Source organism: Equus quagga, chromosome 10 (assembly GCF_021613505.1).
Source record: "Equus quagga isolate Etosha38 chromosome 10, UCLA_HA_Equagga_1.0, whole genome shotgun sequence".
Lineage (NCBI taxonomy): Eukaryota > Metazoa > Chordata > Mammalia > Perissodactyla > Equidae > Equus > Equus quagga.
In genome coordinates this window covers 16,418,166-16,562,344 of record NC_060276.1, presented here as the reverse complement: position 1 = coordinate 16,562,344, position 144,179 = coordinate 16,418,166, and the positions used below count along the sequence as shown (strand labels likewise).

General features: G+C 38.3%; 2 protein-coding genes across 8 annotated transcripts in view; both read left to right on the top strand.

Moving 5' to 3' along the window:
* The window catches only part of CCDC160 (coiled-coil domain containing 160), an 8,414-nt gene extending 5,366 nt beyond the window's left edge, over positions 1–3,048 (top strand). For both annotated transcript variants that reach the window (XM_046673816.1, XM_046673815.1), the window contains one exon: positions 1,718–3,048. In XM_046673816.1, the coding sequence (XP_046529772.1) occupies positions 1,742–2,719 (978 nt within the window). In that variant the 5' untranslated portion in view covers positions 1,718–1,741 and the 3' untranslated portion in view covers positions 2,720–3,048. The remainder of the gene's footprint in view (positions 1–1,717) is intronic.
* An 80,999-nt stretch (positions 3,049–84,047) lies between these two features.
* PHF6 (PHD finger protein 6) lies at positions 84,048–136,487 on the top strand. 6 transcript variants are annotated; one of them, XM_046673541.1, is made up of 11 exons: positions 84,048–84,200; positions 88,137–88,320; positions 88,541–88,642; positions 101,181–101,314; positions 101,581–101,624; positions 113,194–113,363; positions 113,520–113,663; positions 114,671–114,775; positions 117,336–117,469; positions 124,907–125,036; positions 135,447–136,487. In XM_046673541.1, the coding sequence occupies exons 2-10, from the start codon at positions 88,183–88,185 to the stop codon at positions 125,034–125,036; spliced, it is 1,101 nt and encodes a 366-aa protein (XP_046529497.1). In that variant the 5' UTR covers positions 84,048–84,200; positions 88,137–88,182; the 3' UTR covers positions 135,447–136,487. The 6 variants fall into 6 exon arrangements, with proteins under 6 accessions (XP_046529497.1, XP_046529498.1, XP_046529496.1 ...); XM_046673542.1 differs by lacking the exon at positions 135,447–136,487 and adding an exon at positions 130,978–130,997; XM_046673540.1 differs by lacking the exon at positions 135,447–136,487 and adding an exon at positions 125,867–128,490.
* Positions 136,488–144,179: the final 7,692 nt, after the last annotated feature.

Below are 144,179 nucleotides of genomic sequence, written 5' to 3'. Positions count from 1 at the left end.
CTGTTTCAAGAGAAGAGACATGATGCTGCAATGGTGAATGTATCCTATGAATTTTGAGTCTCAGCTTATTACTATGGTCTGATCGACCAAACTTTAATAAAGCTTGGCTTTTGGGTTTTGAACCACTCATTTTAACACTTTCACTGAATATTTGTACCTTTCCCTTTCCTCAAAGCCAAGGAGTGGCCAGTGGGGATGTACCCTTAGGGATAGTGAGTCCCTTCCTTCTTTTGGGGGGTGAGGGGGTCAGGCATGTTCAGTACACAGAGGTATCAGGTTTATTCTCTCATGAGCTGTAGCAAGGAAAGTCTGTTAAAATTTAAACTACTGGTGTTAAAAAGAAAATACTAGAGAGATAGTATACCAGAAAGTGGTTATCTCAGGGGATTATGAGGGAGATTCTTTCTGTTTTCTGTATTTTCCAAAATTCTACAAATAACATGCACCACTATTATACTATTTATATAATATGGCATATTATGTTTATATATTTCATATTATATAAATATATATTATATATTAAAGAACACAATAGTAAAACACTTATAATCTGTAATAACATTAAGGAGAATATTAATTAAAAATAAACACAATTGCCATTTTCATTACCAAGATAAAATTACATTTGTGTGCGTGGGAAAAACAGATGCGGGCATACTTTGATTTTTCTCCGTGATGATGCTACAAACATATGACAGCAAATTAATGTATAAAGTGAGTAAAGTGATGCCTCCCTTCTTCTTCCCACCCTTTAGCAGTAACTGCAGTTGCCAGTTTGGTGGCTTGAGATGCCAGTGGCCCTTCAGCATGTTGCTTGGGTCCTCTCTCCCTTCTCTCAGAAGTAGTTACTGCTCACATTTCCGTGCTTTAGGAAAGCTGTATCTTATGGATTCTCTTTGTATAGGAAAGACTCCTTTTGAAACAAAATAGATATCCTGTAATTTTTATAAATTTAGAAAGTTGTTTTTTGGCATGCTAAGTTTTCACCTAAAAACTGCACTTGGGGTCAGTATCTTGAGAAAAACGCATTTGGCGGCATTAATATTTCCAATTGTTGACATTCGGTTCTCATCATGAAATTGCTGTCAAAACGGATAGAATTCTGTACACTTGGCAGTCTTGCCTAGAAGCAAAGCCTGAGACTGGAATAGCAGGAATTTACAGGTCAACGCAGAAGGGCATTTGGCAGAGTTAGTCATAAGGAAGTCTGCATGGTATACTTTCCCCAAAGCAGCTCACGTTGCATTAAGCCCTGACGTTTTAGTCACTTTAAAGAATGAATAAACAGTAGTCCAACCCAAAAGAACTAGGAAAAAAATCAGGCACGTTAGAAGCACAGGTATTAAGCTATTATTAATATCAACCTTAATTTTTAATGACTTTTACTATTTTGAAGCAGTCTGTTTTCATGCGTATGGTTGCTTTCACACAGAATTATTTTCTCTATCTGTAATAAATAGCCAAATGTGTCAGTTTGTTGGTTGAACTTCATGGGGTCAGAGAATTTTAAAGCTGGAGGGGTCTGCAGAACTTAGCTAGTTTAGCCCTTTCGTTTTATAAATGAGGGACTGAAAGTCAAGCCACTCAGCAAGTTAGAGGGAGAGCCAGTCCTCAAATATTTAGGTTCTTTCACCCAAGAGCCAGCGTTCTTAGTTCTTTCCACTACACCAGCTGCCAGTGTAAATAAGGTGCCTTGATTTTAAATTTTGTTTTTCAGGAATTGGGAGAGGTGCCTGAAGAAATGGATGCTAGAAGAAAACACTGGAAGGAGAATATGTTTGCTCCTTTCTTTAGTGCCCAGGATGTTCTAGAGCAGACTTCTCAGCCTGAATCTTCTGAACAAAAGACTTCAGAGAAGACCAAGAGAGTGGAAGGAGTTTATAATTTGTCTAGCAGAAAGTTTCAAGAAGAAAGTAAATTCAAGAGGAAAGAATTTACTTCCCAACTAAATGAAAAAGAACAAGGACCAAATTTAAGAGCGAGAAAGATAAACATTTCAAAGAATGAAGCAGATGCAAATTCTGCCTCCTGTGAAGCATCTAATTTGGGTGTTGCAGCCAAAGAAGGCTTGAATAGCACAGATGGTCATTCCACCTGGACTACAAAGGAGTTACCAACTCCACCGCGACAAGACAAGAAGGACAAGAAGAAGAAATTTACCAAAGGAATGTCTCCCAAACTTCGCCTGAATCTTCTGAATGAAGAACTGGAAGAGCTAAAGATGAAATGCAAAGAAATAGAAGAGGAATTTGAAAATGCTGAGAAAGAACTTTTGAACTCCAAAAGAGTAGTCTCCGCAAAACACCTAAATTTTCAAGGAACAGGGATGGAAACTTCGAAGAAAGACTGGGAACTTCAAGCTTTAAGAAATGACCTATCTGAAAAAGCAATAAATGTCAAAAACTTAACTGAAGAGCTCCAACAAGCCAAAGAAGTCATCCACAAGTTGAGCCTGGAGAACAGAGATTTGAAAGAAGCTGTTAGGAAGTTAAAGCGTCAGACTGAGCTGGGAAATGCACTCCTAAGGGAAGAAATGAAATTGTATTATGAATTAGAAATGGAGAAGATCCGTGGAGAGCTTGATGCCATCAAGAATGAACTGCGAGCTGAGAAGACCCTGCAAGCAAGAAATAATAGGGCTCTGGAGTTGCTTCGAAAACACTTTGCTTCTGTAACATCATCAAGTGCCCTTAACAGCTTTACAGGGGATTTGTTTTAAAACTTAAAAAAAAAAGCCTTTCATTAGGCAAATCATTGAGCCAAATCAGTGTTCCTTGTGCTTTCTTTGTGTACTACTTAAAGTGTGTGTAATGGGACATAATTTTCATTTTTGGTGAATCCGAGTATCTGTAAAACGTATAGATGTTAACTTCAAAGCTTCTGCTTTCTAATGAAGCTATTGTGAGAGTCCAAATGAAAACGAAGCGTCAGAAGCCTTTTTTATATATATTTCACTCAAAGACATGTAGTGATTCGATTCACCAAATCATTTATGAATACAAATCAACAGCCATTTTGTGATCTTGTGAGCAATGTGTCCTTGGCACATGAATATTCTTCCATCAGTGTTCATTGATGTTAACAATAAAAATCTTGTTTATGTGTATAAGCATAACGTGTCTGTGGGTCTTAGAGTGCCTGTTCAGACTCAATGGGATACTGAAAATGTATCTGCTTTCTTTGAGATCTAACCTTAATTAGGCACATATAAACATCTCAGGAGAAAAATGCAATTTATTCTCCCCCTACTGTTTTCCTCATGCCTTCTTCCTTAACCTGGCCACCGTTCCTATAGACTAGAAGACGACTTAGAGACAAGGCTGGGCCCTTTGCTAGAGCCCTGAATTTGTCAGCAGTGGCTTTCGCGTATTCTTCTGTTGACCAGCAAGGGGCGTTGTTTACACAGTTCTTCCAAAATTCTACCAGGGGAAAATTTATAAGCTTCCTGCCCAGTTTACATCACCAGCTGACCGGGACTGGGGTAAAAAGTGTTGGATGTCATCTGGGCAAGCTGTTAGTGAGCTGGCTTGACTGATACAAGAATCCAGCCCTGTAGGGGCCCAGGCAATGACAATTTATTTTATACTTATAAAGAATAAAAGTGTACTGCCTCAGTCCTTTGGTGGAAATGATGGGCCAGTTGATTTTTTGCATTTGTTTGTATCGATCAAGATTTCTTATAATCGGAGTGCCGTTTGCATGGTATTTTTAAGTCCAATGAACCAAATGTAATTACAGGCTATGAGGGTGGGATACAATTGCAAGGGTTTGGATATATTCCCTGATGGGAAAGCCCCAGACTGGGAGTCTGGACACTTGGGTTCTGGGACCTGCTTTGCCAGTTACTGGCTAATTAATCTTCTAAGCCTAAAAGTCCTCATCTGTAAAATGAGGGTAGATCTATCATCCAGATTCTGTTCGGTTCTAATGTTCTGTGATTTCAGTTCAGTGATTTGATTTGCAAGTGTAGCTGTACCTGTGAGGAAGTAAAATTCCTATGGCGTTGCGTACGTTCAGTTCTAACACTTTGGGGGACCTCCTTTGCAGGCCTCCCTTTCAAATGAAATATACAAAGGCTCTTTTTATAGTTTGAACATCTCCAAATACCATATCAATAATAAATCAGGACAGGGAGTAAATGAGCTTAGTTCTTTCTCTTGTTTCCCTTTTACTCGTTAAGGTCGGAGAAGGCATTGAATGGAGGCAAACTAAGCTGACCTGGAGGCTGAGCAGCGCTTGCCTGGCCTGGGAAGATTGCACTAAATTGGAAGATAATCATCTTTGGAGCTTTCTGACTTAGTCCTGATAACTTAACCCAGGCACTGGCAGCCTGCTGAAAGGGCAAGATGACTTTCAGGGTTTTGGTGGTCGCTGGCTTCCCACCAAGGGTCTAGGCACGAAAGCAAACTAGGAACTCTTTTGCCCTATTTGACTCTCTTCCTTGTCACCCCCTTAAAAATTACCCCTTTGTCCTTGCCCCAGAAAGATCCTCAGTCCCTGACTGCTAGTGTGCAGAGCTGCTAACATGTTCACAATATTTCACAAATTGCATTAATAAAGCTACTAGGCTCAATCCTCTTAGTATATTTCAATTTTTAAAGAGGAGCTTTTACTCCAGGAGAATTTCTATCAACCAACCACATATCTAAAGTCCTCAGTGACAACTTGGTTTACCTTGCATGAGTGTGTGTGTGTGCTTAGGGGGCAGAGAAGGAGTGTGGTGGGGGGAGGTCCAGAAAAGGTAAGTGCATGGCTTAGCCCAGCTCTAGCGTGAGGGTTTGTATTTCTAGGGTGGAACTGGAACACACGTTCTTAATGAGACAGCCAGGGATGCTAAGCCCCAGCAAGGCCTGCCCTATGGAAAGGTCCTCTAGAAATCCTAGGTCTAGACACTACCCGGGGAGACAAGACACAATCACCAAGTCCAGAGGACCAAGGAGAAATGGAAGCCAAGGTCAGAGCCAACAGTTTGGAGCTGGGAAGGGATCACATCTTTTGATGCTTTTAGTTAGTTATTTATTTATTTTAAAGATTGGCACCTGGGCTAACAACGTTACCAATCTTTTTTTTTTCTGCTTTATTTCCCCAACCCCCCCCCCCCGTACACAGTTGTATATCTTAGTTGTAGGTCCTACTAGTTGTGGGATATGGGACGCCGCCTCAACGTGGCCTGATGAGCGGTGCCATGTCCGCGCCCAGGATCCGAACCCTGGGCCGCCGCAGCGGAGCGCGCAAACTTAACCACTCGGCCACGGAGCTGGCCCTGATACTTTTATTTTTAAAGGCAGGGCTGCAATAAGCTGGGAGAAGGCTGGCCAGTTACTATTCCTTTTTGTGGACAGATGGGAACAACAGTGGATTGAGCTGGCTTAAAGAACCAGAATCAAGGCAGATGCAAATACTCTGTCCCATTGTCTCCGTAATCACCATCACTTGTTGCATTTGGTGACCCCCAATTTTGATAGAATATATTGTCACTGTACCTTCTAGTATATCAAATGGGATATGTGGAGGTGGTTTTTTTTTTTTTTAACAGGAAGGGCACATCAGGCCACTCACCCCTTTAATCTGTTGGGTAAAATATTTGAGATCAGCAATGCAACTGCATACCATTCCCCACCAACTCCCAATTCCTTACTTACTAAGAAAACATGGGCTGTCACAGAGCTCTAGGAATATCTGCTCCACCTTGGGTATACAATCCAGTTCTAGAAGCATTTGCTAAGCACTTATTACCATCGTTCATCACTTCTAAGACATGTCTTTCTCTTTTTTTGTACATTTTGACATTCCTGAATTTGGGACACATCTTCAAATCAATGGCATGTCATAGTATAATTGTCAGGGTTTTTTAATCTTCCTTAGTGATTCATAAAATAATGGTGTATCTTACAATCAATGGGGTTTTAGATTTGGTGAAATGTGGTATGTGCTCGGCTGGCGATATGAGGATAAAAGGATTTATGAATAAGACAGGTCTCTGACCTAAAGAACCTTACTTATGCAACTAACTAAAACAACGTGGTAAGGGCTATACTGGCAGTGCTAATATAAAGTGCTGTGGGAGCACAGAGGAGGATCAATTAATTCTGCCTGTGGGGCTAAGAAGGACTTCATAAAGCAGGTGACATTTGAGCTGGGCCTTGAAGGATAAGAAGGATTTTTCCAGGCAAAGCATGGGGGCAGGGGCGGGGACATTTCTGGAATGTGAACGTGGAAAGTCTATTTGGCTTCAAAGAGGACTCTTAACAGCAATGAATTAGAACACATGTTGCTGACTTTTAAAGTCCCATTTGAGGTTCTACTCGGAAAACTACTGTGATTCCAACCTTTGTTGCTCATTGCAGATAGACTGGAGAAACAAGTTCTCGTGACATAAAGACCAAGTTCCAGATAACAAGCTGCAGGAAAAAAACTTTGCTGATGCCACTGTACCTTTGGCTGCCATCATTTTTGTTTTGGAAACAAGAGACCTAAGAGGTTTGGGTCATAATATCCAGCTAAGTCCACTGTGAGTGGTCTGGTTTCAAAGAGATGTATGAAAGAGAAACACCACAGTTGCTCCTCTCTCCAAGGAAGCAGTGTAGCATAGAGATTAAGTGCACAAACTTTGGTTATCCACTCACTAGCCATGCGACCTTGGGCAAGTTGCGTAATTTCCTGTAGCTCAGTTTCCTCATTTTGTAGGACAGGGTTAGTAAATAGTGTTGTTGGGAGGCTAAGGTGAAATCACATATAATCAATAAATGTCACCACTGTTGTTGTCATTATTGTTATTGCGTAACCGACAAGGGGAAATTGACCAAGTTCATCTGTCTCCTCCCAGCTATTACTCTCACCAAGCTCTCTACATTTATCCTCCCTCAAATTGTGTTCTCTGGAGAGGATATGATAAACTCATTCATAATATGTGTATCAATGATGTGTAATATATTTGCAAGGTGGAATAAGTTGCGGGTAGGAAATTTTGATTTTATTAGTCTATGAAGCCTTAGGACAAAGTGAAGAATCTGTCATGCTGGACTTTCTTGCCTCAAGACAGATCCTGTAAAGGAAATTTCTTGGGTCAGAGCCTACTCAGCCTCCCTCCAATCAGGTGGGTGTAAGGCTGGCCCCTGGCCCTGACAGGCAGAGTACCAGAAGGAGAAGAAAGCCCCGCTCTAGTGCTCCAGTGGGAAAAAGCTCATCTAGGAAAAGGGAATGGAGACAAGAGAGGCTATTATAGTATTTTCCATTTCCCCTTGGCACAGGGAGCCATGCAGCTGGGGACCCACTACTACAGCTGCTCAGATAAGAATCAGTCATTGTCTTGCTCTTTGTACTCATAAGACACTGAAGCTGTAGTTCCCATGTATTGTAGGTGTGCCCTCCTTTCCATACTGAACATCAAGGTGGTGTCTCCAAGTTTAGTGGCCAGAGCTACTATTCACGGGGCCTCTCTCTCTCTCTTCTCTCCTCTCCCCATTGAGCACACCCAGCCTTTTGATGATTGCTACATTTTAGTGGGCTCAGGTTGTCATTTCCCAGGAGATGGTATTTATACCTCATTCTCTGAGGGTGTGTTCTGGGGTATCCTTGAAGCATTTCTTTTGCCTTTCAGCCCATGCCTGTTGATTCCACCTATATTCCAGACCATGACAGGGGGCATACCTGAGAGATTCTCCTTATGTCCCTAATACCCTAGCCTGCGTTTGGACTGCTGGTTAAAGCCTAGTTTGTTGTTAGTGCCACTGAGTCAATTCCGACTCCTAGCGACTCTGTACAGCAGAATGGAACCCTGCCCACTCTTTTTGCACCATCCTCTCACCTTCCAGTGTTATATCAGACAATGCTCCACTGCTATTCACAGGGTTTCGGAGGTGCATGGCCAGGTCCTTCTTCCTAGTCCTTCTTAGTCTGGAAGTTCTGCTGAGAACTAGCCACCGTGGGTGACCCTGATGGTATTTGAAATACTGGTGGCAAAGCTTTCAGCATCACAGCAATACACAGCCACCACAGTATGACAACCAACAGAGACAGACGGTGGTGTGGTTCCCTGACTGCAGAGGGAACCCTGGCCGTGAAGGTGAGAGCGCCGAATATAAAGCACTAAGTCACCAGGGCTGGCAAAGCCCAGTTACAAAACTTTATTATGTGTCACACACTTCCATGTACATCGTCTTGTGTAATCTGCACAGAAATCCTCGATCGTCAGATGAGAATACTGAGGCTCAGAGATATTAAATGACTTATGCCATATCACACAGCTAGTAAGTGGCGAATCTGGGATTCAAACCCAGTATGGCCAACTTCACATACGATGCCTGTTCCATTATATCAGGCTACCTTTTGTACTAAAATTAATGAGCCAAAGGTTCAATCACCATGGAGGTTATTTAACTTTCTCTAAGACAAACTGGTTTATTACGGCAATCTGGACTCAACTTGAGTCAGCCATCTCATAAATGGCTGAGATGAGCAGTCAAGATGCATCTCATTATTGGAAAGAACATAGAGTACAGGTCTTCCGCTGGTGGGTTATTGGGTCCGCATGAAGGATACAGCATCCTCTCCCTATAGCAATGACATTAACTATAATAGCAAAGAAAAACGATTGGAATATGAAGCCCAAATGACAGTTCTCTAAAGCAAGCTCCAGCATTCATGGAACGAAATTAATCAATAACCAGGACTCTTTGATCAACGCTCATTATAGCGTTGGAGTCTATTTTATTTTTTATAACTCAAAATTATTTAACACATTTCTTCCAATATTAATTGCTTTCCTTAGAATCTTTACCTCCTGAAGTGTTTTCATTGAAAGCTGACTACTTTTTAAGAAAAAAAGAAAAAACGCTGTGAGCCCCCTTGCAGCTTAGAAAGTGTTCAATATGCTTGATGATTTCTATATTTCCCTCTTATTCTTTCCTTGATGCCCTGGTAAGGTTCTCAAAGCTACAGTAAAGGCATCATATTCTGTTCACTCATAACGGAAATGATTCTTGAAAATACTATTTCAGTATCTCTTTATTAAAATACCTTCAATAACAAAACAAAATGTTTTCTTTAAACTTACAAATTTATTCAAGATTTTACAAAACAGCATCTCCCCTTCATATAATGAAGTAGAAGAAAATCTGGAGAGCTGCTTTTGGCATTCATAAATGCGGGTTATGTCAGCGGAGAGCCTGGAGGGCATTTCTGGTTTTGAGGTAATCAACCTTTTAAAATGTAATATACTTTTATGTGGTTTTAATGAGTACAAAAAATATATTTGCATGTAGCGTAAGGACTTTTCTCCCATAAACATGAGTTATCTGAAATCTCTCCCTTTGGGTATATATTAAAGCATGTTTATAAATAAACTGCTGAGAGAAAAGGGTTCCAGTTCCTATGTTTGTGCCAGGGCAGTGGTGTACTAGAAAAAGCATGAGATGTGGAGTTTGCCCAGTTGGGTTCACTGGTCGAAGATACTGAGATGGAGTTTGGGGTGCCAGAAGTTTATTAGGAATCAACACCTATAAAGGAAAAAGAGAGGAAGCAGGATTGAGGATTGAGCAGGGAGAGAAGTCGAGTTCCCATGCAAACTTGACAAAGCCTCGGCAACCTGGGCAGGGAGCTCTGGAGTATTGTCCATCAGAGTGATCCACGTTGGGTGGAAATGGCTGGGCCTTTATACCCCTGTCTCACTCAGTCACCGGACGCAGGCTGCCTCTGGAAGAACATAACCTGGGACAGAGTGGCTCTCTGCAGATAAGGCAGATGCTGAAGGAACTGACAGCTGGAGACTGTCTGCTGACCTCACTCCCCTCTGTTGGGCAGCACGTCCTTCCTTGAAGGAGACCTGGGTGGTGCATCTTTGTGTCCACCACCATCTATCCCTTGCACCTCTCCTTCTGGATTCCTTCGGGCCTCTCTTCCAGAGGGGCAACTTAGAAGAGTGAGGTTAGTGGGCCTAACTACAGCCCCCACCTCTGCAGCTGGTCTTGGGCTGCAACTGATACTCAGCACCTCCTTCCTTCACTACCCGTTCTAGGTCACTCTCACCCTTACCTACTGCCCTCTGGTGGCCTCAGTGCCTTACTAGCTGGCCTGACCCAGGCCCTCATCTCTGAAGGGACTGAGGCCCTGGTCGTTATGCCCTTCTCAGGCTGGGGCTGCTGTACCTGTCCACTTACGGTCACAATTGAACAAGGGAGTACTAACATGTCCAAGTGGCAACATATTTCTCCATACCCACCTTGTGTAACAGCAGCCCTACCTCCTGGTGATAATCAGGGGCAATTACTCCTGCCAAGTCAGTGATCCCACTTCTGGACTGCTGGTCCGTGGACAGAAGGAGCCCAAAGCATTCAGGAAGCAGCAGTAGCTTATATTTCAATGGGCTTCTTGCTGTGCCCCTAGAGAAAGTGTGCCCCCTTTGGAGACCAGGTCTCTAGTCCTGTAGAGTTACAGGAAAGGTAAGCACACAGTTCCTATATTTGTCAGTGATTCAATCAGAGAAGTAGAACTATTAAGAGATTTTATTTTTATATCTATATCTGTCTCTATCTATCTATCTAGACATCAGAGATTTCACCTTACTCAATTATGGGAGCTGATTAAACAGTCTCTAACCTTCACATCTGATGCTGGAGCTTAAAGTCTGCAAAGCATGAAGTTGGGGAGAATAAGAACAAACTAGAACCCAGAAGCATGGGCTGGAACTCAGGAGGATGAACTAGAGTCTCTATCAGTCTCTCATTATCTCCAACTTTGCTGATGTGCCTATCCTGCAGGGGAAGCTGGTGCTGTTTGCCCATAACTACACACACCCCTGGTCCTGGTCTAGGAGTCTGAGAAGCTGAAGGAGGGTTGAGGGGAAGCTGTAGCAGCAGCTGCAGGCCCTGTCATTGCCCCACACCAATGAGGTGAGCCAGGAGGTAAGTGACAATGTATGTGAGCTGCAACTGCACCTAGTGCCCCTGCCCTGAATTTCCAACCTAGAAACCATATGGCTCCCACTTCACCAAGGCCCATCAACTCTGCAAAACGGCTCACAATTAAGGGAATTCTGGGAAATGTAGTTCAGTTTAGGCAAGTTGTCACATTGCAAACCTACTGCAGTCACTCCGTAGGTCATTGGGAGTGACGGTAATTGGAACCACTCCTGCTTCCACCCCTTGATTCCCAGACCATAGTTTTCTTCCACCTGAGAACACAGTGCTGTATACAATTTTTTGATTCGGTGCATATACGGCAGCCTGGAAGATGGCACTCCTTTCTCACAGAGTACTGTCTCCAAGCTGGGGCTTCAGCTGTGCCTTCAGCTGGCTCTTCCAATGCTTTATCAGACCAGCAGCTTCTGGATGGTGTGGTATTCAATATGACCAGTGGATCCCGTGGTCCTGGGTCCACTCTTGCACCCCCTTGCTGTAAAGTTGGTCTTCCTGGTCTGACACAGTTTTTTATGGGATCCCATGCTGGTGGATCAAATATTCCAAGGCTTGAGAAAGAGGTGCTGGCTGAGGCCCTGCAGGCAGGAAAGCTAAACCCATACTTGGATTAAGTGTCTATTCCTATGAGAATGAACCATTGGCCCTTTCAGGGTAGAAGGGGCATAATGTTGTGAACTTGCCACCAAGTGGTCAGTTGGGCTCCTCAAGGAATGGCGCCCTACTGGGGGCTCTGTGTTGGTCTCTGTACTTGGCAGGTTGAACGTTCTGCAGTAGTGATAGCTAGATTGTCCTTGGTAAGTGGGAGTGCATGCCGTTGGGCCCAGCATATCTCCATCTCTGCCACTGTGGGCACTTTGTTCATGTACCCATCATGCCATCACTGGGGTGGCTAATGACAAAGACGTCTGTTTGCTTGGTTGTTCAGTGCCTCCTCTGAGCTATATGCTCTCTAGTGGGTGTTAACATGTGATACAAAGATCTTCACCCTTAGAGCTCACTCTCACATGTCCATCCACATGCCTCTGCCTCAGATCTTGTTCTCAATCCAGTCATTTACTTCCAAACCCCTAACCAGCTAGCCAGGGCATTCACCACTGATCATAAATTCATCAATATCTTAACCTCAGGCCACCTCTCTTTCCACCCAAGGTGGATGACTAAGTGCATTGCCCAAAGCTCTGCCCATTGGGAGGATTTTTTTTTTTATTTTATTTTTTAAAGATTTTATTTTTTTTTCCCTTTTTCTCCCCAAAGCCCCCCGGTACATAGTTGTATATTCTTCGTTGTGGGTCCTTCTAGTTGTGGCATGTGGGACGCTGCCTCAGCGTGGTTTGATGAGCAGTGCCATGTCCGCGCCCAGGATTCGAACCAACGAAACACTGGGCCGCCTGCAGTGGAGCGCGCGAACTTAACCACTCGGCCATGGGGCCAGCCCCCCATTGGGAGGATTTTTACCTGGTACTGTCTCTCAAGTCCCCCATCCCCCAAGTGAGGCTATAATTCAGCCACTGTCTTTTTTTTTTTTTTTTTGAGGAAGATTAGCCCTGAGCTAACATCTGCTACCAATCCTCCTCTTTTTGCTGAGGAAGACTGGCCCTGAGCTAACATCCATGCCCATCTTCCTCTGCTTTATATGCGGGATGCCTGTCACAGCATGGCTTGCCAAGCAGTGTGTAGGTCTGCACCCGGGATCCAAATCAGTGAACCCCAGGCTACCAGGGAATAATATGCGAACTTAACCATTGTGCCACCAGGCCGTCCCCCAGCCACTGTCATTTTTGGCTTACACCCTCACATTGACCCAACCCATCCATAAAGCAAGCTTTTCCCTCCTCCCTCAGTTGATCTGATGGGGTCCCCATAGTACCGTAGGCATGAACTGAGGGAGGTGCACTGGTACAACAGTGGTATGTGCCACGGGCATCTGAGCTACCAGATCTTGCAGTCTGCTTGTGGCCTTTAGTCCTGTTCATGATCACTCCTGGATATTCCCCATTTCATCCTTTGATGGATTGTTGCTGGGTCCATCTGACCTTATGATTTACTGGGTCTGATAAGACCCAGTTCATGATAGACAGTTCTAGTCACATGGTTGCTTTCGGCCCATGGTCAGGTGTTCCATCTTTACCAGGGCCCAGGAGCATACTAGAAGCTCTTTTTCAAAAGGCTTCTCTTCTGCAGATGGCATGGTCTTGCTCCAGATCTCCGAAACTAGGCCTGCATTGTGATTCTCCCACAGAGGTTTGCCACAGATTCCATACTGCATCTTTTCCCACCACTCATACCTCCAATACCATATGATCTGCCAGATCGTATGGCTCAAGTGGCAGGGCAGCTTGCATGACAGCCTAGACCTGCTGCAGAGCCCTTTACTGCTCTGGGCCCTAGTCATAGCCGGCAGACTTCCTTGTCACCTGATAAAAGGGATGGAGTAGAATCCCTAAGTGTGGGATACTCTAGAACCCAAAGAGGCCCACTAGGTGTCATGATTCCTTCTTTGTGGCAAGAGGTGTAATGTGCAACAAGTTGTCTTTTACTTTGGAGGGAATGCCCCAGCATAACCCTGCCCACTGGACCTCTAAACACGTTATGGATCTGGTAAGCCTCCTGGTTTTGTCTCCCACCCTCAGGAGTGCATGTGTCTTACCAAGAGGTGGCGCACTAGCTACCTCTTGTTCTTTCAGTCTGATCAACAAAATGTCATCAATGTACTAGGCTAATACGATGTTCTGCAGCACGTCCAGATGGTTCTGATCTCTTCAGGCTAAATTAAGACAGAGGGTAGGGAAGCTAATATAGCTCTGGGACAAAACTGTAAATGTATACTATTTCCTATCCTATTTGAATGTCAGCTCTTTCTGATTCTCTTTTCTGATTGGGATAGAAAAAGTATTTGCCAAATCAGTGACCATAAACATGTATTTGAGGTTATATTAGTCTGTTCCCACAAAGATACCACACCTAGCACAGCAGCTGTGATCAGAGCTACTACTTGGTTGAGCTTGTGGTAGTCTATAGTCATTTCCCATCCGGTTTCTGAAGGCACAAGACTGATAAATTAAATAGAGTTATGATGAGAATCACCAGTCTGCATCCCTTAGATTCTTAAAGGTTGTACTAATCTCCACAAGCACTCCACCATGTGATAATTTACTATCTTGGCCCGGGTCATGGCAGTGGTGGTGATGGTGGTTTAGTATCAGAGGCATCCATCTGGGCTTCCCCATTGTGATAGCTTTTATCTCACTAGCCAAAGACACAAAGTGGTGGTTGTGTCAACCACTCAGTCATACACTTGGAGACTGGGGTGATGACCATTGAGTTCTCACACCCAGTGGACCTCCTGTGAGCTGGATCTTGTCCAGGACTCCATTTATTACTTGGTCCTCATATGTTCCCACTCTCACAGGGGGCCATGGTGATGTTTTGGAGTCTCCAGGTATCTACGTCAACTCAGACTCTATGTCCAATTGTCCTGGAAATGTCTAAGTATACCCTTTCTCACCCAAATAAATGGCCAGAGGTCCCTTTGCAGAAGGAAAAAGGGGAATCACTACAGAGTATACTTACTGTGGTATTTCAGGATCCTTTATCCTAGGGACCCAGCCGCCTCTTCTGTAAGTGACTTCTGGGTTTGAAAACTGGCTCAGATCTGGAAACTGGACCTGAGATCATGAATTTTTATTGAAACAACTACCCTTGGCCTCCCAGAGTTTTTCTGCTATCACAAGCTGAGTAGTACCCTTTTCAGCTGCCCATAAATTTTCCCCCTAGGGATGACATGTTCTATTAACCATCACCATAACTCTCTGTGGGTCAGGCCCCTTGGCTGCCATGCAAACTGTGTCTTATAAATGCAAACTTCCGGCCTCTAGCGATTAAGCACCACCACCTAGCCTTTGCTGTTTTGGGTCTTATCACCTACAATGCTATCAGTGAGCTAAGTTTAGTGGAATATAATCTTCTGGTGGGTCTTGTGGCTGTATATAGAGATATCCATTCCAGCATGACCCACTTCCTTGAGCCTTATAATTCCATCCTCAATGATTTGCCACAACAATTCTGACATTTCAACTCCACTCAGCATAGGCTATCACATTTGCCTTCTAGGAGACATCCTAGTAGAAAATTTGCACCATTGCCTAGGGTCCTTAACATAGCGTATCCCAGGAAAGCACTCGATAAACTCAATAACCTCTTATTGAATTTATCTGTCCCCACCTTGATCAAGCACCCAATCCAGTCTTGTATATATTCCCCTTTCTCCTGCTGGTACATACCAGCTACTTCTTGCAGCTTCTTTGGAGTATAATCCCTTTCCTCCCGTATCAGGTCCAACATATCCCCAGCTGGGTTATGCTTAGCCTTACCCTAACTATAAGGCTAGTATGCAGAAAGGGAAGTGGGAGTGAACCCTGAAAGGGAGCACATATTGCCTTGTGGGGAGAACCTCTTCATGGTCTTCCAGCATGAGGACGGGGGAGTGTTAGCTCTTAACAGGTATGGGATGGCTCATGTATACTGGCTCAGAAGGTTCAGGGAAGTCTGGGGAGTCAAAATCTTTGTGAGTACTCACCTACAAGACCCTATCCATATGTCAGGATACCACGTTTTCCCAACCAAGGGCCCTGTCTTGGTTGGCTGTTTAAACTTAGTTGAAGTTCAGCCGTTCTCACTATTAAGTCCTGGGCTTGGTTCTGGGAGTTCTCTGCCCTCCCCATATAGGAGATGAGAGCTCTTCTGTATTTAACCAAAGAGGCCTTCTTGGCTTTCATGCCTGGCTTTCCATTCCTGTTACACTCAGCGGTTCATTTCATCTGTAGTCATCTGATCTTGTTAGCCATGTGGTTAATGTCCCCTCTCTCTCTATTTTTTTATTATTTGAATAGAATATAGGCATTATTTTATTTTTTATTTATTTTTAGGGCATACAACATGATGATTTAATGTGTATATATATGTGTGTGTGTGTATATATATATATTTAATGTGTATGTACATATATTTAATGTGTATATATATTTAATGTGTGTGTGTGTATATATATATATATATATATACACATTGTGAAATAATTGCTACAATCAAATTAACACATCCATCACCTCACATAGTTACCTTTTGTATGTGTGTGGTGAAGACACTTAAGATCTACTCTCTTATCAAATTTCAAGTATACAATACAGTATTATTAACTATAGTCACCATGCTGTAAAGTAGATCCCTAGAACTTATTTATCTTATAACTGAAATTTTGTACCCTTTGACCAACATCTCCCCATTTCCCCCACCCCCTAGCTCCTGGCAACTACCATTCTAGTCTGTTTCTAAAGTTTGACTTTATACACACACACACATATAGTATAGTATATACAGTACAGTATATATAGTATAATATATAGAGAGTATATATACTAATAGTATATATACCACATTTTCTTTATTCGTTCATCCATCGATGGACATTTAGGTTGTTCCCATAACTTGGCAATTGTGAATAATGCTGCACTGAATACGGAAGTATAAATATCTCTTTGAGATACTGAGTTCATTTCCTTTGGATATATTCCCAGAAGTGGGATTGCTGGATCATACGGTAGTTCCGCTTTTAATTTTTTGAGGAAGCTCCATACTGTTTTCCATACCAATTTACATTCCCACCAACAGTGCACAAGGGTACCCTTTTCTCCACATCCTAACCAAGACTTATCTCTTGTCTTTTTGATGTTAGCTATTCTAACAGGTGTGAGGTGATAGCTCCTTGTGGTTTTGATTTGCATTTTCCTGATGATTAGTGATGTTGAGCATTTTTTCATGTGCCTGTTGGCCATCTGTATGCCTTCCTTGGAAAAATGTCTATTCAGGTCCTTTGCCCATTTTTAATTAGGTTTTTTTGCTGAGTTGTGTGAGTTTCTTATATATTTCAGATATTAACCCCTTATTAGATATACTGTTTACAAATATTTTCTCCCATTCAGTAGGTTGCCTTTTCATTTTGTTAATTGTTCCTTTTCTGTATAGAAGCTTTTGAGTTTGGTGTAGTCCCACTTGATTCTTTTTGCTTTCATTGCCTATACTTTTGGTGTCAAATCCCAAAACTCATTGCCAAGACCAATGTCAATGAGCTTTTCACTCTATGTTTTCTTCTAGAAGTTTTGTGCTTTCAGGTCTTACATTTAAGTCTTTAATCCATTTCAAGTTAATTTTTGTGTATGTAAAAAACCAAAATAATGCCTATATTCTATTCAAATAATAAAAAATATACAGGGAGGGGATATTAGCTACATGGCTAACAAGATCAGATAAGGGTCCAATTTCATTCTTTTGCATGTGGCTATCCAGTTTTCCCAACCCCATTTATTGAAGAAACTATCCTTTCCCCATTGTGTGTTCTTGACACCCTTGTCAAAGATTAGTTGACCATATAACTGTGGGTTTATTTCTGGGCTCCCTATTTTGTTCATTTATCTATGTGCCTATTTTTATGCCAGTATCACACTATTTTGATTACTATAGCTTTGTAATAGAGCTTGAAATCAGGAAGTGTGGTGCCTCTAGCCTCAAGATTGCTCTGGCCATTCAGGGTCTTTTGTGATTCAATACAAATTTTAGGATTGTCTGTTCTATTTCTGTGAAAAATGCTGTTGGAATTTTGATAGGGATTGCATTGAATCTGTAGATCACTTTGGGTAATATGGACATTTTAACAGTATTAATTCTTCCAATCCATGAACATGGGTTATCTTTCCATCTATTTGTGTCTTTTTCGATTTCTTTCATCAATGTCTTATAGTTTTCAGTGTATAGATCATTCACCTCCTTGGTTACATTTATTCCCAAGTATTTTATCCTTTTTGATGCTATGATAAATAGGATTATTTTCTTAATTTCTTGTTTGGGTAATTCATTGCTATCTATAGAAATGGAATTGATTTTTATATGTTGATTTTGTATCCTTCAACCTTAGTAAATTCATTTATTAATTCTAGCAGTTTGTGGTGGAGTCTTTAAGGTTTTCCATAAATAAGATGATTTCATCTGCAAACAGAGACAATTTTACTCCTTCCTTTCTGATTTGGATGCCCTTTATTTCTATTTCTTGCCTAATTGCTCTGGCTAGGACTGCCAGTACTATGTTGAATAGAAGTGGTAAGAATGGGCACCCTTGTCTTGTTCCTGATCTTAAAGGAAAAGCTTTTAGCTTTTCACCATTGACTATAATGTTAGCTGTGGGCTTGTCATACATGGCCTTTATTATGTTGAGATACCTTCCTTCTACGTATAATTTGTTAAGAGTTTTTATCGTGAAAGGATATTGAATTTTGCCAAATTCTTTTTCCTGTGTCAATTGATATGATCATATGATTTTTTTTTTTAAAGATTTTATTTTTTCCTTTTTCTCCCCAAAGCCCCCCAGTACATAGTTGTGTATTCTTCGTTGTGGGTTCTTCTAGTTGTGGCATGTGGGACGCTGCCTCAGCGTGGTCTGATGAGCAGTGCCATGTCCGCGCCCAGGACTCGAACCAACGAAACACTGGGCCGCCTGCAGCGGAGCGCGCGAACTTAACCACTCGGCCACGGGGCCAGCCCCAATGATCATATGATTTTTATCCTTCATTCTATTAATGGAGTTTATCACTTTTATTGATTTGTGTATGTTGAACAATCCTTGCATCCTAAGGATAACTCCCATTTGATCATGGTGTATGATCCTTTTAAGTTGCTGTTAAATTCAGTTTGCTACTATTTTGTTGAGGATTTTTGCATCTGTGTTCATCAGGAATATGGGTCTGTAATTTTCTCCTCCCCTATATTTCAAATATCTTATATATTGTACCCACTAGTGCATTTCCAATGCACATCAGGTGAAAGTTGTAATAACTGGGCTTCCACCTGGTGCTAGAGGCCAGCTGTGCTCCACTTGCCACTAGTGAGAGGGTTCTAATTGCCATTGAGAGGAGAGTGATCCAGCTCCAAAAGCTCATCTTATTGGCTGTTCTTAGACCATTTCCAGTCCCAACTGTCAAAGATTGGGTTCTCTGGAAGCACACATGGAGCTGGAGTTTGCAGTGCAAGATATTTATTAGAGATAAACATTTGTGAAAGGAAGGGGGAAGAAGCAATATTGGGTAGAGGAAGAAGTTGAACTGCTAAGCAAGTCCAACAAAGCCTTCACCAACCCAGTAGGGAACTCTAGAGCAAGCAACACTCATCAAAGTGCCCTTTATCAAGCCAAAATGGCTATGCCTTTATAGTTCTGCTTCTCTGTCACCAGATGCAGGCTGTCCCAGGAAAGGTGTGCCCTGGCGTCAAGGTGGCTCTCTGCAGCCGTGGAAGGAGTTGACAGCTGGAGACTGCTGACTGAACTCCCCAGAGCTGGGCAGCAAGTCCTTCCCTGAGGAAGGATTAGGGTGGACTTCTCTGTGTCTATCCCAGAGTTAGAAGATGAGGGTCTGAGTCCTGACTCACTTACTTGCTGTGTGACACTGGACACAGTGCTCTACACTGCTGAATCTCTATGGAAATGCTTCCCTCATGGGGTAGTTATGGGAAGATTCAATGAGCAATGCACACATGATAGCATTTTTTAGACTCTAAGATGTGTTATAAATGTGAGCTTTTATTGCAGGAAGAGTCCACATTAACTGGGATTCATAGTTTTTTTTCCTTTCCTTTTCTTTGGCCTACTTCTATTTCTTTCAGCTACCTAAAATAAAACAAGTGATACACTGGATAAAGTCTATGCATTTTTTCCTATATTGGGATATTTGATATCCATTCATGTGAAGATCCATGTTTCATCCATATTTGAATATCCAATAGTGCCTAATACAGAGCTTGGCACTCGATAAATAAATATTTGTTCAATGAAGGAATGAACTGGAATGATTGTGCCCACTTTTAGAGGAGACAAAAAATGTTATCAGAAATGAATAATTATCTGGAAAATTATATTAAATAATAAATCTAGAATATTTGATTTTCATGATGTAGTTACATTAGTAAGCCAACGGGTTAGGAAATCCTTTAGCTTGAATACGCCATTACCAATGCGCTGAGAATTCCCATCAGATGAGGCCAACACAGTCCAAGACAACAGTCATCTGCTTCCTTGTAATAGACACAAATTGTTAGCAGAATTTGCCTGGTGACTCTACTATCAGTTTCACACAAGTATGCTATTGCTTGGATAGACAATGCTTCTTGATATCCTATGAGGATCACATGTCACCATATACATAAGCTTTGTAAAAGACTGTGCACATGCCTTCATTTCCATTAATATTATTTTCTGCCCCATCATTCCCTGCTTGAATGGTAACTTCAAGCCACTGCAAAGGAGTCCTATCCTTAGGGCATTGCTCAAATGTGTTACTTTCTCTCTGAAGGCTGAACTTTAAGTAATTTCCCCTTTCTTTCCTCCCAAACAATAAGCTCTTTGAATATCACAGTACAGATATTCAACAATATTTGTTGTATGATTGAGTAACTGAATGAAATATTTTTAAAGGCAATAAAAAAGAGATGTTCCTTGGTGAATGGAAGGACTCATTTGTCTCCACTCTATTAATATTATTTATATAGAAACTTAAAAAAAATTTTTTTGGTGAGGAAGATTCACCCTGCTAACATCTGTTACCAATCTTCCTCTTTTTTTTGCTTGAGGGAGATTAGCCCCGAGCTAACATCTATGCCGGTCTTCCTCTATTTTGTATGCAGGATGCTTCCACAGCATGGCTGATGAGTAGAGTTGGTCCACGCTCAGGATCTGAACCCACAAACCCCGGCCACCAAAGCAGAGCGCATGGAACTTTGACCACTCAGCCACAGGGCTGGCCCCTAGAAACTTTTTCTTTTTTATAGTATGATTTTCAGTTTCATTTATGCTACTATATATATGCATGTGTGTACATGTATACATATATACACACAAAGAGAGTCAGTATTTGTTATAGTCAATATATTTGTGACTTTTTCTGTTTAAATTTTATAGAAATTCATTGTCAATTAATATGGTCATTGATGGCACAGAGCTTAAATAACCAAAATACATTTTTAAAGCTGCAGTCTTAGACCGCTCCCTCCCCCAAACTGAATAATCAATAATGTCATAACTTTCATGTATAAATACTATTTGATAAAAAATAACATCTGGAATCAAGTACAAAAATATCTATACCACCTACTTTGAATTGCAATATTTCCATTACTCTGCACAGTGTTTATACATAGAATTTAACAGCTTCTAGGACACTCATTATTTACTTTAATTATTGTTACCTTTGCAGAATAGTGTAACATTATAGAAATTGTTTTGCTTTTATTATGGAAAATTTCAAACATACACGAAAGTAGACAGAATAATATAATGAAGCCCCATTTACACATAACTTGCTTCATATATATATTCCCTCCATTCTTCCTCACTCAACTCCTACTGGACGATTTTAAAGCAAATCCCAACAGCATATCATTTCACTTATAAATACTTCAATTTAGAGAAACTATTTGGAAAGAAGTATTTGCCATGTCTTGTTTGTTCACTCTACTGGTGTATATAACCATATCAGTCCCCTTGAGGAAGATATAAAATCGAATATTCTCAACAAGGCAGTATTGCTATTTAGTCCTGCATTTTTTTAAGGCAGCTTGTAACAGCACACATATTTATTATCTCACAGTTTCAGGAGTCCAGCCATAGTTTAACTGGGTCCTTTGCTCCAGGGTCTCTCACGAGGCTGCAATCAAAGTGTTGGCTGGTGCTGGGGTCTCATCTGAGACTCAACTGGGGAAGAATCCACTTCCAAGATCTCCACGGTTGCTGTCAGGATTCAGTTTCTTGTGGTCTGTTGGACTGAGGGCCTCAGTTCCTTGCTAGCTGTCAGCCAGAGGCTCGCTTCATTTCCTTGTCACCTAGGCCTTCCTAACATGGCTGCTTGCTTCATCAAAGCATACAAGCTGAGAGGGCAATAGAGAGAGTCTGCTAGCAAGACAGAAGTTACAATCTTATGTAATGTAATTGTGGAAGTGGCATCCCATAACCCCTGCCACATTCTGCTGTTAGAAGCAAGTCACAGCTCTCTCCCACACTTGAGGGGAGATGATTACACAAGGTGTGAATGCAAGGAGACAGGGATCATTGGGAGCATCTAAAGGCCAACATATCACACTTGAGATGCTTGAGGATGGTTGATAAGATCAAGGTTCAAAACAGCCTTCAGCACTGTGTCCAGTCACTCAGGAACAGGGCTCTCCTAAGACTGGGTGTGGCCAAGAGGCAAACTGGGTACAACAAAAGGTCTCTTGGTCAACCTCTACTAATATGATCAGCTGAAATAACAGATGGCTTTCCAGTCTCTCTGTGGAGCACGCAGGAGGCTGAAAGGCTTCTCCCAGGCCAGCCCTGAGTATTCTGTCCCCTCTGTGTGGGTGGTATGCCTTCCACAAGTCAGCTGAGTTTGTCCTTGTCTTAGACAATTCGGGCCGCTGTAGCGAAATACCACAGACTGGGTGGCTTATAAACAACGAATTTATTTGTCACAGTTCTGGAGGCTAGAAGTCCAGGATGAATGTGCCAGCATGGTCACATTCTGGTGAAGGCCCTCTTCTAGATTGCAGATTGCCAGCTTCTCACTTTGTCCTTACATGGTGAAAGCGGTGAGGGAGCTCTCTGGAGCCCCTTTTATACAGGCACTAATCCTGTTCATAAGGGCTCTGCCCCCATGACCTAATAACCTCCCACAAGCCTTGCCTCCTAATACTAACACCTTGGAGGCTAGAACGTTAACATAAATTTTGGGGGGACATGTTCAGACTATAGCAGTCCCTGAACCTGATAACACCAGTTAATGTAATTACATTATTATATAACTAAATATTACACAAATCGAATAGATATGACTATGAAATAAATGTGTTTTTATAAAAACTAAACTTAATGCATATAGAAATTATTATTAAAAGACTCAAGTTGCTGAAACTTCATTGTCAATTTAGTTGTGGTTGAGACATCTGTAAGATGGGGAAAAAATGAAAACCTAGAAATATTGTGCTCTCAGATTTCTTTGCCCATGTCTCTAAGTCCTTTATTCATTTTAAATAAACAGAAACTGGAAATCAGACAAAGCATAAATGTGCTGTTTAAATAAGAAGGACAAGGAAAAAACCCATCAGCATATTCACACTTGGGAAAAAAAGCCTTGGCCTTAAATCAATAGATTGGTTTTAAGGGAGAATAAAACGTTCATGCATCTCGTTTCCTCTTTTTGAATAATTATATAGTTAGCATTTCTTGATCTCCTGTATCAGAACTGGCTATTGACAATCTCCTTGTTTATCCTGTGGGCATCCCAGGGAAGAGCTTGCTTCCCATCTACCTTCTGTTTTGCTCTTCTTCTAGGTGGTACCACACCTGCTTGACCCAGTGACTTCTATTTCCCAGCTCCCAGTGGTTAGGGTTCCCTGCTGGGTAGCTGACTTCATCCACCCATGGGCTTAGGTGGCTGGAGAGTCAGCTGATTGCTGTGCACACCAAGCACTCTGCTTCTCTCAGCTCCAGATGTTTCTCTTGGCCTGTGACAGGCTGAAACTGCTGGAGGCATTCAGGCGCTTGGCAAACCATAGCTGTGGATCCCTCAAACACCCACAGGTCCGAGAGTAGAGGCCTGAGGAGCTTCAAATCTAGCTGTGTTCACAGGCTCACCATTAGATCTGCTTGTCTCCAGGAAAGTCCTGTCAGGTCTCCCAGGGGATGTGATCATGTCCTTCCCTGATCTGTTCTAATTGCTTCTTTCTTTTTTCGTAACAGTTTTATTGACATGCAATTCACATACAATACAATTCACCCATTTAATGTGTATAATTCAATGTTTTTTATTATATTCCCAACTTGCGCAACCATCACCACTATCTAATTTTAGAACATTTTCATCACCCTAAAAGGAAAGCTTGTACTCATTAAGCAGCTGTTTCCCGTTGCCCCTCCCCCACCCCCTGGAAACCACCAATCTGCTTTCTGTCTCTATGGATTTGCCTATTCTAGATATTTTATATAAATGGAAACATACAATATGTGGCCTTCTATGTCTGTTTTCCTTCACTTAGCATAATGTTTTTGAGGTTCATCCATGTTGTAGCATATATCATGTTTCGTTCCTTTTTATGGCCGAATAATATTTCCATTGTATTGATATACCACTTTTTGTTCATCCATTTATCTTTTGATGGACATTTGGGTAGTTTCCGCTCATTGGCTATTATGAAATAATGCTGCTGTGAACATTCACATACAAGTTTCTGTGAGGACATATGTTTTCATTTTTCTAGGAGTAGAATTGCTGGGTCATATGCTAAATCTATGTTTAAACTGTTGAGGAAATCTGGATGCATTTAATAGAAAATCAATTCTTCATTCTCAGCATGTAAACTTTTTACTTCCTGGATTATTGACCATTCAGTTTAATCTCATACTTGCGTCCCTGTTACTCATATATCTCATGATCATTGGCAGCTGCTCAGGGAACAAAAAGAAATTTAATTATTAACCTAATCAGAAATAGAATTAGGCAACCGAAAACAACAGTTAAACAAAGAAATAAATGCAATTTTTCAATAATTAGTAACTGGCTATTACTATTTAATTTATACACTGTCCTCCTTGTATTTAATTAGGTCAAACATTCTCACTCTAATCAATTTAAAAAATGATGAAAAATTGAATATATTAGTTATAGCTCACTAGTTTGACTTCTGCTGTTATTTTAGTAAAATGGTCAAAGGAATTAGTTGGACTTTAACATTTTTTTAAGCTTTCTTTCTGCTGAAGTCTAGACCACCAGACACTTTAACTTCCTGCTGCCTGAGTTACCCACTTTCCTGAGTTGACCTCACAAAGATGTGCTTGGTTTCTTTGCTCAAGATGGTGTTTTAAATAGGAATATAAAAGTGGCTGGCTGGATTAGCCAACAACTGGCCTCTTCCGTACTCTTCCTCTCTTTACCCCAACTTGAGCACTAACCCTCGTACTCACCCCAATTCCACACTCCCCTGTTCTCCCGCAACAATACCATTGTTGAGAAAAGGGCACGGGAAAGTGGAAGGGAATAAATGAGCCATTCTGGGATAGGTTAGCTTGATAGAAAAATCTTGAGTAGCTTCCTGCCTCAGCTCCCCATTGCTTAACTCCCATCTCTTGATAAGCCAATCTAGGTTGTATCTGTTTCCTGAGTGCAGAGAAGAGTTTATCTTTGGGGATCTATAATCTCACTAAAATTTTATTTTAGAAGTTTTCTTAAACTGTGTCTACATAGGCAAAAGGCAAACTGAATTTGAGAGCTACACTGATTATCCTGGTAATTCAGGCAAAATATTTGGTTCTTGAGTAAAATAAGAATGCTTGTATTAAATTTTTCTAATTCTTTATACTACCTAAATACAAGTGATTGTGATGATAACATGGGGTTCATACTGGGGGTATTATAATTCGGGCTTTCTAATTTTAGAACCCAGCTGATAAAATAAGACTTTTACCAAATCTCACATAACATTAAGCAAAGCAAAGATTCATAAACATAGCAGATAATTGCTCCACTTTTTATTCTACTCCATTTTAGAAACAAAAGTTTAGAAAATGTCTTGAAATTCCATTAAAACAAAGTGAAATGCTTTCTACTAAAGCAGCTTCCTCCAGTCATACATCTGTGTGTCTGCGGCATCAGTGAGTCTTTAGAGCGTACAATGAACCAGTCATGACAAGTCGCCACATTTGTTTCAGGCCAGGCCCTCTTCCTTTGACTTGCATAGAATCAGAAAGGTTACAAACTTGTATTGTACATACTACAAGATACTAGAAAAACAAGACCTTCACCCTACAGTTAATTCTTTTTAAGTTTGTATTTTTCTGATTATAAAAGTAATACATATTCACTGAGGAAAATCTAGACTAGAATGAGCTCTTTGACCCACAAATTCCATTTCTAGGGATCTATTTTGTATACATTGGCTCAGTGATTTATGATGTACATGGATCTTTATTGTAGCATTGTTTGTAACAACAAAGTATTGGAAACAACAGAAATGTACATCAAAAGGGAAATAGTTTACTTACAGTATCTCCATGCTATGGAATCTATGCAGCAGCTAAAAACAACGATTCTAATCTATATGAACTGACGTGGAATGGTTTCTGACACCTTTTTTTTTTTTTTTTTGGTGAGGAAGATTGGCCCCGAACTAACATCTGTTGCCAGTCTTCCTCTTTTTGTTTGAGGAAGATTGTTGCTGAGCTAACATCTGTACCAATCTCCTTCTACTTTATGTGCAATGCCACCGTAGTGTGGCTTGATGAATGTGCTAGGTCTGTGCCCAGGGTCCAAACCTGTGAACCCTGGGCTGCCAAAGTGGGGCATGTGAACTTTACCACTATGCCAACAGGCTGGCTCCCTGACGCATATATTTCTTTATGGTTAATTGTATCTTTATCACAACCAGATATTGCTTTTCCTGTTGAAGAGGCTGAGTCTTTCTTCTTCTTCTTCCTCTCCTCCTCCTCCCCCTCCTCCTCCCCCCTCCCCCTCTTCCTCCTCCTTCTCCTTCTTCTTCTTCTTCTTCTCTTCATTCTCCCCAAAGCCCCCCAGTACATAATTGTATATTCTAGTTGTAGGTCCTTCTGGCCGTGCTATGTGGGACACTGCCTCAGCATGGCTGGATGAGTGGTGCCATGTCTGCACCCAGGATCTGAACCAGGTGAAAACCTGGGCTGTAGAAGCAGGGCACTCGAACTTAACCACTCGGCCATGGGGCTGGCCCCAACAGTTCACTCTTGGTGTTGTCCATTCTGTGGGTTTGGACAAACGTATAATGACGTGTATCCACCATTGTAGTATCATACAGAGTATTTTCACTGTCCTAAAAATCCACTGTGCTCCACCTAGTCATCTGTCTCCCCCTTCCCCTGCCCCAACCTCTGGCGACTACTGATCTTTTTACTGTCACCATAGTTTTGCCTTTTCCAGAGTGTCATATAGGTGTAATCATACAGTGTGTAGCCTTTTCAGATTGGCTTCATTTAAGTGCCCTCTACGTCTTTGCATGGCTTGATAGCCCATTTCTTTTCAGTACTGAATAATATTCCATTTTCCTGATGACAAAGGATGATGTGGGACATCTTTTCATATGTTTATTTGCCATCTTTATATCCTCTTTGTTTAGGTGTGTGTTAAGGTCCTGGGCCCATTTTTTAATTGGTATTTTTTTCTTATTGTTGAATTTTAACAGTTCTTTGTATATTTTGGATAACAATCCTTTATCAAATGTGTCTTTTGCAAATATTTTCTCCCAGTCTGTGGACCGTCTTTTCATTATCTTGACAGTGTCTTTAATAGAGCAGAAATTTTTAATTTTAATGAAGTCCAACTTATCAATTCTTTCTTTCATGGATCATGCACTTGGGGTGGTATCTAAAAAGTCATAAGGAGACTTCCAGTTTCCTGTTCTTCATGTAAGGAGCTTAGAAGTCGCCACTCCATCCTAACAACAAGTAAAAAGCTGAACAGACTGAAAAATCAACAACTTTTTGGATTCGTAGGAGAGGAGAGGGCGCAGGGCAAATCACTGTCTCCAAGATTAGAGAAACAGGCTGGTGAATAGAGGGAGTCACAGCTAACTTGGATAGAGATTCACAAGTGAAACCCACCATGGGACCAGTGCCAGAGTAGGAAAACCTGGACTGTAATTGACAAATTTCTGGAGGCTCGGTATGGACAAGTCTGAGAGTTAAAAACTCCAGGGGGACTCAGTCATAGGGCGCCCCCACAATTTTGTGAGATTTACTTCCAGGAGTTCAACCAGGTTATCACAGTAAGTATCAGAGAAAAATCCCCTCAACTGGCAGGGGCAGAGGAAAAGCAAGCATTTTGAAACATGCCACAGCATTCTGCTCTTCTTAAGAAGGCTTGCCCTCGGGGGAAACTCGTTAACCAGAGCCTAACCCGCTGGGATATCATCAGAGCCTACTGACCTGGGGAAAGGGGAATACCTAATACCAGTCAGCTCTAGCCTTCCATATGAGAGAAGGGAAATACTTTTTGAATCATGTTGTTTTCATGGTTGTTGTTGTTGAGTTTTAGGAGTTCTCTATGTATACTGGATATTAATCCCTTATCAGATATATGGTTTGCAAATATTTTCTCCCATTCCATGAGTTGCCTTTTTTTCTTTGTTGTCATTGTCTTTTGATGCACAAAATTTTTAAATTTTAAGTTCATTTTGTCTATTTTTTCTTTTGTTGCCTGTACCTTTAATATCATATCCAAGAAATCATTGTCAAATCCAATGTTGTGAAGTTTTTGCCTTATGTTTTCTTCTAAGAATTTTACAGTTTTAGGTCTCCCATTTAGGTCTTTGATTCATTTTGACTTTATTTTTGTATATGGTGTAGGTAAGGATCAAACTTCATTCTTTTACATGCAGATATCCATTTTTCCCAGCACCATATGTTGAAAAGACTGTCCTTTCTCCAGTGACTGGTCTTGGCAACCTTGTCAAAAATCACTTGACCATATATTCAAGGATTTATTTCTGGACTATATTCTATTCTGCTGGCCTATATGTCTGTCTTTATGCCAATACAATACAGTTTTGATTACTGTAGCTCTGTACTAAGTTTTGAAACGAGGAAGTGTGAGACCTTCAACTTTGTTCTTCTCTTTCAAGATTGTTTTTGTTATTCAGGGATCCCTTGAGATTCCATATGAATTTTAGAATAGGTTTTTCTACGCCCACAAAAAACATCATCAGATTTTGGTAGGGATTGCATTGAATCTGTAGATCACTTTGGTTAGTATTAAAATCTTAACAATACTAATCTTCCCCCAATTCATGATCAGGGGATGTGTTTCCATTTATTTATGTCTTTTTTAATTTCTTTCAGCAGTGTTTTGTAGTTTTCATTATACAAGTTTTCACCTCCTTGGGTAAGTTAATTCCTAAATATTTTATTCTTTTTGATGTTATTGTAAATGGAGTTGTTTTCATAATTTCCTTTTCAGATCATTCATTGTTAGCATACAGAAGTGCAACTGATTGTTATATGTTGACTTTGTATCCTGCTACTTTGCTAAATTCATTTATTAGTTCAAACAGTTGGTCGGTGGAATCTTTAGGGTTTTCTACATAAAAGATCATAACATCTGTAAATAGAAATAATTTTACTGCCTTCTTTCCAATTTGAAGGCCTTTTTTTCTTTTCTTCTCTCATTGCTCTGGCTAGAATATGTGGTACTATGTTGAACAGAGTGGTGAAAATGGTCAACCTTACCTTGTTCCTCATCTTAGTGGAAAATCTTTCAGTCTTTTACCATTGAGTGTGATGTCTGCTATGGGTTTTCATATATGGCTTTTATTATGTTGAGGTAATGTCCTTCTAGTCTTTGTTTGTTGCATGTTTTTATCATGAAAGAGTGTTAATTTTTTGTCAAAAGCTTTTTTGTCATCAATTGAGATGATCCTGTGGTTTTGTCCTTCATTCTGTTAATATACAGTATTACATTGATTGATTTTGTGTGTTGAACCATCGTTGCATTCAAGGGATAAATCCCACTTAGTCATGGTATATAATCCTTTTAACATTGCTGCTCAATTTGGCTTGCTAGTATTTTGTTGAAGATTTTTGCAACAATGTTCATTAGGGATATTGGTCTCTAATTTTCTTTCCTTGTAGTCTTTGACTAGACAAAGACTTTAAATAAGCTATCTTAAATATGTTCAAAAGATTGTAAGAAACTATATGTGAAAAACTAAATGAAAGTATGAGCACAACTTCTCACTAAATAGAGAATATCAATAAAGACATAAAAATTATTTAAAAGGATCATAAAAATTCTGGAGTTGAAAAGTAAAATAACTAACATAAAAGATTTAATAGAGGGGCTCAGCAACAGATTTGACCTGACAGAAGAAATGTCAGCTGAGATTTATCCAATCTGAGGAACAGAATGAAAGAGGAAAAAAATGAACATTTTCTCAGAGACTCATGGGACCCTATCAAGCATACAAAAAAATATGTCTAATGGGTGTATAATAATCTCCAGAAGGAGAGGAGAAAGTGAAAGGGGCAGAAAAAATATATGAAGAAATATTAGATTAAAACTCTCCAAATTTGATGAAAAACATTAATCTATACATCCCAGAAGTTTAATACACTCCAAGTAGGATTAACAAAAAGACCACACCTAGACACATTAATATCAAAATGTTGAAAGACAAAGACAATCTTGAAAGCAGGAAGAGGAAAAACAACCCATTATGTACAAGGAATTCTCGAAAGATTAGCAGCTAATTTTTAAATCAAGGACACTGAAAGGTAGTGGGATGACATATTCAAAGAGCTGGAAGAAAAAGACTGTCAGTCAATAATTCTATATTCATCTAAATTATCTTTCAAAAAGGAAGGAAAAATTAAGACATTTCCAAATAAACAGCAACTGAGAGAATTTGTTGCTGAAGACCTGCCCTGCAAGAAATACTATAGAGAGTCCTTCAAATTGAAATGAAAGGACACTACACAGTAACTCAAATCAATACAAATAAATAAAGAGCGCCAGTAAATGTAACTACATAGGTAAATATAGAAAACAGTAAAATGTATTTTTTGTTTGTAACTCTTTTCTCATATCTGATTTAAAGGCAACTGCATAAAGCAGTAATTATGAACCCTGTTAATGAGCTTATAATGTATAATTATGTAATTTCTATGACAATAATAGCACAAAGTGGGAGGGAGAGGAAACAAGATATATAGGAACAATATTTTTCTATAGCACTGAAATTAAGTTATTGTTAATCCATTATTAATTTTATAGATTATGATATTAATTGTAATCCTTGGAGCAACCACTAAGAAAATTACTCAAAAATATCCATAATAAAAGAAATGACAAGGGAATTAAAATAGTACACTAGAAAATAATAATAATTAAAATAGTAAATAATTAAAATAAAAAATAAACTCAAAATGGATCAAAGACTTGAAGGTGACACCTGAAACCATAAAACTTCTAAAAGAAAATATAGGTAGTACACTCTTTGACATTGGTCTTAAAAGAATCTTTTCAAATACGATGTCTTCTTGGACAAGGGAAGCAAAAGAAAAAGTAAACAAGTGGGACTTCCTCAAACTAAAGAGCTTCTGCAAGGCAAAGGAAACCAGGATCAAAACAAAAAGACCATCCATCAACTGGGAGAAAATATTTGCAAATCATATATCTGACAAGGGGTTAATCTCCAAATATATAAAGAACTCACACAATTGAACAACAAAAAAACAAACAACCCAATCAAAAAATAGGCAGAGGGCGTGAACAGACATTTCTCCAAAGAAGATATACGGATGGCCAATAAGCACGTGAAAAGATGTTCAACATCACTAATCATCAGGGAAATGCAAATCAAAACTACATGAAGATATCACCTTACACTCGTTAGAATGGCTATATTCCCCAAGACGAGAAATAACAAATGTTGGAGAGGTTGTGGAGAAAAGGGAACCTTCATACACTGCTGATGGGAATGCAAACTGGTACAACCACTGTGGAAAACAGTATAGAGATTTCTCAAAAAATTAAAAATAGGAATACCATATGACCCAGCTATCCCACTACTGGGTATTTAACCAAAGAACTTGAAATCAACAGTTAAAAAAGAGTTATGCACCCCTATGTTCATTGCAGCATTATTCACAATAGCCAAGACTTGGAAGCAACCCGAGTGCCCATTGACTGATGATTGGATAAATTGGTATATATATACAATGAAATACTACTCAACAAGAAAAAAAGACAAAATCGTGCCATTCACAACAACATAGATGGAGCTTGAAGGTATTATGTTAAGTGAAGTAAGCCAGACAGAGAAAGACAAACACCATATGATTTCACTTGTATGTGGAAGATAAGCAAACACATGGATAATGAGAACAGTTCAGTGGTTAGCAGGCAGAAGAGTGTTGGGGGGTGGGCACGAAGGGTGAAGCGGTGTACTTATAATGGTGACTGACAAATAATAATGTACAACTGAAATTTCACAATGTCATAAACTATTATGACCTCAATAAAAACAAAATATCCATAATAAAAAGAAATGACAAGGGAATTAAAATAGTACATTAGAAAATAATACAAATGAAAATAATAAAAATAGTAAATAATTAAAATAGTACACTACCAAAAGAACATAGTAATGGAAGGATAGAGGAACAAAAAAGGCATAAGACATAGAAAATTTGCAGATGCAAATCCTACCTTATCAGTAATTACATTGAATCTAAAGGGATTAAACGTGCCAGTCAAAGACAGAGATTGGCAGAACAGGTAAGAAAAAATGATTCAACTATATGCTGTCTACAAGAGACACACTTTGATTCAAAGACAAAAATAGGTTGAAAGTAAACAGGTGGGAAAAGATAAATTTTACAACCAGTAACCAATAGAGAGCTGGAGTGTCTATATTAACATCACGCAAAATAGACGTTAAGTAAAAAATTATTACTACAGAAAAAGGACATTTTATAATAATAAAAGAGCCAATCTAAAAGAAGATATAACAATTATAAGCATGTAGTCACCTAACAGCAGAGCCCCAAAATACGTGAATCAAAAATGGACAGAATTAAAAGGTGAAATAGACAATTCAACAATAATAGTTGGAGACTTCAATACCCTACTTTGAATAACGGATAGAAAAAGTAGACAGAATATCAACAACAGAATAGAGGCCTTGAACAAAACTATAAACCAAATAGACATAACAGAAACCTACAGAACATTCCACCCAACAACTGCAGAATATACATTCTTCTCAAGTGCACATGGAACATTCTCCAGAATACACCATATGTTAAACTATAAAACAAGTTTATAAATTTTAAGAGATTTATATCATACAAAGTATGTTCTCCATTCACAACGGAATGGAAATAGAAATCAACAACAGAATGGAATTTGGGAAATTCATAAATATATGGAAATTAAACACACAACTAAATTATCAATGGTTCAAATAAATTTCTCACAATGGAAATTAGAAAACACTTTGAAATAAATGAAAACAAAATCACAACATACAGAATTTATGGGCTGCAGATCGAGCAATGCTTAGCAGGATTTTATAGCTGTAAATACCAATATTTAGAAAGAAAAAATATCTCAAATCAATAACCCAATTTTTCATCTTTAGAAACTAGAAAAAGACAAGCAAATGAAACCCAAATAAGCAGAAGGAACTAAATAATAAGGATTAGAGTGGAAATTAATGAAATAGGTAATAAAAATCAACAAAAATAAAAGTTAGCTCTTTGAAAAGATCAACAAAATTGAGAAGCCTTTAGCTATACTGATTAAGAGAGAAGAATCAAATTATTAAAATCAAGAATGAAATGGGGGGACTATTATCAACCTTATAGAAATAAATAGGATTATAAGAGAACACTATGGACAACTGTATGCCAGTGAATGTGATCACCTAGATGAAATAGACAAATTCCTAGAAAGACACAAACTACTGAAACTGACTCAAGAAGAAGTAGAAAATGGAAATATACCTATAACAAGTAGAGATTGAGCCATTCATCAAAACAAATTCTAACAAAGAAATGTCCAGGACCAGTTGGCTTAGTTTAGCGAATTAGCAAACTCTAAAGAAGAATTAACAACAATCTTAAACAAACTCTTCCAAAAAATAAAAGAGGACAGAACACTGCCCAAATCATTCTAAGAGACAAGTATTACCCTGATACTATAACCAGCCAAAGACATCACAAGAAAATAAGAGTACACATAAATATCCCTTATAAATATAGACACAAAAATCCTTAACAAAATACGAGCAAGCCAAATCCCTCAACATATAGAAAGGTTTGTACACCATGATCAAGTAAGATTGACCTCAGAAATACAAAGTTTGTTCAACATACAAAAATCAATGAATGTAAATAGTGTATTAATAGAATAAAAGACAAAAATAGCACGATCATTTCATAGATGCACAAAAACATTTGGCAAAACCCAACAGCCTTTCATGATAAAAAACACTCAACTCTAGTAATAAAAGACAATGCCTTCAACCTGATAAAAGGCATCTATGAAAAATCCATTGCTAGCATCACACTTAATGGTGAAAGACTATAAGCTTTCTCCAACAAGAACAAAACATGGATGTAATAAACCAGTGCAGCAAGGTCAGAGGAAATAAGATCAACAGACACAAATCAATGGTACTTCTAGATACTAGCAATGAACAATATGAAAATGAAATTAAGAAAACAATTCCATTTACAAGAGCATCAAAAAGAGTAAATACTTAGGAATAAATTTGATCAGGGAACTGCAAATATTGTACACTGGAAACTCCAAAATATTGTTGAAAGAAATTAAAGAAGACCTAAATAAATGGAAAGACATCCCATTTCATGAGTTGGAAGACGTAATAGTGTAAGGTTGGCAGTACTCTCCAAATTGATCAACAGAAGGAATGCAATTCCTATCAAAATTCCAGCTTCCTTTTCTATAGAAATGGACGAGATTATCCCAAAATTAGTATGGAAGTGCAAGGGACACAGAATAGCTAAAACAATCTTGAAAAAGAACAAAGTTGGAGGACTTATACTTCCCTACTTCAAAACTTACTACAAAGCAATATTAGTCAAAATATTATAGTACTGGCACAAGAATAGGTGTGTAGATTAATGGAAGAGAATTGAGAGTCCAGAAATAAACCCATACATCAATGGTCAATTGGTTTTTGAGAAGGATGTGAAGACCATTCAATGGAGAAAGAATAGTCTTTTCAATAAATGAGGCTTGGACAACTGGATATTCACAAGCAAAAGCATTAAGCTGGACCCCTACCTCACACCATATAAAAAATTAACTCAAAATGGGTCAAAGAGCTAAATAAAAGAGCAATAACTATAAAACTCTTTGAAGAAAACATAGGAGAAATCTTCAGGACCTTAAATTTGCAATGGATTCTTAGAGATGACACTAAAAGCACATGAAACAAAAGAAAAAATAGATAAATGGGACTTCATCAAAATGAAAAACTTTTTTGTGTCAAAAGACCCTATCAAGAAAGTGAAAAGACAATTCACGGAAAGGGAGAAAATTTTTGCAAATCATGTATCTGATAAGGTTGTAGTATCCAGAATACATAAAGACCTCTTCCAACTCAGCAACAAAAAGACAAATAACCCAACTAAAAACAGGCAAAGGACTTGAACAGACATTTCTCCAAAGAAGATATATAAATGGCCAAAAAGTGCATGAAAAGATGCTCGATATCATTGGTAATTAGCAAAATGCAAATAAAAACCAAAATGAGATACCACTTCACACACACTAAGATGCCTACAATTAAAAAGATGGACAATAACAAATGTTGGTGAGGATATGGAGAAATTTGAACGCTCATACATTCCTGGTATAATGCAAAATGGTGCAGCTGATTTGGAAAAAAATTTGACAGTTCCTTAAAATTTAAACTTAGGGGGCCGGCCCGGTGGCGCAGTGGTTAAGTGCGCATGTTCTGCTTTGGTGGCCCGGGGTTCACCAGTTCAGATCCCGGGTGCGGACATGGCACCGTGTGGCAAGCCATGCTGTGGTAGGCATCCCACATATAACGTAGAGGAATACGGGCATGGATGTTAGCTCAGGGCCAGTCTTCCTCAGCAAAAAGAGGAGGATTGGCAGATGTTAGCTCAGGGCTAATCTTCCTCAGGAAAAAAAAAATTTAAACTTAGTTATCATACAACCCAGTAATTCCACTTTTAGGTATACACTCAAGAGAAATGAAAACATACATTCCACAAAAGCTTGTATGTGAATGTTCATAGCAACATTATGTATAATAGCCAAATGTAGAAACAATTCAAGTGTCCATTGATAAAATTGATAAACAAAATGTGGTATACCCATACAGTGGAGTGTTAATCAGCCATGAAAGGAATGAAGTACTGATCCACGCCACAACATAGATGAACTTTGAAAACATGATGTTAAGTCAAAGAGGCCACATATTGATAATTCCATTCATTTGAAACATCCAGGACAGGCAAATCCATAGAGACATAAAGTAAATTAGAGGTCATGATTACACAACTTTATGAATATACTAAAAAGCACTGAATTGTACACTTTAAAATGGATGTGGCACGTGAATTATGTCTTGGGAAAAAAAGAGGAAGTAAAGAAGGAGGGATAAAAGTACCACTACCAAGAAAATGAAATTGCTGGTGTTGTCACAGATTCTCCTAAGGTGCCAATTAGTTTTTCCATGAAGGGAAGGGTAGGCCTCTGATAAGGCCAACATCTAATTGGGAATGGCTGTGCTCCAGGACCAGGCAGGATGAGCTTTATTAACACTCTTCTAATAGTTACTCTAATAATTTCTCCAGAAATATGTGTAATACGTTTTGCTTTCCCAAGCAGTTGTTGTTAAAAGCACAATGATGTTTTCTGCTCCATGTTTTACCCAAAAGTTAGATGCATAGGTTGTTCTAGAAAAGTTTTCCTCTTCAGCTGGACTATGAGCATGCCAATGAGCTGATTATGTCTTTTGATGAGAGGCTGAATCTGACTTGTACACGTTGCTGGCCTATGAAAGAGGATTATTGCTGTGTCAGTTAAGTGACATGCTCTGGCTCGTAATTTAAATCCCATAGATTTGTGCTTATGGCATTTGTTTTTACACTGAAATGGGAGAATATAAATACTTAGGTTTGTGTGTAATGATTTTGCCAACTAGTTTGCCAGTGAAAAGTTCTTCCTTCACTTGTTTGTTGTTAATGCTGCCGGGCTTCCTGCCAATTCGGTAACGATTACTGCACATTGTCATCTTGTCATCTGAAAGAATTCTGCAGTGATAGATTCTGAACAAATGAATGATGTGTTTTGCTTGTCTATTTTTCATGGGGGGGGTACAGAATCATAAACAAATGCTTTACAGTATTGTGATTCAGCCACTAAGAACTTAGGTCCACCATCATTTAAATGAGAAGTCAGATGCCAGGAAGCAGATAGACAGTGGTATGTTGGGATCTTTTATGAACGTGGATCATCTTTGTTCCCAACCAAGAGTATAGTACCTAGTAGTCCAGAAAGAAGACAGGCAAGAGTGAGGATTAGGCCATAAGAGAAGGTGGGTCTTCCTGTGTTCAATTTCTTTACTTCCTCCTCCAGGAAATGACTTTCCCTTAACTCCAATTACTGAATGAAGTCCTCATACTGGTGTGGAGTGTAGTTTCTTAAAGAATCCTCAAAGATTGGGTTTGCTGAGGCTAACACTTATTGCTCTCTGTTGCCCCTTGTGGATGCACTGAGGGAATACAGCACGCATCTCTTGGTAAACTGATAGAAGGCACAGCATCATCATGGGGGATGAAATAATCAAGAGGTCAGAGAGTCTTAGCAACTGTAGCAATCAATAAATAAGGGCAGAATCTGTGTTAAGCTTGGAAGTCGCTTTGATTCCTTGTGCATGACAGTGCTTGGCCCACTGGGTCTTTGCCCTATTTGTCTTGTCCTATTTCCTAGCCCATTTGTTAGTCCTATTTTTCTTCCCTTCTTTGGGAGTGTATTGAGAGGTCTGTAAACTCCAACCTGAACACCACCGACACTTGGACAACAGTGCCTGCTCCTGGTAATGACTCAGGGAATTATTGCACTAACCATCAGTCTTTGTGGCAAGTTCAAATTCCTTTCTTGCTGTAGTCTTCCTGCTGTCTAAATTTCTCACCTGAATTTGCAAACCTTTTATTGTCTACTCCACAGCATGATTTGGTCCCAGACCTCCCACCAGTACTAAGCTGGGATGTAACTTATCCTTATCTTCCAGGCCTAGTCCACTTCTAGGCCCACTTCCCATCAAGCGTTTTTGTGTGTGTCTTGTTTCTGCCAAGAGCGAGTTCTAAGCATTGAGGTCACATCATTTTCATGCTGTCTAGCATACAATGAGCAAAGCATAAGAGTTATTCCACACACTTGCCAACACTTGCTATTATCAGGTTTTAAATTTTAGATTTTCTGATAGATTTGTTATATATCAAATTTTGGTTTTAATTTGGTAATGAATATGTTAAGCACCTTTGTGTGTGGTAATTTGCCATCTGTATATCCTATTTTTTGAAGTATCTGTTCAAGTCTTTTATTCATTAAAAAAATGAATTGTCTTTCTTTATCTCATTTATATGTAGGAATTCTTTAGTAACACTGGAACTCTTTCATCAGATATATGTATTTCAAATATTGTCTCTTTATGGCTTGCCTTTCCACTTTTTAAACGGTGTCTTTTGGTATATACAAGTTCTTTATTTTAGTGAAGACCAATTTGTTAATCTTTATCTTTTTGGTTATTGCTTTTTGTTTTCTATTTAAGAAACCTTTGCCTACCCCAAATTAATGAAGATAGTTTCCTATTTTACCTTTGAGAAGTTTTATCTTTTTACCTGTAACAGTTAGTTCTATAATCAATCTGAAATAAATGTTTGTGTGTTGTCTGATGTAAGGGTCCAAATTCTTATTTTTCCATGTGGATAACACCAAATAAGGGACTATTTATTGAAAATATCATTATTTCCCCCATTCAATTAAAATAGCACCTTTGTCAAAAATCAGGTGGCCTGAATATTTATAAGTCTGATTTTGGATTCTCTATTTTGTTTCACTGGTCTATTTGGCTATCCCTTTATAAATACCTGTATTAACCATGTCTTTTTATTTTCTGTATTTTGATGCTTTGATATCTGGGACCCTGCTGACACTGGAGGGACTGCCCCTCTCAGGGTTAGCTAATTCCTAGAAATAGTGCACAACTCACCTCTGAGGGCTCCTTTCAAATCAAAACAACAAATCTAGAGCCCATAGTTGAAATCACTTCCTTTATCTGACTTTGATATTCCAGGTCACTATCCACCTTCCCTCATCACTCCAGGGCCAGGTACCAGACAATAAGCAAATCATATATCTGATAAGGGGTTAATACCCAAAATATATAAAGAACTCATACAACTCAATAACAAAAAAACGAACTGAGTGAAAAATGGGCAGAAGATCTGAATAGACATTTTTCCAAAGAAGACATACAGATGGCCAACAGGTACATGAAAAGGTGCTCAACATCACTAATCATCAGGGAAATGCAAATCAAAACCACAATGAGATATCACCTCACACCTGTTAGAACGGCTATTATCAAAAAGACAAGAAATAACAAGTGTTGGCGAGGATGTGGAGAAAAGAGAACTCTTGTCCATTGTTGGTGCAGCCAATAAGGAAAACAGTATGGAGGTTCCACAAAAAATTACAAATAGAACTACCTCACGAGCCAGCAGTTCTACTTCTGGGTATTTATCCAAAGAACATAAAAACACTAATTTGAAAAGATATACGCACTCCTATATTCATTGAAGCAGCAGTCACAATAGCCAAAATTTGGAAACAACCTTAGTGTCCATTGATGGATGAATAGATAATAAAATGTGGCATGTGGTATATATATATATGGTGTATATATGTATATTTCAGCCATAAAAAAAGAATGATATATTGCCATTGGTGACAACATGGATGGACTTTGAGGGCATTATGCTAAGTGAAATAAGTCAGACAGAGAAAGAGAAATACCATATCACTTATATGTGGAATCTAAAAAAGAAATTAAAAAGAACTCATAGATACAGAAAAGAACTGGTGGTTGCCAGAGGCAGGGTGGGAGTGGGGGTGTGTGAAGGGGGTGGGGGTGTGTGAAGGTGGTGAAAAGGAAGAAACTTCCAGTTATAAAATAAATAAGTTCTGGGGATGTAATGTACAACATGGTGACTATAAATAACAATAGTGTGTTTTATATTTGAAAGTTCCTAAGAGAGTAAATCTTAAAACTTCTCATCACAGGAAAAATAATTTGTAATTATGCATAGTAATGGATATTAACTAGATATTGTAGTGATCATTTTGCAATATATGCAAATATCAAATAATTATGTTATGTAGCTGAAATGAATATAATACTATATGTCAATTATATCTCAATAAAAAATGAGTTGAAAAAATTAAAATAAAAACACAACATGACAAAACCTATGGGATGCTGTAACAACAGTGCTCAGAGAGAAATTTATAGTGGTCAGTGCTTACACTAAAAGAAAAGAAAGAGCCCCAATCAATAACCTAACTTTATACCTTTAGGAACTAGAAAAAGAAGAGCAAACTAAACCTAGCAGTAGGGAGGAAATAATAAAAATTAGAGTGGAGAGAAATGAACTAAAGAATAGAAAAACAATAGAGAGAATCAACAAAACCAAAAGTCAGTTCTTTGAAAAGACCAACCAGATTGATATTCATTTAGCTAGACTGACCAAGAAAAAAATGATACAAGACTCAGATTACTAAATCAGAAAGTAGGGACATTACTACAGACATTATAAAATAAAAAGGATTATAAGAGAATGCTATGAACAATTGTATGTCAACACATTAGACACCCTAGATGAAGTGGACAAATTCCTAAAAACACACAAACTATCAGAGCTGACTCAAGAAGAGAAAATTTGCACAGACCTAAAACAAGTAAAGAGACTGAATCAGTAATCAAAATCCTCCCAACAAAAATAAGCCCAGGACCAGACGGCTTCATTGGTGAATTTTACCAAACATGCAAGGAATTAACACCAATCCTTCTCCCACTCTTCCAAAAAACAGAAGAAAGAAAGAACATGTCTCAACTCATTCTGTAAGGCCAGCATTACCCTGAAACTAAAGCCAGATAAAAACATCATAAGAAAACTATATACACTACCCCTTATGAATATAGGCACGAGAATCCTCAACAAAATACTAGCAAACAGAATCCAGCAGCTGATTAGGAGGATTATATGTCATGACCAGCTGTGATTTATCTCAGGAATGTAAGGATGTTTCAACATACAAAATTCAACCAATTTATTAACACCTTATTAATAGAGTAAAGAAAATATATGGTCATCTTAATTGACGCAGTAAAAGTATTTGACAAAACCCAACATCCTTTCATGATAAAAACACTCAACAAACTAAGAGTTGAAGAGAATTTCCTAAACATGAGAAAGAATGTTTATAAAAACTCCACAGGTTAACGTTTTGCTCAATAGTGAAAGACTGAAAGGAGTTCCCCCAAAGATCAGAAACGAGACAAGGATACCCATTTTTATCACTTCTTTTCAACGTTGTACTGGAAGTTCTAACCAGAGAAATTAGGCAAGAAGAAGAAATAAAAGGCATGAAAATTGGATGGGAAGAAGTAAAAGTATCGTTATTCACAGATGACATCATCATATATAGAGAAAATCCTAAAGAATTCACAAAGAAACTATTAGAGCTAATAAATGAATTCAGCAATGTTGCAGAACACAAGATCAACACATAAAAATCAATATTATTTCTATACACTTTCAATGAAAAATCTGGAAATGAAATTAAGGAAACAATTCCATTTACAGCAGCATCAAAAAGAGAGAAAATACATAGCAATAAATTTAACCAAGGGGCACAAAACTTGAACACAGAGAAGTACAAAGCATTGTTGAAAGAATTAAAGACCTGGGTCCAGCCCCTGTGGCCTAGTGGTTAAGTTTGGCATGCTCTGCTTCGGCAGCCCAGGTTTGGTTCCCAGGCATGGACCCACACCACTCATCTGTCAATGTCCATGCTATGGCAGCAGCTCACATACAAAAAGAGGAAGATTGGCAGTGGATGTTAGCTCTGGACGAATCTTCCTCAGCAAAAAAATAAACAAACAAAAGAACTAAAGGCCTAAATAAATGAAACATCTCTTTGTTCATGGATTGGAAGAGCTGAAACTACTAAACTCTTAGGAAAAAAAACACAGACATAAATTTTCATGACCTTGGATTTGTAAACGGATTCTTAGAAAGGATATCAAAAGCACAAGCAACAAAAGAAGAAAATAGGGGGCCAGCCCCGTGGCTGAGCGGTTAAGTTCGCATGCTCAGCTTTGGCGGCCCAGGGTTTCGCCAGTTCGGATCCTGGGCACAGACATGGCACCACTCATCGGGCCATGTTGAGGCGGCGTCCCACATGCCACAACTAAAAGGACCCACAAGTAAAAATATACAACTATGTACTGGGGGGATATGGGAGAAAAAGGAAAAGTTAAAAAATCTTTAAAAAAAAGAAAGTAAAAGGACAATTCACAGGATGAAAGAAAATATTTTCAAATCATATATCTGATATGGGTCTTATAGACAGAATATATAAAGAACTCTTTTAACTCAACAACAAAAATACGAACAGCCCAATTTAAAAATGGAAAAAGGATCTGAATAGACATTTCTCCTAATATACACAAATGGACGATAAGCACAAGAAAAAATGCTCAACAAAATTAGTCATCAGAGAATGCAACTCAAATTCACTTCAAACCCACTGAGATGGCTATAATAAAACAGATAGTTAATAACAAGTGTTGCTGAAGCTGTGGGGAAACTGGAACCCTTATATACCCTACCCTGCTGGTAAGTATGTAAATGGGGCAGCTGCATTGGAAACAGTCTGGAAGTATGTCAAAAACGTTAGATATACAGGCCAGCCTGGTGGCACAGCAGTTAAGTTCGCATGTTCCACCTCAATGGCCCAGGGTTCACCGGTTCAAATCCCAGGTGCGGACCTATGCACCATTGTCAAGCCATGCTGTGGCAAGTGTCCCACAAATAAAGTAGAGGAAGATGGGCACAGTTGTTAGCTCAGGGCCAGTCTTCCTCAACAAAAAGAGGAGGATTGGTGGCAGATGTTAGCTCAGGGCTAATCTTCCTCAAAAAAAAAAAATTATATATAAAATTACCATATGACTCAGCAATTCCATTCCTAGGGAGGTACCCAAAAGAATTGAAAATAGGTGTTAAAAGGTTCTGGTCACCTATTCCAAAGTATACATGTGTTTGAGGGACGGTTTCTACATACCACTAGGCAATTCTTAGACGACGGCTGAATGTCCTACAATTTAATTATATTTTTATGTACTAGCAATGAACAAATGGAAACCAGAATTAAAACACAAGACCATTCACAATCATCAAATAAAGTGGAGTAATTAGGTATTATTCTAACAACACACGTAGAAGATCTGTGTGCTGAAAACTACAAATAAGCAAATAAACACATGAAAAGTTCAACATCATTACCATTAGAGAAATGCAAATTGAAACCATGATGGAATATCATTACACATCTATCAGAATGACTACAATGAAAAATACAGATGACAGCAAATGCCCGGTGAGTATGTGGAGAAACTGGATCTCTCATACATTGCTGGTGGGAATCTAAAATGGAACATTCTGGAAAATAGTTTGTCAGTTTCTTATAAAATTAGACATGCACTTGCATACAACCCAGCAATTATACTCCTGGTGTTTACCCCAGAAAAATGAAAATTTATGTTCACACAAAAACCTGTGTGGGAATGTGTATAGAGGCTTTATTTGCAATCTCTGAAAACTGGAAACAACCCAGAAGACCTTCACTGGGCGAGTGGATAAACAACTGTGGCACAGTCCTACCCCGGAATACTACTCAGCAACATAAAGGAAAGAACTTTTCATATACCCAACTTGGATGGATCTCGAGGACGCTATGTTGAGTGGAAAAAATCCAATCTCAAAAAAGTTACATACTGTATGACTCAATTTATTTAACATTCTCAAAATGAAAACATAGAGATGGAGAAACAATCAGTGCAGTGTTTCTGAACCTTTTTTTCATTATCAGCCCCCCTAAGAAGACTTTTTAGACTTTTTTTTCTAATTACTCCCTTCAAATTAAATGTTAAGGCACAAGATTTTATCAGGTGGGGTTGAGTTTTGGGAGGCCAGCAATCATTGTCGTGTCTAAGATTCTTTTTAGGGAGGAGGGGACAGGTGGGAGGGATAGGGGAGAGAGTCCCGCTTCTCTGAGTATACATTTTTGTACAGTTTTGACTTTTGAAATCATGCCATGTTCTACATTTTCAAAGATAAGATTGAATCAACAGGATGGGAGGAGAAACCTAAAGCTGAATGCAAGCAGAAATGAACGAACCCAACCATGTTTCAAACGGGTAACATAACCACACTGAAAATAATGAACCCAAGTGACTTTCGAACACAGTGCTTGGTCTAAATATCTGCAGACTAGGGATAAAAAAGCACTGCATACAAATCCTCCACCCTTTCAAGTAGGTTTGTTTTACATAGTAGAGTGAGTACAGCAATTCTGGAGCAATTTTGTGTGCATTGGAGTAAATGAGTTAATGCTGTTGGAAACCAGGCTTCTCCCTGGAAGAAGGGAGATAAAATTATCGAATGGGTGAAGGCGGGAGGGACCTTAATAGAGTTGGATTTAAATTGGAAGTATCAGTGTGCACTCATGATTTCTCCAAAATTAAGAAAAAAACCCTGGAATGTGGACGAGAAAGTACTAAACATACATATATAGAGATATAATCTCTCTATATACATTATATACCCACATAGATATACTCTATTCTACTGGAAGGCACTACACGTTTCCCCCACGATCTGAAAGGAGAGTGTTCCTATGAAACTTTTTGTAAGCAGAAATGGCTGAAAGTGAAGCAGCAATTACCATTAATTTATATGAGAAAAACTTTTGAGTGTTCCCAGACCCAAAAAATAACCTACCAAATAACACATAAAACCTAAAATAACACTAACATACACTAAAAGCAGGAATGCTATGATAAATACACAGCCTATATAAAATAGAAATAATGTCTGTATGGTGTAGCATCACTTCCCAGTAGCGGGAAGCCAGCGAGCACTCTGGAAGGCTGAGAGGTGGTGGTGGGGATGACGGGGTGTCGGGCTGAGTTGTCCGAGGTCGGGGTGGTGGGAGGTACAGGAGACTGGGGTGTAGGAGAGAGAGGAAGAGGGTCATCTGGGAACATCTCACCGTCGTGTGAATCCATCAGGGCAGCAGCTCGCTACCGTCAACACCTGCCTCTGGTCTGCCTGCCTCCGTGTTGAAGGTCGAAGTTCGTCATCTGCTGTGGCTGATGCGGCTGATGGGCGAGGCCTGAAATACGACAGCTCCACTGCTGAGCCTCTGTAAGGGCTTGCTGCAAAACAAACGCTGATCGCTCTTTTCTCTTTTCGTTTTTTTTTCTGTAAAAACAAAAATCCTCTTCAGATTTCTTTCAGTTAGTAAAAACAGGTACTCAGGTAGGACTTTTTTTAAAAGCGATGTGGCATAAAGCGAACTTTCGGATAGCAGGGGAAATCTGTATTTGTATGGGGACAAAGAGAGATAGAGAGTTCTTTAAAACTACTGAATGGGAAATGATCCCTAAAAAGCTGTTTTCAAAATAGCCAGCAACCTGATTCAGTGCTCCTGCTTTTATTCTTTTTTTTTAACTTTTTTAATCCACCCCCCGCCCTTTTTTTTGGTGAGGAAGATTGGCCCTGAGCTAACATCTGTGCCGATCTTCCTCTCCTTTTTATGTAGGACGCCGCCACTCGTAGCTTGATGAGTGGTGTGTAAGTCCTGGCCGGTGATCCGAACCAGTGAACCCCGCTGGGAAGCAGAGCATACAAACTTAGCCACACTACCAGGCCGGCCCCCTCTCCTTTCGTTTTTGAAACCATAGGTGGTTTCATACTCCTTTTATGTTAGAAGCAATGTAGCATATTGGTTAATGGAATAAGTTTTGAAGTCAGATAGCCTGTGTTTGAATCCCAGCTTTTCCAGTTATTGGCTGTGGTCTCAATCTGCTTATTTAATCTCTCTGAACCTTGGATACCTGATCTGTCAAATGAAAGTATAGTTATATTACTCAGAGAGATGCACACATACACACCTCACAGTGGATTCCATGAGGAAATGTACAGAGAGTGCCCGGCATACTGTAGATGCGCAATATCTAGTTGATGTCATTGTCATCGCACACAATTATTATAATTGAGTGACACAAGTCATATATTTCTGACATATTGCTTCATCCACAAGAAAATAGAGCTTAATGCCTAACTCAGGTACCGAGAGCAAACAGTCACATAACTTATCTGTTCTCCTGTCCCATATTGATACACATTGTAGGAAGTCATAACTAAAATGTCGAAATATCTTAAACATTGTAACACTTGCTATAACTCTTTCCATTGGAGAGGAATTCAACATGAGAAATTTTTTGCATTTTGGACTTTTTAATCAGAACGATTCAGTTACTAATTGAGGAATTGGCTGTCACTACTAGGCTGAATGTTTCCTTCAGGAGATAAAAGATGACAGCTCTGGGGCAGTAGATGGCCCGGAGTCAGCCATCTTGTGTTTGTCTTTTCTCATTGTAACACCTTGAGCAAATCACTTAAATTCTTTAAATATCAGTTTCCTCATCTGTAAGATCTGGATAATATTGTCTATTCATAGGATTGTTATGAGGATCAAATGAGAAGGGGTGTGAACACACTTTTGTAAACAGTGAGGTGCTACGCAAGTATATCAGATGGTATTGTATATTTTGTGGCACAAACCTCAAAGATAAGGGGGGAAAATGATTCTAGTGTACCCTGACTTGGTTTTATAGGCTATGATTTTCTTACTTACTGAATGCCAATAGTATTTCTGTAGCTATTCAAAAATAGATTTATGGGGCCAGCCAGTGGCCTAGTGGTTGAGTTCAGCGCACTCTGCTTCGGTGGCCCAGGTTCAGTTCCCAGGCACAGACCTACACCACTCATTGGAGGCCATGCTGAGGCCTGATGACCCACATACAAAGTAGAGGAAGATTGGCACACATGCTGGCTCAGGGCAAGTCTTCCTTGGGCAAAAAGAGGAAGATTGTCAACAGATGTTAACTCAGGGCAAATCTTCCTCAGGAAAAAAAAATAGACTTATAAGTGATATCAATTAGTTCGTGAACTGTAGAGTGCTTTTGGCACCTACTATGGTATTTGTCCTTTGTTTAATCTTTCCCCAAGCAGCTGTTGAAAATAAATTACCTTTTAGTAAGAAAATAATTATCGTGAGAAAAAAGATCCCACAAACAAAATCTACCAAGGTTTTTGTTGATCAGTTGGAAAGCAACTTAGTTACAAATGAAAACAAGTTTAGCCAAATCAGTATATGTTTTTTCTTGCTCAAGAATTATTGATACCATCCATTAGCGTTTAACCCAGAAATGGGATTAAAGTCTATACTGCTGGTTTACACTTCAAATTTTTCTCTGTACTTCTTTTTTTAAGATTGGCCCTGAGCTAACCTCTGTTGCCGATCTTCCTCTTTTTCTTTTCTTCTCCCTAAAGCCCCCGAGCACATAGTTGTACATTCTAGCTGTGGATCCTTCTAGTTGTGCCATGTGGGATGCTGCCTCAGCATGGCCTGACAAACGGTGCCATGTCCGTGTCCAGGATCCAAACCAGCGAAACCCTGGGCCACCGAAGGGGAGTGCGCGACCTTAACCACTCAGCCACAGGGCTGGCCCCTCTCTGTATTTTTTAAGATGCTATCTCAAAGTGCCAAGACAACTGGCTGTGGAACTTTAAAATGTACTTATCAACCTCTTTTTTAATGTTTGTGAGACTTATCTATGTCATAGATTCATTTAAATTGCCTGGTTATTTATATATTTGGTGGATAAAGGCTAGCTGTCCCCTCTAAATGATACATTCTAATTATAATTTATTCATTTACTTAGTAGATTTACCTAGTGCCTTTGTTCTCTAAGGCATTCTTATTCTCTTAGGAAGTAATGAAAAATAAAGTATGATACGTTTTTTTATGAAACTACCCGGTTTGGTTCATTCTGTTTCACATTTTAATTCAGATGACAAATAAAGAGCATGTTTGAGCTGCTTACTAAGGCAAACTTCCCAACTCAAGTTTTCGCATGACAACAGGCACAGTCTATGAATTCCGAAGCACTAGTCTATAAAAACAGAAAGCTTTATTTTTCATTCTCAACTCTTCAGAAAACTATCAAACTTTACTGTTGTTCTCAGATGCCACTCCTTAATCTATGGTTGAAATTTTAAGTTTATATCTTTTTTTTTTAAGGATTGACACCTGAGATAACAACTGTTGCCAATCTTTTTTTTTTTTTCTGCTTTATCTCCCCAAATCCCCCCGTACATAGTTGTATATCTTAGTTGCAGGTCCTTCTAGTTGTGTCCTGTGGGATGCCGCCTCAACATGGCCTGATGAGCGGTGCCATGTCTGCGCCCAGGATCCGAACCAGCGAAACCCTGAGCCGCTGTAGCGGAGCACGCTAACTTAACCACTCGGCCACGGGGCCGGCCCTACATCTTTTTTTTCAATGACACTTTTTTTAAGAAGCACTTAGGAACGTTTCAAAAATTTCCTTAAAAATTCATCAGACTAGGGGCTGGCCCCGTGGCCGAGTGGTTAAGTTTGCGCGCTCCGCTGCAGGCGGCCCAGTGTTTTGTTGGTTCGAATCCTGGGCGCGGACATGGCACCACGCTGAGGCAGCGTCCCACATGCCACAACTAGAAGGACTCACAACGAAGAATATACAACTATGTACCGGGGAGCTTTGGGGAGAAAAAGGAAAAAATAAAAAAAATCTTAAAAAAAAAAAAAATTCATCAGACTTCCCTCAGCCTCTGTATCCCAGGAATTCTGGATCAATATTTTGCTCAGTAATTATATGGTATGGAGGAGGGGGAAACTAAATTTTCCCAGGTCGACCTGCATTTGACTTCAATTCATTCTGTTTAGGTCCAAATGTGGTTTGATGAAGAAATGGAAGCAGGTGGGAGAGGTACAGACCTTCTACGATCCTGCAGGTGAGAAAGAGGAAGAGCATTGTCACACCATCATAGACTCTTCAGCTCTGGAAGGATTAAGGAGCATTAAAGGTCGTGTGCTCAAATCACCCAGGTGAGGCTAGAATGTCCTTACAATACCTTGACAAGTCTTTGTCTAGCCTCTGCTTGGACGCTGGCAATGACCGTTAACCCACTATCTCAGAAGGCAGCCAATTCCATTTTTCTTACATTGATCCAAAATCTGTAGCTTCCACCCAGTGGTTCCAGTTCTACTCCATGAAACCATTCAGAAAAAGTCTACTGCCTCTTCCACGTGACAGTCCTGCAAATATGTGAAGACGGCTCTCACACCCGCGTGCTGTGTCTTCCCTAGGCTGAACATCCCTAGTGTCTTCAAGCGCTCCTCCTATGACGGTGATGTGCTTCATAAATATTTGTGGGATGAATGAATAAGCAGTTGCTCTTGTTTGAATATATTCTGTTGTGACTACCTCATTTTAAAAATTAATATTTGTGGACTACTTACTATGTGTTACTTCATTTAATCTTGACAACAGCCCTCTTGTTGTCTCTATTTTACCACTGAGGAAACTGAGACATAGAGAGGTTAAGCAACTTGCCCAAGGTCACAGAGTTAAAACTAATGAAACTGGAATGTGAAGTAGGGCAGTGTGACAGTAAAGCTCACATTACACTATTCTGCATTCTTAAAAGTGTCACACCCAGGGGGCTGGCCTGGTGGCATAGTAGTTAAGTTCATGCACTCCACTTTGGCCGCCCGAGGTTCACAGGTTTGGATCTCAGGAGCGGACCTATGTACCACTCATGAAGCCATGCTATGGTGGTGTCCCACATACAAAATAGAGGAAGATTGCCACAGATGTTACCTCAGGGCCAATCTTCCTCACCAAACAAACAAGAGGGGGGGAGGGTTGCTCAGAAACGAGCACCAATACCTTAGGTGTGGCACAGAGTAAAGTATAACTATCATCTCTTTTTTAGATATTATATTTCCATTAATGTAGCCCAACATCAAGTGAATGTTTAGGGGGGACAATTAATATTATTGGCACACATTAAGCTTGCTCTTTTAAAGCGACAGCATTCTCAAGTGATACTCATACAGTTGGTTTTTTGAACTGGAATATTTAACCTTATATTTTGCCCCTGTTAAGTTTCATCTTTCTTGATTTCTAACTTGTCCGTATCTCTTTGAGTTCTAATCTTGCTATCTGATATAGTTATCATTCCTCCACATTTGCATCTACTGCAATACAAATGAATCAATCAGGCTCTCTATATTTGCTTGAGAAGACTGATGAACAGGGGGAGGCTGCAGGAAGAACCCTGTGGCAAACTACAAGAAACTTCCTTCAAGGGTGCCATCATTTCACTTCTCAGCACCCTTTGAGCACAATCATTCAACCAGATGCCCATTCATCAAATTGTTTAAATAGTCAGCCCATTCATTGCAGCGTTACTCACAATAGCCAAAAGTTGGAAACAACACAAATGTCTATCAACAGATGAATGGGTAAGCAAAACATGGCATATACATACAACAGAATATTATTCAGCCTTGAATGAAATTCTGACACTTGCTACAACATGGATGAAAGTTGAAGACATTATGCTAAGTGAAGTAAGCCAGACACAAAAGGACAAATATTATATAATTCCGTTTATGTGAAGTATTTACAGTAGTTAAAGTCATAGAGACAGAAAGTAGAATAGAGGTTACCAGAGGCTGGGGGGAGGGAGGAATGGGGAGCTATTTTTTAATGGGTACGGAGTTTCTGCTTGGGATGATAAACAAAGTTCTGGAAATGGATGGAGGTGATGGTTTCACAACATTGTGAATGTATTTAGGGCCACTGAGTTGTACACTTAAAAATTATTAAAATGGTAAATTTTGCGTTATGTATGTAATTTGCGTTCCTGGATCCAATTTCCAACGTGTGGAGAGGAGGTCTCCCCACACGTCCACCAAACAATTCTTGGACACCAGCAGGGTTCCCTACAATTCAACTTACTTCTGACACTATCTACCAGGAGTTACATCAGATCCCACAGGTTAGGGGTTCAGTCCTACAAGACTGTCCCCCACCTCCCACTTCAGATGCCAGTCATAAGTCCAGTTTGTCACTTGTGCTTCTGACCGACCAGCATGGGTTTGATCAATTTTCTAGAGCCGCTCACAGAACTCAAACATTTTTCTTACTAGATCACCGGTTCATCATAAAAGGAACCAACTCAGGAACAGCCAGATAGAAGAGATGCATAGGGCAAGGCATGGGGAAGAGAGCTTCCACGCTCTCTCCGAGTGTGCCACACGTTCACCAACCTGGAAGCTCTCTGAACCCCATCTCTGGGGTTTTTATGGAGGCCTCATTACATAGACACGTTTGATTAAATCATTGACCCTTGGTGATTGATTGTGGGGCTGAAAGTTCCAACCCTCTATTCAGGGTTGGTTTCCCTGGCAACTAGCCCCCATACTTAGATGAGTTCCCAAAGTCACCTCATTAACATACAAAAGACACCTTTATGACTCTCATTACTTGGGAAATCCCAAGGGTTTTAGGAGTTCTGTGCCAGAAATGGGGATGAAGATCAAATATAGATTTCTTACTATAAATCACAATATCACAGTATATTTTACCACAATATAAAAGTCAGCCCGTATTTCTCCACTTGTCAAAGAGCCCTTGCCAAATGCCTTGCTGAAGTCCAGAGGCCCTATGTCTACATTTTATGATTAACCAGTTTCATAATCCAATCCAACCTGCCTAAATTACCCTATCGAAGAAAGAAATGAAGTTAGTTTGGTATCTATATAGAGGTATATAGATATATAAACATATCATTCCAGTTGGTCCCTTTTTTATCCAAATACTCAAAAACATTTTCCATTAATATTCCTTGCTAGAATTAATCATTGTATTAATATCAAGTTATTTTTTTTTTAAGATTGGCACCTGAGCTAACATCTGTTGCCAATCTGCCTTTTTTCTTCATCTTCTTCTTCTCCCCAAAGCCCCTGGGGTACCTGGTTGTATATTCTAGTTGTAGGTCCTTCTGGTTGTTGGTTTGAGTTTTTTTTCTTGTTTTTTTTTGAGGAAGATTAGCCCTGAGCTAACATCTGCCGCCAATCCTCCTCTTTTTGCTGAGGAAGACTGGCCCTGAGCTAACATCCGTGCCCATCTTCCTCCACTTTATATGTGGGACACCTACCACAGCATGGCTTGCCAAGCAGTGCCATGTCCGTACCCAGGATGCAAACCAGCAAACCCCAGGCCTCAAAGTGGAACATGCAAACTTAACCACTGTGAATATTATTCAACCATAAGACAGAGGGAAATCCAGCCATTTGCAACATGCATAGACCTTGAGGACATTACGCTAAGTGAAATAAGTCAGACAGAGAAAGACAAATACTGTATATCTCACTTATATGTGGAATCTAAAAACGTTGAGATCATGGAAACAAAGAGCAGATTGATGGATACCAGCGCCTGGAATGGCAGGGAAATGGGGAGAAGTTGGTGACAGAGTTCAAACTTTCAGTTATAAGATGAATAAGTTCCAGGGATGTAATGTACAGCATTGTGACTATAGTGAACAATACTGTATTATATACTTGAAATTGGGATGAGAGTAAATCTTAAATGTTCTTGCCATAACAAAAACAACCGAATTATAATTGTGTGAGGTGACGAATGTATTAACCTTATTATAGCAAATATTTTGCAATATATACATGTATCAAATCATTACATTGTACACTTTAAACCTACTCAATATTATATGTCAATTATATATCAATAAAGCTGGAAAGAAGGAATCAAATTGAAATTCTAAAACTGAAAACTAACGTCTGAAATTAAGAACTATAAGCATTTAACAACAAAATAAACCTGGCAGAAGACAGAATCAGTGAATTGACAGGTAGTTAAATATGTAGCACCTAAATCATGGTAGATAGAGAAGAAAAGAATAAGAAAATAAAGAAAAGAACAAACAGACATGTGGCACACATTGAAAATGTTTAATATATATGTAAGCCCCAGAAGGAGAGGAGAGAAAACAAATGGGGCAGAAGTAATATTCGATGAGACTATGGATGAGCATTTTCCAAAACTAAGTAAAGATATTAACACACAGATCCAAGAAATTCTATGAACCACATATAGACTAAATACACAAAAAAACACATATAGGCATGTCATAGTAAAATTGCAGAAGATCAAAGTCAAAGTCTTAAAAGCAACTAGAGGGAAAAAGACAAATTACCTTCAACAAAACAAAACAAGTCTTAAAAATGACTTCCCCACCCCAACTCTGAACGTTTTGAAATCTGCTCCCCTAAAATCAAGCATACGTTTATGAGCATGCCTTTAGTTCTTTCTGTTGAATTGCAGCTTACTGTCAACCTAGTCACTGTCTTTCAGCGTTATTGACACTGCCATATTATCAACAGGTTCTCCAGAATGGGGGCCATACTCAGTGGGAGGCAGTATGATATGGTGGAAAGAGCAAGGCTCTGCCTCTAACAAGCTATGTGACCTCGGGCAAGTTGGTTAACCTCTTTAAACCTTGGTGATGTTTCTCATCTGTAAAATGCAGACAGTATCCATCTTTGGAGTTAGTGTGGTAACTATGTGAGAAATGCTTTTAGCACAGTACCCATCATAATATAGGAGTTCTGTGAAAGGCAGTCAATATCTTCTTTCAAGATGGAACATTTTCGGCAGAGCAAGTAAAGAGCAGAAGGAGAAGCATCTACAACCATCTGACAATAAAGAGAATGATAGTGATGATGATGATGACTCTAATTACCATATATTGGAACACTTACTATGTGCCAATTTATCTTTATTTACCCCTAATAGCAACCCTATAAAACCAGTAATATTATCATTTCCATTTTACAGTTGGAGAAATTGAGGCTTAAGGAGGATAAGCAACATGCTTAAGGTGGAAATGGCAGAGCCCAGATCCAAACTACCATGTCCCCGACTTTGAAATTGTGCTCGCGATGTTAGATGACCCCCACCTCTTATCTGTGTGAGGTTGCCCACGGCTCTTGGCAAGACTGTCCACACGATCCATTTGGAAGGCCTGTCTCACGTCCCACAGTGATACTGCTTCCATGCCTCCCTCCATTAGTCTGGCCCAGTTTCCTCTGTGGTTTCTTCACTCTCTGCTCTTCGTAGTTGCACACAACTGGATGCCTCTGAAGTCTCAAAATATGACATTTCCCTATGATTTTGTTTTTTTTAATATGGCTACCATTCTACTGTGTTGAACTTCCCTTTCCCACTTTTCACTTGTCTCAGTGACATCTGGGTCCAATCAAACAAATTTCTAGTCCCCTTCAATGAGTAACAGTTTCGTTTTAGTAACTAAGATTCGGTCATGCTAAGGGCCGGCCCGGTGGTCCAGCGGCTAAGTGCACATGTTCTGCTTCTTGGCGGCCCGCGGTTCACTGGTTTGGATCCCGGGTGAGGACATGGCGCCGCTTGGCAAAAGCCACGCTGCGGTAGGTGTCCCACGTATAAAGTAGAGGAAGATGGGCATGGATGTTAGCTCAGGGCCAGTCTTCCTCAGCAAAAAGAGGAGGATTGGCAGCAGATGTTAGCTCAGGGCTAATCTTCCTCAAAAAAAAAAAAAAGATTCGGTCATGCTGATTTCTAAGCTTCAGCTTTTGATTTCATTCAAAGCTCTCTTCTCTCAGGGCAACGAAGAGTTCCCAGCATGGGTCTAGAGCAGACTAGGGGGTTTCCTTCTCTCTTGCTCTCTCTTCCCTCTTCTCTGCACTGAGACCCTTAGGGTTGGGATAGGAAGGAGGAATAAGAATGCAGACTGTCAGTTTGTCTGACTATCTGTGGCGAGGTTCCTCTCCCCTGTTTAGGTGTCATCATTACAGCACGGTGGATAGTAATGATCCCCAAAATGGGGTGCATATACCCAGGGGAGATGCAAGATGCTCCAATGGCTGCTGTAAGAAAATGTCAGAACTTCTATCTACAGTTTTATAATCCAAAGAAATTTTTTAAACTCAGCTTCACTAATGTTTAATATGCAAATTGACATCAGCACCTTCCCTTGATCCATATATCAGATGGTCACATACAAGGCCTGGAGGATTCTCCAGTAAGAGGAGGAGTTCCACAAAGCAAATAACTTGCCACTGGTGCTCTCCCACATTCCTTGGCTTTTTAGTTTTGCAATTTACTTGCAGAAGGTTAAGTGTATTATGCATAATATTATCTAATTTTAGCTAAACCAATTCTAATATAATGGACAAATGGTTTGAGAAGATCTTTGCAAAGAATCCATGGGTTGAAATGAATACTAACAAAGCAGGCACAAAGAAAATGGCAGAGCAGACATTTCTCATTCCCTCAGAATAAGCACTTCTTCATTTCTCTTCAAGGTGAAAACTGAGACACTCTAATCAGCTATAACAAAAAGTCTGGCAAAAGTTTTTCTATCTATCAAGAGGATTATTAAAAATATGGGTTTACACCAAAGTAACATATGCACCCCTATGTTCATTGCAGCACTATTCACAATAGCCAAGACGTGGAAGCAACCCAAGTGCCCATCAACGGATGATTGGATAAAGAAGATGTGGTATATATATATAATGGAATACTACTCAGCCAGAAAAAAAGACAAATTCATCCCATTTGCAATAACATGGATGGACCTGGAGGGAATTATGCTAAGTGAAATAAGCCAGACTGAGAAAGACAAACACCAGATGATTTCACTCATATGTGGAATATAAACAAGCACATGGACAAAGAAAACAGTTCAGCGGTTACCAGGGGAAGGGGGGTGGGGGGTGGGCACAGGGGGTGAAGGAGAGCACTTATATGGTGACAGTCAAGAAATAATGTACAACTGAAATCTCACATTGATGTAAACTATTCTGAACTCAGTAAAAAAATAATTGATATAAAAATATGGATTTACATTCACATCTTACCTCGTTTGCTTCATTACATAGTCTCATTCTATGTATTTCAAGTAAATACTTGAAACATAAGCATCTGTCCTGATCCAATTCTCCTGCCTGCCTTTTTATTCTTTGATATAGTACGAATAGATAGAGAAAGGGAAGGATTCTAAAATAATTTCAAAGTTTCCATCCTGGGTGACTGGATGAGTTGTGATGTGGAAAGCTGAGAGTGAAATGGTAAATGATGTTGCTTTGGGTTTTTTGTTTGTTTATTTATTTTTTATTGTGGTAACATTGGTTTATAACATTATATAGAGTTCAGGTGTACATCATTATATTTTGATTTCTGTGTAGATTACATCATGTTCACCACCCAGAGACTAATTACAATCCACCACCACACGTGTGCCTAATCACCCCTTTCACCTTCTCCTCCCCGCTTCCCTTCTGGTAACCACCAATCCAATCTCTGTCTCCGTGTGATTGTTTCTTGTTGTTTTTACCTTCTATTTATGGGTGAGATCATACACTATTTGATTTTCTCCCTCTGACTTATTTCGCTTAGCATGATGCCCTCAAGATCCATCCATGTTGCCACAAATGGCCAAATTTCATGGTTTCTTATGGCTGAGTAGTATTCCATTGTGTATATATACCACATCCTCTTTATCCATTCGTCCTTTGATGGGCACTTGGGTTGCTTGCAAGTCTTGGCTAGTGTGAATAATGCTGCAATGAACATAGGGGTTCATATATCTTTGCGCATTCATGTTTTCACGTTCTTTGGATAAACGCCCAGCAGTGGAATAGCTGGATCATATGGTAGTTCTATTCTTAATTTTTTGAGGAATCTTCATATTGTTTTCCATAGTGGATGCATCAGTTTGCACTCCCACCAGCAGTGTATGAGGGTTCCCATTTCTCCACATCCTCTCCAACACTTGTTACTTCCTGTCTAGTTAATCATAGCCATTCTGACAGGAGTGAGGTAATGTCTCACTGTAGTTTTGATTTGCATTTCCCTGATTGTTAGTGATGTTGAATATCTTTTCATGTGCCTGTTGGCCATCTGTCTATCTTCTTTGGAGAAATGTCTGTTCAGCTCTTTTGTCTATTTTTTTTTAAAGATTTTTATTTTTTCCTTTTTCTCCCCAAAGCCCCCCAGTACATAGTTGTGTATTCTTCGTTGTGGGTTCTTCTAGTTGTGGCATGTGGGACGCTGCCTCAGCATGGTCTGATGAGCAGTGCCATGTCTGCACCCAGGATTCGAACTAACGAAACACTGGGACGCCTGCAGCGGAGTGCGCGAACTTAACCACTCGGCCACGGGGCCAGCCCCTCTTTTGTCTATTTTTTAATTGGGTTGTTAGTTTTTTTGTTGTTGAGACGTATGAGTTCTTTATATATTTTGGATATTAACCCCTTATCAGATATACGGTTTGCAAATATCTTCTCCCAATTGTTAGGTTGTATTTTGTTTTGTTGATAGTTTCCTTTGCTGTGCAGAAGCTTTTTAGTTTGATGTAGTCCCATTTGTTTATTTTTTCTATTGTTTCCCTTGCCTGGTCAGACATGGTACTTTAAAATATGCTACTAGGACCAATGTCGAAGAGCGTACTGCCTATGTTTTCTTCCAGAAGTTTAATTGTTTCAGGTCTTACATTCAAGTCTTTAATCCATTTTGAGTTAATTTTTGTGTATGGTAAAAGATAATAGTCTACTTTCATGCTTTTGCATGTGGCTGTCCAGTTTTCCCAGCACCATTTATTGAAGTGACTCTCCTTTCTCCTTGTGTATTCTTGGCTCCCTTGTCGAAAATTAGCTGTCCATGGATGCGTGTGTTTATTTATGGGCTCTTGATTCTGTTCCATTGATCTGTGTGTCTGTTTTTGTGCCAGTCCCATGCTGTTTTGGTTACTATAGCTTTGTAGTATATTTTGAAATCAGGGAGTGTGCTACCTCCAGCTTTGTTCTTTTTTCTCAGGATTCCTTTGGCTATTTGGGGTCTTTTGTTGTTCCATATAAATTTTAGAATGTTTTGTTCTATTTCTGTGAAAAATATTGTTGGGACTTTGATAAGGATTGCATTGAATCTTTAGATTGTTTTAGGAAGTATGTTAATTCTTCCAACGCAAGAGCATGGAATATCTTTCCATTTCTTTGTGTCTTCCTCAAATTCTTTCAACAATATTATATAGTTTTCAATGTACAGATTTTTCACCTCTTTGGTTAAGTTTATTCCTAGGTATTTTATTATGTTTGATGCAACTGTAAATGGGATTGTATTCTTAATTTCTCTTTCAGCGACTTCATTGTTAGTGTATAGAAATGCAACTGATTTTAGTATGTTGATTTTGTCTCCTGCAGCTTTACTGTATTCATTTATTATTCCTAAAAGTTTTTTGGTGGATTCTTTAGGATTTTCTAAAGCAGTGACAGTTTCACTGCTTCCTTTTCAATTTGGATCTCTTTTATTTCTTTTCCTTGCCTGATTGCTCTGGCTAGGACTTCCAATACGACGGTAAGTAAGAGTGGCAAAAGTGGGCATCCTTGTCTGGTCCCTGTTCTTAAAGGGATAGCTTTCAGTTTTTCTCCCTTGAGAATGATATTAGCTGTGGGTTTGTCATATATGGCCTTTATTAAGTTGAAGTCCTTTCCTTTCATACCCATTTTATTCAGAGTTTTTATCATAAATGGATGCTGTGTCTTGTCAAAATCTTTCTCTGCATGTGTTCAGATGATCATGTGATTTTTAGTCTTCATTTTGTTAACGTGGTCTATCATGTTGATTGATTTGAGGAGGGTGAACCATCCCTGCATCCATGGAATAAATCCCACTTGATCATGGTGTACGATCTTTTTAATGTATTATTGTATTTGATTTGCTAGTATTTTGGTGAGAATTTTTACATCTATGTTCATCAGCAATATTGGCCTGTAATTTTCTTTTTTTGTCTTGTCCTTGTCTGATTTTGGTGTCAGGATAATGTTGGCTTTGTAGAATGAATTAGAAAGCTTCCCCTCCTCTTCAATTTTTTGGAAGAGTTTGAGAAGGATAGGTATTATGTCTTTTTTGAATGTTTGGTAGAATTCACCAGGGAAGCCCTCCAGTCCTTGACTTTAATTTTTTGGGAGGTTTTTGATTACTGTTTCAATCTCCTTACTGATCATTGGTCTATTCAAATTCTCTATTTCTTCTTGATTCAGTTTTGGAAGGCTGTATGATTCTAAGAATTTATCCAGTTTTTCTAGGTTATCCAATTTGTTGACGTATAGCTTTTCGTAGTATTCTCTTATAATCTTTTGTATTTCTGAGGTGTCTGTTGTAATTTCTCCTCTTTCATTTCTGATTTTATTTATTTGAGACTTCTATCTTTTTTTCTTGGTGAGTCTAGCCAAAGGTTTGTCAATTTTGTTTATCTTTTCAAAGAACCAGCTCTTGGTTCCATTGACTTTTTCTATTGTTTTTTCAGTCTCTATTTCATTTATTTCTGCTCTGATTTTTATTATTTCCTTCATTCTACTGCTTTTTTGGCTTTGTTTGTTCTTTTTTCAGTTCCTTTAGGTGCACTGTTAGAGTGTTTATTTGGGATTTTTCTTGTTTGCTGAGGTAGGCCTGACTTGCTATAAACCTCCCTCTTAGAATCACTTTTGCCATATCCCATACATTTTGGCATGTCATATTTTCATTTTCATTTGTCTCCAGGTATTTTTTAATTTCTCCTTTGATTTTTTCATTGACCAACCATTCACTAGCATTTTGTTTAATCTCCACATATTTCTGGCTTTTCTGATTTTCTTCCTGTAGCTGAATTCTAGTTTTATACTGTTGTGGTCAGAAAAGATGCTTGGTATTATTTCGATCTTCTTAAATTTATTGAGACTTGTTTTGTGGCCTAATATGTGATCAATCCTGGAGAATGTTCCATGTGCATTTGAAAAGAATGTGTATTGTGCAGTTTTTGGTTGGAATGTTCCGTATATCTACTAAATCCATCCGGTCTACTGTGTCATTTAAGGCCAATATTTCCTTATTGATCTTCTGTTTGGATGATCTATCCATTAGTGTAAGTGAAGTGTTAAAGTCCTCTACTATTATTGTGTTACTGTCTATCTCTCCTTTTATATATGTTCATAATTGCTTTATATATTTAGGTGCTCCTGTGTTGGGTGCATTGATATTTATAAGAGTTATATCCTCTTGTTGGATTGATCCCTTTATGATTATGTAGTGCCCTTCTTTGTCTCTTGTTACAGTTTTTGTTTTAAAGTCTACTTTGAAATAAGTATTGCTACTCCAGCTTTCTTTTCATTGCCATTTGCATGGAGTATCTTTTTCCATCCCTTCCCTTTGAGTTTGTGAGTGTCTTTAGGTCTGAAGTGTGTCTCTGGTATGCAGCATATATATGGGTCTTGGGTTTTTTTTATCCAATCAGCCACCCTAGGCCTTTTGATTGGAGCATTTAGTCCATTGTCATTTAAGGTAGCTATTGATAAGTATGCACTTATTGCCATTTTGATACTTTTTTTCTGGATGTTTTAGTAGTTCTTCTCAGTTTCTTTCTTCTTCTCTTGCTCTCTTCCCTTGTGGTTTGATGGCTTTCTTTAGTATTCTGTTTGGGTTTCTTTCTCTTAATTATTTGTGTATTCATTATAGGTTTCTGGTTTGTGATTACCATGAGGTTCATATATAATTACCTACATATTTAGCAATCTATATTAAGTTGATGTTCTCTTTAGTTTGACTTCTTGCTAAAAGCTCTACTCTTTTACTCCCTTCTTCCCACATTTTATGTTTTTGATATCATATCTAGCCTCTTGTGTGTGTGTGTGTGTGTGTGTGTGTGTGTATCCATTACCCTCTTATCCTGGAAATAGATCATTTCAGTACTTTTGTCTTTTGACCTTCATATTATCTTCATAGATGGTTGATATGCTACCTTTACTGTATTTGTGCCTTTACCAGTGATATTATTCCTTTTTTTGGGGGATAGTTTTCTTATTCCTATTTGTGGTCTTCTCTTTTCCACTTAAATAAGTTCCTTTAGCATTTCTTGGAAGGCTGGTTTCTTGGTGATAAACTCCTTTAGTTTTTCTTTGTCTGGGAAACTCTTTATCTCTCCTACCATTCAGAATGATAACTTTGCCAGGTAGAGTATTCTTGGCTGTAGGTTTTTTCTTTTCAGCACTTTAAATATATCATGGCACTCCCTTCTAGCCTGTAAGGTTTCTGCTGAGAAGTCAGCTGATAGTCTTATGTGGTTTCCTTTGTACGTAACTTGTTGCCTTTCTCTTGTGGCTTTTAGAATTTGATCTTTATCTTAATTCTTGACATTTTAATTATAATGTGTCTTGATGTGGGCCTCTTTGGGTTTATCTTGTTTGGTGCTCTTTGTGCTTCCTGTACCTGAATATCTCTTTCCTACCTTAGGTTAGGGAAGTTTTCAGCTGTTATTTCTTCAAATAGATTCTCTTTGCCTTTCTCTCTCTCTTCTCCTTTTGAGCCACTTATAATAGGGATGTTAGAGTGCTTGATGTTGTCCCAGAGTTCCCTTAGACTGTCCTAGCTCTTTTTTAAATTATTCTTTATTTCTAATATTGGCACCTGAGCTAACATCTGTTGCCAATTTTTTTCTTCTTCTTCTTTTCCCCAAAGCCCCCCAGTACATAGTTGTATATTCTAGTTGTAGGTCTTTCTGGTTGTGCTATGTGGGATGCCACCTCAGCATGGCTTGATGAGTGGTGCCATGTACGTGCCCAGGATCCAAACTGGTGAAACCCTGGGCCACCAAAGTGAGCATGTGAACTTAAGCACTCAGCCACAGGGCCAGTCCCTGTCCTAGTTCTTTTTAATTATTTTTTCTTTTATCTGATCAGCATAGGTGATTCCCTCTAGTCTTTTGTCCAGCTCAATGATCCATTCCTCTGTATCTTCTACTCTGCTATTGAGTCCCTCTTGTGAATTTTTCACCTCCAGTATTGTATTCTTCATTTCTGATTGGTTCTTTTTTGTATTTTTCAATTCTTTGTTGAAGTTCTCAATGACTTCATCCATTTTTCTCCCAAGATCAGTGAGCATCATTATTACTTTTTGCTCAAACTCTTTATTAGGTAGATTGTTTATTCGTGTTTCATATAGTTCTCTTACTGGGGTTTTGTCCTGTTCCCTTATTTGGAACATATTCCTTTGTGTCCTCATTTTGCCTCTTTCTCTGTGCTTATATCTATGTATTGGGTAGGTCAGATACATCTCCCAATCTTGGAGAGAGGGCCTTATGTAAGAGATGACTTATGAAGCAAAGCAATGTGCTTCCCTTTCATCACGAGTTCCAAATGTTCCAGGAGATTCCCCTGTGTGGGCTACAATGTGTCCTTCTGTTATGGGAGTGTTGCTCTTGCTGCAGGTGCCCAGGGAGGCTAGGCTGTCCTCCTGGCTGGCTGGTTGTAGTGTTCAGCTGCATGTGGCTGCCATGGACCATTCAGTCACTTTATCAGGTGTGGAGAGACCCAGCACAGTGGGCTGCATCATCTAATAGCACACTCCTCTTGCAGTTTTTCTGTTAAGTGAGTAGGTCCCCATAATGGCTGGTTGCTTGGCTCAGGGGCTTACAATTGCTGTAGGCCTCCAGCCTGCAAGGCTGTTGTCAGCTCTCTCAGGATTGCAGCTGAGTGGGGCTGGCCCCAGACATGGGAGTACTCAATTGTTTCAGGCTTTGGGAGGTGGGGCTGATCCACTATGTGGCTGTTTGAGAAGCACACGTCTGCCATAGCTGACAAGCCCCACCACCCACAGGGCCACACAGCCCATCAACAGAGTCCTGCCCCGTGCATGTGCCCCAACCCACTGAAGTGGACCTAGTCACCCCACTGCAGAGGCCCATACACTCCACCAACACCCCACACACTCCACTGGCTCTTCACACATGCCCTGCCCCACAGAGGTGGACCCCCTCACCCAGCTGCAGAGGTTCCAGGCATCCCACCTATGTGGGCCCACAAGTTGCCTGAGGGCTGGCTGTTGGGTGGGGCCAGTCCCAAGGGCAGGCTGCCTGCCCTGGCTGAGCTGGATTAAATCCTCACTCTAGTGGGTGGGGCAGACCCCTGGGCTAACAGGCCAGGGGAAGAACTCCAATGATGTCTTCCAGTGTCTGTGTCAGCACACCTGTACTAGGTCACAATAATGGCTGCCACCCATGTCTCAGTCCCTGGAGAGGTCTCACCTCTCACCAAGATTCACCCAGAGACTATCAGGTGAGTCTCTTTTCACCAAAGGACTATGCACCTTTCTTTCTGGTTGCTTTCCGAAACAGGCGAATTTGTGCATGGGCCCCTTAAGAGCTGGCTTTTTTCCTCTTATGTCTGATAGCTTTTCTGGAGATGTTCACTGTTGTTGTTAATAGCATTCAAAGCCAGATATTATGACACTCATCTCAATTGTGCTGAGTCCAAAAGCTCCTTATAGTGGTAATGCTCCCCCACTCAGATCTCTTGCTCCTCAAGGAAAGGCTGCATACCTTAGGATTGCTCCTGGCTGGCTGTGAAGTGCCATGGCTCGTAAAGGTGGCTTTTCTTCTCTCCAGCGAGAAACTCTGCATCTTCGTCCTCGGTCAGTGCTGTCCCTTTTTCTGGGTTTCTTTTTTTTTTTTTACAACTTTCAATTCTCTCTCAGGGGTAATTGGTCCAAGAGTAATTGTAAATTTGTTGTGTCTGTGGGAAGAGGTGAGTTCAGAGTCCACCTATGCTGTCATCTTGACTGAACCTGATGTTATTTTAGAAGAAGTGACGTCTGAGGTCAGAAGAAGACATCTAAGAAAAAACTGAATAATAGAAACACAGGCACACACAAAATAGTGCATTTAGAGATATATTCTTAAGGAATTCCATTTTGAAGAACTTGAAAAAATGGATTTGTAAATTCAGATTTCTATAAATGGAAGTTTATTGCCACAGTATGCCAAAGCAATATATTATATTACACTTTTTAAAAAGTATAGATATTCAATATTGAGTTCATTTATAAATAATAACACATTTTGAGGGAAAAGTCTCACTTCCAAAGTGGTATGCATGAAAAAAGTGTAAGCACCATGCTGGTTTAATTATACATTTTTCAAATAAAACATGGCATTAAAAAAAACTAACTTCTCTAAAGAAATGATAGAAGTCAGAAAAAAATGGCATGGCATTATTATAACGTGAAAGAAAATGACTGCAAAAGTAGAAGTCCGTAATCAGTGAAAATATCCTTAACAAATAAAGGTGTCATAGATATGTCAGAAAAACAAAATCTGAGTGAATTTATAGTCAGCAAACCAGAACTAAAGGGAATTCTTTTCAAGCAAAATGGAAACTATTCCAGATAGATACAAAAAACGCAGGAAGGAATGAAGAGCAATGAACAAGTAAATATGTGGGTACAAGCAGAATGATTTGATGGTACAAAACATTAATAGTAATGTTTAGTAGGGTTTAAATATATATATATATATGTAATTAAAATGCATGATAACATTGTGGAGTTTGGGTGCAGTTGATCCCAATCCCTAATTTAAGGGTTGGTCATGTGATACAGACCTGGCCAATAAAATACCATGATGATTGGTTAAGTGAGAGATATGTGACCAAAGATGGACACATAAGAGCCAGCAAAGACCAGCCATCAAACTTTAGCTGGAAGTATTGATACAGGCACTCTTTCCATTGGGGTTGTTAAGCAGCAGGTTGCAAGGCTTGAGATTCCAAGGCTTAATATAAGAGTGGGATAGTCTGTTTGAAATGAAACCAGAACAGAAGAGAGCAGAAATGATAGATGGAGAGAGGTTTATTTTGGATTTAAGGTCTTGGATCCAGCTATACCTGAAGCTAGTCGTATCTCTGAAATTCACAATTAGGTGTGTTAATTAACTTCCTTTTTTCCTTTTTTTTTTAAAGCATGAATACAATAATGCAAAATGAGAGTGTAAATGGAGTTAAAGAGCTTTAGGATTATAAGATTATTGGGAAAGTGGGAAAGAAATAATTTGTGTTAGTCTGCAACAAGTCAAGGATCTATGTATAATTTCTAAGGTAACTACTAAAAGAATAACAAAAGAATGTGCAACCAACAAGCTAATAGAAGCTAATAGAAGAGAAAATTTGAATAACAACAGCAAAAAGAATAATCTTAAAGAAAGTGAAAAAGGAAGAGAAGGGAGCATAAAACAGGTGACCCAGATATAAGAAAAAAAGTGGACGTTAAAAACCTGAGTATATTTCTAATTTCATTAAAAGTGAATGGACTGGTGATGAAAATGTTCTAAAATTGATTATGGTAACGGTTGCACAGCTCTATGAATATACTAAAAGCCATTGAATTGTACACGTTAAATGGGTGAATGGTATGGTATACGAATTATATCTTCATAAAGTTGTTCTAAAAAAGTGAATGGGGGCCTGCCCCGTGGCCAAGTGGTTAAGTTTGCGCACTGTGCTTCAGCGGCCCAGGGTTTCGCTGGTTTGAATCCTGGGCGCGGACATGGCACTGCTCTTCAAGCCATGCTGAGGCGGCATTCTACATGCCACAACTAGAGGGACCCACAACTAAAAACACACAACTATGTACCGAGGGGCTTTGGAAGAAAAAGGAAAAACAAAAAAAATCTTTAAAAAAAAGTGAATGGACTAAATAGACCAATCAAAAGATCGAAATTGTCAGACCGGATGAAAATAAAACCCAACTACATACAGCTTCCAAAGGATACACTTTAAATACAGGTTGAAAATACTAGAATGGAAAAAGATATACCCTGCAAACTCTAACCACAGAAAGCTGATGTAGCTGTACTAATATCAGACAAAGCAGGACTAGAGACAGAGAAGAATATGTTGAATTGATAAAAGAATCAATTGGCTAGTAAAATACAACAATTTCTAAATCTATATGCAGCCATAACAGATATAAAGCAAAAATTGATGGAACTAAAAAGGGAAATAGACAAATCTACAACCACAGTAGAAAGTTTGAACACACCTCTTTCAAAAGCTGATAGAACAAGGAAACAAAAAATCAGTAAAAAGATAGAAGATCTAAATAACAAAATTAACAAACAACTCTGTATATATATTATATATACTATATATAGTATATGTATATATTTACATATACATACATAACATTCTACCCAACAATAACAGAATATGTGTTCTTTTCAATTGCAAATGTAACCTTTACCAAAATTGACCATATACTGAGTCAGAAAGCAATCCTCGACAAATCTCAAAGGATTCCAATCATTCAGAGTATGTTCTCTCACCACAGCAAAAGTAAGCTAGAAATCTATAACACGAAAATGACTCTGAAATTCCAACTGCTTGGAAAGTGAGCAACATATTTCTAAATAACTAATGGGTCAAAGAATAAATCACAATAGAAATTAGAGAATATTTTGACTGAATGATAATGAGTATGCAACATTTCAAAACTTCCAGAATCCAGCAATACTTACAAATATATTTATAGCCTTACATACATACATTAAAAAGAAGAAAAGCTGAAAATCAATAATCCAACCTTCCATCTGAAGAAGGTAGAAGAAGAACTGCAAATAAATACCAAAGAAAGTAGAAGGAATGAAATAATAAAGATAAGAACAAGAATAATGAAATACAAATCTAACATACAACAGAAAAAATCACTATTGTTAACCCCGCTTTCTTTTCCTTGCCATTTTGGAAAGCAGTATGGAGTATCCTCAGAAAGTTAAGAATAGCTCTACCATATGATCCAGCCATCCCACTGCTGGGTATTTATCCAAAGAACTTGAAAACACAAATGCATAAAGATACATGCACCCCTATGCTCATTGCAGCATTATTCACAATAGCCAAGATTTGGAAGCAACCTAGGTGCCCATCAAGGGATGAATGGAAAGAAGATGTGGTATATATATATAATGGAATACTACTCCGCCATAAGAAATGGTGAAATCCAGCCATTTGTGACAACATGGATGGATCTTGAGGATCCTTCCACTAATGCTAAGTGAAATAAGTCAGAGGGAGAAAGTCAAATACCATATGGTCTCACTCATAAGTAGACGATAAAAACAAGGACAAACACATAGCAACAGAGATTGGATTGGTGGTTACCATAGGGGAATGGGGGAGGTGGGAGGGCAAAATATGTATGGTGATGGACTATAATTAGTTTTTGGGTGGTGAACATGATGTAATCTACACAGAATTCGAAATATATTACAATGTACATCTGAAAGCTATATAATGTTATAATCCAATGTTACTGCAATAAAAAAAATCAATAAAGGCAGAAGTTGGTTTTCTGAAAAGAATAACAAAATGCATAAACCTCTAGCAAGATAAATTAAGAAAAAAAAAGAGAGAGAGGGGGCTGGCCCCGTGGCCGAGTGCTTAAGTTTTCGCGCTCTGCTTCGGCGGCCCAGAGTTTCGCCAGTTTGGATCCTAGGCATGGACATGGCGCCACTCATCAGGCCATGTTGAGGTGGCATCCCACATGCCACAACTAGAAGGACCCACAACTAAAATATACAACTATGTACTGGGGGGATCTGGGGAGAAAAAGCAACTACAAAAAAGAGAGAGAAAATATCAATCATCAATATGTGAATGAAAAAGCCCACATCAGTATATATCCTATAAGCATGAAAATACATTATGATTAATAAAATTTTAGACCAATAAATCTGACAACTTGTATGATACAATAATTGCTCAAGAAACACAATTTACCAAACGTGACACAAGAATAAGTAGAAAATCTAAATAGTTTGTTATCTATCATAGTAATTGAAGCACCTTGTTAAGCAAAGAATACCCCAGGACCCAGATGGCTATGCTAGTGAATACTTCTAGACATCTAAGGAAAAAAAATTGTTAATCTTCACAAACACTTCCAGACAAGAGAAAAGAATGAACACATCCAAATTATTTTTATGAGGCCAAAATAACCTTGTTATTAAAACCTGACAAGGATTATAAGAAAGGGAAATTACAGAAAAATCTCTCTCATGAGCATAGATGCAAAAATCCTAAATATACTACTAACAAATGAATTAAGAGCTACATACAAAGGATAATACTTCAGAAACAAGTGGCATTTATTCTAGGAATGCAAAGACTAACATTCTAAAATCAATAAATATATTTACCATATAAATAGAAAAAAGAAAAAATCTTAAGATAATCTTGATAGATGGAGAAAAAAATCTTTAAAAATACAACACTCATTCATGATTAGAAAAAATACTCATAGCAAATTAGTAATAGAAAGGAACTCTCTTAATTTTATAAAGTGTATCTACAAAAAACTAAAAACCTACATCAAACATCATGCTTAATGATGCATTATTGAAAAATCTCCCCCTGCTTTAGGGACTGAGTCAAGGAAGTCTGTTATCACCACTTCTATTCAACATTAAACTTGGAGTCCAGTGCAATAACACAGGAAAATGCAATAAAGAATATATGGTAGGAAAGGAAGAACTAAAACTGTCGTTATTTACAACAATATGATTGTGCACCAAAAAAATAAAAACATTCAAAAGAATCTACAGAAAATCTATTAGGATTAGTAAGCAAATTTAGCAAAGTTACTGGGTAGAAAGTTTATATTAAAAAAAAAATCAGGGGCTGGCCCCGTGGCCGAGTGGTTGAGTTCTCGCGCTCCGCTGCAGGCGGACCAGTGTTTCGTCGGTTCGAATCCTGGGCGCGGACATGACACTGCTCATCAGACCACGCTGAGGCAGCGTCCCACATACTACAACTAGAAGGACCCACAACGAAGAATGTATAACTATGTGCCGAGGGGCTTTGGGGAGAAAAAGGAAAAAAATAAAATCTTAAAAAAAAAAATCAAGTGTACTTCTATATGCCTGCATAAGTAAACATGAAATGATATTTTTTTATGAAATGATATTTTTTAAGATAGCTTCTATAGTAGTATCAAATCACATCAAATAATTAGGAATAAGTGTAACAAAAGATGTCCCAAAGCTTTATACTGAAAACTAAAAAATATTGAGAAAATTTTTTAAAAGACATGAAAAATAGAGGGATATACCATGTTTATGGATTATAAGACTCAATATGGTGAAGATGTCAGTTCTCCCCAAATTGATCCATAAACTCAATGCAATAGTAATAAAAACCCCAATAGGTTGTTTTTATTCCATTAAGAAATTGACACATTGATTATAATATTTATATGGAAATGCAAAGCGTCAAGAATAGCTGAGATGCATTGTAGATCTAAATGAGAATGGTACATCAACAAACCTTCTACAAGAAAGCAAAGACTTCTTTAAAAAGACCAAAAGGCACTAACCATAAAAGAAAAAGTTGGTAAACTGGACTACATTAAATTTAAGAAATTCTGTTTATTATGAGAGTGAAAAGCAAGGCACAGAGTGGGAAATGTATATTTGGGGGTTTTGTTTGTTTTTTTTGTTTTTTTTTGAGGAAGATTAGCCCTGAGCTAACTGCTGCCAATCCTCCTCTTTTCGCTGAGGAAGACTGGCCCTGAGCTAACATCCGTGCCCATCTTCCTCTACTTTATATGTGGGACGCCTGTCACAGCATGGCGTGCCAAGCGGTGCCATGTCCCCACCCGGGATCCGAACCAGTGAACGCCGGGCTGCCAAAGGGGAACGTGCAAACTTAACCACTGCACCACAGGGCCAGCCCTATATTTGTATATTATATAACTGACAAAGGTCTTGCTTTTACTCAAAATATATAAAGAATTCTTGCAAATAATTAAGAAAGCAGACAATCTTATAGAAAAATGGGCAAAAGACTTGAACAGGCATTTCCCTTTTAGACTTCTCTAGCTACTTTCCACAGATCTAGATATATTGTATTTTCATCTTAATTCATTCAAAATATTTTCTAATTAACCTTCAGATTTTTGCTTTAACCACAGATTATACAGAAATCTGCTGCTGAATTTCCAAGAGCTTAGAAGGTTTTATTGTTGTTGCTGTTACCTTTCTGGAATTGACTTCTAGTTTTATTCTGTTATGGTCAGAGAAATTTTCAATCCTATCAAATTTGTTTCATTTTATGATTCAGGATTTAGTCTAGCAGACCAACCTTACGAGAAATACTAAAGGAAATTCTTCGAGCTGAAAGCAAGTGACCCCAGATGGTAATTCAAATTCACATGAAAAAACAAAGAGCACCAGTGAAGGTAATTATGTAACTATAAAAGACAGTACAAATCTGTATTTCATCTCCTTTCTTCTCTTAATTAATTTAAAAAGAAATTGTATTAATATGTGTATAATCATGTTGTTCTGCCTATAACATATACAAATTGAAACTATTTGACAATAAGAGAACAAAGGAGGTTGGAGGAACAAGTTGTCTCCGAGGAAGGAAATGATACCAGATGGTTACTCAAATCCACAGGAACAAATGAAGAGAACTAGAAATGGTAAATAAGAAAGTAAATGTAACAAACTCTATAAATATACACTTGATATCTTTTCTCAGCTTCTTTACTAAATTATATACAGTAATAATTGTAACCTTGTGTGTTTGGGTTTGTAACATATATAGATGCAATATGTATAACAACAACAGCCGGAAACAGGGACGAGGGAATACAGCTACGTAGGAGTACTTCTATATGTCACTGGAATGAAGTTAGTATAAATGTGAAGTAGATTCTGATAAGTTCAGATGTATATGAGAAACCCTAGAGCAACTACTAAGAAAATAACTTTAAGAATAGAATACAAAATCATTAAAAGTATTAAATTGTTACGGTAGAAAATATTCAATTAATGCAAAAGAAAGCAGTAAAGATGGAATAGAGGAATATAAAAGACATAAGATCACATAGAAAACAAGAAGGGAAATATCAATGTAAATCCAACTAAATAATAAAATTAAAAGTGAATGGACTAAAAGAAAAGTGAATGGACTAAACAATGCAATCAAAAGGCAAAGAATGTCAGACTGGATAAAAAAAACGAGATCCAACTATACGCTGTCGGGAGGAGTCACACTTTAGAATCAAAGATAGAGACAGGTTAAAAGTCAAAGGATGGAAAAAGATACATTGTTCAAATAGTAACCATGAGAAAGCTGAAGTGGCTATACTAACATCAGACAAAATAGATGCCAAGACAAAAATCATTACTAGACACAAAGAAGGACATTACATATTGATAAAAGAGTCAATTCACCAAGAACATATACCAAGTACAAACACATATACACCTACAGCAGAGCCCCAGAATACATGAAGCAAAAACTGACATAAGTGAAAGGAGAAATTGGGCAATTCAACAGTAATAGTTGAAGCCTTCAATACCTCCCTTTCGGTAATGGATAGAAAAACTGTGCAGAAGATCAAAAGGAAATAGGAAACTTGAATAACACTATAAACCAACTAGAGCTAACAGATATATATATCACTCCACACACAAAAGCAGAATACACATTCTTCTCAAGTGCACAGAGAACATTCTCCAGCATAGACCATATATTAGGCAGTACAACAAGCCTCAATACATTTAAAAGGATTGAAACCGTGCAAAGTATGTTCTCTGATTACAATGGAGTGGAATTAGAAATTAATAACATAAAGAAATTAAGAAATTCACAAATATGTGGAAATTAAACAACACATTCCTAAATAAACAATAGATCAAAGAAGAATTCACAAGAGAAATTACAGAATACTTTGAGATGAATGAAAATGTGGACACAACATACCAAAATTTATGAGATACAACTAAAATAGTGTTTAGAGGGAATTTTATAGCTGTAAACACCTACATTAAAAAAGAGGAAAGATTCGAAACAATAACCTAACTTGCCATCTTAAGAAACTAGAAAAGAAGAACAAACTAAACCCAAAGAAATTAGAAGGAAATAATAAAGATTAGAGCGGAAATTAATGAAGTAAAGAATAGAAAAAGAATAGAGAAAAATCAATGAAACCAAACGTTGATTCTTTGAAAAGGTCAAGAAAATGAAAAAACATTTAACCAGACTGACCAAGGAAAAAGAAAGAAGACTCTGTTTACTAAAAACAGGAATGAAAGAGAGGACATTACTACCAACCTTGCAGAGATAAAAAGGATTACAAGTGCATATTATGAACAACCGTATGCCAACAAATTAGATAATTTAGATAAAGTGGGCAAATTATTAGAAAAACATAAACTACCATAACTGACAGAAGAGGAAATAGAAAAATCTGAGTAGACCTACAATAAGCAAAGAGATTGAATTAGTAATTTAAAAACCACCCTCAAAGAAAAACTCAAGATCGAAAGGCTTCACTGGTGAATTCTACCAAATACTTAAGAATTAATAGCAATTTTTCACAAACTCTTCCCAAAAATGGAGGAGAAAGGAACACTTCCTAACGCATTTTATGAAACCAGTATTACACCGACACCAAAATCAGACAAAAACATGGCAAGAAAACTAAAGACCAATATTTTTTATGAAAATAGAAGCAAAAATCCTCAACAAAATACTACTGGCAAACTGAATCCAGCAACGTATAAAAAGGATTATAGGCCATGACCAAGTGGGATTCATCCCGGGATTACAAGGTTGTTTTAACATCCAAAAATCAATTAACGTAATACACCATATCTATAGAATAAAGGGCAAAAGCTCACACGATCATCTCAATAGATGCAGAAAAAGTATTTGACAAAATTCACCATCCCTTACTGATAAAAATACTCAACAAACTAAGAATTGAAGGAAACTTTCTCAGTGAAGGACATCTGTGAAAAACCCATAACTAACATCACACTTAATGGTGAAAGGTTGAAAGCTTTTCCCCTAAGATCAGGAATGAAAGATGGATGTCTGCTCTCCTCACTTCTATTCAGCATTTTTTATTGAAACATATTTGACATATAACATTGTGTAAATTTAAGGTGTGCAACATTTTGTCTTGATACATTTATATATTGTAACATGGTTGAGGTTGGAGCAATAGTTAGCTCCTCTATCACATCATATAATTACCATTTCTTTTTTTGTAGTGGGAATAGTTAAGATCTAGTCTTTTAGCAAATTTGATGATTATAATACAATATTTTTGTCTATAATCCCTATACTATACATTATATCTCCAAGACTTATTTATCTACTAGTTACAAGTTTGTACCCTCAAACGACATCTCTTCTATTTAACATTGCACTCGCGGTTCTAACTAGGGTTTCGGCAAGAGAAAAAAAAGACATCCAGATTGGAAATGAAGAAGTAAATAAAGCTATCTCTATTTGCAGATAACACGATCTTGTATATAGTAAATCCTAAGAAATATGCTAAAAATCTACTAGAACTAATAAATGAGTTCAGCAAGGTTGTGGACACGGGACCAACATACAAAAATCACTTGTGTTTCTGTACACTAGCAATGAACAAATCGAAATGAAATTAAGAAAATCATTCAATTTCTAGTAACATCAAGAAGAATAAAATACTTAGGAATGAATTTAACAAAAAAGTGCTGACTTGTACACTGAAAACTCTAAAACGTCGTTGAAAGAAATTAAAGACCTAAAATATCAAAAATCATCTCATGCTTATAGATCAGAACACTTAATATCGTTAAGATGGTAATACTCCCAAAATTGATCTACAGATTCAACACTATTCTTTATCAAAATCCCAGCTGACTTTGTTGCAGAATTTGACAAGCCGATCCTAAAATTTATCTGAAAATTTAAAGGACCCAGAATGGCCAAACCAATCTTGCAGAGGAAGAACAAAGTTAGAAGAGTCACATTTCCTCATTTCAAAACTTACTACAAAGCTATAATATCAAGACAGAGTGGCACTGGCATATGGATAAACATATTGATCAATGGAAGAACATTGAGAGTCCAGAAATAAACTCTCACATTTACAGTTCATTGATTTTCAACAAGGGTGCCAAGACAATTCAATGCACGAAGAATGGTGTTTTCGACAAATGGTGCTGGGACAACAGGATATCCACATGCAAAAGAATAAAGTTGGAACCCTACCTCCCACCATAGACAAAAATTAACCAAAAATTGATCAAAGATTTAAATGTAAGAGCTAAAATACCCTCTCAACAAAAGTGTTGAGCATGGAATACATAGATTTTACTAAGTAAAAACATCGGGTTTTTAGACTTGTAGGAATTAGTTTCCAGCTCTGCAAAAATGTACATTCATTTTGTATCTTTGAGCTACTTTTGGTAGACCAGCTGTTTGCCAAACAAGTCCTTTGCAGTTATAAATTCATCATACAGGCTTATCCATGTCTAAAATGTCCATAATTTTTAAACATCATGAAGCATATTGGATGTCATTATAAGTTACCTCTTTCTCAGGGAAAATGGTCCAACCACAGAGGCAACTTAAAATTGTGAAATCAAAATTGGATTCCGAATAAGTTAGGGTTTTTTCAAAGAAATTGTGAAAGCACTGTTTAATTTGACTGCCCTTTTCTGGTGACATTTTATTTTGAATTCTAAAGCTGTCTGATTTCCAAAATTTACATTGGCGCTGTCTGCTGAATATGCAGATAGATGAGTAAAGTTAGACAAGATATCAACAATCTTTTGTTTTATGTTTTCTGTGTTTCATTATGATCTTCACAGAAATCAAGAAGATGATTTGAAATTCTGTTTTTCAAATCAAAGAACCCAAAAGCTAGGAAGAACATTTTTCAGTTGCTAGGATTCGACATATCACTTGAAATACTGTAGAAAGCGTGATCCTTGGTAAGATCTGACAGAATCAGCTCCACACTGTCAGACGCCAACACATCTCGTACCAAATTTTCCCCTTGTGTTCACCCATAGGACATTTTACTTGCTACCTCGGAATCAGGAAACATAACTTTATTCAAAGGGTAATCAAGAGAATGATACAATAATGCATGTTGTTCACGTGGTATGCCTTAGCTAAATCAGTGGCCGCCAATTCCGACTGAACACTAATGTCTTTTTGGGAGACCAAAAGCTTTCAATTGATTTATAAGCACTTATCTGTCTCATCCTGGACCTGTGAGGTCCAATCTCCATATTTGCTTTTACATTCCTGTCTCTGCCATACCCAGTCCCAAATTCTTTTCTGCTTAATGTCCAGTATGCTCTGTTTTGGTTGCTTACCTCCCTAATCCAGTTGTATGTGTCCTTCCATCTGTTATCAAAATAACATGGTCAATCAGCTTTCTTTTTTGGTGATTTCTGGGTCAAGCTGGGGTTGGTATTGTAGTCATTCTCATTTCTTTATCTGAACACTTAGAACACATTGTCGCAATATTCATAATGTTAAAGATTAAAGTAGCACTATCTCCATACAAATCATAACAGTTAATCTACAGGCAAAGTCAAAGACAGAATGTTACAACTCATCCCAGTGATGCAACAATGGATGATCCATTATTGTGAACTGCAAATCATGGTTGCCAACATCAGCGGTCAGGGTTAACAGCAGCGACAGTGACTATGGATAGATAATCTACGCCATATCCTTTGGACACTAAAAACAGCATTGCTTTCAGCCCCTATTTTGGGAGACATGGTATGAGTTCGCTAACTTTCCCCCAAACATGAGCAACCATTTCTGAAAACTGAGTTTTCACACCCTGGGGAGGAGTTTCCTGGGATGCAGAATTCTCATTGCTAAGACGGGGACAGTACCAGGGAAATCAGGACGACCGGTCATCCTGTTATGCCTTTGGTAGCTTTCAAGAGAGCTGAAAGCATTGTTTTTGACCGTTTTGTCCAGCTTTATAGCTGCTTTGGGGAAAAAGCTTTGTTAACTTCCTTAATTCATCATGCCGAGAATAAATCTCCCATACTATGTGTTCTATGTATTACTTTTAGTGTGTCTCCCTCTTACTAAAGTAAACTCCATGACCATAGAGGTTTTTGTCTGTTTTGTTCAATGCCATATCCCCTGTGCTTGGCATATTGTAGGCACTCAACAAATACTTTTGGATGAAGAAATGAATTAACGACACTTGCAAGAGTGTGGAGACTAGACCGATGGAAGGAAAGATTGAATTGGATAGATGTCAGTAAACTAGTGAAGTGGTCCAGATTAGAGCTGGTAGAGCTGGTGGAGATAATGAAAACTGGACTAATTTTAGAGATAATTAGGAAGCAAAATTGCCATGATTAATGATAGAGTGGAGATGAGTGGGGGAAGTAAAATAGAGGGTGGGGTCAAGGATGACTCCTTGATGTCTGACTTGCAGAACTGGGTGGATAGAGGTGCCATTGAGTGAGTTAGCAAACAGTGGACTAGTACCAGGTTTCTAAGGAGAAGATCATGAGTTCTGTTTCAGACATTGAGTTTGAGATGCTTTTGAGATGACTAAGCAATTTCAAATAGGCAGTTGGATATATGGTCCTAAAATTCAGAGGAGAGACGTTGGCTAGAGAGATAAATGAGTGTGGTAGTAAATAAAGTGGGTAGTAAATAAAGTGATGGGTGTGGAGGATTACCCAGGAAGAATTGCGACAGGGCCTACGATCAAGCTATAATTGTACTCTGCGTGCACTCAAATTTTCACTTGGATTAATGAAATTACTTGATTGTCAACTGGAATTTAAATTAGGATTTCAAATCATAAATGTTTTAAAGATTTTGAAATGCAACAATTAGAAGAGATTTTCAGGTTTTCTCTTACTTTTCTTGTAGGTCCCATTTTTAGAGTTGAGGCATGTTTCATGGCAGAGTTTTGTGCCCATTGGTTTTGCTTTTTAAAAAATTTTGGTGAAGGGTGACTATGGAGGATGATGGTTCTAACTTTTTAAGTGTTTATGAAGTCTTCCTGTTTTCTCAGCACCGTGCTAGGTGCTATGGAGAAGATAAGAGAAATCTACTGTGCTTACTCTTGACAAATTTTCAAACTACTGGAGGCAGGAAGAATTGCATATTAAAATTGGAAGAGACCTTAAAATCATCTAGTCTGATTCCATCATGTTTTTCAGAATGTAAAAGTGTGTCCCAGAAAGATGAAGTGACTTATTTTTTTTTGAGGAAGATTAGCCCTGAGCTAACATCTGCTGCCAATCTTCCTCTTTTGCTGAGGAAGACTGGCCCTGAGCTAACATCCATGCCCATCTTCCTGTACTTTATATGTGGGATGCCTACCACAGCATGGCTTGCCAAGCGGTGCCACGTCTACACCCAGGATCTGAACCGGCGAACCCCAGGCCGCCGAAGCGGAATGTGTGCACTTAACCACTGCACCACTGGGCCAGGCCCAATGAAGTGACTTTTCAAGTTTAAAATAAAGCGATAGAGATCTGATTAGAAGCCAGCGCTCCTGATTTCTAGCCTAACCAAGTAAACTACTCCTTTTCATTAAAACATTCATTCATTCAGCACATACTAACCCAGTGCCTACTACTATGTGAAGGTGCTGTTCTGGGCACTCACAGTAAATCATGCTGCTTTTTCATCTGCATTCGCCCCCCTGGTGTTTAGTAGAAGGGTTCACAATGCTCTGGGCATTCAATAAGCAGAGTTGACTGAGAAGTGGGTGTGGCTTAAAGCTGGATCATCCACTTTCAATTTATAGTCATTTCTTCTCCTAGTGCCTGAGGGAAGAGGAAATAAGTGGTAGATTAACATATGAAGCAATTAGAGAATCATACACGTATACAGTATATAATTAAGTGCTAAATTGCATTGCATGGCTCTAAGTGCAACAGAGAGATGCAGGAACCAAGGCCCAGAGTACAAGACAGCAATCTTAGATAGCAGAAAGTATTCCGACAGTAGTAACCCTTGGCTCCTTGACATGTTCCTTTGAGAAAGTTCAGCAAATGATAATTGGGCAGGCACTGTGCTAGGTGCCTGGGGTATAAAAAAGAATAAAACATGGTCTCTTCTCTCAAGAGCTCACTGTCTAGTGTGAGAGACAGAAGTACATATAATTTCAATATAATGTGGTAAATGATGAGATAGAATTCTGGCCAGATGCTATGGAAGTGGAGGAGGGCAACTTCGCCCAATCAAAGGGTAAGTAAAGCTTCTGGGAAGCTAAGGGCTGACACCTGAACTGAATCTTGACGTCCTCTAGGTCCCAGCTAGTCCAAAAGGAGTTGTGAAAGGAGTTCTAGGAAGCGAGAACAGCACGAATAAAGAAATAAAGGCCTTTTGTCTCTCTATTCCACTTATCAGAAAAACTGGAGACAATTAATAGCTACTCAAGTGGAATTAGATAAAAACGACTCCATATTACTGCCTGTAAAGCTAGCTCTTGTAGCTAACGTTTATTGAGCTCTGTGGGCCAGGAACTGTGCTAAGCGCTGTACGTGGATTGTCTCATGCAATCTTCAAAAAAATCCTTGAGAAAGGTACTTCCGTCACCCTCAGTTTAAGATGAGGAAATTAAGGTACTGCAACGTTAACCGGAAACCAGGATTTGCGTCCAGGCCAGTTGATTTTTACCTCTCAGTATAGATTATATCTCGTTGTGAATATTAGCTTCCCATAAAACTTATCCATATATGGTTCCTCTAGTTTTTAGACATATTATTTTTTTTTTTTTTGAGGAAGATTAGCCCTGAGCTAACATCTGCTGCCAATCCTCCTCTTTTTGCTGAGGAAGACTGGCCCTGAGCTAACATCGGTGCCCATCTTCCTCTACTTTATATGTGGGACACCTGCCACAGCATGACTTGCCAACTGGTGCCATGTCCGCAGCCGGGATCCAAACCAGCGAACCCTGGGCCACCAAAGCAGAACATGAGAACTTAACCACTACGCGCCCGTGGGCCGGCCCCTAGACATGTTATTATAACATTTGAGATCAGTGTAGATCTGTCTGATCATGTCATTTAACCAACAGACAAAATAGAGCCAAAAGGAACAAAGATACTAAAGATCACTGGGGACACAGTGGCAAAGCCGGTTATAAGCAAGTGTCCTTACCAAAATATATGTCTAAGAATAACATCAATCAGAATGAAGCCTCCTGGGCACTCAGATGTAACTGATGAAATGCCCAAGTGATAAGTTTCTTCTCTTGTTTTCAGTTTAATGGCTGCAGGTCAGTGGTTCTCAAACTTTTGTGTATATCACAGTCTTACCTGGGGAGCTTGTTAAAAATATAGTTGCTGGGCCCCATTTCATATCTATGCCAGAATCACCATGGTAGGGCCTGGGCTGCTGTATTATTAACAAATTCCTGAGATGATTTCGTTTCATTCCAGATTTACTTCTCCCCATTCTTCATTACATTTTCCATTTTCTACTCTCTTTTCAATTCCTCATTCTCCATGGCCTTTCGTCATTAAATATTTATTGAGTGCCTACTATAGGCCAGGCACAGAGTTCTATGGGCTGAGGATAGAGCATCGAACATAACAAAACAAAGCCCCTGCCCTGATGGAGACATAATAAACACAGAAACAAATAAACAAGGGGCAGGGCAGCACAGTGATTAAGAGCTTGGCTAAGTCAAAACAAATGCAGGCTTGACACATGGTTCTTCCTCTTCCTAGCTGTGTGACCTTGGGCAAGTTACTTAATTGCTCAATAGACTCTTCCTGTATAAAGTGGGATTAATGATATTCCCTGCCTTTCAGAGCTGTTGTAAGGATTGAATAAGATAATGCACATAAAGTACTTAGCACGGTGCCTGGTACATTGTCCGAAGTCAGTTAACTCTTATTATTTTGCAAGCATCAGCATTATAAAGTTGAATCACTTCTCCAATATTGCCATCAATATGCTACATTAAGCTCAGCTTCTGTGTTTATTCAACATTCAACAAACAATGTTTCAGAGATGTCCATGTGTCTCTAAAGCATTTCTCCCGGCACAGTTGCTAGTTTCCCGGGCAGTTTCTGTACCATACCCAGCTTTAAACTGCTGACAGGGAGAGACATCAACAACAAAGTCCACCAAGGCTCCCAGCTCCTCATTTAGGTACCTGAGGAGCTCCACGGGCTGAACAGAGTTAAGAATGTTATAAACCTCACTGATACACCAAGTAGAAGTTAAAAAATAAACAACGACAACAAAACTAAGTAGAAGAGGATAGGGACCAAACGCTGAGAGCCAACATTAGCAGGCAGATCGATCAGATGATATAGCAGATAAGGGATACATAAAAAACCTGTCCTTCGTATTTCTTGAGGCAAGAACATTCACAAATATCATTATCCATCCTTGTGCCCCATAACAACTTTGCAAGTAATATTAATCTCATTTGACTGATGTGTAAAATAAGGCTCAGAGAAGTCAAATGAACAGCCCAAGGTCACTCTGCTAGTTAGTGGTAGGTCAGTGACCTGTCTTCTGACTCTTACGCAGTATCTCATACAAATAAATCGCATTTTATTTTTTTCCACAGAAGCATGTAAAATGATTAATCTTACCCACTTTAAAAATAAAGAATAAGAAATATAAAATGTATCCAAAATACAAAATGCAAATAGACTTCAGTTCCATATAATTGACGTTTACTTTTTTTTGCACTAGTCGTGGCTGTAATTTTAAATTTGTTTATATAGTTACTCGATTAAGATCTGTCTCTGCCGCTACACCCAAACGGACCATGCCAATTTTTATCTAACACATTAGCAGGTGATCAATATATACTTGATGAAGGAATGAATGAATGATCCACTGGTGTTGATTATAGGCAGAAGGGAGGTCATGGGCTTGTAGGTGAATTCAGTCTTTGGTTAGGCAGGAGCAGAAATGCTAGCACTATCTTACACGGAGACACTGAGGATGGGAAAAGGATTTACTTTTTAGTTGCTAGAGAGGGTGAATTTGCCTGTACTGGACTTAGTGATGTGGGCTCAAGGACAGGGCTGATCTAAGCAGAGCAGATGCAGTTGCTAAGCAGTTGTTTACAGGGGAGTGAAAGGCAAGAGATTGTATCAATTCTACAAACAAGAATGGAGGGCAGTTTCTTAAGGTATGGTCCTCAACCCAACTGCATATCTTGGCACTTTAAGAAGGCAGATTCCTGGACCCAGACCTTCAGAATTCCCAGGGGCTGGTGCCAACTCATCTGCATTTTTAACAAGTTCCCCAGGTAATTCTCACTTCCAAAGTTTCAGAACTGCTGGGCTGGAGTAACAACAGACCAGCAGAGGGTCTAAGGCCCTATCTAGGGAAAAGTCTGCATTATAAAGTGAGAAGAAGGGAAACCTACAAAAGAGACTGAAATAACAGCCAGAGAGCCAGAGTCAGAGTCCTTGTTACTAACCAAGGAAGGTGAAAGTTTAAGAACAAGGAAGTGGCCCAAAGTGTCAAATGTAACAGAGACATCAAGAATGAAGATGGAGGGGCTGGCCCGGTGGTGCAGCAGTTAAGTTTGCACATTCCACTTTGGCCGGCCCAGGGTTCACCGGCTCGGATCCCGGGTGTGGACATGGCACCACTTGGCAGAAGCCATGCTGTGGTAGGCGTCCCACATAGAAAGTAGAGGAAGATGGGCACGGATGTTAGCTCAGGGCCAGTCTTCCTCAGCAAAAAGAGGAAGATTGGCAGCAGATGTTAGCTCAGGGCTAATCTTCCTCAAAAAAAAAAAAAAAAGAATGAAGATGGAGAAAAGTCGTGAAGACGGAATCCGGATTTTTCTGGGCCTAGACCTGTCCTTCAAGACCAAACTGAAAACATTTCCTCCATAGGGGTGTATTCCACAGAGTCCATCTTTGTGGTATGTAATTCTATTATAGCATTTCACCTACTGCACTGAAATTCTGTTTTTCTTTCTCATTAGAAATACTTGTTTTTTTCCTCATTAGACTGAGAATTCCTTGAAGGCAGGAATTGCATCTTGTTCCTGTTCAAATCGCCAGTGTCCGGGATAATACCTGGTATACAGAATATATCTGCAGATGCCAGCCAAATGAGCGATTGGAGAGCAATTGGAGGCAAAGAGCACAGTCTGGAGGTGCAGGTAGAGGAATCCTATGAGTTTGAAGGCAAACAAGAGCAGGGCAGTTGCTGCTGGAGCAGGGAATGAGGGAATCAGTTCCTCCAGAGCGCAGTAAAGATGTGATTAAAACCACAGCTTTAGCTTTAAAAAGCAGGAAGGACCATTCTTTCTCTGAGTCTTGAAGGAAGTAAGAGAGGATGGGAGTACAAAATAAAGTAGCTTAGCTCACATGGCCCTACTCTAAAAACGTCAAGAAGTTAAGGCCTTTGCTGAGAATGAGGTGCAAAAAGCAGGATCTGGAGCCGGAAGAAACCGACTGGAAGAGGACTGGTGGGAGTGTACTGGTGAATCAGTAAGAGATTAAGAAATGCTGTGCTATATCCTCAGGCATGGTTAAGAGCATGTTTTCACAGTCTGACTGCTTTCTGTAGTTCTTGAAATAACTGGCTGCATCTATCAGTCATGCTAATTGGAACTGGCTGCCAGACCTGGGGCCTGAAAACTAACCGGAGTCACTGATCTCTTCCTCTCCTGAACTCTCCCTGCACTTCCTTTCCACTTCTTACTGCACTCGCTGCAGTCCATCTCCTATCAGAGCTATTTGTCTTTTCCTTATCAGACTTTAAATAGCTGAGGCCAAAAGCTGTCTTATTCACTGTTGTGTTGTACCTTAGCATGGTGCTTTGTATATAATAAGCAGAGGATGTCTGTCCCGGGCACACACCTTTAATATAGCATTTATCACATCATACTCTATTTGTTTGCTTGTCTGTCTCCCTTTTCAGACCATGAGCTCAAGGTCAGGGATTGAGTTGATCTATGTCTCTCTTGTGTTTGGAACTTAGTAGTTTCACAGATGTTTACTGAATCAAATGTTGTTGAAATGAATGCATGGATGAGAGAATAAACAAAAGAGAGCAAAATGTGGGGATTTAGGGGGACATCTAAAGAGATGACATACTGCACAGGCACTACATTTTGTCACTTACACAATCATCAATCTCATCCTGACATCAGTAAGTGTGTAAAGCTGGTGGAAACTGATGCTGGGGGACCTGTTTGCAAATACGCTGTAAATGTTTGGCATACACATTTTGGCTCTTCTTATGTAAATCTCCAGCCACTCCCTTTCACGGTACAGGGCCTGCGTGAAAGGGCTAAGGGTCCCGTGGAGCTAAATGACTAGTTTGTCTACACTTATTAGGTATCTGTTTGAATGGGATACAATGTTACATCGACATGGGCACTGTTTTCTTGAGGATTACAATTGAAGGTTGACATTGCAGGGAAAAATAAAAAGAATGATGAAACAGCACAGAAACAGCATTGGATCAAAACAATGGAAATCCCCCCCCCCCCCTTCACAGGAAAAGACGATACTTTAAGAGCATCTTTAAATTTTCATTGGTTTGTTAGGTTTTTTGTTTTGTTTTTTTAACCACTGGCTTGAAGTCTGTGAGCCCAGTAGAAAAATAACAAAAGCTGACCCTTATGGCTCAGACACTGAGTGCCTAACCATTAGTCTATGTGATTTAGATAGATTAACTCATTTCTCTCAACCCTATGAGATGGATACCATTATGATCTCCATTTTGGACGTGCTGAAACAGAGGGACAGAGACGTAATGCAACGTGCTCAAGGTCATAGAGCTAGAAGTGGGGGAGCTGAGATTCAAACCCAAGCAGTCTGGCTCCACACATCAAAGAGGAAAGCGCTCGTTTAGGTGTCGGATTTACCTGGGTGAGTTATAAAGAAAATCAATTATCTTTTCTGATTATGATAATCTCAGCATTTATAGAGGGCCTGTTATATGCCAGGGACGCTAATACACGCTTTAGTTGCATATCTCATTTCTTCCTCACAATAAATCCGTGAAATACTATTTTTATCCCCATTTCAAAGACAAAAAAAAAATTTAAGGTGCAGAGACTAGAATGATTCGCCCAAGGATTGAAATCCAGGCAGCCTGACTCCACTACGAGCTCAGTCTTTCCTGGCAGTAAAATGAGAGAACGGAGGACCTCAAAGGGATGCCACGAGAGTACAATGAAATAATGGATGTGCAAAGGCCTCGGTGAACAAGTGCAAGGGATAAGGCCTACCCGCTTGAATCACTGTTGAAAACTGGTTACCCAGGGCCCCTATCCAACGGTCTCTAGTTCCAACCCTGCCCCTTCGCCCAACCCACAGCGATATCTTTGAATCTCTTTCTCTATCTCCTCGGATCCTGCCCCCAAACACTTGGCTGAGCGGCAGACCGGAGAATAGAAGGTACCCGCGCGAGCAGGAGGCGGGGCCTGCCGCCCCGATCCGTACTGGGGGCGGCCTCCGGACATGCGCCGTGGCTCTGCGGCTTCAGCTGCCCTGTCGCTGCAGCCAATCAGGACCCGCGGCGCGCTCAGGACGTACAACGCTGTGTGAGTCGTTGCGTGCGAGGGGGGCGACGTAAGGGCGCTCGGCGAGCCCGTCTCTCCTCGAATGAAAGGAAACAACCTCCGGCGACAGAGCCCCGCTCCCAGGCGCTGCAGGAGAACCGAGACCGACTTCTTTCTCTTTCCCCTCATTGGCGCTTCTCTCCTGCCATTCGCTTCTGGGCCCCGCCGGTGAGTCCCCACGGTAGCCTGGGGCCCCGCGTTCTCTGCCCGGCGGGAGAAGACAAGGAGGATGGCGGTGGCCAGGCCGCCGCCCCTGCCCGTTGTTAAGGGGGACTCTTGGTGGTCTCGCTTTATTGTCAGAGACCCCAGAAACGCCGCTCATTGAAGGCGCTTGGCAAAGAGGCTGCTGAGAAAAGTGCTTTGGAGGAGCTAAAGGAGAGGTTAGGCTTTAGCCTGGACTTCGGGGGAGGGGGCGCAACATTTAGGGAGGAAAAAATCCTGGGGATTTTTAGTCTTTGCCATTGCTTAGGACATATTTGGGAAGGAGGGAGACTCCCAGTTTGGGAAAAGTAAGAGGAAGAATTGTTAGGATGGCAAGAGGGTTAGCCTTATGGAATGAGGAAAAACTCCGGGGTGGGGGGAATTAGGGGTGAAACTGAGATATGAAACGAAGACTATTAGAGGGCGAACTCCTGGGGCACGAGGGTTAAAGAAAGTGGTAGGGTGATATTTTCCTGGATTCGGGAGGATTGGAAAAGGACAATTAGGGGACCCTGACTTTACGACCGAAAGGAACCAGCTAAAGTGTTTTAGAGAAGATAGTTCTGCGAGTTTAGCGCTTGATTAGAGGGAGATCTTGGAGTCTAGAGTGTACTGAGGAATAAATAACGGAGAGGATCTGGTACGTTATGTGTACCATCCTTTATTATATGGACGAACAGCACGGCATTCTTTTGAAATTTGTTCGTTTCGATATTCTGCGTGGAAGTTGAAAAAGCCTTTATTTTTGTAAAACCTTTTCTTTTCATCGGCTTACTACGTAATATCAGGTCTTATTCATACAGTTCAAATTCTTTCTCTACCCTTGGGTTTGAAACAACTGGAAAATTCCTTCAGTTTCCTTTTGAATAACCGCAAAAAGCAGTGCGAAGCATGTAATATTATCGTGCAACCAAATTCGGGTGCCCTTCCGGTTCATCTCTTATTCGTTTATTTCTCTCCACTGTTAACTTTCCTGACAGAAATACTGCTTCTTTGGGGATCACGTTTATATATTTTGATCTGTATATTTCAACTTGGTTGCGTGTGGAATTGTTTGATCTTCCGGAACTGCAGTTTTTGTTTTGTTTTGTTTTGTTTTCCTGTGAAAAATGGTCTTTCAGATACCAGGCATTGAATGAGCTCTCGGGTGGGTTCTTGAATGCTCTCCTTGATGTTTCAGGTTATTTCTACCTTGATGCTTACAGCATCTTGGAAAATCAGAAACGCATTGATCGCTTCAGCTTAACTAATCGAGCTTTTGTATTTTTTCAGACATGTAAATTATGTTTTTCACGCTATCTTTGCCTCTTTATTTCTGCTTTATAACATTGTGCATAATGTTATGTTTCTTTTAAGGAAAAGGTTTCATTGTTGGGTGAAAGCATCAAACTTTGATCTCTGCATGCCCCGAAAAACCTATTAGACTGCAATTAAAATGCCATATAGCTGTATGGATCATTATGAACCCCTTAATATTGGTCCTTGGAATGCCCTTATTCACCTTAACGAGAGACCACAAATGTGACAGCATTAGATAAAAATCTGTATTTTTATGATAAAGACATTTTTGCTAGGAGTCATTGTTTCCATGATGTTCTCACTTCATGTTTTACAAGGAGGCTGTAAAAAAATTAGCAAGATATGCACAGATGCATTATTTGAATTTTAGTGGAAAAATCCATTTAGTCATTACACATTGGGGAAAGTTTTTGATTCGTTTGGTGTACTTTTTTGTGTGTTTCTGTTCACTTTACAAATTATATTTAAACTTATTAACAAAAAATTAACACGAGAATATTTTTGAATGCAAAATAAACTGTACTTTTTTTCTCTTTTAGATTTTGGGGTCTTTGATACCCCGAAAAGAAGGTTCTCAAAATTAGGATGAGAAATTTACCTGTTTATCAATTGAAAAGAGGCAGAATTCAATATGGATAGAATTTTGAGGATACCATTTTCAGAATTAATTTCAAGAATAAAAAGTGATTTTCTACTCTAGGAGTTTTCTTTATCTTAAGTCAGTTTTATAGCCTATGCTAGGATTGTGCAGAAATTACACTATTAAAGATGTGTGTACAGTTAGATTCATAATGTGCCATCCTTTCAACTGGCCAAGGATGACCTGGAGAGATGCTGGACCCATTACAGTGGTTTCAGAGTGCCTCCTATTCATTGCATGGTAGTAAAGAAAGCTAATTTAGAACTCAAATAGCAAATTTTGGTGCTATTTATGAATCTTGGTGTTTTGCATAGTTAATTCTAAAGATTTTGGCAGCTATGTTCTTGATAAAGCAACTGAACACATATTTGCCTGAGCAAATGCAAACACACTTCCCCTTTTGTTTCTTTTGTTTCTCTGTTATGTCCTTTTTTCCCTTTAATCCTAAAAGTATTTGCTGCCTGTTTTCAATCAGTTTCACGGTTTGTAGCCAGTGCTATGAATACAGTACTGTTGTAAATTCTCCGATGCCATTTGGAAAACTGAGGTATTTAAAATTGTGGATAGCGTTAAGTTTGTTAAACCCGTGAACGCAGAGACTGGTCAGGGCCTTTGAAGTTTCGTTGAAAAGAAAAACCTAGGTGTCAATTGATGAGAAGACCTATTTCTTTGTGGCTTCACGTTACATTTTAATTATCTGCATTTTTATATTGGAAAGCACCGAATGGTTTGCAGCTACCACCTTGCTGGCATCCAGCTGTTGCTGTTCTGGTTGGTGAACAAGTGCTTCTCAGAAAGCTACAATGTAGTGTTAGTGTTTCCATTTTCTCAACATAGTGCTATGAAGATGTTCAAATATATGGAAAAATGGAAAGAATTTAATAAATTTTAAGATGAAAATTTGAGATGTTATTGATTGTAATATGTGTTGTGGCAACCTGGGTCCTGAACTGCATAGTTCTGTTGATTTGGGAAATCTACACAAATCAAATTCTACATTTGTTTAGATTCTTCTGCACAATCCATATTGAGAATGATGATCTAAATCTGAAACCTTCCGGGGTAGAGCTATTCTTCCCTTTTTTTGTTTGACTATGCTACCTATAATTATAATTTTACTAAATTTAAGGCTCACTCCGAAAAATTTTCCTTCCTTTATACAATATTACTAATTTAAGTATGAAAGTGACTGCTTTTAGAATACGACTCTCAGTTTGTAACTTTAGTTTAATAAGCAGAGTTTCGAAGTAAATCTGCGAGTCAGATAATATAGTTGTTTTTTTAAATAATTGATTCCTAAAGTATGCATTTTTGAATAGACTGTCATAAGCTTAATTTTTTCTTCACTTGAAAAAAGGAATACAATAGCAAAAATTAATTTATTAAATACATATACATAGTGTTTTTAAACTTGAAAATAATTCAGGTTTTAAAAATGTGTTCCGAAGTCATGGTTAAGTAAATTCGTTTCTCTTTTGTTGGTTTATCAGTATGTGAACTTTAAGGAATTATGCAATTATAGAATTTTGTTCATTCTGGATGTTGTGTAGTTCCCTTAGTAGTTTTTGCTCTGCCCTTAGGTATATAATTCTTTGTCTCCTTGAAGGGGTACTTATAATTAATGAAAAATATTTTTCACGTATAACTGTCAGCAGATGATTATTTTAATATCATACATTGTACATTTCTTATTTATCTACACAGAAATACTTCTGATTATTTTACATATCCCCTAATTTTGGAGCAGTTTGATTTTTCTCAGTTACTTCATTAACTTAGCTTTATGCATACATACATATTTTTTAATGGAGGCATCTTAGGTTTAAATATTAATTTGTCTATACTAAATGGCCATTTTAAAATGCATATATTAAAACATAGGTCAAATATTAACTTACATGACTATGTGTAAACTGGTTTTAAAACGAAATTAACCATTTTGTTGCCTTTCTTATTCTCTGTAGCATTTCTTGAGGCTTAAAGTGGCATTCTAAAGGCAATTTAAAAATCATGTCAAGCTCAGTTGAACAGAAAAAAGGGCCTACAAGACAGCGCAAATGTGGCTTTTGTAAGTCAAATAGAGACAAGGAATGTGGACAGTTGTTAATATCTGAAAACCAGAAGGTGGCAGCACACCATAAGTGCATGGTAAGTAAACGGGCAGCAGCCAAGAGACCTGAAGCCGCGAGACTCTTAACAATGAATATTCCTGAATACAAGAAAAACTCAGTTAAATTTTTAAGAAATGGTTTCTCTTTAATGCTATGCCGTTTTTACTAGAAAATTTCCTTTTAAATTTAACATCTTACTCATTGTTTCACTGTAATTTTATATATGAACCTTAATTTTTTTTAAATGTAATTTATAGCTCTTTTCATCTGCTTTGGTATCATCACACTCTGATAACGAAAGTCTTGGTGGATTTTCTATTGAAGATGTCCAAAAGGAAATTAAAAGAGGCACGAAGCTGGTAAGTTGGTATTTCTGCCTCTTGAGAATAAAACATTTTAAGCTCATTAAGGAGGAAATTGCTTATTTTAGAGTGTATTGCATTATTAGCTGAGTATAGTTTTAAATTGCAGTCTTTTTTTTTCTGGACCAGCAAGTTCCAAGGCTGGGTTTAACTTATTTACCACTCAAGAAAAAAGGAGTTAATCGATATTTATATTATTCAAATTTTTTTCTTTTCAAAAAAAATTAAAATCTTTTTGGAGGCCGTGTTGACTTAGAAAACAAGCAGTTTGCTTAATTTGAATGTAACGTGTGTTAAAGTCTTCATTCAAGAATATTTTCATAATCAATTCTGATATGTTTTCATCTTCCATTCATAAAGTAATGGTGGTCATTATAAATGACGATGACAGTACCATTGCAATAGGAAAATGTTAGGACTTACTGAACAAAGTATTTTACTGTGGTTCAGCTGTATAACACAGCATTTGTGACTTTGGATACTTTTGGTGAATTTTATAGTTTTTGTGAAGCTATGCTAGGGTAATATTCCTGTATTGTCTTCACTACCAGTAACCAGATTGGCAAGATACTATATTGCTCTATTGGAAAAGTGGTGTCATCTCAGTTGGTATTTATGATACATGATGGTTTACATTGAAGCGATGTCTTTTCATTTGGTTATTATATTTCTCCTTTGAGCTCTTTATTGAAGTTACATCTGTAACTGTAGCTTCACTAGCTTCACTATCAAGTGTTTCATCATTTTAAAGATGGATTTGACAGAACATGTATATATGTTCTTAATCACTGAGCAACTTCATATTTCACAACGAGTCTGATGGAAAGAGAGAGCTATCATTTTGATGATTAGGAGTAATCTATTTTGAAAAGTGGTCAGTCTTCTAGTATTAGAGAGAAAGCAGTATGAAGAAGTTCAGGGGTAACATTTAAGATTTGCTTTGGATAAATAGTCTCAAACCCTAGAATCAGTGTTGGCACAAGCGGGGATTCAGAGGTCAGACAGTTTTTGTTGTAGTGAGGGCTTAACTATGAAAATGTTTATCTTCCCCACCCCCAAAACTGCAGATAGCAATAGAACACTTCATTTTGGGTTTCTTATGTGATTTTTATTTGGTGGTTTTAGATTTCTTCATGTTATTGTGGCTTGCTGATTTTTGAGAACCAGAGTAGTATGTTTTTATTTCCTAGTCCTTAAAAACAAAGTCAGGTACAAAGAAAGAATACTGTTTACTTGCAAGTGGTACTGTAAACCTTATTACCCCATTATTTATCCCTTGGCATTATGAACATGCCTGGGAAATGCTTCTCCATCTTGATTTGTTAGCATTTTTGTCACTTGACATGGCTGCTCTAGTCAGCACAGGAGCAGTTTTGGTCCCTAATGTTACTGTATTATTAACAAATGCAATGCCTAGTTTTACATGAAGCAGCAGCATATGTCTGTCAGTATTGCCAAATTAGATGGAGATTTATATTTATTTGGACCTGTTTGTGAAGAAAGCATCAGAACTTTGTACGTTTCACTATTATAAATCATTCTGATGAGTTTTTAATGGGATAGTGTATGGAGTTATTTTTTTCCCCAAGTATAGTAAGTTACAAATAACTACACTTGTCCCTTGATCTACGGACTGGAACAATATTGGAGGTTAAGACCACAAGCCCACGAGCTATAGGAACAGACTTGGATTTGAGTCCCAGCTCTGTCACTGACTACCTGGGTGACCCTGAGCAAGTTATTTACTTCTCTATGCCATGTTTTCTTCACCTGCCAAAAGGAAATAATGATAGGACTTGCCTCACAGGGATATCGTGAGAATTAAAAGTGAGACCATATAGGACTTAACATGCTGCCTGGCTCGTGATTGGGACTTGATAAATGGTAGCCACCATCGTAGTTATTATTTATAAATAATAATAAGGTCCTGCTAATATCATTGTAGTCTAATAAAAACCATGCTGGGCTGGGAAGTCATGAGGTCTGTTTTTTTAATAACTCTGCCACTGACACGTTATGTAACTTTAGACAAGTCATTAACTTATTTGTCTTTTTGCCAACGGTGAACAGATAATGCTGTATCACTCCTTACTAAACAGTGATGTTGCGTGACTAAAAAGTGCTTTGAAGATACAAAGAGTTATCTTAGGAAAGGTATTTCAAAGCCATTTTGAGGCTGTGGGCATCTAGCTTTGAGGAACAGTGGCAGAAGGAGAGAACTTTTGAGCCTAGGTGTATAATTTTGCTCCTTTTCCTTCTCCCAAAATGTTAGAATTTAAATAACTAACACAGGGGACAGGACTAGAGTAGCATTTATGTGTTTAATTTTGAAATAATTTTTAAGTCTCCTTTTAGCCTTCAGTTTTGCTCCTTCCATTCTGGCATTTTTACGTGAAGTACTCTCAAGTAACCAAAATTCCAGATTTTAGTCTTCCTCTTTACTTTTCCCTGTGTAGATTTGTCTAAGCAATGAAAGGGTCATAGAACAAATAGGAAGAGAGGAAAAAAAATGAAGAGCTTCATGTGAGTAGATAGACTACATTCAAACTAGATAATCAGCTTCCCTAATTGACTTTTTAAGGCATTTTATCCTGTGAGCCTGTTTGCCCTGGCTCCTGCTCATCTAGATTTCTAGATGAAAAGTAGGTCATGAATACCCCTTGGAAATCATTGAAAACAGGAGTGCTGGTCCCTGGGTGCTTTCAAGACAGGTTCCAGTCTGTACTTGGTGTTGGCTCCAGAGGTGCTCACTTGCCCCAAAGAAAAGTATAGAGAGAAGAGACTGGAGCTTCAGGTGAAAGTGTATAGGTGGCCAGATGGGTCAGAGTCTTGCGAGGTTAGGAGGTCACAGTAGAACAGGAGGTACAGGTGTGTGGTTTCTGTGTTTTTGCTGCCATAGGCAATTTTACAAGGTTTTCGTGTCAGCCACCAGGATCAGGGGAGGAAAGCCATTTTGCATGAACATATTCATCTCTTTTATGTCAGCTTTAAAGCACCACAGCGGACCAGGAAAAATTTGCCAGAGTACTAAGGTTTTTATAATTTGAGACTCTGTTTTTGCAGTTAAGACAAACATGTTTGTCCAGAATGGTTTCTGGTTCCTATTGAAGCCTTACGGAGACACCATGTCTGTCCCATCTACTCTTATTCTCCAGCCATCTGGCCAAGAAATGCAAATTTCCAAGTAATATTATGAGTTATCACTGCTGTTTTGGGGTTTTTTTTTTTAAGGAGACACTTGAGAGGGGTATATTTGAAGAACATAATCTTTCTGGATGAAGTTAGGTGGTGAGATCATTAAGAGTATCTTCATTGGATAGTTACTGTTCTGACTGGTACCTGTGTCAGATATATCACAGACTTTAAGAACAGAAGGACTTCAGAAGGCCACTTAGTCCACCTTCCTTACCCCTAGGCAAGAGTACTACAAGCCATCCAACATGAGATTTTTGCCTGCCCTATTCTTAAATATGTCAAGAAATTGTGATTCTACCCAGGCAACCTGAAACAAGACCAGTTATATAACACTCTGCAGAATTGAGAAATTCATTCTTCCGTATAACTCAATTATCTCACTTAATTTAAAGCTATTTATTCTGTGTCTGTCTCCTTCCATTAAAGAAAGTATTGGGTTTTTTCTTTATTAAAAATGAGTAATCTTTCATATACTTGATGACTGTCCTCAGGTCACTTCTAAACTTTACCTTTTTCAAACTGAATTTTACTCAGATGTCTTAATAAATGCTCTGAACATTTTTTTCTGCTTTTTCCAGTAGTAGAAATAGCTAACATTTGTTGAACACTTAATATGTGCTAGGGGCTGGGATAAGTACTGTAAATGCATGGTCCTTTTTAATCCTCACAGTCATGCTGTGAGACGGTAAGGAAGGTGTTCATCCTCACTTTACAGATGAGGAGACTGAGGCTCAGTGACGTTAAGTAACCTGCGTGGTCATAGAGCTAGTAAGTAGCAGAGGTGGAATTTGAATCCAGGGCATTAACTCCAAAGCCAGAACTCAACCACTAGGTTATACTAGACTGCCTTTTAAGCTGCCCAACCAAAAATCACATGTTAACACATTTAATGATTAGAGCCTAGTAGTTTTCAAATAAGGATGGAAATAGTACTGAATTTAAAACATACTCAGACTCCTATTAATATATTCTGTTAATAGCATGTTAGTTTTTAGGACAAAAATCCTGTGCACATACTATGTAAGAATATTATGATTCTGTTACCCTCAGGATATTTTTTATAGCCTCTGAAAATAGAAAGACCAATTCTAAATAGTCTTTACTTTGTTATTTACTCAGTACCAGTAAAGTGCTTAGCACCTCTGAGAAACAGGGTGTCTGATTTTGAGGGTTTATGATCTAGATATTGGGCATGCCATGAATCTGCGTATATGACAGTTTATAGATATACTTTTTTTATTCTGTGTGGGGTGCTTCCTATAGATGGTAAGGTTTAAAAAAAAAAGGAATGAGTCCGGGAAATGGGTTAACTATACCAGAATGGGTCGTTGAGACTGGCAGTGATGGATTAGAGTTAAGTGGGCTGATTGCAGGGTCTTTAAACGTTAGATAGGAATTTCACCTCGGAAAGGAGGGACTGGGGAAGGGCACAGCAGGAGACAAGTGATATATAGTAGTCATGGTGGAGAATGAAATGTCATAGTGGAAGCATATTTATCTGCTGTACATAGATGTCCTGCAGGCATCAAACTCAACCTGTCTCAACCAGTATTCATCATCTCCCCACCCTAAAACCCGATTCTCTTTCTGAATCCTTTACCTTCAGCTCTTTCTTCTTCCACATCAGCTGCATTGGTTCTGTCCTGGTCTGTCTCTGCCTTCTTTTCTTTCTTAATGCTATCCTAAATCCAGTCTTCCTTTTCCCATCCTTCCAACATACTGCTGGTAATTACTTGATCTCTACTTTTAAAACGTACTGTCACTCTGTGACTCCAAACCTTTATTGATTCCTTACTGCATGCGAAATAATATCCAGAAGCCTCAGCCTGCCCTTCAGAAGTCATTTCTTAACCCATCTTTTCCATTCCTTATCTCATTCCCTCTCCTAGGTTTCTTGAACATTCTCTGCGTGTCCCCAGTGCTGTGCATGTAATGATGTTATTCATCTCCTAGCTGCTTCTCAGAAGTGCCGTCTGTTTTTGAGTCCAACTCAACCTCCACCTCTGTCATAGAGTTTAACACAGTATGCATCATAGTTGTTACACATGCGCAAGCCTTTCTTCTGCACAGTATTGTGAGCTCTGGGAGAGTGGAGACTGTATTCTCTTTGCCCAGCATAGGATTAAGTGGGGATAACGCATGGAAAACACTTAGCATGGGGCTTGATGTTTCATTTGTACTCAGTAGTGTTGTAATAAATAAGTGGGCACTCGTTAATTGTTGGTTGAATTTGAAGGAGAGAAGAGCTTCAGTTGGAAAATAGTGTGAAGCCTTGCTAATGGGCTAGCTGTAAACTGACCAGAGAAGTAATGGTATCACATAAAATGCCTCTGTTTTGGTTAATCAGTGTTTTAGTGTTTGCAGCTCTAGTGGTTTGGAAAGGAAGGAGAGAAATCTAGAGGGGAAAATTGGGTTGGTTATTTGTTCAGGATGGTGGAGGACTGTGTATGCCTCACACATGAGGGCTTTCATGTTTCTTCAACCTTCACTGCCCAGTATGGTGTTATTTTTGTTGTTTCCTTAGGCATTATATTTGTCAAGGCCTCTACCTAGAGTCTAGAATTCATCTTATCTGTCTATTTAACAAATACTTAATTGAGTGCCCAGTTACCCAAGCATATGCTAGACACTTTGGGTGCAGCCGTGAATAAGTATAGTTTAGCCTTAGAAGTATGTAAAGAATGCCATGGGAGAGCTGGGAAAGAGGACCATAATTAATTCTATCTGAGAAGTCAGAAGCCTTCATAGAAAGTGACATTTGAAATGTGTTCCCCTGGGAAAGAGATGCTGTAGGAGTCAAAGGGGGAAGAGTTTCAAGGAGGAGGAAGTGGTCAAAAGTATTAAGTAAGTATTAAATGCCAGCGCTATTTAAAGTAGAGTGCATGGCTCATTTAGTATTCAGTAAGGGCAAAATGGAGCACCCACAGTGTGTAGAATGCTGCCACAGCTTACGGCAAACAGAAGCAGAAGATACCAGGGGATCGATCAGTGGTGCTTCTGAATCCTTAGAGCAGTGGTACTTAACCAACTATTAAATCTGAAAGGGGAAGTGGGGGATTGTAGACAAGTATCTTTTTGAAAAAGGTTCTCGAGTGATTTTTGATGAACACTTTTGATTATGAACCATTGTCTTAGGACAGGGATTGGCAAACTTTGTGTAAAGGATCAGATAAAGAATATTTAAGGCTTTGCCAGCTGGATGGTCTCAGTTGCAGTCACAGACAATACACATAGAAATGAGCATGTCTGTGTTCCAATAAAACTTTATTTATAGAAACAGGTGACAGGGTGGATTGAGTTTGCAGGACCCCTGCCTTAGGGTATTTTTTGGGGAAAAACAGGTAGATTTCTTCCTGAAGATTTGTTCACTGTGCTCATTGCCATCTGTATAACTAAGTGTACATGCATGATGAGTGTATTCATATAAATGTGAATGTTTTTATTGTTTTTTTTTAAGACTGGCACCTGAGCTAGCAACTGTTGCCAATCTTTTTTTTTTATTGCTTTTTCTCCCCAAATTCCCCCAGTACATAGTTGTATACTTTTAGTTGTGGGTCCTTCTAGTTGTGGCATGTGGGATGCTGCCTCAGCATTGCCTGATGAGCGGTGCCATATCCGCGCCCAGGATCCAAACCAGTGAAACCCTGGGCTGCTGAAGCAGAGCGTGTGAACTCAAGCACTTGGCCACGGGGCTGGCCCCCAATATGAATGTTTTTAAAGGCTCAGATTATGGCAGGCAAATTAATTTTAATGTGTGCAGATATTTTACCTGTCATTTTTATTAAAATGAAGTTTGCTTTACTTTGGAGGTGATTAAGGAGAATGAATAAGGCCAAAGAGAAACTTCACGTCTAATGATGGAGAAAATCAGGTCTTTGACTATTATTGACTAAGTTAATTTTTTAAATTCACAAATAACTTTTTTCCTTTGCTTTCATTTAGTACTTCTTTGTGATTGGGAATACTGTAAATTTATGTCATTATATAATTGCTTCTCATTTATTTGTGCTAGTGGAGGAGAGCTCAAACCGATAATATAAAGTAATCTGTGTCTGGTTTGGGGGGATGTCTCGGCGCTCACTCGAGCATGGATGTGCGTTTGGGATTCTTCACGGATGAAGAATAGCGGGGCAGTTTAGAATGCCCTCAGCCTGAAAGACCTACACCTGGAAAAAGCCGAAACCTAAAGATCTGAGCTCAGAAAAAGTCTGTCTGAACCTTTCAGATGAAAAAAGAAACTTCAAAAGCTCCAATAAGAGAATTTATATTCCTCATCAATGATGATTCATAAAGTTGGATGGAGTTGGAGTATGTGATATTCAGAGCAAGGTCAGGAGACGAGGTTAAAACTTGATAGGCTTACTTAGTTCATTGCCCTCACATTTCCAAAAGACTTCTGAAATGATTCAGTAACTGCCTAGGTTTAGTCTCTTATTCTAGTAAAAACTACTTTTCAGTGGCCCTGTTTTTTAGAAATACTTGGAGTTTAAGATCCTAATCTGTCAGGTTTGTTACTTTTCAATGACTTTGACACCTTTCAGATTTCGTTTTTGCTTTCTAGCTTTCCATTTAGACCTAATTATTATATTATATAAATCTTAATAAGTTTGTGTTTTTATGAGACCTTCTTGATAATGCTGTATTTTTAAAATTGTAGCTATAAGATAGACCAGAAACAGTTACGAGTTTATGTTCTACCCTCCTGTGCAGTGGTATTCTTTTTAGGAATTTTTAACAAAGAGAGTGGACAACTGTCGGTTAACCAGGTAATTCAGAGGTCACTCTGTTTTCTAACTGTGTTAGCCATGTGAGGTGTTACTATAAATAAAGCAATGAACCTGGAGTTAGGAGGATTTTTTAGGCAGCTCTGAAAACTTGCCCCAGCTGCTCTGTCCTGCTTTCTAGTTTTTACTAGAGGTAGTGTTATCTGTTATTAAAAACAACAAACAAACAAATACCAGTGTAAGGTGAACTGCTCTCACTTTATTTTTGTCTTGTGTCTCCTGTGAAAATAGCCTAGGTACCCTGTTCCCAACTCCAGGTGCTTTTTAGCATTTTTTCTTTGCCTGCAGACTGAAGAATATGACCTCTTTTTGAACCTCTTTTGCATTCTCTGTATGTTGGTAGCCATTTTCTTGGAGCAGGCATCTTGAGAGTAGTAACTGCTTGGCTATGAGAATTTGTACATATACACTGGTGGTCAGTTACTGACATGCATAGTAGAGACACGGCAGTTAAGCTGGGCAAAGCTAAGTCTTAGCCCTTCCTGCCTTACCTCTGTATGCTTCTGTCTAGCCATCAGATTCCAGCTTTTCCCCAAGAGCCTTCTCTTTCTGCCTATCCTAAAAGTTGGCAATCTCATTTTAGTTTTACCTTGTATCTATCTGTGGTCTTAGTGGAGTTTTCCCTAAGCTTCCCCCGTAACTACTGAGAAGGCAGTATTTTTCCTTTTGTTCCTTAAGACTTCTTCCTTTTGCAAACTGAATTTCAGTCCTGGCCTACTTCAGTTGACTGAAGAGCAGGTATGTCCCAGCCTCTGGGTCCTGCAGGACTTTAGCGCAGTCATAGTCCTTTCAGTTCCTTTTGTCTCCTCTCATGCGTGGCTTAGTTCCTCTTTCATCTATGGTCAGCTCCTTGAGACTCTGCTTATGTGGCACAACTTAACCATGACATAGTATAGCTTCACAGACAGTAGAATGGTGGTTACTAGGTGGGGGAAATGGGGAGATACTGGTCATAGGGTACCAAGTGGCAGTTATGTAGGGTAAATAAGTCTAGAGATCTGATGTACAGCAGGATGACTATAGTTAGTAATACTATACTGTATACTGGAAATTTGCTAAGAGTAGATTTCGGTGCTTTCACCTCAGGCACAAAAAAGTGCTAACTTGTGAAGAGGTGGATATGTTAGTTAGCTTAATTGTAGTAATTATTTCACTATGTATATGTGTATTAAAACATCATGCTGTACATCCTAAATATATATTATTGTGGTTAAAAATTTTTTTTAAAAGTTAATATAGCTTCTAACCATACTATAAAGATGACATGCAAATGTCTGTAATAGGATGGGGCCTCTTCTTCCAGTCTCCGCATTTAGAAGGGGTAATTGACTATTGAGGTGTACTAGGTCTGCTCGGTAACAAACTGAATAGAGGAGCAAAAGTCAAAGAAAAATCCTTATGATTCCCCTGCAGCTGGGTTGTTGCCTCAATGTTACCTTTCCAAATCCCAGCTCAGACTGTTTAAATAGTTTTAGACATACTTGATGATAATTATGTTAAATCTGTAGGTATTAGAAACATGAATGAGAAAAAATGTCATAAGATATTAAAATCTTCAATAACAAGGTAAGCTTAAAATCAACAGATTTATTGAGCACTACTTTGTAAGGCACAGTGTTAGTCTTCCAAAAAACTCAGTCTAGAAGCAATTTATGGATAAAATCTATATATTTATAAAGATAATTATCCATACAGGGGAGTAAAATGATAAGAGCCAAAATGAATATTATATCTTAAGTCTCATAGGAGTTCAGGAGAAAAGAGTTATTTCAGGAGTTGGAATATAGCGCAGTAGACTTAAAGATAGCAGTTACTTTCCTGTTTTGTGTTCATAGGTACACAAGCAGATATAAATTTTATATTTAGTTTTATTATGGATAATTTTTGCTATTTTGTTTGTATCTCACCAGAATTTCATATACAAGCAGGTATTTCTGCTTGTATATGAATGCTGCATAAAATAGATCCCAAAAATTCTAATTGAGAAAAATTCCTACTCCTAATCTTGAAAAGAATTTTCCACTCTCTAAAAACATTTTTATTGGTATGTCTTCCTCTTTCTTTTCTTCCTTGAGAGAAACTGACAAAATAAAAGAATAAATTTTTTCTCACTTAAAAAAAAAATATATCCATCCTAAGTTGCTGTAGTTAACTGATTACACTTTGGGAAGATTTGAATTTATAACCAGCCAAAACACATTTTGATATATTTTGGACATTTGATTTCCTTCCCATTCTCAATCAACTGAGAGATGAGGGTTAAAGACATTTGGAAGAGTATTCCCAATGTTTTTAAAATAATTTTTTGTATATAAAAATATTTTTGCCCATTGTAGAAAAATCAGAAAATACAAGAAATTATGATGAAGAAAACCAACCAGCCAGAGATGGCCACTCAGCATTTGCTATATTTACTTCCACCTATTTTCAAAGAATGTGTTATAAACGTAATTGGGATCATAATTCACATAATTCTGTATCCTTCATTTTTTTCACTTAATAATTTTACATAAGCCTTTTCCCAGGCCACTAAAATTTCTTTGGAAAGAGTGGCTATGAAATATTCCTATATATGGATGTACTATAATTTGTTTAAACGTTTTCAATTGTTGTTTTCCATAGGTGGTTTTACATTTTGGGCTATTCTAAGTAGTTGTACAATGAGCGTGATTGTATATAAATCATTTGAGTCTGAATTTTTTAGACTAGATTAATAGAAGTAAAATTACTGCATCAGAGAATATAAACTTTTTGAAAGCCCTTTGATAAATAAGGCAAATTACTGTCCAGAGCATGTACCGATTTCCAGCAGTAGGTGAGAGTGCCAATCTCGCTGTATCTTTGCCAGTGTTGAGCCTGCTACAGTATTTTTAACAGTACCTCTCCTTTCATTTTTGCTTTCTAATTGAATTCATTTTCTTTTTCAAAATGTACCTATGCAAACCCATTTTAGATGTAATTTCAAGATGAACCGCCTGCAGTAGAGTTCTTAATGAAGTGGGGTAATGTTCGATTTATTAAGTTAAAAAAACCAGGTTGCAAAATGGTATGTACAGAATTACATAGAAAAATGCTTTCACATAAGCATTGTAACACTGTAAGGGCGTCTCTGCTTGGTGAGTATAAGTGATTTTAAAGTTTTCTTTCTACTCTTGTGTGTTTTCCAAAATTTCTGTAATATGTCTATTTTTTAATTAGAAATGTGATTAACTAAAATAATAGAACCTCATAATTGAGCTGCAATACAAATGCCCCACCTCCTCAAGAATTTATAAGCCACCTAAAAGTATTAACAACTTTCCCTGCTTGATAATTTGGCCCAGTAATTCTTTTTGCTGTAATACTTTGAAGTTTCTATATTTATTTAAGGAAGTAGAGTATTTCTCTAGTACTAATAGTGGGCACTGGCCCTCATGTTTTCTGGGAAGTACCTGTATTGAAAATGTTTCTGTTTCTGACTTATGAGTAATTTTTAAATGATAGCTTGAATGAGGGGTTGAATGTTTGACTTGCTTAGAGAAATATAAGGAATTTCATTGGAATTTCTATTAGCCCCTTGGGACACCAAAATTGCTTAGGGCGAAGTAATCTAAAAGTTAGGATGGTAAGTGTTCTTTATGTTAAAATTAGTAAAGAAGAATGAGAATAGTTCAGAATGAGGTATCTAGCGACCAAGAAACAAATGAACAGTTTTTAAGATTTATCTTGCTGTGGACTTATTTTAGCATGGCATTTATAGCTAGGGGAAAGCCTCATTAAAAGTCTGCTCAATACAGTATACTGTGATATGTTAATCAAAACCATTAACAATCATTATATACTTTTTCTAAAGAATTTTTTCCTAAATTCAGAGCATGAGCTAGTTAAACAATATGAATTATCCGATAAAGTCAGAAGATAAGGTATATTAAAATATTTTGAAAGAATCTGTTCTTTTATCTGTTTGCCTGAGTTCATAATGTAAGAGGTAAGTAACAGATTAAATTAAAATAGATGAGCTTATTTTCACAGTCAACTTGACATCACAAAATATTGTTAGAGTTCGAAGTATTTAAAAATCTACCTAATTCTTTTATCCTTTCTCCTTCCCTCACTTAAAATTGATTTTACCAGGTTCCCAAGTAGTATGTGAGTTTTTCCCCAAAGATTCTCATTGATTAAGTGGAAATGTGAAGGAAAAATTGTTTCTGGTATGAGACATTCTCCCCAGTAACTTGTTTTCGGGAAAATCTGGATTGTGGCAAGGCCTAACTTATGCACAGCTTACATTCCTGATTTGCAACATTTCAAATTTTCTCTTGACCACAGTGAAACAACAGACATTAATAATATTCCATTAATTTTTTTCAGTGTTTAACATGGGAAAAAAATACCCCCAGTACAATTTTATTTGAATTGCTTCTAGGTGAGAAAACAAGAAAAATAGCATAATTTAGTTACAAAAGTTTTCAATAACCAATTTGTTTTCCTTGACAGAGATTGATATGCCTCTAACCTGATATCACGGCCTTAGCAAAACCATACACTAATAATATTATTTTATTGTTTTGCTGTAGATGTGTTCTTTGTGCCATTGTCCTGGAGCAACAATTGGTTGTGATGTGAAAACATGTCACAGGACATACCACTACCACTGTGCATTGCATGATAAAGCTCAAATACGAGAGAAACCTTCACAAGGAATTTACATGTAATTATTTAACTTCTCTAAGTTTTTTTAAACAGTCATACTTTCTTTAGGCTTTTATAAAAAATTTCCCCATTTCAAAGCATTTCATCATCATTATAAATGGTGTTTTGGTAAGGAATTTAATGCTTAGAGAAATGGCAAAGGAAGTTTAATAAGATTTTTAGAATCCAACTTGTGAGTGGGGTGAAGTATAATGCTCATTTTCTTGATTTGAAAAGTGAGTTTAGTTTGTTTACTTGATAATTTTTGTTCTTCATTTCCTATAGGGTTTATTGCCGAAAACACAAGAAAACTGCACATAACTCTGAAGGTATGTCATTCAGCCACTTTTCATTTTCAAGAAGATATTTGAGTAAAATATGAGTGAATTATACTATATTAAGTTTTACCATAAAATGTATCTTAATATCAAATAAACTTTGAAGAATTAAGAAAAGCGTTAGGGTAAACTAATGTACATAGTGAAAAATTTACGGAATTTTTAGGAAAACTTTTACCCCAAAGTTCTTGTAAAGAGTCCGTTAAGAGTATATTTATCTTTAGGAGGAAATGATGCTAGTGGTTACGGATTTCTGTGTTCATGTAAGTGTGTTAGTAGATTGTAAGGGTAATAGTTCGGATCCTTGCAACTGTCAGATACAGAAAATGTGAACTGGAGAGACTAGTACATTTTGTGATCTCCAGCCTTTCTGTTAAATTTTTATTCACATTGTAGTACTTTTTTTTATACAGACGTGTTCATAAGAAGTAATCAGTTTTAAAATATAAACTTTTTAAATTATTTTATAGTTGGTTTCCCACTTAAATTTTCTACAAAACCAGGTTAGTCATGTTTATATATAGACAGCCAAATTGTACTTGGTCTTTAAAAGGTATGAGAAAGTTCTCAAATTGAATTCTGTCTTGTTTCAGATGGTTTTGATACTTTTACTAGCAGTTTAAAAAGATTTAGATTTAATCTGAGATTGTTCTATCTTTCCATTTAGATTAGAGATCTTTAAACTTTTTGTTAGCTTCTGAGAACGTGTTGTGTAGAATTAGATTGGTTTGAACCTATTGTTTTAGGAAGTTGTTTCCTGTATGAAGATTTACTTAATTATCGGTGCTAGCATGTTAAAATTCATGGCCCTTTTTGATCTCAGATCTTGGCTTTATAATACAAAATAGTATTGTTTCCACTTCGGGACTCCAGATTAGTCCAAATATTTTAAAAGTACTGGTTAAAAATACAGTTTTTAGGGGCCAGCCCGGTGGTGTAGTGGTTGGGTTTGTGGGCTCTGCTTTGGTGGTCCAGGGTTTGCTGGTTCAGGTCCTCGGCACAGACCTACACACTGCTCGTTGAGCCATACTGTGGCAGCATCCCACATACAGAATAAAGGAGGATTGGCACAGATGTTAGCTCAGGGCTGATCTTCCTCACCAAAAAAAAGAAATATATATATGTGTCTAGTTTTTAGCAAAACCTTGTCTTCAAGGTAAACAGATTGGATAAATAATAAGAACAATGTTTTTGAGGGGTGAGAGAAAGTGCAACTGATAAACCTTCATAGTGTTTTAAGGTTTTTTCCACACTTAATTCTAGAATTGAATTGAAAAATCCTTTGTGAAAGGTTAAGAGTAAGCTTTCCCACCTTTCATTACTTCAGATTTTAACAGTGTGTTTATTTGATTCTCTTTAAGATTGTAGTGACCATATATGGTAAGCCAAGAATTGAGACTTATGATCTGACAAATACAAGTATATTAGCGTACTGGGGCAGGATATTTGAGGATGGCAATAATGATTAATATCGACATCTCCCCTTTTATTCCCTAGATTTCTGAAGCTGATAGTACCATCTAGTGGTAGAGAAAAGTTACTGCAGACTACGTAAAGTAGAATAATTTTGACCACCTTTTTGCTTTGAGAAACTTACTAATGAGAAAGATCTAAATTCGTACTTTTCACGACTTTTCTTTTAATGTGACTGGCAGGATTACTACAATTCAAATTTGTGATACAGTTGATTTAAATTTTGGGTTCAGTGTACGCTTTTGTAGCACCTTGGGGCCCCTTGGATTATTGACATATGTAGTGTGTTTATACTCATATTGTAGAACTTGAAGCATAATTTTGCAATTTAAAAGTATTACAGTTTATATTTATTGAATTTTGACTTTATCGTATTCATCTAGCCTGAATTGATTTGATATTGAGTGCTTTGTCAGAAACAGAACTTCCAATTATTTGATTGTTCTAACGGGAAACATATGTTCTACTTTATGATTGTAATTTATGATGGGGGTTTATAGGATTGTATTTCAGGGACTGTCTTTGAGAATTGTACTGTGCTAGTCTGTACAGCAAAGAGGAATTGATCCCTGTGACAGTTTCGTGATCATTTGCTATCTGTGGCTCACTACCTACTTTGCTAATACTTAAAATGGTAAATACTGTATAATTCAGTCTGTCCTGTTAGTTTGATATAGCATGAACTGTGTTTTGAAATATTAAATTAGAGAATCTCTTTACTGTCTCCATACTTTTGCCTTTTCCGGAATGTCTTATAGTTGGAATCATGTAGTATGTAGCCTTTTCAGATTGGCTCCTTTCATTTAGTTGGCCTTTTTGGGGGGACCGGGGGGATTAGTTGATATATAAATGGTTGTGAGAAAGGATCCCATAGGCTAGAAGAGATTGAAGGTACAGGAAGGAGGGTTCAGCCTCAAGAGGAACCTTGTGCACAGGAAGCCCTGTGATGGGAGGACATTTCCGCTGTAATAGGAGAGAAGGAGGAGGATAGACAGTTTCTATCTGGTCTGTTTTCTCTGTGAGGGGTGTAGGGAGAGATGTGAGGGTTGGACATGTGAGGACAGAGGAGAAGATTTGAAAGAATAGTTAGGACGATTGGGAGAGGAAGTTTGCCTAGAGAAATGTAAGGTTTCCAGACTGGATGGAGGGCCCAGTTGAGGTTGGTAATCATGAATTTATGTAGCAATACCATCAGTCAGGTTGTGTGACTTTTCCTTCAGTAGTTCAGGATCCTGGATGTCACATGAAGTGCTTAGTTGGTTAATTCAGAATTGGGATTTTGCCAAGGGGGTTTCACAAAGAAGTAAAGGGATAAGGGAACTTGGGATATTTGTAAGAGAGAAATCTAAGATAGGGAAGTGAAGGCGGGAAAATAAGAAGAAACAGGGAGGAATTAATAGACTGGTGGTCCTGGAAAGGTTGAAGAATGAGAATGAAATTACTTCAGAAAGCAATCATTTGTGGTCCCCAAGTGTGATACAGTGATTTCAGAGTTAGAACCATTTTAGGTGCTTATAAGGTGTCTGGGTGTCGTTATAGGAGTTGGATGGTTGATGGAAGACATCAGTGAAGATCAAGGAACTGAATGGCTAGGTGTTGCTTAGATTGTCTATGTGGACAGTTGAAATCACCCAGGATGATGGCAGGGGTTGGGATAGAGAAAAGGGCTGTGAGCTGTGTGCTCCGAAAAGTCTGAGCATGAGGTAGAATGATTGAGAGTTGGTAATTGTTAGCCACAAGGAGGGGAAGAACGTAGCGTAGTCTGTGGACGAGCAGAATTGCCATCATCTGAGAGTTTGTTAGAAAGGTCTAATGTCAAGTCCTACCCATGACCTACTAAATAGGAATCACCATTTTAACAAGGTCCTAGGTGGTTTGTATTCACATTAAAGTTTGAGAAGCAGTGGTTTAGCTGAATGACATGGACTTCAGAGGTACAGGGCTTTTTACAAGGGGATCGAGAACTAATGGCTCAACAGTGCTGTCTCTGGTAGAACTTCCATGCTGACGGAAATGTTCTTTGTTTACACCAACATGGTAGCCACTAGCCACATGGCGGTTATTGAGCAGTTACAATGGTGTGCTGTCCTCCTATTCTTAATAGAAGTTTATATGTTACAAATGAGCAGGAATAGCTAGAATTAAACTCTGCATCTTATGTGAGTTTTCCCCATTCCCATCTTATGTGTGTTTAGATAATAAGTATATTCTTTTTTTTAAGTAGTATTTCCAAAATGTCAAATATTGGTAATAGCAGATAGCTCTGGCTTATAGCTGATGCTAGGCTCTGTTTTGTAGAAGTACTTTAATTTGATAACTTACCATCACTAAACATTTGAGAACCTACAAGGAACTGTGATTACGTGTAAATGGTGGTTCTTTTAAAATCATTTTCATTAAGGAGTTAAGACCTTTGTATTTAATAACTTATATGGAGCAAAGTAATCTGTGATGAGATAGAAAATGGTCTCTAGAGTAGATGCTGAGTGTTAGCTATTTACAGTAAGAATGTGTAGAATTTTAGTCATGATCGCAAACAACCTCTGCTCAGTTTAGGTTCTTGGAATTGTAAGGAGCCAAACTTGTGGTTTATTATTTTTCTTAAATTACCCAAGATAGAATATTTTGCATGAGATGGCTGCTCAAGAAATGTTTGTAACCTCTTCATTTTCTTTGGCTTGAAACTAAGCATGGTATTTAATGTGTCACTTATTTTTTGGTGATACCTCCTTGTCCTATAGCCTCTCTTGTGCCAGGTTTTAGTTGTGCAAAATGAGTTAATAAAACAGGATTTCAGGGCTGGCCTGGTGGCATAGTGGTTAAGTTTGGCACACTCTGCTTCAGCAGCTTGGGTTTGTGGGTTCGGATCCCGGGTGTGGGCCTACACAACTCATCAGCCACGCTCTGGCGTCAGCCCACATATAAAATAGAGGAAGACTGGCACAGATGTTACCTCAGGGGCTAATCTTTCTCAGCAAAAAAAAAAAAAGAAAGAAAGATTGGCGACAGATGTTAGCAGCTCAGGGCTAATATTCCTCAGAAAAAAACAAAAACGAAAAAACAGAGTTTCAGGGTTTTTTTGGGAGGGGAGTGGAGGAGAACACAATTTAGTGACAGATATGTGACCAACTGATTAAAATACAGTGTTCAGAAACTTTATGTTAGAGATTGCGTGTCCAATCATGTAACTGGATTTGTTCCAGGAAGTAGGGTCACCATAGTTCTATTAGAAGTATGTTGAAAGTGTGTTGTTCATGTACATTCAGCCTTTGTCTGCTGTAATAGTCCCTTAATATTTCTTTTCCCTTGTTCTTTTTCTCTAGAATATGTTGTAACTTTCAATCTTCATTACTTTTATTAAATGGAAGTTTAGGGAGATTTTAATATGATATCAAAGTCTTGAAAAACCTTTTAAGTTTAGTAGCATTGAACAGATATATGAAGTACTGGAAAGGCAGTTTCCTACACTAGTTGAATATGGACTTTAAAATCAGATCTATATTTGAATCTTAGCTCTACCACTTACTAGTCACATGATCTTGGGCAAGTTATTTAGTCTCTCTAAGAGCCTTAGATACTGCGTCTGTAAAATGGGGATTTGAAAAAAGCCCACTTCATAGGGTTATTGTAAGGAATAAATGAAATAGTGCATGTAAAGCCTCCAGTCTTCCTTGCGTAGCATCCTAAGGATTTAAAGCAGAGGTGCTGATGCTTATCCCAACCTTAATGCTTGTCCTTTTGCTTTTTCTTTTTAAAAAAAATTCCAGCATTATTGAGTGCCTGCTGAGTGTGGGCGCATTGGGGATTTTAGAAGAGAAGCCCCTTTTGGACAAAGAGCTTCCGGTCTACACAAGATATGATAAGAGTAATGACTAACAATTGAATAGAACTGTGTAGTTTACGAAGCATTTTTCACAAACATTTTCTTAAAGTAGCCTTTTCAGGAAAGTGCTGTTGTCAGTCCCATTTGATAGACCAGGAGATTTTGCCTTATGAATGTTAAGTACTTTTACCAAATGAAGAACTAGTAACTGGCCGTCTTCACAATTCTGTCCAAGGGTCCTTTCTGCTTCATACTGTTAACTGACGTGAGAATTTAGGAGGGGGAAGGAAATACAGCTTGAAGCAGGAAATAAAAGATGAAGAAAACATTGATTAGGAAGGAGAAGAGAATTGGTAAAGGGACAGATAGGGCTTTACAGTACTAGGAGGAGGAAACTTGGTTTCCTGGTAAGTTGGTCACTTGCCGTGCCTCTCTGGGGCAATCAGAAAGGTAACAGAGGGGCCTGACTATTCTAAGGTGTCACAGACATCTGGGGGCTGTGTTCATAAAGGTTGGCAACACTTGGTGGCATAGGAAGGAAGACAACTTTATTTTGTCACCTACCTTATCAGCCTGGATTTTTAGAAATTGCAGCTGTGAATACAAGGGCAAGGTTTTATTTTTTATCATATTCATTTGTTTGAATAGATAAATGAACAATGTACAAAAATCAGCATTACAAAAGAGTATACACTGTAAGTAAGCTTTCCTCCCATCCTTGCCCTTGTATCTCAGTTTTCAAATTCCTTTGCTAAAAGCAGCCACTGCTATCAGTTTCTTGTATATCCTTCCAGAGCAATTCTGTACATACATAAGCGTACGTATAACTGTCCTTTTTCTCACTTCCAGGAGTATGTGAAAATGTGTATTTCCATGACAGTGGGTATTACCACTTTAAAAACATGTCTCATCTCTGCCACTCCCTAGCTTTGTGACCTTGGGCAAGATTATTTAACCTTTCTGAACTGACAGTGACTGATGACAGCCTCATGGGGTTATTGTGAGGCTCAAATGATAATGCATATAAGCTGCATAGCACATCTGGCATAGTCAAATCTCACAATGCTCAAATGTTAGCTCTTATATTTTGAATATTTCCAATTTATGTATTAAGTGGAAAAGGCAAGATGCAGAATAGTATGCGTAGAATCCCATTTGTTTGTGTGTCCTTTTAAAAAACACATGTGCACATACGAAAAAATAATAGTTGACATTTATTGAGAGTGTCATGTGCCAGGCAGTGTTCTAAATTAAGTATTTTACATGAACTAACTCATTTAATTCATTCAAGAACTCTCTGCGGTAGGTCTCAGGTAAGAGGACACACAGTCTGTGGCAGATCCAGGATTCAAAACCAGGCTCTCAACCCTGGAGGTTGAGAAAAGAAGCAGTTTACAGTGGTTCTGTTGGGGGGTGTGGGGGAAGTAAGAAGGAAGGGAAGCAAGAAAGCGAGGGTGCGGGCTGGCAGTGCAGAGCAGGTGGAATTAGAAGGTGGAAAGGAAGATTTTTACTTCTTTTATGCAGATAGTTCTTTTATAATAATTATTTAAAAAAATTTGTTTAGTGTTAAAACAGTTTCACAATTTTGAATTGAGGGGAAGAAAACCCAATAAGTGACCACGAAAAATTTAAACAGAGGTGCTGTGACTAGCTTCATACTCACATTTTCATGTGCATTTTCAATTATTTTTTAGGATAAATTCCCAAAAGTAAAATCACTGGGTCAAAGGGTTTTCAGTCTTTTTAAGGTTCCTGATACATGCTGCCATATTACTTTGTAGAAAGATTGTGCTTAATTATTCCCATCAGCGGTGCATGAGTTTACCTCTCCTTTCACCATATTGGATGCTATAAATTCTTTTAATTACAGAGGTAGTACATTGCCCGTTTTTCAAAAATTAGAATAGTACAGTAGTACTATTAAAGTAGTTCAATAAAGCCCTCCCTTCACCCCGAAATCACATTCTCTAGGAAAAACTAGTAACAGTTTGGTATGTATCTTCCCAGAGCCTTTTTTTACGTACATATATAGTGCATATGCACACTCTTTAAATATAATGACATCATGATATAGATACATAACATTATGCTACTTTTTTCATTCTGTGATATATCATAGACTTTCTTCCCTGTTGGTACATATAGATCCACCTCATTCTTTTTTTTTTTTTGAGGAAGATTAGCCCTGAGCTAACTGCTGCCAATCCTTCTCTTTTTGCTGAGGAAGACTGGCCCTGAGCTAATATCCGTGCCCATCTTCCTCTACTTTATACGTGGGACGCCTACCACAGCATGGCTTTTGCCAAGTGGTGCCGTGTCCACACCCGGGATCCGAACTGGCAAACCCCGGGCCGCCAAGAAGCGGAACATGTGAACTCAACCGCTGCGCCACTGGGCTGGCCCCGACCTCATTCTTTCTTAACAGTTTTATCTCACAGTATAAATAGAACCGTGGTTTATTTAAGGATTTCTCTAGTAATAAAAATCAGTTACATCTATTTTTTTCATGAATACAAATAAAATGGCATTGATCTTCCTTGTACATATATGCTTATGTACTTATACAAGTGATTCTATAGGGTAAAGTCCTAGAAGTGGGCTTGCCAGGTAGAAGGTTCTGTGCATTTACCATTGGGAATAAATACTGTCGCCTGTACCCAGTTTGTGCTCCCGCCAACAGTGTATGAGAGTGTCCAGTTCCCTACATCTGTCCTGGATATTATCAGGCTTTCATTTTTGTCCAACCGATTATCTCATTTAATTTTCATTTCTCTTATCACTATTAAGGTTGGGGTTCTGTTCATTTTTTTTTAGTTATTTATATTTCTTCTGTGAATTGCTAGTTCGTATCTTTTTTTTTTAAAGATTTTATTTTTCCTTTTTCTCCCCAAAGCCCCCTGGTACATAGTTGTATATTTTTTTAGTTGGGGGTCCTTCTAGTTGTGGCATGCGGGATGCCACCTCAGCGTGGCTTGATGACTGGTGCCACGTCCGCATCCAGGATTCGAACCGGTGAAATCCTGGGCCGCTGAAGCAGAGTGTGCGAACTTAACCAGTCGGCCACGGGGCTGGCCCCCCAGTTCCTATCTTTTGCACATTTTTCTCTTGAGATTTATCTTTGTGAAATTGATTTGTAGTGCTCTCTGTAATATAGATAGTAATTTTCTGTTACTAAATGTGAATGATTTCCCAGTTTATCATTTGTCTTTTAACCTGGTGTATGGTGCTTTGTGCCATGCAAAGCTTTCTTAATTTTAGTCAAATCTTTCAGTCTCTTCCTTTATGGCTTCTTAGGTGTCCCAACCCCAAGATTATGAAACATATTCTCCTCCATTTTCTTCTATTACATTTATAGTATATTATTGTATGATTAGATTTTTTGATCTGTCTCTAATTTTTTCATATGGTATAGGGAAAGAAATCTCAATTAAAAAAAATGGATAGCCAATAATGCCATTGTGTCTTTTCCCCACTCATTTGAAATGCCACTGTTATCATACTCCCAATTCCCATATGCATATGAGTCTATTTTCAACCTTGTTTTCTCGTCTGTTGATGTATGTCTATGCCTGTGCCAGTATTTTAACTTCTGTTGCTTTATAGTATATTTTGATATCTTTTTTAAGAGATATTCTTGTGTATTTTACATTTATTCTTCCAGAAAACCATAGAATCAACTTAAAGTTCCATTTTATTGGCATTTCATTAAATTAAGTTAGTGAGAACTGAGATCATTCCAGTGTTGATCCTGTTCATCCAGAAGCATGGTCTATCTCAATGTTTTTTTGGTTTTTTTTTAAAGATTTTATTCTTTTCCTTTTTCTCCCCAAAGCCCCCTGGTACATAGTTGTATATTCTTTGTTGTGGGTCCTTTTAGTTGTGGCATGTGGGACGCTGCCTCAGCGTGGTCTGACGAGCAGTGCCATGTCCGCGCCCAGGATTCGAACCAACGAAACACTGGGCAGCCTGCAGCGGAGCCCGCGAACTTAACCACTCGGCCACGGGGCCAGCCCCTATCTCAATGTTTTTTTGAGGCTTCTTCTATATTTTTATTTCTAACCCACTTTTTGTTGTTTATTATAGCTTTTTATAACGAAAGTCTGCTATTTTGATAGGTGAAAATGATATATCACTTAATTTACGCTTTGATTCTAGAGAAGTCAAATTTTCTAAGAGTATGTTTAACTACTTATATCCTGTGAATTATTTGATCATATGCTTGATCTATTTTTCTGTTGGGGTCTTAATCTTTTATAAGCTTATATCATAAAGATACTAATCCTTTTTCACAGGTATAGCAGATATTTTTCCAGTTTATTGTTTGCCTTTTAATTTTACCACTTTTTTTTTACTCGGAAGTTGGAAAGTCTAATATAGTTAAATCTGTTAATCTTTTGTGATTTTTTATTATTGCTCTTAATGACCCCTAAATTTTTATCCTGAATGATTCCATATTTAGGACAGACAAATGTGCCATATGGAAAACTAGTCATGTTGACCTGATAATGGAATCAGTTAAGTAATTTCTTATAGATGTTTAATAATGTAGTGTTATTATAGTGTTAGTGATTGTTTTCATTGTAAATAACAATATTATGTATATCATATGTATGATATAATATGTATCAGAATGATTGAAACATTTGGTTATGATTTTTCATTCTAAGAATTTTTAATTTGGGGCAAGTGCAAGTGATTCTAACAGCTTTAACAAAATTCTGTGTCTTAAAAATTGTCAGTTTAGTTGTTTACAGTAGGTGATGTGTTCTGATAGGAAATTCACTGTAGTGTTGAGATCAGAAGATAGCTTTAATTGACTTCTTTGTCTTCACAGGGAGAGTTATTCACATGAATTTGTCTTGTTGTCTATAAAACACTATCTACTAACTTCTACCTTTTCCCCTTTTTTCCTCCCTCAAAATTCTACCCTAGTTATGTGAAGCTGCATTGATATAAATTTTTATTAACTATTTTGCAAACAATCTAATGCTCTCAGTTCCTTGAGTTTACATATTCAAATATACTAATTGAATTACCCTTTTCTTATAATAACGAATGTGCTTTTATTTCTAAAAAAACAAAAAACTTTTAAAGTATCTATTAGGAAAGATATTAGCATCAGAGAATAGGAGTTGATATGCTTTCTCATTGAGAAATTAGTCCCTGGAATTACAACCGATAACTTATGGTAAAAGAAAAAACAATGAAGGTATTAGAGCTGTGCCTGAAACTTTCTGTATTTTGACCTTAAGACAAGTGAACATTTGGTTTTTATACCTTTTTTGAATGCTAAATACATTGTCTTATGTACAGTAGGCCTTCAATAAATAAAATATTTGTAGTGAATAACTGAATGAAGCACCTTCTGTTAATGGTATAAATTCTTTTCAAATTGCTGTGAAATACAGTTCTAAAATTTCTATGTAAATTTTGTGTAATCCCTTACAGTATACATAACTAACTTGCAACATAACTTTTCTGCCGCTTATGTTAGAAATTCCTTTTATACTTAATATTTAATTACTTGATTGGTTGGCTAATTCATTTGTAGATGACTTCCTTACTGAATTTGATCATTTGACTTTCATGATAGTTTAAAGAGCTATCTAGAACAGTGCTGTCCAGTAGAACTTTTGTGCGATGATAGACACATTCTATATCTGTGATGTCCAATACAGATGCAGCTTGCCACATGTGACTCATAAGCACTTGAAATGTGGTCCATGCGACTGAGAAACTGAAGGTTTAATTTTATTTAATTGTAAGTGACTTAAATTTTAAAAGCCTCATGTTTCTCATGGCTACTATATTAGCACAGATATACCTACTTTATTTTCATTTAGTTTTCCAAGTTATAGTAAGTTTATTTTCTAGGTGAGTGTTCTGATTTTACCAACTGTGTGAGGTAAAACTTTGAAACCTATGGTAAAAAAAACTAATAACAAGAACTAATCTTAAAAATTGACTTCTTAGAGTTTGAAAATGTTTACTGAATTATGTGCACAGTCAAGATCACAAAACTCATTTTTATAGAATTGTAAATTCAAAGAAAATAACTGTCACAATGATTATAAGAAAACTGTGTTTTGTATTTAATTTTTGTTGCATTTATATGAAATGTTAGCTTACTATATTGAACAGACCACAAACCATTTCTCATTTCTGGAGGTGATTTCATTCTAAGGAGAAGCATATATTCTAAGTACCCGTGAACTAATGCTCATTTTAAGATTGGTCCATGTAAAGCTTTTGTTCGTTTTTAAGCAGCTGATTTAGAAGAAAGTTTTAATGAACATGAACTGGAACCCTCATCACCTAAAAGTAAAAAGAAAAGTCGCAAAGGAAGGCCACGAAAAACTAATTTTAAAGGGCTGTCGGAAGATACCAGGTCCACATCCTCCCACGGAACAGATGAAATGGAAAGTAGTTCCTATGTAAGTAGAAAAATGTAGGATTCTTACTTTTTGTTTCACTATGACTATTTCATTTAAACTGTGTTTATAGGTAAAATTTATCATTTGAAATGTCAACTAAGCTTGAGGTACTGATAGCATATTTTGATGAATTTTTTTTTTCTTTTGCATCTGCAGAGAGATAGGTCTCCACACAGAAGCAGCCCTAGTGACACCAGGCCTAAATGTGGATTTTGTCACGTAGGGGAGGAAGAAAATGAAGCAAGAGGAAAACTGCATATATTTAATGCCAAGAAGGCAGCTGCACATTATAAGTGCATGGTAAGCATGGTCCTTTTTATGTGCTTTTAAACTTAAGTTTTTTGAAAAGCATTTAGCTAGTAACCAAATAAGGCACTTTTCCCCCCAGCATTAGTATTTTAGAATTATGAATAGTATATCCTATAATCCCAAATCTTTGTAAACTTTAGATTTTTAAAAATGTGGACTTTATGATTTAGTAGGATTTAAAGTAATCCTGATTATAGTTAACATATTCCAGATAATCCATAATTAACTATTTCATAACTGTAAAAATTTCACCTTTACTGTAAACTGGTCATGAAGAATATGTTCGACCTCCACTATAACCTAGTAGATGTCTCTATTATTGTACTTGACACAGTGTGTTGCAGTAATTCATTTATGAGCCTCTCTCCCTTAATAAACTCTTAATTTCCTTGAGGATAGCACCTATATCTTATCTTTGCATCTTTAGATCCAGGTCTGACATACAGCATATACAAACGTTTTTGAATTAGATTGTATTGAATTACTCATCCCATTTTATGAGTAGGTTTTTTAAACTATATTATTTATATCAGAGGTTCTTAAACAGAGATGCCTATCAGATTTGCCTGGGGAGCTTTTTCCAAAATATGTACCCCTGGAGTAGATCCCAAAGATGTCTAGTTCGAGGGAAAAAAATCCCTAGGTGTTTCTGATCTGCATCCATGGTTGAAATTTGCCAATTTAAACTCTTTTTAAAAACTTTATGGAAATGTAAAACAGTTGAGATGACAGGGTGACACTATTGAAATCTTCATTTTTTTAATGAAGTATTTAATCTTGGCTTCATACTGACAGCCCCCAGTTTTATTTCATTGTCCTTATTTTGGATTATATTTTAATCAAATGTGACTATATTAAAAATATTTGAGTCAGTACTTGATTATTAAAGAAAAGTCATCTTTCTCAGGCTATTAAACAACACTTTTGTTATTATATTGTTTTATCTTTTTCTCACAAAGATTCTGAATATTAAATGTTCTTGCATTTTTCTTTTCTAGTTATTTTCTTCTGGCACAGTCCAGCTCACAACAACATCAAGAGCAGAATTTGGAGATTTTGATATTAAAACTGTACTTCAGGAGATTAAGCGAGGAAAAAGAATGGTCTGTGGTTTTATATTTATGTTATGCATCGTTACTCTTCTGACTTTCTGCTTTAAATTTAGAACACATCTCAAATTTATCCAGTCATCAAAAAGTTTAATACAAAGTAGTTCATATGTTAATGCAAAGTACATATTTGACTTATCTGTAATAAAATAAAAGATGCTGATGTTACTGAAACTTATTCCTCTTTCTATGTAACTTCATTACTTGAGAGAATTAGACTGAGATTTATATTTCAGGGTATTTGAGAGTCTCATTAATCAAATAAATGAACATATGAATGTGACACACCTATTAAGTTAAAAATGTTACATTGTTTCAGCTTGCTTAAAGAAAAATTCCATAGCGTGAATATAGCAATGAGAACCTCCCCTGTTGTTATTCATTCATTTTTTTAATAAGAGGAAAAAAAATTTTTTTAAATTTTCTGTTTAGTTAAAGTACACGTATATAATTATGTCTCTTAAAATGTTTATCATAGCTTTAAAGTTTCCTTTATAAAATGTGCCTAAGTCTCATGTTTTTAAACATACTGAATTACTAATAAATAGCTTTAAGAAATATTGGCATCTTTATTGATCACTTACTCCTTTACAGTTTATGAGTATTATAAAATGTCAATGGAATGCAAAATCTTTTCTTTAAGACAGCAATTGTCTCTAGAAATGACTTTAATTTTTAAATTTTTTTATTGTGAAAATTTTCAAACATATCCAAATTAGAAAGACTAGTAACACACGTCTGTCCATCACCTTGACTCATCAGTTATCAAGAATTTGCGGCACTCGTTTCATCTATGCCTTTTATTCTTGTTGCTTGAAGTATTTTAAAGCAGAGCTGAGACTTCATATCATTTCACCTCTACATATTTCAGTATGTATCTCTTAAAAGTTGGACATTTTCTTACCTAACCACAATGTCATTACACCTTATAAATTAACGAGTCCTCAGTGTCATTTAATACCCAGTTTGTATTTGTATTTGCCCAATTGTCTCAAAACTATATTTTTAAAGTGGATTTGTGTGAATCGGAATCCAAAGGAGGATCACACATTACATTTGGTTGTTGTATGTCCCTTAAGTAATCTAGGGCACTCCCTCCTCCCTGTCCGTGTTGTTTCTGTTTTTGTTTTGTTGTATGCCATTGGCTTGTTGAAGAAAATGAATTAATTGTCCTGTGGAATATCCCACATGTTTTATTTGTCTGTTTGCTTTTTCGTGGTGCCATCTAACTTGTCCCTCTATCTGCCAGATTTTCTTTTGAAGTGGAAGTTAGATGTAAAGGCTTGATTAGATTCAGTTTCATCATTTTAGGGGGTAAGGATACTTCACAGGAGGGTCTGTAACATCCATATTTTATCATATCAGAGAAGTCATAATGTCTGATCCCTGGATTCAGGTGGTGAGTCTGATCCCTCCGTTGTGAAGTTCCCCTTCAGTGTTTGATCTAGTGGTTTCAAACATTGATGATCTTTGTCTGAAACCCTTAGAAATGACCCTTTCTTTGTGGAACTGCATTTTTGAAGGTGTGAAGATTGTTGATGTTATCTGTTCCGTTTAAATCCAGTTGAGGTTATCGATATTTGGTTACTTTTTAAAAAATGAAACTGCTTTGAAACAGAACCGTATAGTACTGAAAAAAAAGAGAGAAATGACTTCATCATATCTTACAGGGCAGTGTTGTGTCTTACAGCTAAAGTCCAAATAGGTGACTAGGATAATAATTCAGTTCTCTTGATCAACTTATTTACCTCTGCACTGTTGAATGTTAGTGGAAACACTCAACCTAGCATTTTCCCAAGTATGCTCCAAAGGAAATTAGTCCATCAGAATGCTCCTCCACCCTTCCAAAAGTATAAAAGAGCATCTGGAGTTCGATAAACTTGGGAACCGTTTACTAGGCCCTCCTTCCTGGAGAAAAGTCTGTGAGAAGTTCTGCAATCAAGCAATCTGTTTAAAACTAGCATTTTTCAAACTTATTTGACTCTGAAACCCTGTGGTCAACAATCACCTTTTAATTTCAGAACATTCTTGAGGCAAGGTTGATCTAGACCGAAATTAGAAGTCTTGAAAAGATTTCAGCCCCTTTAGTGTCCCTCTGCCATTTTGCCTACTTGGTAGCATTCCCTCTCCGGGGGGAATTGCTTTCCTGTCTTCTCATTCTTTCCCCAAGTCATAATGGGAAAGGAACTGACCCCAGGGAGGAAAAGACGCCAACTACTAAAATATAGAATATCCTTCTTTTCTGTGTGTTTGGCAGTATTAAGGAGTGTCTTATTTATGTTTAAATGTCAGATCTCCGATGGTTAGTACAATTAAATAATGGAAACATCAGGGGATGACAATGTTAGAAAGTCTATCAAAGTCTGGTTTAAGTTGCAGCATTATTTAATACATATGCTATATGATAAGTTCAGTGCACTCTTTTTCAGTAGAAAACTGGCTGTTTTCTTTGTAAACTGGAATGTTTGGCTGAACTCTGGCTAAAATGGAATAAATCAGATTGCGTAAACTTTGAAATAGTGCTTATGATTATTCTTTCTCTTCCCTTAAACAGAAATGTACACTTTGCAGTCAGCCCGGTGCTACTATTGGATGTGAAATAAAAGCCTGTGTTAAGACTTACCATTACCACTGTGGAGTACAAGACAAAGCTAAATACATTGAAAATATGTCACGAGGAATTTACAAGTAAGAGAACAATTGTCCCTTTTCCTAAACTTGTCAGTAAGTAACTGCCCTTGAATAGATGATGTTAGTTTACTTGATCACTATTCTTAGGTAGTTTTAAGCCAAGTATAGAATACTGGGGACTCTTTAAAAGAAATGACTACTGCAATTGGCATTTTCCTCTGACTACACATCCCTGGGTTGGCATTCATTCAACCAGTATTTATTATGCTTACTATGTACCAGGAATTGTGCTAGGAGGTGGGTATACAGTAGTGAACAAAACAGACGCAGACTGTGTCTTCAGGAAGCTTACAGTCTAGTGGGAGAGACATGTTCATTAAATGGCCACATAAATAAGTACGCAATTACAAACTACATTAAGTGCTCTAAAAGATGTGTTACAAAGCTCTGTGAGAACGGATAGCAAGGAGGAGCTAACCTAGTTTGTAGTGGGGGAGTATTTAGGAATGTCCTTAAAGAAATAGTGCTTGAGCTGAGATTTGAAGGGCAAAGATAAATGTGGACACTGGGAAAGTGTTCTAGGCAGAGAGGACGTGCGCAGGACCCCAAAGTGCAAAGGTGCAAATGGGGAGGTGAGTTTGGAGGCCCCTGCTAAGGGTCCAGGTGAGAATTGTTGGTGGCTTAGAATAGGATGTAGTTGTAAAATAGGCCAAAAGATACTCTTGGAAGAATGATGAAAGAGTAAGACGTGGAGCTTTTGGATTACATGTTAGCTTCTTTTTTATGGGTCTTCGACTTACCTGTGCTGCCTTGGGCTACTGGTACCAATGTGCATCTATAATGGTTCCATTTGTTTAATCAAATGGAAAATAGGTTCGTAGGGGTCCCTGAAATTTTGATTTGCCTTTGTGAGTTGTAAAGCACTTCCTTATTCTCACACTTCCAGTATGCAATAAACCAGTAACTCAAGGTCCACTGCTCTGTGTACGGAGCAGTTTACATAAGCAGTGACCACGTCATTTGGGTTACTGCATGAGGTGCTGATGCTGTATTAAAAAATTTGCCAAACTTTGTTTAATAATAAAGGCATACATGTTTTTCAAGTGAATTCTATCAAGCTTTTAAGGATCAGATAATTCCAATGTTATTTAAAGAGGTCCAGCACATAGTGAAAGATGGAAAACTTCTTGGTTCATTCTGTAAAACTCGCATAGCTGTGACACCAAACCTGACGAAGATAGCATTTAAAATAAAAGCAAACAAAAAAACTATAGACCAATCTTACTTTTATAAATATATATACCAAAATCCTAAATAAAATATTAGAAAGTCAAATCCAGTACTGTAGTCTATCATTAAAGAGTGTTCAAAATTAGGAAATATATTAATATGATCCATTATAATTAATAAGAATCTTATTACCTTCCTGGTGGGTGGTAAAAAGACATTTGATACCATTCATCATCCATTTCTGAATTGTAAAGTAAGGTAATGAGTGCTTTGGTAATCTAGGAGTCTTCATAAAGTGTTTATGAGAAAACAACAGCCAGTAGCTTATTTAGTATTAAAGTAAAGGGACGATGGTTCTTAACCATGGGCCGAACCTCAGGATCATCTGGGGGTGGATAGGGCCCTCTAGAAATGTGCATGCTTGGGCCCCACCCTCAGAGATTTAAATTCAGTAGGTCAGGCCCCAACGATGTATTTCGATGATTCCCCAGATGGTTCTCATGTTCCTTTCTAATTGAGAACCACTACAGTAATACACTTTGATTCAGATCAGGAACAAGACAGGGGTGCCAACTACCAATATTTTCAGTGTTCTTCTGAAGGATTAAGCCAGTGCAACAAAAAAAGGAGGAAAAATGTATAATAAACTTGAAGGAGAAAAATAAAATTGTCAATAATATTTGTCATTGATATCATTGTTATCAAGAAAATCCAAAGGAATCAACTCTGAATTTATTAAAATTAGTAAGAGTTCAGTAAGGTTGTTGAATATGAGATGAATTTTCAAAACCAATTCCAGTAATAACTAGTTAGAAAATGTAAAAGAAGAATATCTACCCCCTACACACACACACACACACACAACACACACACACACACACACACACACAAACACACACTCTCACACACAGTCATTCACTCACTCATTCTAAAGGAGAACTTTTCTTTAAAAGAAAAAAGAATTTTACACAGGACCCAAACGAATGGCAAAGCATATTGTGTTCCTTGATAGAGACACTCAATGTTGAAAGATACCTGTTCTCCCCCAAATTAGTTTATATATTTAATACAATTTTAATGAAATCCAAATTTTCGACAGTTTTCTCTAGAAGAGTAAATGTATTATTTTCTATTTGTAATGATTAAGTTACCTTTGTATAACAGGAAAGAAAATAGAAGCTTAAATAAGATAGAAGGTTGTTTCTCCTCTAAAAGATGTCCAGAGGAAAGCAGTCCAGATGTGGTAGGCAGCTTTTCAGTATCATTGAGGTCCTAGATTACCATCTTTCTGCTCTCTCATCCTCGGAGCATCCATCTATAGCTAGTAGGACGAAGCAGGAGTCAAGAAAAATGGAAGGACAAAGTGGGTATTCCTCCAATTGAGATGGTCTTTACTCAGCCTTCCAGGAAGTTCCACACAGCCTCATTTGCCAGAATTTGGTCACATGTCCAAGGGAGACTGGGAAATATACTCTTAGTGGGTACGTTGCTACCCAAATAAAATCTGGTTTAGTACTGCAGAGGGACGGGGAGAAACTAGATATTGGGGTAGTCACCTAGTCTTTATCACATACAGCCAAGAAGATTTTTAATGCTATTGAGAAGAGAAATCCCCTATTAGATATCAAAGCCAATCGTATGGTACTGGGGACAGTGACAAAGATCGCAGGAAATAGATCCGTGTCTTTGTTGCAATCTTAAAATAATTACAGTAGCATTTTATAGCTGTGGAGATAAGATAGATTATTCAGTCCATGATATCTATACAGTTGGCTTTCCAGGTAGAAAACATAATTTGGATCCTTACTCAGACTGTACCCCAAAATAGATTCTTGATGGATTAAAAATCTAATCATAAAATATAACACTATAAGTGTGAGGAGGAAATACAGAGTTTTTCTATAATGTTGAGTATAGAAGCCTTTTCAAGCATGATAGGAAACTCAGAATTTTTGATTACATTAAAATTAGACTGTATAAAGAGAACTCCAAATCATTAAGAAAAGCACAACCCAGTTAAAAAATGGGCAAAGGACGTGAATAGGCAATTTATAGAAGAAATAGCTGTGGGTTACAAGCATGTGAAAAACTCTTCAACCTTATTAGTAATGAAGGAAATGCAAATGAAAACAAGATCTTAACAGTTTTTGCCTATCAGATGGGCAAAGATTAGTAGGATTCATAGTATCTGATGTTAGCTGGGTTCTGGAGAGACAGGCATTCTCATTTGATGTTAAGGTAGAATATAAATAGGTGCAACTTTTTAGGAGAGCAGTTTATCATTGGAGACGAAAACCTTAAACAAAATAACGTGTAGCTTTTGCTACGAATCTGCTTGTAGGGATTTATCTCAGGGAAGTGAGCAGACAACAATACAAAGAAGATTCATTGCATTATTGTTAATGATGCTGCAGTGCTCACCAGGGCACCTTTTTAGACTCAACTGTACTTCAGACTGAGATTACCACAGATGGCATCAGTCTACTCAAGAAGGGTATAGACAGGAACTGCAGCTTGCCAGCAGGGCAGCATCAGCTGTTCTTTCCTTACAGCAGTCAGTATAGTAGTACAGCTCAAGTCCAATAAGATGATCCACATTGGGTGGGCATGGGATCCACCCTGGCTTAAAAGCCTCATACGTCTTACGATATATAGTCATGTGCTGCATAACGACGTTTTGGTCAACGACGAACCACATAGATGATGGTGGTCCCATAAGATTAGTACCGTATGACCTAGGTGTGTAGTAGACTATACCATGTGAGTTTGCGTAAGTTCACGCTGAGGTTTCCACAACAGTGAAACTGCCTAATAACACATTTCTCAGAACCGATCCTCATTGTCAAGCAAAGCAGGACTCTAGTTATAGTGGCATAGATAATTTTTAGGTTACACCACAGGGAGAGAGGACCAAAGATCCGGCTTCTTAACAGAATATTTATAATTCTTCCAGTCCAGATGCAATCTACCAATTAGGGGGTAATAGAGCTTAGTAAAATAGTTAACATACCAATGTTTGTTAAGTTGCCAAGGGAACACAGCTAGAGAGTTAATCAAAGATAAAATTCTCATGAAGAATGGGAAAAGATTTTTGTTAACCTTTCACCCACGATAGCAAAAAAAAAAAGAAAAGAATCAGAATGTCCATTAGGAGACTTAATAAATAAATTTTAGTGTATACATTTAGTGGAATACTGTGCAGCAATTAAAGGATGAAATAGATCCATGTAAACAACTAAAATTTAAACTTTAACTTTACGTATTACCTTAATTACTCATTTTCATTTTGGGGAAAAACAGGAAAATCTAGATAAGGAAAAAGAACTTATTGTCAACTTTAATTCTACCTCCAGACATAATTTTAAGTCTTTTGGAATATTTTCTTCTGGACATTTGTGTGATTATGTACATGTGTATATTTATAAAAACAAGATTTTCTTACATACACTGTTTTATAATCTGTTTTTCACTTACTGTATCTAAGGTGTGTTTTTCTGTGACATTAATCTGTTTGATATCACTACTTTAATGGTTGCATAGTATTCCATTGCATGGGTATATCAGTTTGTTTAATTGGTTCCTTTTTTATACATTTAGGTGGGTTTTACCCCTTAGAAAATCATGTTACGGTGACCATCTCTAAACAAAAATATTTGCACTGGGATCCATGATGAATTGCTCTTTTTGTTTTTTTCACATTGAAATTTGTTTCTAAAATCTGCTCATAATGTGGAGTCCAGATCTTTTCGTAGAGACCATTGAGTTCAAGTGAGAGTCCATATGCAGGTAGTTTGGGGAGAGAAGAATGAACAAATAGGAGGAAATGCAAGGAGGAATATTTCTGAATGAATTGGCTTCCCTCTCTCCTACATGTGGCTTTTTGGATCCTGAATATATTTATATTAAAAAGGCTAGGGAAGATTATATAGTGATTCTGTTTATCCTGTTATATTGTATTTCTAAACTATTTAAATATGGATTTTTCTAAAATGTCATTCTCCCAACATAACAAAGTAAATTCTGTGACAGCAAGAATCTTGTTTGACCAGTTGACACCTGTGGCCTTAGTGCCTAGACTGGTGACGGATACATAATGGGCCTATGGGAAATGGTCCTTGAGTGAAAAAGAACCCCATAAAAAGATTAAAATTTGTTCTAACAACAAAGGATTCATCCTTTTAAATAAAACTCTGTTATACAAATTTTCAAAAATAGAATAGAGTAACAACTCCCCATCTCAGAAGGTACCAAGTAATTGCCACAGTTGTTTCATCTATTTTTTTTTCTTTCTGAGGTATTTTAAAGCAGAATCATTGATCGCGTGTCATTTTATCCCTACAGACTCCAATATCACTATGCCATTACCACACTTTGTAAAATCAATAGTAAGTTCTTAGTATCATCTCATACCCAGTCCACTTTCACATTTCCTTCATTGTCTTGAAAATGTCTTGATTTGTTCAAATCTCAATACATAGAAGGTCCCTACATAGCATTTAATAGATATGTTCCTTAAGTCTCTCTTAATATAGAGCAATCCACACTCCAGCCCCACCTTTTCTCTCTGCTTGTTGAAGAACTCCATTAAGTTGTCCTTTAAGAGTCCCACATTCTAGGTTCCTCGGTTTGCTTTTTCATGATACCACATACCTTGTTTCTCTACCCCTCCATATTTCTTGTAGTTTGTAAGTTGGTTCAAAGGCCTAATTGGGTGCAGGTTATATTTTGGGGGATGATACTTCATAGTGCACTATGTGGGAGTCTTACTCTTGGTGTTTGAACTCGTGATTTAAAAAAGATGATGATTCCACTGTGCAGCATTTGAAGAGTACCAATTGTCCATAGTTCTTTGAGAATGTTTTAAGAATAAAAAATTGATAAGCAAAACTAGGTCAGAAGTCAGTTGCTATTGTTGCCCCTCCCCCACCTTTTATGCTACTCACGTGTTAGAAACTTCTAATGTTAAACCTAGTTCTAGATCATTTGTGGTGGATGAATTCCTATATGATCATCTGTTATCTATTGCTCATCATAATAGGGTATCCACTGAAGATTTTTAAGCATTGTTCCATCTTACCATCTTGTGTATAATTGACCTAAAAGTGAGTTCAGATCAGCCCACCCTTTGATTGCGGTGGGGGTGGTTAGCTATAAAAAGTATATTGGTGCGTATACGTTAAAGTGGCCTAAAGCCTTGTCCAAAACCTCCTGCATTGCTGGTTTCATTAAAATAAATGAATTTCAAGTATACAGTGTATATGTCCAAATAAAAGATCAGCATAAAAGAACCCACATGTCAGAACAGCATGATGTCAAAGTATCACTCCAGAGATTTGCTAATTTTAAAGAGAAAAACGTACCTTTACACTGGAGAAAAATCTGGCCATCATCACCACCATAACCAAATGATCAAACAGCATCGCTAATAGTGGGGCATTCTGAAATTACATGCCTCCTGAGGTATGCAGCATCACCTGCAAACTATCCTGAACTAACGAAGAAATGTTGAACCTAAAGCAAACCAAGCCCTTAGACCTTATTTCTAGTTTACAAAAAATAGGGGTGAGAGAAAAACAAATAAAACTGTACCAGTTAGACAAATCTAAAATGTAGTATACTTGACAAGGTATCTGGTCTAACTCCTCCCAAAAAGTCAGTGTCATGGGAGAAAAAGAAGGTGGGGGACTCGGTCTAGATCAAGAGAGACGTAGCCAAGTGCCATGCCTTGAAAACTGTCAGGTGACTCATAAAGGTGTTCTACTGATGGCCAGGACACTAATGATGACAAGGCATTTGAAGAGTTTGAGTAAAATTGTTTCATGAAATGGGAGCAGAAAGCAGTACAGATAGAATTTATATTATTTCCTAAACTGTGCTTTTAAATTATGTATATGAAATGTTACAGAATTTGATTATTTCCTCTGTATACCTGAAAGTTGATATTTTCAAGTTGGCCAAAAACTTTGTTTTTAATCTCATTGGCCAAAAGGAGCAATTGCCTTATATTTGTGCATATGTGATAACTTAGCTTTCATCCTAAACAAGAGGTTTTATTTCAGAGGAACTTTTATCATCTCATTAATAGAGTGCTTTCCTATCTTTTAGATAGAAATGGACCTGTAACTAATTGTGGAGTGTTTTTAAAAGTTTGGATGAGGAAACCCATTTTTTAAATGGGCACCAACCTCATCCACTAATAACATAAAATATATTCTCATCAACAGTGACAAAACGTTTTGAGATTTTTATCTTTCATCATTGTAGACTATATTGTAAAAATCATAGTGGAAATGATGAGAGAGATGAAGAAGATGAGGAACGAGAGAGTAAAAGCCGGGGAAAAGTAGAAATTGATCAGCAACAACTAACTCAGCAGCAACTTAATGGAAATTAGGTATGAAAGTTAATTATATCGGATCTGTTGTCAGGATACAATACACACTGATAAATACGTGTTAAAGTAATGGTGTGCAGTATGATTTTTTTAATGCTCTTATGTTTAGTTAAGCATGTTACTAGAATGCTGAGGATTGTGTAGGCTTGCATAGTTTTTTTTAACTAGCTGATTTTCTAACAGTAAAAACAAGCTATCCACTTTATCAATAAATGTAGTTGTAATGTCAAACCAGTAAGATATTCTCGCTCCTCAATAACATTATTTTTATTGTGTTCCCCTCAAGCATCATATTTTACATTTTTTTATCATCTTTTAAACAGGTTCATGGGACAGAGTTAGAAAACTGGGAATGAATAAGACATCCATAACTACTATTCTTTTTTCACTGTTTTCTAAAATCAAAAAGGGTTTGTAACTTTTTACTGCCCAACTCTTAGATCCTTCATTGAACTGCCTAAAAACGTCTCGTTTGTTTTATGAGCCTTCACTAGATGGCAGAGTTTGACATGTTGATATTACGTAGCCGTAGTTTGCAGTTTCTGGGAAGCAATTGAAACACTATTAACCCTGTGTATAGTGTCAACAGTTAAAGCAGACATTGAAATGAAGTAAGCTATATTTCTGGACTGAACAAAGTTCTGCTGTTTAGAGTGTCTCAGTTTGTTTAGTGGCTTCATACTCAAGGGAAAGCATAAGCAAATTTCACTTTACAGTGCAAACATGCCTCTGGTGGCATCACTTGGGAATTTGTGAAGTCTTTTTTTTCCACACTCAAGTAATGGAGGCTAGAAATGAAGAGAACCTTCTTTTTCTCTTGGCTTTGACAGCACATGCTAAAAATCTCTTCCAAGAAGTGTGCTAAAGCTTTTCGTTTGGTTCCTGTTAAAGTTGTTCTCACTGACCAGCATGGACTCGGGCAACTGGTGATTATAAGCTATGAGCTGCAGTGCATATGCCAAAATTGACAGTAAACCTCTTCTCTTTTCATGTCATACAAAGAGCTGCTCGCAAAGTGATTGGATCCTTTCAAGTTTAAACTAACATTTGGCAACAGCAAATTAAACCTCTTTAAGATTTAAAGGGTTAGCACTCACTAAGGACTTTAGCCACCAGGTCTGAAGCCCGTTCCTCTCAAGTGCCGTGTGGTGTGGAACACTTCATCTATTGGCTCAAAGCATGTAAGGAGGTCTCATGTGCTACAGGACTAAAAACCAGTCTTTGCATAAAACAGTATTTATTTTTAATTTTGTGACCACTATTTTAGAAACTTTATTTAATATTTTTCATGTTTTCATTCATTGCTTTGCTCATCTATTACATAGCCTTTGGTGCCCCACTTTTCTTCGGGTGGGGCTCGATGGTGTTTTATCGATTATCAGAATTGTTTCTCAAAGCCTAAGAACCCAGCTTTTTAGAAAGGATTTTCATACTGGCATTTCTAGCCTAGTGATGTTTTCTTCCACTTGTCTGCTGAAGCACATTTATATATTTCTTTATGGCAAAACCAAAAAACTTTAGTTGCGGTCTGCCTAATATTACCATAGCACCTCAATATCAAGGGTGGGGATTCTGATTTCTGAATTACTAGTTAACCTACCACATTGAAGCAAATTAAGAAGCAAGAAATAACATGTTAACTTGACTGTACATTGAGATATTCTGCAGCTTATGGAAAAGCATTTTAAAAATGTAAGAGGTGGAAAATTACACTGTGCTTAATGACTGATTTTTTTTTAACTGCTAGTCCCTTAAAGTCACGTTTGTCAAGTGTGTATTCACACATTTACTTAAATCAAGGGACTTGACGATTGCTTTATTTTAACCATCTTTTATTATTTTTAGAAGGAAATTAGCTTTAGTAGCGGGTTGCCCTGTATGTTTTTCTCTTTTTGCTCAAAATATGCCATTGGGTTTTTTGTGTGTATGTGATGAATTTTCAAAATTCACCATGACTTGAAGTGCAACGACAGATCTAGATGTTTGTTTACCAAGCTATGTGACTTTTCCCAAAGGATCTGTATTTTATTTCCTTACAACAGCTTGAAACCCGTTATTTTAACTCTTTGAATCACTGTGTCTAGATCATTTTTACATTGTGTGCCATAGACTTACCCATGGAACAAGAGAGCGCCTTCATTTTTGGACAACTACTGTAATGATGTTTTTCGGAAAAATGGAAGGTGCCGGGGTAATAATGGCCAGTCAATAATCATGTAATGGACTTCAAATACTATAGCTGTCAGTTGATGGATTTGTTATGTAATAAAATGTATGACTTTTTATGGGTTTCTTCAACCCTTTCTCTGCCACTAGCAACCAGAATAGCACTTTACCTTTTGGTTGGCTAGATAAGTGGCTGGCTACCTATTCTTCTCACTGTGGTGTGATTGGCTAAACAGTCATTAAAAATTGAAATGTAAATTGAAGTCACATGAAAAATCACATTTGGTTGTAAACCTCCAATATTTTGATTCTCTATCCATGTTTTCGTCACATGCTGAGTAAAAGTGCCTTACAATGTAAAAAGTGTACAGTACTTATGTTCCCAAGTAGCATCATCATCTTCTGGGTAGTAATTACATTGTGGTATGAATATTTAGAAACATGGACCTCAGCAGTGTATTTACTGTTCATCTCTTAAGTCCTTAACTGTAGTTTTAATAAGCATGACATTATTTGATAAGTATATAACATTTACATCATTTCAAAAAAATACTGCCATGACTGTCTTTTATGCATATTTTAGCTTGAAATTTTGAAGCGTCTTTTCTTTCTTTCCTTTATTCTTTTTTTCCTTTTTTTGTTTTGTTTTTGTTATTGATATTAAACAGTGTAATCTTTGCAAGCGTATATTGAAGATTATTCTGGAGCATTTATTGCCTTACCAGAAATGTTAGTATGAAATGTTCTTTAGAGTAGAAAGATAGACTTGAGTTTCTATACTTTAATAAGAGCTCTTTGTTCCTGGGGGGAGGGAGGGTGGGGGGTGAATTTTGCTTTCATCTCAATTTATTAAAAACCCACAACTGAAATACATTTTATTTCAAGATCGGCAATTTTAGAATTTCAGATAGTTCTTGCTCAGGAGTACATGCTACTCAAGATATTAAGAGAATAACAAGATATGTAGATCTACTGTTGAATCAGAATCTATGTACTTGAAAAAATGTGTGAATCTTACATATCTCAAAGAAAAAGAAAAGTGTTCTAGAATGTTGCTTTTTTTAAAAAGCGCTAAAGTTAGACCAAGGTATACGGTTTTGTTCTAACAGATATTTAGGTTAATTGTAAAGATAAGGAATGCATTATGGGTCAAAATCAAACATTCCTCTCATGTTATGTATATTTTGTTCCTGTTATATTGGCTTTATTTTCAAAATTGTAGTTTGTAGTATTAGTTTCCTTTTATTGGTATTCTTGCATATACTATTCATTCAATAAATGAGTTATGACTTTCATGTTTGTATGTATGTCTTTTTTGTGAAAAGTATAACAAAGCTTATTTGTAACAGCAATAGTATTGTGTTCCTTTTAGTCTTGCTTTATTTCAAGGTTAAATGCCTAGTTTGTTTAGTAACTTATTGTTAAACAAGTATGAGAGAGAGATGTGAATTTGAGTTCAGAGTTTCACAACATAAAAGGTTTTATCTGGAGAGAAACAGCAATCTTTCAAGTACAGTGGAACTGCATTGCATCTTAGTTCTTTTGATACATATGGCTTAAATCACGTCCTCTGGAACCTAGTAGGAAGGTGATTTCGAAAATAAATCAAAACTCCTAGTACAGTTTATCTGATTGGTAATAAGCGTGCAAGATTAATACCCTCATCATAAAGGGATTCCGCCTTAGAGATTTAAATTTACTCCCTTTACCGTGGGCAGCTTACTTCTAGTACAGTGCTCATACATTGAGGTGCTCATATCCAGGGCAGAAAGCAGAGTTTTAATTATTGGAACATGCTCATTCCATACACACAATTCCTAACATGCGTTCCTACTCAAGAGGAAAAAAGAATCAAGTAACAGGTTCTGATTGACGCTGGAACTATAGGTTGGTGTGCTTTACTGTAAACGTTATCTAATAGTGCTGGGGGGGGGTTGAAATCTATTATTTAGTTTCATTTTAATTACCACCATAAAAATGTGGAGAAGGGAGTTAGTGTGGTTTTCTTCAGCTAATTGCAACTATTGACAGCTGGGGTGTTTTGTTTTGTTTGTGTTTTCTTTTTTCAGCTGCATTCATCTGTAATGGCCGAGGTCATTCCAGAGCATGAACCTGGCAGAATTTCCTAGGAAAATGTTTTGGCCAACAAATGGCCAGGCCATCTTTTGAAGGGAAAAACCCAGTCCCTCTTATATATTAGAGTGCTCAGTTGTGGGAACAGAGTGCTGCTTTTGTATCAGCCATTGTTACATAGTTTTACTTTGTTCAGATAATGAAGTAGCTAGACATTAAGGGCGTAGGGCAAAAATTTACTCTCGAGTTTTATTCAGAAGATGAAAACTATAAAATAGCAGTCACTATGCAAGTCACGATAGCATTTTGAAGTATTACACTGTAGCAGACATGTTCTGCATATGGTCACTGTACTGAAGTCAGACGGTCAGACCTGGGTCCTTGTCAAAAGATGGGATATCCATAAACATCCAGATTATGCCTTTGTCCATACCGCTGTGCGTATAAAAATGTTTTTATGTTGGGAGTGGGGGCAGTGGCAGGGAGATAGGGAAGACGCGGCTGGGCAAAGTGCTGACTGGGTCTGCCATGTGAATGATAATAGTCTAAGAAACAAACTCATGTGAGAACAAAAACACTGTTTGAAGGGGAAGCTTTTCAAATGGGACCTGAGAGAGTAGGTATTCAAGAGAGTGTTAGGAGCAGGGAGATAGAAAATAAACTGTGCTTTAATATAGATATTGGATTTAGAGTTGTTGAGTTTCTATAAAGTGATTTCTACAAAAGGGTAAGGTTTTTCTGTTTCTGAGTATTTTTAAAATCAGCTATTTCCAGATTTTTATTTATATAAGTCATATATAGCCATAAAAGGAAATGAGGTACTGATATCTGCCACAACGTGGATGCACCTTGGAAACATTATGCTAAGAAGTCAGGCACAAAGGGTCGCGTATTGTATGACTCCATTTATGTGAAATGTCCAGAAGAGGCCAATGCATAGAGACAGAATGCAGATTAGTGGCTGCCAGGGGCTGCAGAGAGAGAGGAATGAGAAGTGACTGTTAACAGGTATGGGGACTCTTTTTGGGGTGATGAAAATGTCTGGAATTAGATAGTGGTGATGGTTATACAACTTTGTGGCTATACTAAAAACCACAAATTATACACTTTAAAAGGGTGAATTTTATGTAATGTGAATTTTACCTCAGTTAAAAAAAAGTAATGTTCTCATACAAAATTAAAATATACAAAGATACGTAAAGCAAAATGAAAATCCCCCCCTTCTCCACAAGCCTATTCCCCAGTATTTGATATGTATCCTTCTAAATGCTGTGGGCACGTATGACTTACACGCTTTTTTTTTTTAGCATAAATGGGATCATGCTATACCTACAGTTCTGCCCCTTGTCTCTTTCACTTGGACAGCCCTACAAGGTGTCGGTACCGCTAGATTTCTCCCGTTCTGTTCAGCAGCTCCATGGTGTTGCCGTGTTTGGATGAACTGGAATTGTCCTGTCTAGTCTCACATACATCTTCAGGCTCTTGTGCAAGTAATTTCTTAGGCTAAATTTCCCAAAGTGGAACTGCTAAGGAAAGGATCTGTACCTTTAAACTGTTGATAAAAATTGCCATCCAAAAACTTTGTACCAATTTAAAAGTCCATTTATAGGGATTAAGCTTTCCTGCCTCTCCACTCTGAAGGAATGTTTTTTTTTAATTTATTTATTTTATTTACTTATTTATTTGGTTTTTTTTGAGGAAGATTAGCCCTGAGCTAACATCTGTGCCCATCTTCGTCTACTTTCTATGTGGGACGCCTGCCGCAGCATGGCCTTCTGAGTGATGCCATGTCCGCACCCGGGATCCGAAGTGGCGAGCCCTAGGCCGCCGAAGCAGAACGTGCGCACTTAACTGCTGCCCCACTGGGCCGGTCCCTCTGAAGGAATGCTTTTTAGTGGAAAGAGATATGGTACTTTTTTTAAAGAAATAATATACACATTCTATAGAAAATTTTATGGGGTTTTAGTTTTGTGGTAAAGACCATATAGACTTTATCTCAAAGTGGAATATGAATTATCTTTGGGAAACGGGACACTATTTCATTTGTGAAAAGGTTAAGTCAAAAGGTTTGCTTCGTATGTATTATTAACAGTAGTAATTGGTGAATCATTTCCCTTCCTTCTGCTTTCTGAAAAGTAACAGATTGCTCATAGCTGTTCGTTGTTGCCAGATGGATCTGCTTCTGTGTGTGTCCAGGGTCATATGTAGGTCGGTCTGGTGTACTCGAAGGGGTTGGATAATTTGTTGGAGAATCCCCATGACCTTTATCTGATGTGACAGTTCCTACTCCCCAGATCATGACTGTGTTGAACAACTGGTCAGTTAGTAAAAACAAGATCAAATCATTTGAACTTTTCACTTTTCAACAGTTGTTTTGTCCTTGTATAAATAAAATCTAAGACTAACCAGAAAAATTGACTTGATGTACATATCATGCTTTTAGCTCACTGCTAGAAAATTATTACTTTCATTTAAGAATTTCAAGCAACAATTACCTGCATGTGTGAAAATAAATTAGTGGTAAAAATAACATGAATGTTCAGTTATGCTGGTCAGTCAACATGAACAATTCTAAATAAAGAATAAATTGAATGTAGTCAAGGATAAATTGATTCCACATGAAAATTAGTTTCTCCTAATTCTCAAAATCACTTTTTGTGCTAATTAGGTATTTAGAACACTAGCCAAACAACTATTTTATTTAAAAATATTTGTCAGATGTATAACGTTACAAAAATAATTTTTTAATGCTTTACCAATAACCCAGCCTTTAATCATGTTTCCTTGCAGTCTTTTTTCATATGTTTATGAAATAACTAAGCCTTTAAGGAGGGGCGGCAGAAAAGGATGACTGCACTAGAGAGTTCTTTTTGTAACTTCAAATTGCAGCGGTCGTGGAGACTGCTGGTATTTTCGTTTCAGAGGTTAGCCAGACAATTTAACACAAAGGCTTATTTTCAAACGTTTCTGATCCTTAAGCCCAACAGGCTTATGTTCTATATTTAGTATTGATTTAGTATTACCAAGAAGCAGTCATTCTTTGGACCCTGGTCTCATATGTTCTCAGAGAGCGAGCGCAGAAGATAAGCAATTTCTGAAAGTTTGCAGATCAGAGAGCTGGAATTTTGGCATTATCCTCAAATACAGCAATCTTTCCAGACCTCCCTTAGAAAAGTTGTTCTTAAGCATTTCAACCTTTCCCACATGCCCAAACGGCTTAGGGCAGTTATCCAGTATGCCGGGGGTGGGGGCCGGGACACAGGGAGAGGGGTTAAGGAAAACATATGTTGCTTAGGAGAAGCTTGACAGATTTTCTTTCTCCCTTAGGGAGAGGCAGGGTCAGAGAGAGATGATTTAGGCAGCCTTTACAGCATTTCATTTCTGGGGTCACTCCATTCCATGAAACTTGGAAACGCAGCCAACTGTTTGTAGGCCACTTCCTAGAAAGAGTGACAGAGAACTTGAAACATTCACGTCTTTATTCTTTTTTTCCTTTGATGCCCTCCTGGAAACTCTCTTGCCTTAACTTCCATGATCTGTACCACCCCTTCAAGACCACTCCTTTCCTGACCGTCTCCCTACCCTCATGTAAGTGTTTCGTGGTGTTTTGGTCTCTGCCATCTTGTATTGTTCTCACTTGTCACCGCAGTTTACTGCTACAGCTGTCACCTGTGTGTTCCGCTGATGAGTCCTAATCCCTGTCCAGTCTGCTCCACTCACTGAAGCTGTGCTGACTCTCAGCTATTCTCCTGGACATTTTTACCCAATCCACTGGCTACTGAAGCATGAGTCTCAAACTGAATTGTCCTGACCAGAATGTTATCTGTTTGTTAATGACACCATCGTCAGTAGGGCTACAGTTGGTCTGCTTTGATCTCCATATCTGCTTGCTAAATTCCTCAGAATCTGCCATTCTGTCTTTTGGATCCACCCTCTCTATTTTTACTGCTGATAAACTAGTTTGGATTCTACTGTTCTTTTGTTTGTTTTTATTTTTCAACTTTTTGCCCAGATTCCTAACTACTCCTTCCACTCTGCCCATGTTCATCTGACTCTTAGTTCCTTCGTTTTCTTTATTGGCCAGTTCTTGGCCTCGCTTCCCTAACTACTCAGTTTGGATGAGATAGTTAATCACCTTTATCACCCTTGACACCACTGGCCTCAACTTCCCACTTGCTCTTAATTCTCTTCCATCCTTTTACCTCCCCTGTGCCTAGAGTTCACCCCACCCTTACATCTGGGGAAGATGACCTGCTGGAGGAAGTGACAGTGCAGACTGATGCCACCGCAAACACTGGTGTTTAGTCCCAGCTTCTCCACATCAGTCTTCAGTCCTTTTTACTTATTTGTCCTTCCCATTATACTTAGGAGCTGTTACAGACATAAGCATATGGACTCTAGATTTTGGTGGCCTTGGTTCAGATTCCATGTAACCTTGATTAAGTTACAGAATGTCCACCTCCATTATCTCATCTTTAAAATGCAGGTAAAAATACTACTCCATCATCAGACTCATGAGTATTAAAGGAGGGAGCACAGACTTAAGACTGTCGCATCTCCTAGTACACTGTCCCTTGTTCCTGTGTTCCCTTCTAGTTTTACCCTATTTCTGTCCTCATGTAATTTTCTTGAAAGTCAAGTCCCCACTTGATGTCTCCACTTTTGTGCTTTTTTTTTTTCTGAGGAAGATTCACCCTGAGCAGAGATTAGCTCTGAGCTAACATCTGTGCCAGTCTTCTTCTATTTTGTGTGTGGGTCGCTGCCACAGCATGGCTAATGACTGGTTTAGGTCTGCACCTGGGATCCAAACCCATGGACCCAGGCTGCCAAAGCAGAGTGTGCCAAAACCAACCGCCACGCCATGGGGCTGGCCCCTCCACTTTTGCATTTTTATTACCCGTCCCTCAACTGACTGCACTCACTTCAGTCTTCACCTGTCCACTTCGCTCAACGACACTAAAACCGCTCCAGCAAAGTTCACCAGTAACTGTTGCTAAAGCCAGCGGGTGCTTTTCAGTTCTTTTCTTTCTTGACTTCTTGACTTCAATGTCCCTGACATTCCAAGAACCATCACATGGTCCTCTGCTAATCTGCCTTTGCAGATGACTCAAGAATAAGAGTAACACATTAGATGACAGGAAATTAGATGACACGTTTGAAGAGTCCTTCCATGGCCTGGGACTCTACACGGACTATCTACCTACCTCCTCTCTGCTAGCAGAGATTCAATAGGGATCTTTGCAAAACCTGGTCTTTCCTTAGCAAAAGAAAGACCCTCAGATATAAGGGTGGGGTGAACTCTAGGTACCATGGAGGTAAAAGGCTGGAAGGGAAAGTTGAGAGAAGGTAGGACATTGAGGCCAGTGGTGTCAAGGGGTAGCAGAGTTGATAAACCAACTTGCTTGTGAAAAATGCCACGTGGTAAAGACAACTCAAAGCTTGAAGCCCATCAGAAAGCAAAATCCATTTATGTACATAGATATACATAAATAGTTCTTATTTAGTATAAAAAATAAAAGTTAACACATATGCCTACTTATAAAACCTGTGAAAGGGCCGGCCCGGTGGCACAGCGGTTAAGTTCGCACGTTCTGCTTCGGCGGCCTGGGGTTCGCAGGTTTGGATTCCGGGTGCAGACATGGCACTGGTTGGGAAGCTATGCTGTGGGAGGCATCCCACGTATAAAGTAGAGGAAGATGGGCACGGATATTAGCTCAGGGCCAGTCTGCCTCAGCAAAAAGAGGAGGATTGGCAGCAGATGTTAGCTCAGGGCTAATCATCCCCGGAAAAAAAAAAAAAAAAAAACCTGTGAAAATCACCAGATTTACGATGGTGAGACCAAAAGCTGGGGAATTACAGTCAAAATTCCAAGCCCCATATCCAGATGGAGTCAGGCTGCAGACAACTGAAAAGGGGCCACACAGGAGCAATGTGAGGCAGAGAAAGTAAGGGCTTTATGGTTGGAAAGACCTGGTTTTGCCGCTTGTAAGCAGTAACTCCAAGCAACGGACCCTCCCCGTCCCTCAGCCCTAGCCCTCGCCCCATCTGTCAAAATGGAGATAATGTCCCTTAAATCACTGGGTTGTCTTAAAGAGCAAATGCGATAAAGTGCTTTTAAGTGAAATTAGCTGGTTCATGGTAGATATTAGTGCTTTTTTTTTTTCTTAACAGAAATGTAATAGCTATTCCCTTTTCCACACTGATCCTTCAGACAAAAAGTGAAGCTCTGCACAACTGGAAGGACCTACAACTAGAATATCCAACTGTGTACTGGGGGGCTTTGGGGAGAAGAAAAAAGAAAAGATTGGGAAGTTTGTCAGCTCAGGTGCCAATCTTTAAAAAAAAAGAAAAAGTGAAGCTGCCCTGTCACTTTGAAAAGTCCTTCATATTTTCACTATTCACAGATAAATTGCTGCTCATTATACCGAAATTAGAAAATACAGACAAGTAAAAATAACAGTGTCTCCCATAATCCTACAAACCATAGGTCACTATTATGTCTTTTGTAAAATCTTCAAATGTTTCTCTGCATATATGTAATTATCTAGAATGGATTCATATTATATCTACTAAGTTGTATTTTGCTTTTTTCATTTAAAAATTGGACATATCTTCACAGGTCAGTAAATATACTCTAACCATTCCTACTGGTTGCATAATAGCCCATCTTGTAGATGTACCATAGTTTATTTAACCATTTCCCTATCATCAGAGAGTTGTTTCCAGGTTTTGTTGTTGCCGTTATTCTGCTATTGCAAGCAGTGCTAATCTAATGAAGAAACGGCAGAGGACCCCAGACTGAAGAATATTCTACAGAATAAGTGGCCTGTACTCTTCAAAAAACTCAATGTCTTGAAAAACAAAGGCTGAAGAACTGTTCCAGATGAAAGGTGACTAAAGAGACATGACAACTGAAAGTAATGCGTGATCCTGAATTGGATCCTGCTTCAGAAAAAAAGAATTCTTGCTATGAAGGACATTTTGGGGACTATTAACTAATTGTAAATATGGATTGAATATTAGATGTTATTATTGTGTCAATGTTAATTTCCTGATTTTGACAGTTATAGCTATTGATAAATGCAACTGTTACATAAGAGAATATCCTTGTTCTTAGGAAATACATACGGAAGTGTTTAGGAGTAAAGGGATGTCATGTCTGCATTTTAACTGGTTCAGAAAAAGTGTGTGTGTGTGTGTGTGTGTGTGTGTGTGTGTATAAAAAGAGATAAAGCAAATGGGGCAAAATGTCACAAGTTGGTGAACCTTGTGAAGGATATACAGGAATTTTCTTACTATTCTTGCAATTTTTCTTTAATTTTCAAATTATTATTATTTTTAAAAAGTTAATCACACCAGCAGAAGCAGCAGCTCTTATTAAGGGAGCCTGAAGAAGGTGCAAACTCGGGGAACAGGAGTAAGCCTTGGGGAGTCATCAGGATATTTCCTTAAGGAACCACGTCTGGAGGAAAGAGTGTAAACTCTGCATCAGGCGGCCCTGACAGAACTCTCCTTCCCCATTCAGGAATCAGGGAATTGAGAGTCAGGGTGATTCTCTACCGTTTCCACTGAAGGACAGCCAAAATAGAGGAAATTGATCTTTTGAGCTGTTTTCACCCTTTCAGCTGTCACTATTTTGTTTGTATCTCATGTCCTCATCTATCTTAGATTTCTTTTTCATTTGTTGAAATAACATTTCTTTTTTTCTTATAGGATGCATGGGTAACAAATGTCTAAAATAAATAATGAGATGAATATTATATATACAGCTTTCGGTCCTTGTCTGATTATCACCTTAAGATAAATTTCTAAACAAATTCGAAAGTCAAAGTTTTGTGCACATTTTTAACAAGTCCATTAATTCACGTGGCCAAATACCCTGCAGAAAGTTTTTACCAGGAACACATTGCCCAGTGTCAACAATTACCAACAAATTTCCAACTTTGTTTCATATATACCCCTACTTATTCCTGGCTCACACACCATGGTTTATTTGGAAGCAAATCCTACACATCATATCATTTTACATATTTACATAAAATTCTATATCTCTAAAACACAAAGACTTCTAAAAAATGCAATCACAATACTATCTTTGAACCCCTCAATTTTTAACGGTAATCACTGATTGTCTTTAGACATCCAATGTTTTAATTTCTCCAGTGGTAGGTGCTATGTAAGTGCTTCCTATTCTTACCTAAATTTCCACAGATTTGGGGAGAGGGAGAGAGAAGCAAACACAAGTTCTTGAGGTTTTGTTTGAAATCATCTTAAGGTCAAAACTCACTTTATGTCTAATTGCTATGCCTATATTATATGTGATACAGGCATATATTCCAGGCAGGTATAGCAGACTGTATAAAATCATATGCTTATTGATCTAGTTTAAACTCTCCAAAGACACTTAAGAATATTAGGAGATACAGTCAAAATAATAGAAATAAAATACAATTGCTAAATAATTACTATAAACATTTGTCAGTACTCCTTTACAAGTCCACACACATGGGCCGGCCCTGTGGTGCAGTGGTTGGGTTGACACGTTCTGCTTCTCAGTGGCCCGGGGTTCACCGGTTCAGATCCCGGGCACGGACATGGCACCACTTGGCACACCATGCTGTGGTAGGTGTCCCGCGTATAAAGTAGGGCAAGATGGGCATGGATGTTAGTTAGCTCAGGGCCAGTCTTCCTCAGCAAAAAGAGGAGGATTGACAGTAGTTAGCCCAGGGCTAATCTTCCTCAAAAAAAAAAAAAGTCCACAGACAAAGTTAAGTAGAAATATTTCCATATATTTATGTAAATTCCAGAATTTTACCTGGATTCAACTAAACAAATTATTATGAAATAGCTGCCAGTGACAATGAGTTATTTTTATTTATTTAATTTTTTTAAGGAAGATTAGCCCTGAGCTAACATCCGCCGCTAATCCTCCTCTTTTTGCTGAGGAAGACTGCCCCTGAGCTGACATCCGTGCCCATCTTCCTGTATTTTATATGTGAGACGCCTGCCACAGCATGGAGTGCCAAGCGGTGCATAGGTCTGTGCCCAGGATCTGAACCGGCAAACCCCGGGCCACCAAAGCGGAGCACGTGAACTTAACTGCTACACCACCAGGCTGGCCCCGACGATGAGTTATTTAAAAAACAATTGATTACGCAACAAATCATTTGCTTTTTAAATTTCTAACAAATGGTGGAAATTAGGCATAGCCTAATTATATAGTACACAAAGTCATTATTAGCATTATTTATATTCATGATAATATTCCTTTAAACTTGTTCCCTATATTAACAGAATCCCGTGCTACCTCATTTTCACTGGTAGCTATTTCACGTAGCCCCTGGGCCTGGGTGTGGCAGATGCCGTGGTGCCTGTCCCAGTCCCTTTACCAGCTAGTGCCCTGTCCCACGTGTGCTTCAAGTGCAGCTGACACCTGAGACTTTCTCTGGTTACTTGCCCTTGCCTTACGGGAGCCTGGGCGGCTACACTCCCCCTCTTCTCAAGTAGCCAGTGATACCCAGGATACAAAGTCCTTGTCCCCTGCCTCAAGGCAGGACTACTGCAGTTTTTTCCCCTGTGGGTCAGGCCAGGGCTAGACTTCACCTGAGGCCATATCCTTGCTCAGTCGTCTCCCTTTCCCTATCCTGCTTTGATTCCTCCCTTAGAAGAGCACCCCTCCACAAATCAAATAATTCAAATAACATACCGGTCAGACAGAGTGACGCTTTTGGTTTAGAAGTTTAGGTTTAGGTTGGAAGTGCACTGGTAATGAATTTTTGAGGGAATGTATTCATCCCAACGGCATTGATAGACTCTGCTGAACCGAGGGTTAGAAGTGGCCCAAAAAGGAAAGGGGGCTTTGTCTGTGCCCCTCGGAAAATAGAACGTTAAAAACAATTTCGATACAATTCTAAGACAACCACAACTAGATTTCTCATCAATTTTACTCAGTCCTCTTTCGTTTTCCACTTCGAGTAGCAGTCTACTTTCGTGAGGTCGTCTGCCTCTGGGCTAAAATAGTCCTGTAATCCCGAGTCATAGGTGCACTGCGCTGAGCAGGCCGTCAGTTTTATGCACCTGGTAGCAATATCAGTTTACACCAAGAAGCCTGCTTCTAGTAAAGTCCCCCCACCGAGGCCCTGAGACTGCTCTTTGTCATTCATTCCCGAAGACCCACTCTCCAGCCCCGACAAGTGGCTATGGAGCATTTGATATGTAGCTAGCAGGACTGAGGACCCAAATTTATTTTTTATTCAATTAATTTAAACAGAGATTTGAATAGCCACATGTGGTTAGTGGCTACTGTGTTGGACAGCACAGCTCTGTCTAATTTCTAGCAGGGACCTTTAGGCAAGGGTGAAGGGAGAGCAGAGACAACCTGTTGAAAGACCAAATGGTTCCGTTCCGTTGATTATAGTAACCGAAAGTATCAGAATGGAGGAAAGTGGAATACGTTACTAGGGACTAGTACACAAGTGAATGGACCTACCTGTAACTACTTAGTATATGATAACCCTGAGGCAAGAATCTATTATAAACAGAGAAGGCCTTGGCAAATCTTCAGGGTGTTAAAATGTGTTTTGCAGAGTGTGTGCTATAATCACTATCAAACAACAGAGTTGTTGTTGGTTGTTTTTTTGTTTTTTGGGGGGTTTCTTTGGTGAGGAAGATTGACCCTGAGCTAACATTGTTGCCAATCTTCCTCTTTTTGCTTAAGGAAGATTCTCCCTGATCTAACATTTGTGCCAATCTTCCTTTATTTTGTATGTGGGACACGGCCATAACATGGCTTGATGAGCAGTGTGTAGGTCCGTGCCCTGGATTCAAACCCGTGAACACTGGGCTGCCAAAGCGGAGTGCGTGAGCCTAACCATTATGCCACCGGGCTGGCCCCTAACAGAGCTATTTTAAATTGAGCAATAAAGTCTTCGGAAGTCAATTTGTTAACAGTCACCTTGTTAGTCCTGACATATGAACATGAGTATGTCACTCCCCTGCTTGAAAAGATATACAATTTCCTATAGTACTACTTGACCTATACAAAGTTAACCTAGAGTAACTTGAGCTTGTTTGTGACTTACAGCTTTCCCTGTATTGTGAGCCTGAACTATAAGACAATTTACCGTTGAGCTCCTTAAAAACATATGAAGCAGACGTACATGCCTACTTGTTTCTAACGCACACTCCTCCCCTGCTTTTGCTTGTGATACCACGTCGCGGGTCAGGAGATGAGGGAGCAAGCCTTTGGTGCTAGTGGTCATCTAGGAGTGTGCTGGAGATGGGTTGGGTGTAAGATACCTTGTCAGTTTTATTATTCTGAATTTGGGGCCTGATCCTGGAAAAGGGCAACATTAGAAAGAGATGTCATGTCAGCATACAGATGACCTGAGAAGTCCAAGCAGCCACAGCCTCAGCTATCTGAATAACCTGAGTAACAGTGCTTTCTGAAAACCACAACAGAAGGTACCATAACCTGGGAGATTTAGCTTCTCTAGAAGCGAGGAACCCGTATTACTCTTTGTTTTATTTGCTGATTTTGCTACAGTTAGTTGTCTAGGGCAGAAACACAAAAATGCAGCACGTAAGCATGAAAGTTAGCAGACTCTTTTCAGAGTACATGTTTCATGTTGGGTAAGGCAATGGCTCTGCTTTCTAGGTAGAAAGTAATTCTTTTTGTTCTCACACTGAGAACAAACTGTATACTCAATGCGTAGTCAACTTTTTTCTTTGTGAGCAAATAATTCTTTCATATGGAAGGTTCTCTTTTCAAAAAAGAATTTAGGGGCCGGCCCGGTGGTGCAGCGGTTGAGTGCGCATGTTCCGCTTCAGCGGCCCGGGGTTCCCTGGTTCGGATCCCGGGTGCCGACATGGCACCACTTGGCACGCCATGCTATGGCATGCGTCCCACATATAAAGTCGAGGAAGATGGGCACGGATGTTAGCTCAGGGCCAGTCTTCCTCAGCAAAAAGAGGAGGATTGGCAGCAGATGTTAGCTCAGGGCTAATCTTCCTCAAAAGAAAAAAAAATTTAACATATCTCAGTATAGACATATTTAAATATACAAATTTAAACATACAGACACATACTAACTAATGATAGATGGCATTAATTTTTAATAAACCTCAGTTTTAAAAATATAATTACACTTAAAAAGCTTATTATAAGACAGTGTTGATTTTTACCATCATGATTTAAACGTTGTAACCTAGTGTGCAGAGTTTGGTTTCTAATACTGCTCTCCGATGAAAAGAACCAAGGCTCTTTGGGAAAATAGCTGATTTCAAGGCTAGGCCAGAGAAAGCACGACATGAGCCTAGAGTATTGTGTGGTGCCAGAAATTAAGGAAGTGCTCAAAGAATGATAGACACAGGAACCAACATAGAGGGACTCCCAATAGCCAAATTGTGGGCAATTTGGGCAAAAAAGCAATTAAAACTACTAATAGGTCATTACCTGTAGGATAAAATTGGAATCCCTGAGTCTATAATGATGTAAATAATTTAATAAATAATGAATGGGGAGAAGGGAGAGCTCTTCATTACAGTAGCATTGCAACCAATAAGGAGAGATGTTAATGGAAAAATCAACATTCGACAAACATCCCAGTAATAATTATTTCAGGCAAGAATCATCAGTGGATACCAAAATTAGTGAAAGTTTGATGAGGTACGGAATATTTACATAGTCTGAAAGTATCATTCCTCATAATCCTTATTAATTACAAAGGAGAAAATACTGTCTTCATAGTGAAGAAACCTGGCAGACACTGCCTTAACTAAGAAATCCAAATTGACGTCAGAATAGGACAAATCAATAGCACGTGCCTCCTAATATGAAGGACCGTGAAGGACACACCATCACTACTGTTGTATTTCTGGCCCACCAGAATGGAACACCTGAAATTTAATGACATCCTAACATCAAACAAACCCAAATTGAGGGAAATTCTACAGAATAACTGGCCAGTGTCCTTCAAAAATCTAAGGTCATGACAAAGACTGAGGAACTGTTCCAGAATGAAGGAGAGTAAAGAAAATGCAACATGTGCTCCTGGATCGGATCCTGGTCCAGGAAAAGAACATTAATGAGACAACTGGCAAAATTTAAACGAGTTCTAGATTAGTTAATATTGTTATATCAATGTTAATGTCCTGAATTTGATCATTGTGCTGGGTGGTTATATTAAATGTTAACACTGGGGAAGGGTATACTGAAAACGTTGAGAGAGAAAGCAAGAAGAAATAGGGAAGTAGGAGATTCAGGAGCGTGATGTCCCAGGAGACTATAAATAGATTCAAGAACAAAGTGATAAATAGTATCAAGTGCAATCGAAAGGACAGTTATATAAGGCCAAAAAATAGTGTCCATTGAATTTGGCAAGATAGCAGTCAATGGCATTCTTTGTCAAAGCTGTTTCGGTACAATGGTGGGTGCAGAAGACAGACTGCAGTGAGTCTGCTGAGGAAATGGGAAGTGAGAAAATGGATAGAGGAAGTATGGAGGGACTCCTCCCCTCTGGGCCTGGAGGAAAGAGGGGAAGAAGCAGTGCAGATGTGAAGAGAAGGAAATTGATGTGGTTCATGCCTGATTCTTTCAATGTCTTCATAAGTTAATGAGTTGAGTCTTTCTGGAGTGAGGATGATAGGGTTGAATGGGGACAAGTGTCCAGAACATTCCTGAGGAGAGTAAGAGGGGGAGCTGCCCAAGGACTTGTAAAGGATTGTGGAGGGGTGTTTAAGGCCCAGTTGAGGTTTGAGACCATGAACCTGTAGATGAACCAGTCTCCGTGGTTGTGGGATTTTCTCCAGCAGCACTCTGCAGCCTAGTTGGGGTAGACAAAACAGGCTGTGGGGTTGAGCCAGGGTGTGGCTTTGCCATCTTGGCAGAGCAGAATTAGAAGGGGACAAAGGACTTCCGGCAGTTGGTGAGAGAGTGGTTTCAGGTGGGATCCATACTGAACTGGGAAGTAGGGAAGCCAGGAGCAGGGTGGTAGACCATAGAGTGGAGGTCTCCCATGAGTCTGAAGCACAGTTATGCTAGGCAGGGTGGCCAAAGAGAACCGGAGAGGAAGAAAATTGCCAGAGACTGGGATACTGCAGTTTAAGAGCAGCCATCAGCAGCATTGGAAAGCACCCCCCACACTGGCCCTATACCATTATAGGGGGACTATACATTTCAGTTTGCCCAGGACAGTCCCAGTTTATGTCTGTTATCCTGGCATCTTGACCAACTTAGCATTTATCCCAGATTCTTCATTTTCCCATGAAGTGTAAGTATTAATAGTTAAAACAAACCATCGTGGGTCTGTTGAACCATGACTTCTTAATTCCAGCTTCCACCTTGGTCTCGTCTGCTAGTTTGTGAGATGCATGTACAAAGAAACAAGTTCTCACTTTAACAAAGTTAAACCTAAACAACAACCAGTGATAACCCTTCTCCCTTTTCCTAATCTTTTCCAAACACAATGTAACTAACACCTCCCTCTCAAGGACTGCGTGCTGGGTATTCACTGATAACAATGCAAGTGTACTCAGACTCTAGGAGTTAGAGACAACGGAATCATTGTTGTCCCAGGGTGGGGGGTTGGGGAGTAGTATTCACCATTGTGCCCCTTGCTGGACACTGAGTGTGCCAGCCGGGGTGCCCATACCAAAACCTGCAAGATACATGAGGCTGCCAGGCCACCAGTCGGTAGGCTGGGGATGTAGGAAATTACATATTTACGTGTATGTAAAATGTATTCAGCAGCCAAAGGAGTCCTGCCATAAAATGTACAGCGAGTAGTCTGAATGCTCTTGGTACAATGGCTGTCATTCGTTACATGAGGCAAATCTACAACCCTTTGTTTTTTTTTAAAATTTGCAATTCACCCTTTCAGCAGATGAGTTCAAAAACCAAAGTGC

Bases quoted from the DNA above. Each gene is read 5' to 3' on its own strand.
- PHF6 (XM_046673541.1), top strand. From the start codon at position 88,183: ATGTCAAGCTCAGTTGAACAGAAAAAAGGGCCTACAAGACAGCGCAAA. The intron at 88,643-101,180 runs GTAAGTTGGTAT...GTTTTGCTGTAG, and splicing joins TTAAAAGAGGCACGAAGCTG to ATGTGTTCTTTGTGCCATTG. The intron at 101,625-113,193 runs GTATGTCATTCA...TTCGTTTTTAAG, and splicing joins AACTGCACATAACTCTGAAG to CAGCTGATTTAGAAGAAAGT.